The sequence below is a fragment of the Patiria miniata genome, unplaced genomic scaffold (genome assembly GCF_015706575.1).
Source record: "Patiria miniata isolate m_02_andy unplaced genomic scaffold, ASM1570657v1 HiC_scaffold_9, whole genome shotgun sequence".
NCBI lineage: Eukaryota > Metazoa > Echinodermata > Asteroidea > Valvatida > Asterinidae > Patiria > Patiria miniata.
In genome coordinates, this window is record NW_024037076.1 from 19,404,503 (window position 1) to 19,537,443 (window position 132,941).

Sequence of the window (132,941 nt, forward strand, 5' to 3'; positions counted from 1 at the left end):
TGTAGATACAATATCCAGCTACCTATATCCGATGATTATCAGGGAATTCCTGTTAAAAATTGACCGAAATTTTAGATTTAGCAAGTCATGACACGTCTTCCAAAGGTGCAGACAGTCAAAGGGGAAATGCTGCACACATGCGTGGCGAAAACATGGAAGCGTATGTCCTATTTTTTCTCGAGTTCTGCAAACTTCAAACTTGTAGAATGTAGCCACACTATCCAGCAATCTATCCCGCAAAACTATGGGGACATTTCTATTGAAAACTTGCCCAACATTCTAGAATTGTAGCAAGTCATGGCTAGCCAAGGCCCAGCTGACAGGCAGTCAAAGGGAAAAGGCCGCACACATCAATAAACATGGCGAAAACATGGATTCGTTTACATTTAATGTTCTCAAGTTATTTAATCAGCGGAATTTAAACTTGTATATAGAATGTACTCACACTTTCCAGCTCCCTATCCGTGCAAAAAATATTGGGATCTTTATATTGAAAAAAAATCCTAAAATTTGAGATTTATCAAGTCATGTCGTGACAAAGGCCAGCTGACAGACAGTCACTAAAGTGGAAATGCTGCACAAAAAATATAAACATGGCGAAAACATGGATACGTTCGTCAAACTTTGTGCAGGTTTATATAATTTTGGTCTGCGAACTTCCAACTCCTTGTAGAATGTAGCCACACTAAAACTACCGGGGAATTTGTATTTACAAATTGCCCTAAACTCGAGACTCAGCAAGTAATGTCATTGACGGCCATGGTCCAACTGAACCGGCAGTCAAAGGGAAAATTCTGCACAGAATTTAGAAAAATAAAGACGGCGAAAACGTGGGTGCGTATATTATGTGTACCTTTCTCCAATTATTTTTTAGTCTATAATTATAGTACAAGGCTACGTGGAGCAACAGTATTATAGCAGAGATAGGTGGAATGTCTCCGTAAATCTGTTCTTTGGTCTCGTGCTCACGCCATGAGATGTTCTGAACCCTCATAAGAAGAGAAAGAAGACACAAGCCTTTGCCTCCAACAAAGTGGTAACCAAGGCCAGAGAAGAACTGATATGCAGCACAGAAATATCCGTCTAGGTCCAGGAACCTTGATGCAGCTAAAGCCTCACTTGATGAAGCTTACACAAAAGTAGAAGCACACGTCAAGTCCAAAACCGAAGAATTCGATCGACAACATGCATGATGAAAACAAGCATGCTACTGCATGGTTTCAGCACTTCAGTTCTCTGCTCGGTAAACCAGAGCGGAAAACCAAGCTTGATGAATTCTTCAATCACAAAGTAGCAGATAGCCTGCCGATCCAGACTGAACCTGTCACAATGGAGAAGGTTAAAAAATGTCTGATAACTTAGTTGAGAAACACCAAGACACCAGGCCCTGACACTCCCAGCCGAGTTGCTGTTTATTGTAATGTTCCTTGGAAAGTGAATAGCAGTAGTTATCGTGTAATGTAGCCATGATATACGTTTTGAACAGCGCCTCCATGGGAAAATGGTGTCCAGCCAGGGCCCCTTCCCCCACTATTTGATTTTACGGGGGGCGGGTGTCCGGTGAAAATAAACCCATGTGGACCTTTCAGCATGGATGCAATTTTTGGGCGAACCTCCATGTAACCTCACACCCCCCCCCCCCCCCCACACGCCCCCAAAGGATGAGAAACGGGGCTATACACAATAATGAAAAGAGCGATGTCGAAAGCGGGCAGAAGCGCCCTCAGGAAAATCAACGCGCAAACTTTTGCGTGACGTCACAATCACGTCGCGCGCTTTTCGAAGCGCATCGCAACCACGTTGCGGCAAAGGTAAACACAAAGTTTTGTTCTTGTTTAGCGTTCATCGTGCGAACAAGTGCTTTTTCTGAGTTGCGTATTGCGACGAAAGAGAGCGATTTTGGTTATCAGACTAGCGATCTAGCGATTCTACAATGAATCCTACAACACCGGGAACTCGTTCGGCTAAAAACCGGTAAGTTTATTTTGTTTTCGATAATTATTTGTTGAACTTTTTATGACCGTTTGATTCTTGACTATAATGTGAAGGCTGGTTCATGCTTTGCACAAAAGCGCATGTTAAGCGAATTTTAATGACGTCAACAATTGAAGTTTCTTTGTGACGTTTGCTGCAACCCTATCTGCTCCGCTTGTCATGGAACTCCATGGGAAAAGTATTACAAAGAAAAAAAAATGAGTACGTATACCAATACGAATATTCTTTAAAGAACGAAAAATCAAAGGGCAATAAACATGCATTAGGTATTTTTGTTACACTAGGAAAAGTAAGTACAGAGGGCTGGGATCTTTCAGTCCAATTATTGTAAAACAGCATTAATGAATACAAGATGGCCTTCGAGGAACCGTTTCCCATTCCCTCTTTTGTTCCCTGTAAACAGTGCGACTACTTCCCAGGAAGTGGACGATCATGGAGGGGATAGACCCGTTAGGATGTCCCCCTCCTTAGCTTCCAGGGAGACCCAACTTGGAGGGGATAGACCCGTAAGGATGTCCCCCTCCACGTCTTCCAGCATCACCCAACAATTGCCAAGGTGAAGTTTACTTCAAATACTTCAAACCAGTTTTGCAAACCTTTTCAGATTAAGGGTCGCCATACTTTCGGACATTTTAACTGCATGAACAACACAAATAAAAATCATTCATGTGTCTCTGATTCATGATCGATCTTGTTTTTTTCAACCTGCAATCAGTAGTTCTTAGTAAGCCCTATCAATTAAATGCTCGAACGAACAATCTACAAAGATTAACGACAACTCCAAAATTGTGGCTTCATCCCCTCTCGTAAAAAAAGTCATCGCCTTTGAAAATTGGTGTCTGCATTTGTCCATCCTAAACATGGGCGTTGCGAGGGGGGGGGGCCAAGGGGGGCGCTTGCCCCCCCCCCCCCCCTGGAAAAGCAAAAAACAAAAAGACAAAACAAAACAAAAACGACAAAAAAAGAAAAGAAAGAGAGGCGCGAAGTCAAAGTGGTGTAAATTTTATGAGTTGGGGGGGGGCAAAATGTCCCTGCCCCCCTCTAAAACTGAGAAATCGAGAATATGTTGAAAAATAGTGGAATTTTGGCACCCTCTAGAAAAAAATCCTGGCGACGCCCATGATCCTAAAGTTCCTTATCCGCTCTACTTTTTTAGGCAAGTGTTGGGTAATTTCCCAGTGGTGTCCTTATCACCTCTGGGATTCTACCGGCTGATTGGAACTCCGGATTCGGATCCTCAAAATCTCAGCCGCCAGGGAGGGGCTAGACCCGGTAGGATGTCCCCCTCCGATGAAACCAAGGATGGCCCGCGTCTCAGGTAAAGCTACAACAACGCAGCTCAAAGACGTAACTCTCTCTTTAAAAACACACACTTGATTTTCTGTTTTAAAACCAGCTAGATAAAGAATCTAGATTTTTAATCATACTCATAGTTTGGGTAATATTTCATTAACTTCACTTCATAATTATCCGATGATGTAAAGATGTAATGAAGCAGTGCTCCAGTTGAAGAAACTGACTGTGAGTGTTTGATGATTCTTGATTATCACTTTAACATTGCAGGATCTTGTCGAGACAACCAGCAAATCCACCTGACCCTGTTCAGACGGGAAGCAAAGGCCCGGCAGCAAGCACCAGTATTCAAGATCAAGCCCGCGCCGGCCTTCGTGCCGCATTCTTCGAGGCTCAGCCATCAGCCCCGGTGAAGCTGCCACGCGGTGAGACTACGAAACAACAAGTCCCCCTGCGAAAGGCTCGCCAGACCACCCAACTCGAAGCGCGACAACAGACCGGTGAGTCTTCACGAACCACCCGTGCGAAGGACACCAAGGTCCGCTTCGATCCAACATCAACTGCAGAGCAACCCACCGGAGTTACCATACAACATCCTCGGGATGGGAGAAGCTCTCCGCAGCAAACTACTGCATATACAGGCACCGTAGCACCTGCTATACCTGATGTCAATGCCACTCTGACCACACCACCGGCGCCTTCAGGTGCTGCACCACCTTCGACACCCAGAAAATGTACTCGCAAAAGGTCAGTTTAAGACAGACAACTCGAAATAAGTACTCATCGCATTCGTACATGAAACTGTCAGTTTTATACCAAGCAAGTCATGAAGTTGTGTTTATTTTAGTAATCGAGTGTTCCTATGGCAAAAACAGGTCAGGAATTTACCCCTGGTTGGGATGCAAGTTTATTGCCGATGATCTTAGCAAATATCGCAAGACACTTATATCAGAACAAAAGAGAGGAAGATGATGGTGCATTGTCCTCGTCATAGTCAAAACCTTTCAAGTAGATTATCTTAATTAACTTCTTCTTCAATCCATCATCTTAAAGGAAACACCTAGGTGTCATCCTTAGTCCTCCAACTGAGACATCTAAAAGGATGAGGACGTCCTCTCCTCTCTCTGACGAGGAGGAACCTGAAACGATGACAGCAAAGCAACACGTCACGATTGGCGTGCAGACTGGAAGCATGATAATGACTGGGAACATGGGAAGAACATCACCTCACGAAACCACGGTCAAGAGGTAAAAACATTGCCTGAAAGACGTTTGGTTTGCTACGGTTTTGTCGTTCCATATCTGTCCTTTGTTGAAAGAAAAGAAAAAAACCCAATGAGATTAGACCACGGATCCTCTACACAGATCCTCTGTGACGAGGATCCGTGATTAGACGGAGCGTATTGTTGAAAATAAGGAATTTACAGGGTTTTACTATAATAACTACAAAATCTCATAAAAGAGATAAAACCTACTTGGTGCCTGCGCGAGGTTTTCCACTGATTCTCCCACATTATGATTTTTATGGTTGAATTTTATGGTTAAATCTCCTCAAAGCGGTTGAAGCAAAATCGAAACACTGTCTAAGTACCTCTGATACAGTCATCCTTCAGTTTCTTTTTCTCATCATCCCTCGTCAGGAGACGGGAAAGCCCGTGCCAGCCTACCCTTCCCTTTAAGAAGAGAAAATTCGAATCTGTGACGAGTCTGGAGAGTCACGACAACAGACCCTCCACCTCTCAGACATCAGAGTCGGTAGACTGTTTACCAAGAAAGCACAACCACAACCAGCAGCGTTCACGAGGTATCCATCCTAGATGTGCTTTCATAAGGTAAGCCTCCCAGCTTGAATGTTAACTTGCAAAGAATCATTAACTTCGGTTGAAAAGCTTTCCTGACTTCTAATTCATCAGATGGCACAACTACAACTACAATTTGCCTTTCAAGAATTAATAATGGAAAAGCTGATGCACGTTCTGACTCACTGTACTTTCTGCATATTGTCAAATGTAATTTCAGGAGCATTTTACCACCAATTCCTCCATCAAGGCAGACCACACGCGTACCGACCCCGGAGCGCCCACTAAGAGGGTTCACTTCAGAAACTATTACCCAGCTAATGGGTTTGGTACATCAAGTTTCCTGCAAAAGGTATAAACACAACCCATAGAAGAATTTTGTCTCTGCAAAACAGAAGGAGTTATTTGAAGTTGATGAAATAATCTTACCTCAAAACAATGCTTGTGAAAAAGTGAATCTTCACCCAAATGTTTAAGGAAAACATGTCAAATCATTTGAGGTAGAGGGACCGAAGTGTTGGAAAATATTTTAGAGGGTGACAACAAATTGATTGAAAAATTGAAATCCCTTACTTTAATAACACAACATCTTCAATTTCAAACTGTTTTCAAGGAGGAACACATAATATTTTTACTTTCAGCATTTAGGGCAATACATTACATTAACATGAAACGGTTCTAAATTCAAATTGAATCTGTTTCAAATTGAACAGGAAGCTAAATATAGGACCAATGCCATCCCCCGAAGAAGGCCCTAGTCCAAATAAGAAGCCGAAGTCATCCACCGAGAGCTCGCCAACTCCTCCTGCCCCTAGCCCTATCTCACCCATCAACATCCCATGCTTAGACCCTGGTGATGTAGAAAGTGTGTTGAATGACCAGGGCTGCCCAGTAAGCCTCGGTGCGGGAGATTTCGGCGAGGTGCTACTGATGCGAAAGAAATCAGACGGTGGCCTTTTGGCAGTGAAAAGGCTTAAGTGCTCCAATTGCCCTCAGAAGGCCTACAGAGAGATGCTTGTTGAAATCAAGGCCATGATGGCAGTATCGGGGCTGAAAGAGTTCCCAAGATTCATGGGAATCGTCGACGAAAGCACCTTTGCTATGGAGTTCGTCGGGGACTCAAGGACCTACTCAGCAAAGAGCGTGCATTCCTGCATGCTTGACCGAAGCATCCTGACTATCGCGGACCGCGCTCGCGTATCCATTGACATCACACGCGGTCTGATGGAGCTTCACCAATCAGGTTGGTTACACAACGATCTCCATAATGGCAACGCACTGGTTTGTACCGACTCTACCAGCTGCCAACCAACAGCCAAAATAATCGACATGGGTAAAGCTTCAAAGATCAGCAACCCTCCTCCTCCGAATCGGTTCTGCAAGAACGTGAAGGCTTACTATTACAAGAACTGCCAGCAAATTGCTCCTGACATTGTCGAAGGTATATCACAAGTCAGTGAGGCTAGTGACGTGTACAGTCTCGGTATACTGCTTAAAGATATTGCCCTGAACATCCGGGACCTGAAATACGTCAGAAACCTGGGGATAAGATGTTGCCATAAGAATCCAGCCAGGCGACCGACCTTAGCAACCGTGCTTGGAGATCTGAAGAAATTCCAGGAGAAATTGACGGCGCGGAAAATAAAAGAAACACAGACGAAATATCAGAGAAGATAATGCTTATGGTTGAAGAATAATAAAAAAGAATGAACACATGATATTTCTTCAACCGTCCTCACCTTCGTTCGTGTAAAAAATGGCCTTCCTAGCCAATCACAAAACTGACGGATCTTTTGAAATCCTTCAGAGGTATGATCAGTTGTCTTACCATTGCGTGGAAGTCTTTGGCGGATGTACCCAGATAGATAGGCTTATGTAAGAAGCTGCTGCTTGTTTAGCTTTGCATATTATTATCCAGCACACTTAAAATAAAATGTGAGCATCTCTTCTTTAACCGTTATTAGGGTCCCACATCACCACAGAACCTCTCTATAATTGTCCTAGCTCCTTGCTACCTTCGAATTATAGCCAGCGCAATGCGACCAAGCGCAGTAAGCCTGTCCTGTTAGCCTATATGAAATACTGTGGACACAACAGGAGGGGCTATATTTTGAGTGGGTTAAACTCTTTTGTATACATCGTATACCCAAGTTTACTCACTCAAAATAGCGCCCTCCTTTTGTGTCCACAACATCTCAAATAGGTCAGTCGTAATAGACCTGTCCAGTCACAGTGAATTAGCAAGGGTATCAACGTAGATAAGTCGAAGAATAGTTATTCAAACTTCTTGATTGAACTTGGTCTTATTTGTTTTTGAATGGAGCATTGTGGGCTGCTACTGTATTAAACACGTGGTGATGAAAGGTAGGCCCTATAGAAAATACTTGTCTGTTTAATGAAAACTGAAATAAGTGAAAAATAATTCAAGGATTTGTTTCTCAATTTGTGCACTTTTGATTTCTGTGTCATTTTATTTATAAGTAAAACTGGGCAACGCTTTTGGTTTGTAAGTTTAAATAAAACATTTGCAATCGTCAGCAATTTTACTTGATTTACTGCAGCTTCGACACTTCGGCTCGAAAGCTGGAAATGATTATTTTAGTTTAGACTTCCTAATATTCTACCAGTCTAAAATATCACACCCCCCCAAAAAAAAAAAACCCACACACATTGTATTACAAATTTGAATTACAAGGTTAAAGATGTTTACTGTGTACATGTGTGAAGATTTGAAAGTTAAATTTCAGTTCATAATAAGGCCAAAAAAAAAAGTCTCCGGTTTCTGGTATGGAGCTTGCCCAAAAAGTGGTGCGGCGACGCGGCTTTTTTTTTTTTTACCTGATTTTTTTGCTTCAAATGTCGGCTGATGACTGCAAAATTAATGGTGCCCGACTAAACTTAGTGCAAATAATACGGGAGTCCAGAGAGGCCACATAAAGCTGATTCTCGACTATAACCCAATCTAAAAACACGTTAAAATTGTGCAGCAGCAGGATTCCAGTCAAACCAGTGAGTTTGGTGGTTTTGAGACATCATCTTTCATTGAAAAAAAAAACTTTTTTCATTTTGCCGACGCGCATGGCTACGGCGGCGCGCGCGCATACCAGAAACCAAAAAATGTATAGTTTGCCTAAAACTTCCTATGTGAAGGTACCTTTTGACTCCGATATAGAGAGCCAGTATCAGTATGCCTGGGCGCTGACAGGCCTTACTATGGGATTTACTGCACAATGTGGAAACTACAAGCATAATGTATTACATCATGCATTTTCTCCATTACCCTTTAATCTGAAGTCTTGAAACTTTTCCAGCTTGTTGGCCTATTCGGCAGCTTTCGAACAATGTATAGTTTGCCGAAAACTTCCTATGTTCAGGTATGTTTTGACTACGATATAGAGAGCCAGTATGCCTGGGCGCTGACAGGCCTTACTATGGGATTTACTGCACAAAACGGAAACTACAGGCAGAATGTACTACATCTTGCATTTTCTCTGCAACTCTTTAATCTCAAGGCTTGAAACTTTTCCAGCATGTTGGCCTATTCAGCAGCTATCGAACAATGTATAGTTTGCCCAAAGCAGGCGCGTACGCAGGGGGGGTGTTTTGGCTGTTAAACACCCCCCTTTGCCATGTAAAAATATGGAGGGAAAAGAGAGTTATGTGACCGAGCGCGGAACAATTACAAATTATGTGCATGTTCTCAACTTTAAGCTTTGAATACAGAAGACACTTTATAAGAGCAAGAGTATATAGGCCTATATGTATTTGAAACAAATGAAACAAAATATCCCCTCATAATTTTAAAAACTTCTGCTAAAAAAAACAGGGGAAAGTGGCCAGGAAACGCCTCAGATTGCACCACAGAGCATCTACGATCCAAAATTTCCCGGGGCCCTTAAGCGGGCCCCGGACCCCACGCCGTAAGTGCTTCGCGCTCCGCGCTCGCATTGGTCCTCCGGCCAAAATAATTCCGGGACATACCGTTATTTCGTTTTACTGTTTTTGATTTCCTCAAAAACAAAAACAGTAAACGAACCATTGACCGTTTTCTCGTTTTACAGTTTTGTAAAACGGTCAAACGGTATTAAGTCACACACACAAAATACTTTTTGTTGTTGTTTTTAATTGTAGACAGCGTTAAACGGTTAGTTGCTTTATTTTTAGAGTGTTGTTTTACAAAATCATGACAATGACAAAACGGTCAATAGTCTTGCCGACCATTTTTTGATTTTAGGTTCGGCAATTAAGCAATGCACCGGAATGTTAATTAATGCGTCCTTGGGATCGAGTCATTGCCTGGGCCCCGCTCCTTACATTTCGTTCTCACGACAAAATTTGCGAATTGGCTATTGAAGAGCCGCGTCGACTTGAACCCCAGTTTCCTTCAAAAGGTCTGCAACTTCATCAAACGTCTTATTACCATCCTGTTTCCATTGTGAAAAGTAATGTCCTCCCTTGAAGTTTTCCAGCGACATTTTGCTTGGAACTCTTTAAGCCCCACCAACTTGACTGAATCGCATGAGAAAGGGGTCAGGGTCCGCGCCAGGAATCACATCACGCATTAATTATGCCGAGGTAACACTTCTTCGTGTAAAACTTGGTCCCCCTCCACCCCCTTGCCCACCGCCACAAAATGCACCACGGACTGTTAACCATGACACTGGAATAAAAAAAACAGTCTGTATTCAATACTGACTGTTTTGCTGTTTTTCAAAGTTATTTGTGTAATCTGTAAAACAAAAATCATTGATCGTTATGCAATAATGAATTTTACTAAACTTATAAAACGGAGAACCGTATTTATCTTAATACCGCTTGTCGTTTTATAACACTGTAAAACGACAAAACGGTCGATGATTCGTTTACTGTTTTTGTTTTTGAGGAAATCCAAAACGGTAAAACGAAAAATAACGGTATGTCCCGGGATTCAAATTCCCTCTATGCTATAATTTCACCCTAGCGGTGCCCCCACCATTTTGTACCTTCAGCAGCGAATGGCTCTACAAGTGGCATAAATCCCTTTCCAAAATAGAAAATTGTGAAAAAATACGGAGATGGAACATGGTTCTCAACTTTGAGTACGTAACAAACTTTATAAACAACAAAACAAAAATAATTTTCGATGTTTAAAACGTTTTCTAAACGGTGGAAGTGGCCAGGAAGCGCCTCAGATTGCACCACAGAGCATCTAAATTCCAATTTTTTTCCGGGGCCCTTAAGCGGGCCCCGGACCCCACGCCGTAAGGGCTTTGCAGGTCCTGGACCCTTCATTACAATAATTCTAGGCCCCCCGACAAATGGCAGTCTGAATCCGCCCCTGTGACCAGAGCGCATATGTATCCTGTATCTGAAGTTTGGCCTTAGGGGTGGGGGCGGTTTACACAAAGATTCCCAACGGATGAGAATCATGAGATCCAGGGGACGAAGCTGAGTGATTTTAGCCAATAACAAGAACAGATCCTAGCACTTCCGCAGCCCGTGTCACTTTTTTTCTTGAATTTCTTCTTTTTTTTGTTTAAATGCTGTTGAGGGAGGGGACTGCCCACATTGACCCCTTTACTCATATGTTCATCATACTCTAAAGACACAGAACATTTTTTTTCCCCGATTTACTATGCTTTAGCTCAAAAAGATAACTGATGGTCGTGGGTTCCCGGCCCTTCGAGTTAAACCCGTCCAAATATACCCTCTTTTATTTCTGGCGCCAACAAAAACTCCTGACTTTTATTTTAGCGTAAAGTTTAGCCCACTGATACTATTTTTTATTTCTGGCGCCAACACAATTTACCATCTTCATTTCTAGCATCATAAATGACGACATCCAATTTTGAAACACCCCCCTTGAAAAAATCCTGCGTACGCCACTGGCCCAAAGCTTCCTCCGTAGTGCATGGTCAGTGGTGGTGGTCAAAATATAAGTCAAGTTAACCGCGATGTTACAAAAGAAATCATGCTGTCTATAAAAGACGGCAACTTGTCCTTTGTAGATCACCAGCCGGTCTCACCGGTCTCACCAATATGGCGTCATTCGGTGCGGCTCTTTATCCGCTATCCATTCTTTTTTTTTTGTATAGAGATCAGTGGTCGATCGTAGCTCAGGCGCAGCTTAATAAAAGTCAATCTACAGGTGTCGTCGCACGGGTCGACCTATAAAAGCCGGTTAATGCCGGTGTCTTATGAAAATCAGGCTCCTATGAAAATCGGACCCATTTTCCCTATTGTTGGTTACCCTCGCATGTGACGGTCATGCTCCCACGTATATGATCCTAAAAAATTCGCTCGTACCCCCCGCCTTCCTGTTTGCAGGGTAGGGGTACGAGCGAACCTAAAAATAGCGTATTATGGTACTCACGCATGCGCAATACTACCAATGAGTCCATATTTCATGGAGTGGGATATTCACGCTACACCGGAAAGTTAAGGTTTAAGCCACGATGGCCTTGGCGAAAGGCTACTTGCTGTAGTAGTCAAAAGCATCCACGGCCATAGACCCGTGAACGTGGCGTTGCATAGCGAAAGCATTCTATCTTTTGATCCGCTACATGTTACCATGTATAATTTTGCCCGTAGGTGAATCACTTACTTGTTGGGCTTCCTGTGTATTTACGCGAGTGTTAAATCTGTCATTGCCAAGAAATTTGATGTACCGTGAGTACGGCACAACTTTGTCACAACGAATGTTTTCAAAATGATCAGAAAATCAAAGACAGGCATGACACTCTGGTACCCTGAGTTCCGCATCATGGCGCAAAACGGTAGTGATAGTACCCGACTAACCGACTTACATAGCAGGATGACCGTAATACCATGTAAAATTCTGCTAAATCCACTTCGAAAGTCTGCCAAATCACCCAGTATATATTGCTGTTCCATTGTGCAAGGGTTTGTTTTAAGGATCTTAAAAACAAAAATGAAGGTTTCTCAAACCAAATGTGCGATATTTCTCTAATCTTTTTCATTTTCCTTCATCTTCATAATTCTGGCGAAAAAAAAAATACTGCTTAGGCCAAAAAAAAAAGTCTCCGGTTTCTGGTATGGAGCTTGCCCAAAAAGTGGTGCGTCGACGCAGCTTTTTTTTTTTTTTTTAACCTGTTTTTTTTGCTTCAAATGTCGGCTGATGACTGCAAATGATGCCCGACTAAACTTTAGTGCAAATATTATGGGAGACCAGAGAGGCCACATAAAGCTTATTCTCGATCATAATCCCATCTAAAAACACGTTAAAATTGTGCAACAGCAGGATTCCAGTCAAACCAGTGAGTTTGGCGGTTTTGAGACATCATCTTTCATTGAAAAAAAAAATTTCATTTTGCCGACGCGCATGGCTACGGCGACGCGCGCGCATACCAGAATCCGGAGACTCTTTTTTTTTTTGGCCTTATTTTCTGTACAACACATTTTTTTATGCAAATATTCTGTCAAATGTAGCCGAAATTCGGCTAGAACATTGTAGAACGGTCACTTCATCTTAGTAACCTCGGATCACAATATAGTGTTTTTACAATAGATTGAAGCGTGGCTATGTATATAGCCACGTTCACGGGTCTACCACGGCCATCGCCGGTACGTTCCGCGTGCCATTTTGTGCAAGTATGGCTACGACGGGTGTCGGACGCTTCGCCCCATTTCCACGTCGCCCCATGTCACTTCGCCCCTAACCACTTCGCCCCATCCCCACTTCGCCCCATTCCCACATCGCCCCATCCCCGCTTCGCCCCATCCCCACTTCGCCCCATCCCCGCTTCGCCCCATCCCCACTTCGCCCCATCCCCACTTCGCCCCAGTATGAAAAAGGTGAAGGCTAGGGGTGCAGACATAATAAACTGCCAAAGACCCCAGATAACAAATGCTCCCAAATCTAAAACCTCAGGAAAAATACAAACTCTCTGATGAGGTGCTAGAGACACAGATGAGAGAAATGATGGCTCTATCCCATTCAGAGACGCCTCTCCTATTGGCTTGTGAATAAAAAAATTTGCGTAAGAACAACACATTGAGTTATTCGATGGTGTGACATTGTGTGGTTTATGTTCTTCAATTGAGACACATGAAAGGCCGGGTCTCAAAAAATCGGTAAAAATAAGAAGGAGAAATCAATGGAAGTTTTGAGCTTAGCCAAGTTTACCCAGGCAGCAGTGGGGTGGGTTAGGTTTTACCCAAAGGCAATAGCGGAATGCACATTTGTCCCTTCGGGGACTCATCAGCCGGCGCCGGATTCAAAAGAATCCGTAGGTATGGGTCAGTGAGTTAAAAGGAACTCACTGCCTTGAGGAAAATGTTCCGTCAAAAATTGTCTGATGTGACACTTACAATTTCATTTAGATGAGATTGGTTCCTCCAAGAGTGAAATTAGGATGTCAAAGGTATTTTCGTTCTCAGATAAGTGGGAGACGGGTTGGTATAGCCGGGTTGCGAACAAAGTTGGATCTTTTACTTCAAGCTTTTTTTCTCGGTAGGGCTAGGGGAGAGTGATAGCTTGAGAGGTTGGTTATGAATTGTTCATTTGGTGGGCTAATTCTTGTTAGCAATTAGTGAATCTGTTGGAATTGTTTTTTAAGCCAATAGGGCGAAGTGGGGATGGGGCGAAGTGGGGGATGGGGCGAAGTGGGGATGGGGCGAAGTGGGGATGGGGCGAAGTGGAAATGGGGCGAAGTGGGAATGGGGCGAAGTGGGGATGGGGCGAAGTGGTTAGGGGCGAAGTGACATGGGGCAACGTGGAAATGGGGCGAAGTGTCCGACATTCGCTACGACTATACAGCATTCACACGATAGCCGTATCCACAAATTCGCAATTAATTTGATTGCATCAATATTTTATAGATTGCAAAACTACGAGTGTTTAAAATATTTATACATATTCAATAAATATTTTAATTTTTACACATGTATGATATAAACGTAAACTGTAATTACAAAAAAAAGCAAAGTAAATTTTTATAATATTTGAACGAGGATTATTGTCGTCATATCTATTTATGTGCATGGGGCAACACATACACGGATCCAAGTCCACTCAACCAACGATCTAAAGTAAACACCTAAAATATGCCGATTTTTCGATACTTTACTGACCGTCCATGTGAGTTTTAAGTGGGGGTGTTCAAGTAGTAAGTACTGTTAACAATTTCAATTGGACATCTTTGGTGTATTTTTGTTTAATTTTCCATTCGCAGACATGCCATTTTCGCAGACATTGGAAACCTTGTTTATTTTTAAATTATTTTAATCATCCGTCATGTTCATTTCTTGACTCATTCACATCCCATGATCGTTGCATCATGGGTCCGGTTTAGCCCAGGTTGGACTGTTGCAATGTAACTAGGAATCAACTATAGAATGCAGGGCCACTTCACTCTACATCCGCGCCTCCGTACGGCTGCGTGGAGGCGTGGAGCCGCAGTCGACCTACCTCCGAGAATTGCGCCCTCTATCGGCGCGCGTCTCTGCGACTCCGCAGATCGGCGCGCGTCTCTGCGACTCCGCGACTCCAGTGCCCCGCGTCTCCGCGACTCCAGTGCCCCGTCGCCCTCCTCCCTTCCTTTGCGAGGAAATTAAAAATGGATATGGATGCTTCGTTCTCAAAAAATACCGCCGAGAATTGCGCCCTCTATCGGCGACGCGCGTCTCTGCGACTCCACGACTCCAGTGCGCCGCGTCTAGTCTCTGCGACTCCGCGCCTCCGTGGCTCCGTGCCCCGACACACTTACAAGCGCCCTCCCTTCCGATCATTGATGAGAAGACAAGTGCATTCGCTGTACTTAGCACTTTTTGCAGGTTTGCATATTATTATATTGTAGTCTATTACTCCTATCCTCACATCGCCGGCCTCCATCCACGCCTCCAAGCAGAATTTAAAAACCTTGCTCCGGCGTGGCCCTGCATTCTATAGTTGCTCCTGAATTTGGTCCGCTGATCTGGTTTCCGCTCCTGAAAGCTGCCCTATAGTTCCCAACCATTGCCAACTCATCGTTCGAAATGCACTTGTCAGTGCTTGTCATGCTTGTTTGTGGGAAATTACAAAACAAATCCAGTCTAGGCCTACTCATTATCATTATAAAAAATGCATCGCGCTTGGTTATGGAATCGCGCTCGGGATACGGGGACCATCGAGTGAATGCTGGGAATGACCACATTGTATTTTCAAGCACGAGTCTAAAATTTAACGAATAACATGTTCAACATGTTCAATATCGCAAGGGGAGCTCTCGGAATTGAACGGGAATGTTCACTTTTCTTCCGAATCGTAAGTAAACTTTAGTACCTCGATCTTAATCATCGATCTCTACTTGTACTTCAGGTGGCGTATCTAGTAATTTGGAGGCCGTTTGGAGGGTGAAATCTGATGTTGTCGTTGGGCAATGTTGGGTTTTGGGGTCAAGAACAGAATTGTATCGAGCGATGCTGGCAGCAGTTTAGCTTGGACCCTACTAATTGCCAGACCATGTCCGAATGTTAAAAAGACAATAAGTTGGGTCCAAGTTACTCGGACTAAGTGGAACGCTGCTTTAACGAACACAGAAAGTGTTTGTAATAACGATTGTTCAGTATAGCGATTTTGAACTGCTCGAAGTGGTGACCTCTTTTGACTAATAGGCCTACAAGTGAACTGGCATTTCTCACCGGTCATCAGCACAGCATCAACACACACAGAAGCATCAACACAGCGTCAACACCTCCAAAACGCTTTCAAATTGACAAAACCAGCGTTCAAACCGTACAGCATGGGCAAAAATGAAATTTTGGCTTAAAATCAATAGGTTAAACATCTGCAAAAATTTTGCAATGTTCAATTCAAGAAAATTGACTCTCCGTGCAACTCCGAAATCGGCAGCCATGGGCAAGTTCGCGCAAGAACTATTGTTGACCAATGGTTAACCATATTTTGACTAAAGTTTAATAGCCCGAACTCTGTCTAGTCAACGGTGGTCTACTATGCTAGTCGACTATTTGGAACCAACCTATTTTGACTGGGGATGGTTGCATCGCTGGTAACCAATAGCCGGGTGCATTTATAAGGTACACCAGGGTGCCAGGATCTAGAAGTTTTGCGATGACCAACCTCGTTCCCATGGGTACGAGATCATGCTGCGCCATGTTGTTTCCCATCTTGCCTTGCGTGATCTCAACCGCTGGATTTGTCTCATTTAAATGTGTCAAAATGTGGCACATTATAATTAGGGCTGCATATTATCCGTTTGATGTGCAACACCATCTTTAAAATGTTGAAAGTTGTGTTTCTGAAGAATCAATCCTTTCAAACATATGGTTTGGATGCGCTTTAGTAAGCAAGGATTTGTACTATATGTACGTACCTCTTTCGTCCCTTTACAACCAAAGATACATATTTTGTTCAGCAAAAAAACGAGGCTGCCATAATCCATATCGTACAGGCATCGCGCAGTTTTGAAAAAACAATGAATTCGTACGTGATGTAATGTGCAAAGCACGTGAGCGCATTATGGGCGCGACTAGCGTGCAATCTTCAAAATGCGCGTGTATTACGCTCTGAATAGCCAGTCAGCATCGTTTACAAGTACATCACGGCCACGGGTTAGTGTAAGGAACGCGCACGCGCCCATGGAATCAAGGCTGTGCGAAGACATTTTGACCAGCGTTCGACTAGAGACGTTCGCACGTTGCTATTAGTGCGCTGGCGTAAGGTACGTCACAAATCAACCACTAGTTTACTAATGGTCCTTGCCCGAACTTGGCCATGGCATGTTGCCTCAGGGGCAGTGCGGACCATACCATTACGCAAAGTGGTGATAGTATTATAGTTTAAATCAACAGAGGGCGGTCATTACGTTTGAATCCACATACGACACGTTAATTTCATTACAGCTGCGCACCCATATCTGAAATGGTGTAGTCCAAGCTCCGTCTGAAGGCATGATGGCAGACAACGGCATCGTTGCTTTTTTTGTGTGAAAAAACTCCATTTTCGTAGACGAAATTTAACCACTGACCCACCGAAAATCTCTTCAAGACTCAACTTTACAGTTCTTTGCCTTTTTTTGTCAATTTAGAATGCGTTTTAGAAGTGATGACGGTGTGTTGACACTTCCATCATGTGTTGACGCTTTGTTGACACCGTGTTGACGCTTCTTTGTACGACCCTTTCTCACATCCCGCGGCCGCATGAGGAGTCGTCAGGAAACTTTAGCATTGGGAGGATTTCCGTTTTAATCCTTCGGGAAATAATAGCTATCTTTCGCTCTTCAACATTCAAACACGATGTTAAAATAGGCCCAAATAGTGTTTAATACATGTACAACCGGTAGATTTTTTATTATTAATCTGTTGATTTTTTTCAACAACAATGTTTGGTATGTTTTGTACATTAAAACCAGGAGCCAAGGATGATGTTTGGTATTTCCAAAAAAGCAGTGTTCGGTATAGCGCCGTTCCACTGTATTTATTAACGGAAGGCCCCAAAAATGAAGTAGGCCTATTGGTTGTCAAGAAAATTAGGTATGTTCGGTCAAGCAAAACTATTGTGTGACTGAATGAGTACTAGCTTCAGTAACTCCAGCTCCGATGCTTATCGCATTAGAGCTGGAGGCACAACTACGTTAAAAACGTAGCTCATAAGAGGCCCGAAATCTTGGACCATATCGTCGCTTTGCTCACGAAGTGACAAAAACCTCGAAAATCGATAATTATTCGATTTTGAGTTTTACTAGCCATTTTATTATAGTTGTCTCAAGGAACAATTTGACCAAGTTTCAAGTCAAAAATGTTGTTTACTTTCTTAATTATTGTAAACTAACAATTGACAAAAAGCCTGAAATTGGTGATTTTCATTTTACGAAGTGTAAAAAAGTGTAAAATGTTCTCACAAAGTGACAAAAAGTCACCTCGTGAGCAGGGCCAGAAATTATACATTGGTCTACACGTGGCAGGATGGGAGCATACACGCGCGCGCGAACGATGTTGAAAAAGAACAGACACGCGCGTGCTCAATTGTCGTGACCCGCAAAAGTAACAAGTTTGTTTCGTCGAAAAAAGTACAAATAAGTAAAGCCTCCGCGATTCATGATCCCACGAAGTGATAAAAACTGTGTACAAAGTAATTGGCAAAATATGGGAGCCAAAGTATTGATGTTCTCACGAAGTGCAAAAAAGTTTTATTAATGAATTACTGTTTAATTACGAACTATTTTTAACAAACAACTATGAATTAACAAAGAGCAAATCATATCCTATCGGACAATGCAAAAATTTCCGAATTCTGCTACTGCAAAGTGGTCGAAAATGTCTTTTGAAAAAATGAATAATTTCAAATGCAATTATCTCAGTATGAACTTTTGTCAAATGTTGAGGTTTTTGTCACTTCGTGAGCAAAGCAACGATATATTCCCCCAGTGTTTTCCAAAATGGTCCATTTTCCCTATTTTATCCCAACCTAGCTCTACTGAGCTCAGTAGAGCTAGATTGAATAGAGGGAAACTGAACCGTTTTGGAATACACTGGGGGGACATGTACGGTCCCAGATTTCTGGCCTCTTACGATGTATCTTTTTTAACATAGTTGTGCCTTTAGCTGTAATGCGATAAGCATTTGAGCTGGAGTTACTCAAGCTAGATCACTACATGTACATACATACATGTAGCGCAACGAACAGAGTCGGCCAATTCACCGAGCCGCAATGATGTACTACTAGACTTGCTGCCAGTCTGCGTTACCTCTAGAACTAGTCCCACTAACTGGAGTGCTAGAACTCCTTTTTTGAGTTTTGAGATGCAAGTCTGTCGTACTAGCGTTCCGACTGCAGAAGCAATCTAAATTTTTGAATTTTCAAAGTTCACCACAAGTTGCCAAAAATCACGCAAAATACTTGACAAAAATACCTTTGAAAGCACCTCCTGGCTTCTTCACATGTCATTGATGTCAAAGACGAAGTAATGGGGCTTCAATGATACTCACAAGTATTTTTTGGGTTGTAAATCCGCGAATTTCAATCACTATAGCACAGACATCACTCAGCAATTCATTCAAAAATGTAAATGGCTGTTTTTTGCAGCGCATAGTCCATGGACGTACATACAAACAAATACGCGAAGCGCAGGGGACACGACCGTGACCTGTGTCGATAAACAAAGTCTGCTTGCAGATCGGGGATGCACCAGCAACTGTTTCATGACAAGACGCGCTACGTATGTTGCAGGCGTACTCTTGTAGCGCGCCTTGTCATGAGGTTATGGTGCACAAGCGCCACTCTTAATTTTTCTTTATTAAATATTTATGGTATGGTATATTTATAGTATATTTTATTCACATTATCACATTGTGACCCAAAGGTCAAATTGCATGATAGTTTACAATATTAAAAACATCAAAATCACAATCAAATGTGCTGCGGGGGACTATCAAAATCCCCACTATCATTGAGTGTCTTCTAATTCTGCGTAAAATGAGTATACAAAACATTTGCAATTCTTAAGGTAGTGCTTAGGTTCAATTACCCGTGGGAAGAAAAAAAGAAATTTTGCGTTCAATTCAGAAACTTTCCTGTCATGCCTGTCGTCGTGCTGGAGGCCGCCATCTTGCTGGAGGCCGCCATCGGCTGGAATTAATGCGGACATGAACCAGTTTATGTGCAACTGAATTCCTGATCTTTTCAGTGCTGTTTTATAATGCACTTAAACATATTTCCAAGCTAGAATGATCGATATTCAGGTGCACGGCAATGATTTCCCACTCGATCTCAAAAGACGTTGCCCCCATTCGGAAAAATTCTAGTCCCAAACAGATCTATGGATAGTGTGTAGTCAGTTGTACCCGCTCTTTTGTATTCCAGAAAATCTGGATTAAGTCCAAAAATGACGGAGACCAGTCAGACCACACCATTAAGAAATGGAGAGGATAGCCCAACCATACACCTTGATTCTATCCTGGATGAATCAACAATGACTGCATCAGGCTATGCTCAAGTTGTGTTCCACAATGTGCAGGAGAGGTATCCCCCTGGTATGTACACAGATCAAATACACTGCCAAAAAAAACAAAGTTCACACTCAGTCGAGGGCTCATAATTTTTAATCTAAATCGTCTTTTGATAATATCATATCACCTTTGGGGAATTGTGTTGGATACATGTACATGTTGATACCTCGTTTGCTACCAAAGACTGTTAATTGTCCAGTATTGACAACGGTAAAATGTAAAACGATACAGTTTGAATAGTTGCAAAATAAAAGATTACGCGAGTGAAAATTGCCGCGCAACAGTTTCGCACTGCCCGAAACGAACGGCAGGGAATAGCGATTGCACAGTGCTTGCATGCATGGGAGCACGCAAATTGAATTACACTGTGCAGTCCATAGGGGCCAATTATGGGCGCGTGTGGTGTGGTTACGCTTAGCTTAGCAATTTCTCCTCGCGTAATCTTGAAATTGGCAACTTTCCAAACGTATCAATTTTCAGACACTGTCGTCAATTTTGGACCATTAACGCAGTCTTTGGTAGCAAAAGTGAGATCAAAATGTAGCGCACAAAATTCCCCAAAGGTCTATGATCATGTGATTATTTATAAGACGATCAGATTCAAAATTATGACCCCTCCAATGAGTGGGGACTTTTCTTTTTTTTTTGAGGTGTTTAGTTTAAAGAGATACCTTAAACAAAAAATCAAATTTTATTTTGTTTGTAACCCCTGATTAACTTTCAACTTGTGTGTGTATAATGACACAAGTATTAATATTGTTTCAAATTTGGGCATCAGTCTACTTTGAGCAAGTAGACTGGTTCCTGGTCCCTGCATTATCGACCCTGATAGAGAGGCAGGAACCTGTTTAACCTGAGGGAAGTGAATTGTCGGCTCGCAAACAATTGGAAGTTTGTAAAGTTACTATTCCATTTGTAACCCAACATTGACAAATTTTGATTTTATGTTTAATTTTTTTTGGATGTTCCATTCAAGAACTTAAAGGGAATATACATCATTTGCTTTTGCTGTAATTTTCAGAAATGGATGGAATTGGGGGGTTGGAAATATATAGCAAATATAGTTACACTGACTTTTTTGAGGTTTTGGGTTCGAAAATGCTATAAAAACCAAGAAAAACAATCATTTTCCTGTAGTCTGGTTCCCTGACTCCATATAAGAAGAAACAGAGCAGTTTACATACATTGGTGAATTGTAAGGTCAGGGAACCAGTCTAGCTGGCTCGTACCCGTTTATAGGTTTGTAATCGATTGCAAACAAGTGCGATGGTCAATTGGGGCCAGTATTTAAAAAAAAGCCAGTTTTTTCCAACGCTGATTGGCCGATCAGCGTTGGAAATCGATACAAAAATACTACTTTTCTTGAAAATGACAGTATACCAGGTGCCATGATTTTACAGGATGCTTTACACTGTCATTCACTAACAGTCCAGCAAGGTATTTCAAAATGATTTGGTAGTTTTATTTTTTGATGTTTTTTGTTCTTCTTGTCACTGTAATAATGTTTATTCCAGCACATAACACTTTATGTCCTACATGTACTTCTTCTAAGGTTCACATATTGAATGCAAATACACCTTGACTTCAGCCATCCGGCCAACAACTCGGGACTGGGTGGGTATCTTCAAGGTAGGCTGGAGTTCCACCAGGCAGTACAAGGCCTTTGATTGGGCCCCTTACCCCAATGACTGGCAGGAGGGACGCGAGTATGAGCAGACAGTCATGTTCAGAGGTAAATAGGAACAGCTAGTATTAGGCCAAATATCGTTGTGACCGTCTAACGTTAAAGGGAATATACATCATTTGCTTTTGCTGTAATTTTCAGAAATGGATGGAATTGGGGGTTGGAAATATATAGCAAATATAGTTACACTGACATTTTTTAGGTTTTGGGTTCGAAAATGCTATAAAAACCAAGAAAAACGATCATTTTCCTGTAGTCTGGTTCCCTGACTCCATATAAGAAGAAACAGAGCAGTTTACATACATTGGGGAATTGTAAGGTCAGGGAACCAGTCTAGCTGGCTCGTACCCGTTCATAGGTTTGTAATCGATTGCAAACAAGTGCGATGGTCAATTGGGGCCAGTATTTGAAAAAAAAGCCAGTTGTTTCCAACGCTGATCGGCCGATAAGCGTTGGAAATTGATACAAAAATACCACTTTTCTTGAAAATGACAGTATACCAGGTGCCATGATTTTACAGGATGCTTTACACTGTCATTCACTAACAGTCCAGCAAGGTATTTCAAAATGATTTGGTAGTTTTTTTTTTTTGATGTTTGCAAATGTTGTATTTTCCCTTTAAGCGTAGTGCCTGATGAGTATAAATCAGTGTTTAACCAGTTCACGCCGGGATTATTTTGACAAGAACGGAACATGGCACTGGATTACTTTTCACTCGACTTAAAGCCAGGCGGGTTGAAGCCATCACCCTCGGGCAGCACACTCATACTTCTGGCCTCACTCACTGACCGATATTTCTGGCCTCGCTCCCTGCGTGTTTGTCTGTCATCCATTCTAAATAAGGCAAAACTTGGGCATGTATACATAGCCTCCGACGCGACCCGGTTAAAAAGCATCGCACATGCGTCAATGTATCAATGTCGCATATTGCATTATCAATATTGTTTGACCTTCATAAATTTGATACAATCCAGTTAGTGATTACAATGGATGACACATCCAAAACATGTTTTTGTGTGTTTAACTTTTTACAAAAATGATGTAGTGGTGGGGTGAAATGGTGAAAATTCAAGGTTGGCCTAAAAAGGGGGTAGCGTGTATTTAATTGGTTTTAATTCTTAATTCTCTCTGAATAAAACACTGAATATTTATATCCTGCATTTATTGAGAGGTTAAATCTTTTTCTTTATTTTCGTAAAATGTGTACTTTGCAAAATTGTACAAGGACTTCATTCCTCTATGCGCAAAACTGCTTCATTTGAGGCGTTACGTTCGTCAAGTGTTCAAAGAAATGCATACATATTGATTTTCAGAATAGGCATCATATATGTGATGTACTGCAATGATATATATAACAAATGTTGCTGCGTAGCACTGTGTAGCTATACAATTTGAATAGTGAAAGTGAAACAGTGCTCACTTGACAGTTTTACCTGAGCATTTAGTGCGATGCATATGAACATAAACGTCGGCCAAAAATGTGTCGCATGTCATGTTTATGTTAATATACTGTGTTTATTTTGTGGATATTCTGAATTTTCATTTATACATGTCTTTACCTCTTTTTAGACACACATTTCAAAATGTTTACATTTACTTAGACTAAAGCGGGTAGTATTTATTTCTAAGAAAGTATAAATGGGAGAAAGGAGGAATAAAGAAGCATTGCCAATTCGGATGATTTACAATGCAGTGCGCCACCAAGAGTTTGCCATGTAGAGTCCATTTTTCAAGTTTACGGTCGACAAAACATGGCCTATTTGAATGAGTGTCAGTAGACAACTTGAGCTAATTTGTTATTTAGCTAATGATTGGGGTAAAGCATTCTGCCGCCTCACAAAAAAAAAACATATTGATAAAAAATATAAGAATAGAGCAAACATTTACTTGAATCATGCGCTTACAAAACTACTGACCGGAATAACTACTAATAACTAACTGCGAATTTGTCGACCATCTGCCACAATGCACTGGGAAAAATGAACTCTCCATGGCAGGCTCTTGGTGGCGCACTGCATTGTGAATCGCCCGAATTGTATCCAGTGTTGAGAAATTAAAAATACAGTATACCAATAGATAAATTACAGATAGATGGAATTTTTTTCATGTTATCCCTGTCTTCATAGGCGCTCAAGATGGGGCTCAATGCTACCGATTTTTTACCCATTTAAAAAATCAGGGAGTTTTGGACAGAACTTCGGACCAAATAACCAACATTATTTTGCTGTGAACTCAACAGCGTACTACCTGCCCAAAGAGGAAGATGGCGAGTTCTACCAGTTCTGCTTCATCGATTCGGCCGGCAAGATGCGCGGGGCCAGCACCCCCTTCCAGTTCCTGGAGCGTTCCGTGGATGAGTTTGTGGAGGTGGAGGACCATTCCATGGGACTCATGATGATACAGTCTAAGAGCACGGTCGTTGAAGAACAGCTGAAGAAGATTGTCAAGGTAAGGTTCTCGGAGAACAAGCCCATTCAGTATTTCATTCCAGTGCACTGAAGGACATGTAGTGCAGGTCAAAGGTCAGAGGTATATATGTCGGATGACAGTCAAGTACCAAAAGTCGCTGCTTTGTTTACAATTTGTTAAATGTGTCAATTTAACCAATTACAGAAAGTACCACAAGGAACGAAAATCTTTGTTATCTTGGAGATCGCTCTCTCTGTTTATCCCAAACAAGCCAAATGACCCATGCGCAGTTGGAATACCGCATTTTCTTATTGACGTCCTCGATGATACATAATGAAATGATAACCATAGCTGAAGAGCACTTTATTGTCAAAGTTGCTTCAAGTCCTTCATTCCCACTCAGTCAAAATTGCTCCAGTGCTAAGGCCTGATTCTTTCAATACTTTCACTGTATCAATGTAAACAAAGGTTTATATCCAAAAAGGACTTGATTACAATACCAATGTCAGAGATGGCAAACGTCTTCCATCTCTTTTGATTCTGATTGTTATTCCATTTATTGTTTTTTTCCAGGAGAAGGACGAACTCCTTGAGGCTCACACCAAGATGCAGTCCTACATTCAAGATTTGGAGAGCAAGGCGATGAGTCTTGAAAGGCATGTCAGTGAGCAGGAGGAAGCGCTAGCTGGCGTCAACATAGAGCACGAGGTGGGTGACCCTGCCCATAAAAACGGTGGCCAGGGGGGTTTAAAATGTGGTTCTTCCATTGGATACGAAAAATGTATTTGGAAAGTTAAAAAGGACAAATGATTTCGTTCCCTCTGAAAGTTCCCCAAATCAGCATTTGATTAAAAAAAATATTAGAAAGCGCCAATTGCAATATTTCAGACATTATATCCTCTCATTATATCAGACATTTATATCCAGCCTCAATCCTGCGAAATCCTCCAGCTGCCTCCAAGTAAAAATTTCATACAGCCTCAATCCACCAAAACCATCTGTTATTTCTTGAATGTGTACCTTGGAGGGTTGACCACTGCCTCAATCCTGCAAAATCCTCCAGCAATCACTGTCAATATGTTGAGGCAGAGCCAGTAACATTCTGGAGCAGTGCGGAAGATGTCAAGTATAATTTAGGCCTAAATTTATGCACAAGATCCGGCCTAAGACCTTGACACAGTGCATTCTCCAAAACCAGCCACACCTTTTTGCCATATAGAGTCAAACCTGCAAACTTCTTCTTTTTGCATAGATGATTTGGAGGATATGGGAAGGTTAGGGTTAACTTTCTCAAATTGATATTTTTGATATTTCGATATCACTGAAAGAATTATATAAGCGACATCAAAAGCACTTTGAAATAGATTAATTGAGTAAAAATGAACATTAAAAAGTTGCACAAATATCAATCTTTACATTGCAATATAGGCTCTGTCGATATTTATTGATATATCGACAGAGCCTACATTGCAGCGTAAAGATTGACATTTGTCCAAGTTTTTAATGTTCTTTTTTACTTAATTAATATATTTCAAAGTGCTTTTGATGTCGCTTATATAATTCTGTCAGTGATATCGAAAATATCAAAAATATCAATTTGAGAGAAACTTTTTAACAATTTCAAGAAAATGATTCAGAGCTCTTTTCTTTTACCTGTTGTGACTGTCCTCAGGCTCTCAAGGAGCGACACCAGAGCCTGCTCCGACAGGAGACCATCCTGGATGGCCGGCTGGAAGAGGTCCTGAATGCCCTGAGCAGCTTGGAGCAAGACAAGGCCCGCTGCGAGAAGGTCCTAGAATCCACCAAGACCAAGCTGCAAGAGGCCCAGAGCCAGACTACTAAAGCAGCAGCCGAGAAGGACCAGCTCGTCAAGGACCTGAGCCAGGTGCTGCATGAGAGGGACGAATTCAAGGTACAAAGGGAACCAGACTCTAAAATATTAACATGGTCAATTTCTAAAAGAATCTTGGCCTTCGCCTTTGGCTTCGGAATAAATAAGAAGCCTTTAATGTCCAGACCAAATAGAAAGATTTCGCCGCACATTATACAAATTTGTCAGCATATAATATTAACTGTGCAAATATAGGGTTGGTCATAATGGCCTATTATGAGGGCGTGTGGCCTAGTGTCACCACTCCAAAATTTGGCTAATTCTAAAAATTGGGAATGGTAACCCCGGATCCTATAGGACACACCAACAGACACAATAAATGACAAGAAAGAACAAACTTCTAATATCTCCAATTATATTAACAACTCTCCAAGTTCTGAGCACTATAATTATGTACAGCAAAATCTTATAATCAAATTCTTCAATTTAAATCACACTCTTGATCTTGGAAGAAGATTCCCAATTCAACTTCAGATCAGGTGAATTACTTCCAACTTATTTAATCAATCAATGACAAGATCATAAAAACACTTATGTTCAATTAATCAGTTAACTCACTTCCAAATTATTACATCAATCGATGACAAGGATCATAAAAAGTACGTTCAATCAATTAATTACAAAATCATAAAAAAAACACTGTTCAGTCAATCAGACACTCTCAATTTGTTTCCAAATGTAACTCCATTACCAGACTTCTCTTAATTATGTACAGTTCGGGCACTTCCCTTTTACCAGTTTCTACAAACTTTAAAGCGTTGGAGTTCCGGCGTGTGAGGGCTCGCAAGACCGTGTAGTGGGCACAACTCACAGGACTCGGCCGGCTACGCCTCGGTACAGACTCTACATCCGTCTACAGCACCTCAGTGGTAGACTCCTTCTCCAGTCGGTGTTAGAGTCGACAGGGGAATACTCTCAACAAAAAGGCCATGGTAATTTGCCGTGCAGCTTTCTTGGGGAGGCGAACTGTTGCCAGGAAATGTCAAAGACGACCGGGACTGGAATTTGGCCTGAATTTACCAAATTCTAGATACGGAACAGAATTTCCGTCTCTCTTCCCATAGGGATCAAACGGATCCACAACGGCTATGATCTGCTGTTCTCAGATATCTGATGCGAGGGAAGTTACAACCGGTCTCTCAAGCACACGATCGCTCTCCAAAACTCTGTCTTTTCTCGAACAAGTCAAAATGTCTTCTGCCTCTCTCTATCTCTCTCTCTCTTACAACAAAACAAACTCCAACATACCACACACAAAAGGCCCTAAACGGCGTTTCCGAAAAGTACAAAACAATCTATTCTTTACTGACTGACGTGATTTGTTCAACAATTAGGGTGGGCGTTCTCTGACAATTACCATGGCCTTATACAAATGCTGTTGCGTAAGATAGAAGGGCTTTTTTAACACTCCACGAACGCCTTAGCTTTAAGTGAATGAGTAAAGTCTACGCGGGACTGAATGACACGTTATTGGTTAAAACTTTCGGACGATTTCATTTATGGCGGGGTGCACAGGTATATACAAAATAAAACAATAATGAGCGGAACGCAGTAAACACATGATCGGCGAAAATAATTATACACTTATCGGTTGCACTGTAACAATTCACCCCCCGTTCTGTAAGAAAATGTCTTACATTTTCTCCAGGAGTTGCAGTGCACAATTTCTACAGACTGCGACTAAGGAAATCGGCCCCTACGTTGTCCGTGCCCTTGATCGCTACTATTGTCAAGCGATATGGCTGTAAAGCCAATGCCCAGCGCATAATACGGGAGTTAGCGACTTTGGCTTTTTGGATGTATGTCAGGGGTTGGTGATCTGTTTCCACCAAGAAATGGTTGCCGTACAAATAACTCTGGTATTTTTGAACACCCCATACGAGAGCTAAACACTCTTTCTCTATGGACGAGTACGCACGTTCGCGACTGAGTAACTTACGACTCGCGAATGCAATGGGTAAGGGAATACCCTCTTGCTCTTGAAGCAGGATTGCACCGATACCGGTATCCGAAGCGTCGGTTCGTAGAACGAACTGTTTCTCGAAATCAGGTAATGTGAGAATTGGAGCTTTCGATAAACACTGTTTCAGTTTGTTGAAAGCTAACTGTTGGCTTTCACCCCACGTTATTTTGTTCGGTTCCTTAGCCTTAGTTTTATCTGTGAGCGGAGCTGCTATGGCTGCATAATTTGGTATGAATTTGCGATAATAGCCAGATAATCCTAAGAATGACCGAAGTTGTTTCTTTGTGACCGGTGGCGAGGCATCGAGGATTTTCTTGACCTTGTCCGTTTGTGGTGTCAATTTGCTGGAGCCAACATTGTGACCTAGATACGCGACCGTACTCATACCTACTGAACATTTGCTTGGTCGAGCGGTTAGGCCGGATTTCTTGAGTCTCTGAAATAGGTCATTGAGTGTTCGAACATGGACTTCCCAAGACTGAGTATGAATAAGTATGTCGTCGATGTAATTACTTACATGATTCATGTCCTTGAGTAATGCGCGCATGATGCGGCTGAACGTAGCTGGTGCATTTATAAGGCCGAACGGCATTACCGTGAATTGATACAAACCATTTGGCGAGAGGAAGGCAGTTTTGGGTTTTGCTTCACTTTTCATCGGAACTTGCCAATAGCCCTTAGTCAAATCAATTTTGGTGAAGTAGTGACATTTCGATAACTTCGAGAAAATCTGTTCTTGATTTGGGATGGGTTCAGCATCGAAAACCGTTACTTTGTTCAATTTCCTAAAATCTATGCAAAACCTATTGGTACCATCAGATTTCTTCACTAGAACGATCGGAGATGCATACGGCGAGTTGGACAATTCGATTATTCCCATTCGAAGCATGCTTTCGACTTCAGTGTTGACGGTGTCGATTAAAGCGTGAGGGAGTGGGTACGGTTTGCTACGTATTGGAACATCGGATTCAACCTTAATGTCGTGATATCCTAGATTAGTTTTGCCGGGTAAATCGGTGAGGACTTCATGATAATTATTCAGGACACGTTTTATTTCTGCATTTTGCTCTGGTGACAAATCTTGGTTGATTTCGACATTATCGATGGTTTCTGTAGCTTGCATTGGTGGTAATTCAAGCGTGTCTTCGTTATCGATCTTTGCGTCGTCTACTGATTCATTTTCAAGACAATCTTCTTCGCATTCTATGACCGATACACAAACTTGTTCGAAAATGTTATCAGGTTTTCTGTTTTCAGCCAAGATGGCAGATGCGACCTTTGCTCGGGGAATATATTTCTTAAGCAGGTTCGCGTGAAATACCTTAGACTTGCCGTTGAGATCGATGCGGTAATCGACTGTGCCTACCTGTTCAATTACGCGAAACGGACCTTTCCACTGTAATAACAGTTTGTTGCGATCAGTCGGGAGGAGCAACAGAACTAGATCGTCTAGTTTGAAGCTGCGCGGTTTGGTCTTTCGATCGTAATACCGTTTACTTCTTTCCGATGATTTTCGAAGTGCTTCTTGTGCTATTCGACACGTGTCATCTAACCGTTCGCGTAAGTCTACAACGTACTGATAAGTTGTCCTAGTTTCTTCGTTCTCATCGCTACTACCTGTCCATAGCTCTTTTAATATCGACATGGGACCTCGAACGGAACGACCATACAATAACTCGAACGGGGCAAATCCGGTACTTTCTTGTGGTGTGTCACGGTATGCAAAGAGCAAGGGCGCTAGGTACCTGTCCCAATCGCGGGGTTTCTCTGCACATAAGCGTTTCAGCATTTGTTTCATGACGCCGTTGAAACGTTCGACTAGCCCGTTGCAAGACGGATGATAAGGTGTTGTGGTGAGTTGGCGAACTGAAAGCAATCGACTTATCTCGCGCATTAAGCCTGAAGTGAACTGACTACCTTGGTCTGTCAAAATCTCACTCGGGATACCTACACGTGTGAACACATTGACCAACGCTTCTGCTACTGTAACCGTCTCTATGTTACGCAAAGGAATGGCTTCAGGGTAGCGAGTAGCGTAATCGACTATCGTTAATATGTATCGATTTCCACGTTCTGAAACTGGGTGAATTGGTCCTACGATGTCTATGGCAACGCGATGGAACGGCGTATCGATAATGGGCATTTTACCTAGTGGGACTTTGGTAATTCTACCTTTCTGTACTGTTCTTTGACATATATCGCACGATCTACAGTATCGCGTTACATCGGCTTGAACCCCTGGCCAGAAAAAGTTACTTAAGACTCTATCCGTAGTTTTCTTTGCACCTTGATGTCCTCCGAGGATACTTTCATGTGCGATTTTCATGACATGATTTCTGTACTCTGTGGGAACTACTAATTGATTACACGGTTGACCGAATTTTAAAGGAGACTGAAACTCGCGATATAGTAAACCGTCTACCACAGAGAAAGTTGTTCTGGAGCCGTTTCTAGTTCGTTTCTCGTCTTTGCTCGCTGCGAGTTCTCGGATACGGTTAAGATCGATATCGTTTTCTTGTGCAATTTTCATCTGCGTGTGATCAATATCTGGTAATTGTTCCGCGACTTTTAGTGTCTTCATAGGTTTTTCTTGTCTTAGTTTTTGTGAACGGGTTTCGACCGCACAACCGAGTTCTTCACGAGTGATGTCGGGTTGCATGTTCGATGGCTTAGACCAATTTGTATTGGGTTCTTGTGGGTCTCGTGCATTTGATATGTTGCCTATGATTACATCATATACCGGATTAGGCATACAAAGCGCCTCACATGATCCTACAAAATACGGTGTATCTAGTTCGACAATCGCGATCGGTGCTTTGCGGATCGTACCGTCTACAAGTACACAGGTTCTATCTTGCCCGGTTAATTGATCAGCGGAGACTAAATCTTGCCTTATCACGACGGTGCTACAACCGGTGTCGCGTAATACGGACACGCTAGTGCCATTAATCAAACCTTCGGTAACGGGCATGTTTGTGGGGTTTTTGTCGCGACAAGCGGCACTCATGAGCGGCAATTCGTGGCCACACTGTAAATGAAGTTTCCCACTTTTAACACAGCAGGGTCTTAATGGTTGTTGAGCTACCATGCAAGCGACTGTTTCAGATTTTTCCGAATCTGAACTACATGTTTCACTGGTTTGATTTGGGTACTGCGATGGTTGAGGAGTAGTATCAGGAGCAAGAACACTGGTAAGTGCTGACGCGATGATATTGGCAACCTTAGTGATATCTTTTGGCCGACTTCTGCAATCTCTTGCAATGTGTCCCTTTTTGTGACACAAGTAACAAGTTCTGATTTCGTGATACGAACTGCCTTGACTGGGATTACGACTTTGTTGCGGCCTACTAGTTACTTGCGACTGTTTGGAGTGTTGAGTTGGTTCTGGTCTTCGCGATGTGAAATTACTTTGGTATGATTTCTTCTCGCGTGCTGCAAATGAACCGTGAGCGTCGGTATACTGTTCCGCTAGACGAGATATTTCGGCCGTGCTACGCGGTTTCCTCTCATTTAGGAACAACCTAAGCTCTTCGGTACAGCGATTTAGGAACTGTTCGCGTAAGACGAGGTCTTTAATTCCTTCATATGTTTTCTCGGTCTTGTCCATTTCAACCCAACGCGTGAATATGTTATCTAGCCGGGCCATAAATTGAGGAGCAGTTTCGCCGGAGTCTGGTTTTGTTTCTCGAAACTTTTGCCGAAAACCGACGGCTGTCAAATGAAAGCGTTTCAGTAATGCTTCTTTGAGTGCCTCGTAATTTGTGGCTTGATCTGCGGGTAGTCTGGAGTACACGTCTAAGGCCTTACCCTTAAGGAGTGCACCTAAACTGATTGCCCAATCGTTCTCATCCCATTCTTGAATTACTGCGTAACGTTCGAAACGTTGAAGATACGCGTCTAGGTCATCTTGATCTTCGTTGAATTTGGGTAACTTGGGTGTCTTAGTTCGATAACGAAACGGTTTAGCCCTAACGGATTCTGACGCGGTATCGAAGACTGGTGACAGTGGTGGAATCGGTTCGTGTTTTAGTGTTTCTAGCCGTAACTGTAACTCTAAATTTTCACGATCTGCCTTGCGAATATCATAATTGTATGCTCTAGCATCGCGCTCAGCCCTTTCGCGTTCCTTACGTTCTTCGCGGCAAAATTCGATTAGTTCGTGACCCGTTAGATCACAAGCCTCTGCTACGGTACGCAATTGTTCAAGATTCACATCCATTATCACACTGACCGGTTCTAACTTACCAAGCACCAAAATTTTGAGTCCAGACGCACAATGATCGGGGTAGTTGGGATGGCAACAGTCGACCTGCCCCTGTACAGCAAGGAATATAACAACAAATACAACAGGTGTGAACATCATACATCCATAACTGAGTTTTTACATTACTTAAAAATCTACTGTTGGTGTTCCTTCTGGTACAATTTATTTGGGAATTTCCCGGACAAGCCCCCAAAATGTCACCACTCCAAAATTTGGCTAATTCTAAAAATTGGGAATGGTAACCCCGGATCCTATAGGACACACCAACAGACACAATAAATGACAAGAAAGAACAAACTTCTAATATCTCCAATTATATTAACAACTCTCCAAGTTCTGAGCACTATAATTATGTACAGCAAAATCTTATAATCAAATTCTTCAATTTAAATCACACTCTTGATCTTGGAAGAAGATTCCCAATTCAACTTCAGATCAGGTGAATTACTTCCAACTTATTTAATCAATCAATGACAAGATCATAAAAACACTTATGTTCAATTAATCAGTTAACTCACTTCCAAATTATTACATCAATCGATGACAAGGATCATAAAAAGTACGTTCAATCAATTAATTACAAAATCATAAAAAAAACACTGTTCAGTCAATCAGACACTCTCAATTTGTTTCCAAATGTAACTCCATTACCAGACTTCTCTTAATTATGTACAGTTCGGGCACTTCCCTTTTACCAGTTTCTACAAACTTTAAAGCGTTGGAGTTCCGGCGTGTGAGGGCTCGCAAGACCGTGTAGTGGGCACAACTCACAGGACTCGGCCGGCTACGCCTCGGTACAGACTCTACATCCGTCTACAGCACCTCAGTGGTAGACTCCTTCTCCAGTCGGTGTTAGAGTCGACAGGGGAATACTCTCAACAAAAAGGCCATGGTAATTTGCCGTGCAGCTTTCTTGGGGAGGCGAACTGTTGCCAGGAAATGTCAAAGACGACCGGGACTGGAATTTGGCCTGAATTTACCAAATTCTAGATACGGAACAGAATTTCCGTCTCTCTTCCCATAGGGATCAAACGGATCCACAACGGCTATGATCTGCTGTTCTCAGATATCTGATGCGAGGGAAGTTACAACCGGTCTCTCAAGCACACGATCGCTCTCCAAAACTCTGTCTTTTCTCGAACAAGTCAAAATGTCTTCTGCCTCTCTCTATCTCTCTCTCTCTTACAACAAAACAAACTCCAACATACCACACACAAAAGGCCCTAAACGGCGTTTCCGAAAAGTACAAAACAATCTATTCTTTACTGACTGACGTGATTTGTTCAACAATTAGGGTGGGCGTTCTCTGACAATTACCATGGCCTTATACAAATGCTGTTGCGTAAGATAGAAGGGCTTTTTTAACACTCCACGAACGCCTTAGCTTTAAGTGAATGAGTAAAGTCTACGCGGGACTGAATGACACGTTATTGGTTAAAACTTTCGGACGATTTCATTTATGGCGGGGTGCACAGGTATATACAAAATAAAACAATAATGAGCGGAACGCAGTAAACACATGATCGGCGAAAATAATTATACACTTATCGGTTGCACTGTAACACCTAGTGGTTATGGTTCGGGACTCGTGATCAGAGGGTCAGGGGTTCGAATCCAGCCGCTGGCCATATGTTGTGTCCTTGGGCAAGCCACTTCATGCCCACTTGCCTTTCTCCACCCAGGAGTATAAATGGGTACCAGCATTAGCTGGGAAGTGGTCTGCGATGGACTAGCATCCCATCCAGGAGGGATGGGCATATTCTCAGTCGTGTCATGCTACTGAAACCAGAGATAAACGCCGGCCTGATGTGCCATATTGGCTTGTGACAGACTTTACTTACATAATGGCCTATCAGCTGTGATGGTTGGCTTGCACAAGGGATGTGATCCAAGGCACCCAGTTATAACTAGATCAAGAATAATAAGAACAACACATCGGTTACCATGACAAGCATTTTTTTTTTAAAATATAGCCAGATGCTCCCAGTGGCTAATATAACCATTCCATTATTAGTGTTCATCCCCTGTTGCTTGTGACTGGGCTTGTGAACTGACTATTGATTTACTTGTGACTGGACTTGTGATGGACTCGACTACAACACTAAACCAAGCGCTGGACCAGATTTGATCTGAATCTAGTCTGCATTCCTATTACTATCAATGTGGTGTTGTTCCTTGTAACTCAGAGCCAATTTGCCTCCTCGGAGAGCTCCAATAAGGACCTGCGTGATGAGATCGCCAACCTCCTCAAGAAGCTTTCAGCGACCAGCCAAGCAACCCAGGATGTCAAACAACAGGAGGTACAGATCAGGGAGGAGAAACGAAAGGTGGAACAGCAGCTTATGGTAGCCATGGCTGACCAGGTAGTGTCCTTCAATTCTTTTTCCCTTCCTTGACCCTAAACTCTTCCAGATGCAATACAGGGCAACGGGTGTCAATCTCTGTAGGTCCTTGTTTCAATCAACTGCAGTGCATAAACTGCCAATTCTGAGACTAATGAACAATGCCACTGTTTTTCATAGGATGGAAGTTGTGTCGGGGTGATGTAAATTCAATATTGGGATTTGCCCTTCATCAACGTATTTTATGAACACTGTATACTCAATGTTGCCCCCGAGTGATTGTGAGAAATAAACTCACTCAGGTGGGACTCAAATTACTGAGACACATCTTCTTTTCTATGAACTAGAGTTAATCTTTCCATACTTTTTTTGCATGTACCATTGGTAACAATGAAATTTAATGTTCCACTCTGCTTTTTCCTGCTTAAATAAATATGTTCAATTCAAACTACAAATGTGTTTTTCTCATTTTGGCACTGGTCTTGTAACAATATTTTTGTTACCTGAAATCAGTCCTTCCAGTATTTAAAAAGCTAATAAACTCTTAATATATAACATGGAGAGGATTAATACACAACTTGTAGTTGAGGTCTCGCTTCTCTGAAACTGCCTTATCGGTATAGTAGTTTGGGTTTTTATTTATTTGTTACTTATTTTGACATTAATGTTGCAGAATTACATACGTACCACAGAGCAGAAGCTACAAACTCGACAGGATCAGTTTGCAGCGTGTGAAGCTAGTCGCAGGATGCTGTGCGAGGAAGTAGATACCATGAAGGCATTCCAGCACAAACTCTCCAATGACCTTCAGGTAGGAACCAAGTTAAGGTTGCACATTCAGCCAATTTTTGGAGGCTAAAATTTCAGGTTTGACATTGTTTATATACTTTATTTCAAAGGTTTAGGTTACAGAAATACCCACATGATGTCTTACATTTATGGAGAAAATGTTGAAAAACCTTTTTTTGTTTACATTTGCGGTTTTTTGGCCCTACCCGTACATATTTCAAGGACTGAATTTTGAGCCAAACTGTCAGCAAAAAGACTGGCGCCGCATTATATGTATTTGACAATTCACTGTGAGATATCAGGTCCCACGCTAGCTTCAGAATTATACACATAGCGATCCTAGCACACACGGGATAAAAGGTTTCGAAAAGATACATGTTTGACTGGAGTGACGACTAGCGCTCCAACGGCGCGATTTTGAGTACCCAAATTTTGCACCCCTAAATTCCATAACATGGTGAATACATGTACTCACAACAAAAGCAAATTTGCAAGGTGTTTTCAAGTTTGAAAATGCTCCGATCTGCAGCCGAATTAGCTTTACACAATGGTTCGCTTGTTCTTGTCGCATGTTCACATCACAGTCACATTTGTGGCTTTATTCCACAAATTATGTCTAAAGAACTTGTTTCACTTATTTCTTTTCTATATGCATTTGAATTGGCACTCTCAGCACTTTATCTATATGACAGTTGCCATGGTACATAATTATCATGTGCGTAAATCAACAAGGGACAGGGGGAACCCCCCCCCCCTCCCCATTTTAAAGCGGGGGACATTGTTTGGTTCCCTCCCCCCCCCACTTTTTCTTCCCCGAATAAAAATTGTAGCCTACAACAATGATTCTATTGCTCAGAATACATGTAGCTGATTCAATTACTCCAAACTCAAAACTTTAAAAGATGATCTTTTGCTAAAATTGGTTTTAGTGGTCAGAAATTGCCTCAGATCACACCACAGAAATTGCTTTTCTATAACTGCATGTCTCCTTAACTATATCCCCATTTACATTTAACTCCCCAAATTTTCATCCCCAACACTACGCCCTACCCGATCTATGATCGGGTAAATCAGCTTGTTTTGATATATCACAGAGTTTAACATCCTAATGATTATGGACATTAAATTGGTGGAAAAGTTGACAGTTTCCATTGATATCCATTGATTAGTTTAACCCTAACCTCACCTAAAGCTACAAAATACTACTGAGTAGTAACCTGTAGTATGCATTTCTTTCCATACATGTGCACAACACATGTAGTGTTCTGTGGTATTTGATACTTGACTCCCAAAGAGCCCTTACGGGGTTAGGGTTAAGGGGCCTGTTATGTTTAAGGACCTGTAATTCTGGCAACTTCCAACTTTTATATATATACAATTGGGATTCATTTGTGATCTGCCCACCAAAAGGAGTCACAAGTCACCCAAGCTATAGGTGATTTATAGTCGTTTTCCTACTTTTAATTTTTTCTGGTTTTTGCTTTGCTCGTTACAGCGAGCGGAGACTGATAAGGATGCCCTGAAGGGCCGTATCGCACGCTTGGAGAACGAACACAAGGAACGGGAGAAGCAACTGAAGAACAAGCTGCATCTGCAGCAGCACCAAGGACGAGAGAGGGAAACCATGCTGAAGGAACAGGTGCAGGCACTCAAGGATAGCATCAAACAGCTGGCTGAGGTATGGCTTACAGGAGGGACAAATATTGACCGCCAATGGCAGATTTTGCTAACGGGGTGGGGGTGGGGGTGGGGGAGGGTAGCATGGGCGTCGTAAGACAAATTTGAATAGCTATAGCTATATCGGGTTTCATAACAAAGCCCATTTGGGCGATTCACAACGCAGTGCGCCACCAAGAGTTTGCCATAGAGAGTCCATTTTTTAAGTTTACATTACCCATTTGAACGAGTGTCAGTAGACAACGTTCTGCCACCTTACAAAGAACACTATAGGCCTATTGGTAAAAAGAAAAGAAAAGGGCAAATATATACTCTAAACCATATGCTTACGAAACTACTGGCCGGAAAAACTAACAATTTCAAATATCCCGCCGGCTGCGAATTATTTTGTGGACCATCTCCACAATGCACTGGGAAAAATTAACTCTCCCTGGCAAACTCTTGGTGGCACACTGCTTTGTGAATCGCCCAAATTTATCCTGCTTTGTGAAGGCAGGGAGGGGTCAGCTGTTAAAACAGTCACTTGATTTATTTTTACCCCTGGGCTGGCCTTGTTTAAATTGCCAGCCAACGAGGGAGGGTTTGATCTTTCCAACTTCTATCATTTAGAGCCCAAAAGGGCACATTTCAGTTAAAAGTGCTCCTTTAACTTTTAGTATTGTGTTATTTCTTTTCCATGACTAGGAGAAGGAGCAGGCCCTGCGCTCCAACAAGGGCCCCATGGAAGCCTCCCAGGTAGCCATGAAGGAACTGAAGGACAAACTGAAGAAGGCCAAAAGCAAGCTGGACGAGGAGACTCAGAAGAGGGTTGAACTCCAAAAGAAACTGGTGAGGAAGGCCAACCAAGGAAGGCTAACGAGGCACACTTTGGCATTTCCCTCGACTTTTCTCAAGCAGTGTTGCCAAACCTCTTTGTTGAGAAACTTCAAATTCTTTTAAGTTAAATACTGGCACTGTTACCCTAATAATGCTTGCTGTTGAACCTTTCTTTCTGGAAATTGGGCACAAATTTGGCCGAGTGTTCCCTAACGTGGCACACTTCACCAATTCTGGAAAAATCCCATGTTAACATTTTGCACTTCAAAATAAAATTGGGAAATCACACCTAAGTAGAATTTCTATGGAACTTTGTAGCAGGTACGTAAACTCAAGATTCATGCAAGGGAATGTTTAGACCTTGATGAAATTTTACTTACTGTGAAATTTGAAGTAAACATTTTGCTCTAGCAAGGCACTAGCATGAGTAGAGGCGAAAATCAAGTGCACCAACTCAGGGTACTATCAACAATATTTGAAATAAAAAAAAATTCCTTATCACCAAGTGTAAAAGGAATACCATGTGGCAACATCTACTATTTTAGTATCCATTTTCCATGATTTTCCGCAAGCAAAACGGCTATTAAACCCGAACAGCGAATTTCAACTGTGGATTGCTAGTATTAATGAGAAGCAAAGACTCCTCTAAATTGTATTTGGCCTTCCACCTCTATGATCTGGGCACAGATCCCACCTAGGCCGACAAGTGGATAGGGGTTCAATTCAAACCTGATTCCAAAGTCTTTCTCTGTAATATTGTGTTCGTGGGTCTCCATCCTATGTTCAAAACATTTGTCTTCTCTTGAATTCTTCAGGCTTCTGTACTAAAAGAACCCTTGGTTTTATTACTAGAAAAAAAATGAACCCATCAGCACTTGCATGATACTGTATTTAATCCCTGATTAACCCTCCCATGCAAACATACATTCTATGCCAAGTTGTCCTTTCAGTCAAAATCAATCAAGTGACTGTTTTCAACAGTTGAGAGCTCCCAGCCTACGACTGGCTGTGACTGTTTATGTAACTTGATGCAGCTATGCTTTGGCTGTAGGTGATTGATAAGCCTGCTGTGCCAACCACTTGTCTACTTTTGTCTGTTGATTGCATTGGAATAGTCAGAGTGCTTGCTTGAAATATGATCTGAAATGAGGATTGATTTGTTTTGGCTGTCTGTGACTGTTCAGATAGCAGGCCATAACAATCATACAGCGCTGGGGCGGCTTTGGGTGGTACCGGTATAGGCAATAACAGTCAGAATGGTTATGTTGTATAGGAACTAATGCGATAATATTAAATATAAACTATTCATAAGATGAAATTTGCGTCGGGGTGATGTAAATTCAATGTTGGTTTTTCCCCTTCACCGACGTATTTCTAATTTTTTTTTTAATTTTCTTTTTTTACAAACACTGTATACTCAGTTTTCAGAACAAAAAAATTGAAAGTGAGTCGGCGAAGGACAAAATCCAATATTGAATTGAAGAAAAAGCTTGTGGAAAAAAAAGAAAATTTAACGGCAAAGAAAACATGATTAGGCCTTATTCTAGAGTGAAGGATTCTGTAATGATGCCAGTTTTGGGAAATAAATAGATGTGTATCCAAGGTTATCAAGCTTAGATACATCAAAAATTAAATATATCGTCGCATCAATGCAACAAGGTTGTAACTCCATTCTACATCAAAGTCGTATCTCGCACGAATACGCTCCGTGCAACAAGGTCATATTGACTTTGTATGTGTATATATCCAGGTTATTTGAGGTGATATACAACCTTTTGACATCTGAAACTTGCGTTTCACGTACAGCCCATTTTAGGACACAACGATATACACAATTTTCAATTTTTTGCAGGTGAGGTTACTAAACTGCTTCAATGAACAAGATTTTTCTAGTGTTTATACCATGACAACTGTATCAAAATAGCACACCCATTTGCTATAAACTATTGCTTATTATATTGTGCCTTTCCTTTGTCAGAACACCCTTGAAGCCAATCACGTCCAGGAGCAGAATGACCTGGCTCGGGAAGTAAGCGACATGAAGGCCCGCCTCCAGATGGGGGCGGAGGAATACAAGAAGAAGTACCTGGAGTGCCAACAACTGGAGAGCAAATTGAGGAAGAAGGCGAGCCAGAGGGTGCGGGCTTCGTCCAGAGACGAGAGCCCGGCTGTCAAGAGTCAAGGTGAGTCAAGACTAGGGTTATGCTCGAGTCCAGTCACAAGTCCTTTCACGGGTCTGGTCACAAGTACACAGGGTGTGAACAACAACAAAGGAATGCCTTTGACATAGTTCATTTGAACAGCTTGTAACTTGCCTAAATAGGACAAGATGACTTGTGATAGACTGTAGGGGACTTGATGGACTTGACTTCAACACTGGTCAAAACCAGAGCATCAAGTCGACATTCAATTGGCGCAGATCTTACAGTAAATCAATTAGTTATTGATCAAATTCTGATTTTGGTAGCAGTCGTGAATCAGTTTTTAATTTAAATTGTCAAGGCACACTCGAGCTTCCCTGTCATGGTTTATCTGTCAGAAGTCAACCAAATCAACTTTTTTAGTGGTTGTCACCCATTTCAACAATATTCCTGTTTACGTCTGACGCTACGACTACCTAAGCTTGCTTAGTATAGACTCTGCGCATGAACAGTAGAAGGTGAGTCATGACCACTGATCTCTATATAAAGACTGGATAGCTAATAAAGAGCCGCACAATGTACGAATTTGACGCCATATTGGTGAGACGGGTGGTGATCTACAAAGGACAAATTGCAGTCTTTATAGACAGCTTGATTTCTTTTGTAACGTCGCGGCTCACTTGACTTACATTTTGGCCACCACCACTGACCAACTGACTAAGGTTTACTACAATTTTTCCAACGTAGTGGTTACTTTTATAATGCCGCAAATCACTTTTTCAGCGTTTTTGAAATAGTTATCACTACGGAAATGTGTTCCTTTTAGAACATCATAATATGTGTACGTGACCAAAACGCGCTTCAACTGTTGATACAACGCGCGCGTATTTACGCGTAGAACGTTCGTATTATATGCGGCCATCTTCGTGAGACCGGGGGCGAATTGGTCAATATGCAAAGTCTACTGTGTGAATAATGTATGCATATCCACTATCCAGTCTTTATATAGAGATCAGTGGTCATGACCACTCATTGGGGCTCTAGTTGAGCAGACACACCACATTGCGTGCACTGCGAAGTACACACGACTATATTTGGAATGCCCAAACCTGGTGCATCTAAACACGAGCTTTAGATGCTGTCAACAATGCTTTCAAGGATCGCTCACAAGGAAAGGGGTCTGAGTGCACAGAGTTAATAGTCTAATTTGCAACCTCAATCAGAAGTCGGTATCAAGGTGAGGCACTTAATGCTCCTTAAACCACAAGGCTCATTAAAGTGCTTTAGTGACTTGACTACAAAATGTTGTTGATGTGTCACAAAATTGACCATTTCTCAACCAGTGGTGCACGATCTAACTTTTTCAGGAATTAACCTCATCTTAAAAAGATTTAAATGACCTTTAAACCTTTGAACTCTTAATGACCTTGCACCTTTGAACTCTTAACCCCAAAGAGCAAGCCCTGCAGCAAGCCAGTCCTTCCTCCAGTCCAGGCTGCGAGACCCCTGAGAAGTCCTTTGACAATGCCGAGCTGCAGATACAGTTGAAGGATCTTGCTGAAGAGTTGGCAGAGCGCAGCACGAAGATCCAGAAGTACAAGGGGCTGTATCAGGTCAGTCAGGCTCAGAAACTTTTCAAGCTCAGCAAACATGGAAAAAAGGGGCCATTCGTGTCGGCAGTGTCTTGCCAATGATTCAAATTACATTGCAGCATTTACTTTAGCAACCAAACCCGTTAAACATGTGAATTCAGGATAAAACTGGAGAGAAATAACACAGCACTTTTTGTTTTAAAGCAATTTTTATTGTTTGCTCCTTGAAAACATTTATGAGAAAAGTTAGCACATTGGCTTACTGCCATGTACTGACACAACAACGAATCATTCAAGAAAAGAAAATTGACGACAGCGACATCTAAAATTCTGTCAACGTTTGGTGCTGAAATAGCTGTGACATTGAGGTTTCTGCCTAAAATGACATCACGCTTTTGCTCATGTATACAAAAATTTGCATAAGCATACAAAACAGAAAGGAACAAAAATGTGAAAATTAAAATTAAGGTTCAATGGGCACAAACGTTCATTTTCAAGGATTGCATTTAAAAAAATTACATTGTATGGCCCTTTATGTTGTTTTTGTTGTTATTGTAATAATATTTTAACTACCATTTTATTTATTTTTCATAATTCATAGTACTTCAACTCGTTTACTATAATTTGTTTTTTGTTTTTTAAAAAGTTTCCTAAGATTATTTACTTAATAACCCACGAGGGATACAGTAAGATATACTTTACTTGACTTGACCTGTAGGCCGAGAAACATCGACGACAGCAGCAGGAGCAGACCTTCCAGCAGGAGCGAGCTGCCTTTGAGATGCAGCTGGAGGCTGCCAACAGCTGGGCCCAAGAACTGGATGAAAAAGAGGTACACCAGAGAAAAAAATTAAGCGTAACAATTCCGCAAGAACTCCTCGATTGCCATTTTATGTATCTTTGCTGTTCATTTTACAAGTGAATGTTGAAAACTGACTGGAATGGGAATTGAACCTGCAACCTTTAGAATATCATACCGGTGCTCTACCGAGTCGGCTATTCTAGCACTGTGAAGAAACTTTCTTCCAGTTGTTTAAGTTTTCTGTGGTAACCAGTCACATTCCAGAAGATGACGGTTCCAATCTAGCTATGGGCTTCGTACGCGAACAAGAGAGGGTGCTTTTTGACCACTTTTGAGAGTTCCAGTTTGGGACACACCACTTGCGCATACTGGTTCCTTCACCTATGGTGTGAAGTACACACGAGTAATTCTATTTTGAAGTACACAAAACCATGGCAACAACAGAAAAAGCGTTCAAATGTCACTCCCAGTGGTTTCCATAACTCTCCCTTTTGTACCGTTGAGGAGGTACTTGCACACTTAGCCCATAGTCTATTTATCTTCAATTTCAAAAAGGGTCAATATTTGTTAGTTAGTAAAAGGTCAGTCCCATTTTATAAATCACTCAATTTAATTTAGCAGATTATTATGAATCTTGAACACTGATGACTGATTAGATGACAAAATCAGAGGAAACAAGATGAAAAAAAAAACACTCATACTAGCCGAAGTAGCACATTATAAATTTGGTGATTCAGATATTCACCAGTGACATATCTCTATTCCATTGTCTCACTCACAGGAAGACAACCAGCAACTCCGCGAAAAAGTAAGCAAGCTGCATGCCGACTATATGAAGATGAAGCACACCTTGGAAGTCTACAAGTTTGACGTCCAGCAAAATGCCAACCCGACTACCGGGATGCCTGCCCCGGTCTCCCCTCCTAGCACTCCCCCTCAATTGAGCCCCATCCATTCCCCGGTCCCCATGCCCCCTCCTGGTCCCCCCATGGGCCAGTACATGTTCCGGAACCCCTACACCGAGGGCGGGTCTTTCCCGTTGGGGTGCACTTACCCAAACCCCTACACTCGGCAGTCTGGTGAGGTTGCAGAGAACGAGGTTCGCAGCCCACCTGGCTACAATCCCTTCCAGGCTCGGGATGAGCAGAAGGAAGATCCATCAGTTGGGCCGACGGCACCTCCTCTTAGTTCAACTCCCCCGATCCCGTCAAGTCTGAGTAAGATGGCCGCGGTCCCTGAGTTGCCCCCTAAGAATCCCCCCGATGCAGGGACCAGGGCCGTCAAGTCCCCGCTGCCAGAGCCCCTCAAGCCGGACGTGCTGCCCGAGGGAAAGATTGCAGCCATCAAGACGGTGGCCAAGAAACAAGTCCGTCTTCTGGATTTGGCTGCCGGCGTTGGGATCTCTGAGGGACATGAAGAGGAACGGTGAGATTCATTTTGTTTAGTGAATTAACCCTCAACCTAAGGCCCTGTTTACACTGTGTCCAGTCATGGGATTCTGACCAATCAGTGCTTTGGTGGTTATGATGTGATGGAGTTTGCTATGAGATCATCCTGTAAACTTTTCATACATTTGCAAAAATTATTATAATAAAGCACAGCTTCCGCCCACATGACACTCTTACTTTCTACTCTCTGTTACCAGGCTTGCATGCCAATAGGCCCAAATCTTCCCAGATCCTCCAGAACCCACTGGTAAACTTTGGAGGATTTGGCAGGATTGAGGGGAGTGGAACCCACAACACATGGGGCTGAAGCGCCTCGAAAAGTAGAAAACAAAAACGTGTCAGTTGAGTTCCTACATGTAAACTGTGGAGGAGTCAGGAGGTGTCCAAGCCGAAATGCCTTGGGAGTTGGGGCCAATACTTTTAAGACAAAATTCAACTCGACATAACAAGTGCCTGTTTTGTGTTAATCTCAAGGTTGACATGACATACAGTCACCAAAACAAACATGCATTCACTGGCATTTTAAAAAGCTGTACTGAATGAGCATCTGTGTGCTACCCATGCTTCAACTATAGACTAATCCAAGCACGTATATCATTGTACAATCATGGACGCCCCCTTCAATGGCAAAAGCATTGTGCTAGCCAATGTTGCTCAAACTCCCCGGATTGTCTAAATAATATTTGACACAGTGCTTACCCCGTTGAAGGGGCTTCTGTGATTGGACAGTGATCGCAAGCTTGGATTGGCCTACATACCAACTTTGACATTTTTTTCAGATCTTACTTTTGTAGCGTGAATCAGTGTGTTTCTGTTATTCAGTGTTGTAACCAAGTCAATTTTTCCCGAGTCACGTCCAGTCGCATGTCAGGGTTTTTTTCACGTCAGTCACAAGTGTCAAGTCCGTCTGAACATGCCAAGTCATAATTCACATAACAGATGTACCCTTTCTCTGACGTCCTTTATTGACGATGCAAGTCTTAAGTTTGCAATACATGAATGCAAGTTAGGAATTGTGCCTAATTGACGCCTAGCTCACTTTATGTCCATCAGGTTCTTGGCTTTCTTTTACCGAAGTTTGCATATGCCCGAAAAGTTGTGTTTATTTCAACAAAAGTGTTTATGTCAACAAGTCAAATTTAGTCAAGTCGAGTCGCAAGTCATTTTATTTTTAGGTCAAGTCAGGTCACATATCATTATTTACCAAGTCAATTCAAGTCTCAAGTAAAAAAAAAAAAAAAGCCATTTGAGTCGTACTCGATTCCGAGTCAGCGACTCGAGTCAGCAAAGGTATTTTATCACAACTGTATCTGCCTATGCTGTTGTTAGCTGTCGGTGGAGTACAGCAGAGTTATAATCAAGTCAGTCACAAGTTAATCGCATGTTGATCACAAGTCAAACCATCAGTCAAATCACAAGTCAAACCACAAGCCAAAACATGAGTCAAATCACATGCTAAACCATGATTCAAATCACAAGCCAAACCATGATTCAAATCACAAGCCAAACCATGATTCAAATCACAAGCCAAAGCATGATTCAAATCACAAGCCAAAGCACGATTCAAATCACAAGCCAAAGCATGATTCAAATCACAACCCAAACCATGATTCAAATCACAAGCCAAAGCATGATTCAAATCACAAGCCAAAGCACGATTCAAATCACAAGCCAAAGCATGATTCAAATTACAAGCTGAACCATGAGTCAAATCACAAGCCAAACCTGAGTCAAATCACAAGCCAAACCATAATTCAAATCATTAGTCACATTACAAGTAACTTGTGATAACTTGTTGATGACTTAATGACAACACTTGGAGTAAAGGTTACCTCCAACAATTTACTCTCTTCAATGGTGTCTGTCATTCTCTGCAGAGAGGAGGGGCCAAATGAGTTCCACGATGCCTGCGAAGAGTTTCCGCCAGGCGAGGGCGACAACGGCGATGTGAAGACGTGCCCCGAATGCGAAATGCACTTCCCGCCCACCTTCTCCGAGGACAACTTTGCAAGGCATGTTCAGCTGCACTTTGCCCGGATCTGCCCCATGTGCAACATGATGATGCCCTGCGAGACGCCTGACGCCGAGTACGAGCGTCACGTGCAGACACATTTCGGGGAGGACTAAATTCCCCGCGTGACCTGTGACCCAAGCACAGAAACAGTAAGAAAATGAGAAGGTTTCAGATCAACCTAAATTTAAAGATGTTCTGTCTGTACTTCAGTATATATTTTCCAACATTTGAAAAAAATTTAACTTCAAAAAAAAATAAGTCTATTTTGGGCATCTGCAGCCATCTGAAAGTGATTATTTCATGAAACATGGTTATTTTTTTCATTTGATGTCAAAGTGAGTAAATTCTGTATTCAAACCAAAAAAACAATTAAAACACAAATCTATTGAGGGTTGAAACTCGAAAATAGCATTGACAGTACATCTTTAAAGGCTGAAACAGGTATTCTTTTGTCTACATTTGTGGACATTTACTGTTATAACCCCAAATTAGCTAAATTGAACACAGCCTAATTCATCCTCAAACCCTCCAATTGAAGAATAGAATGACCCCTGACCTTGCCCTGTTGAGTGGAAGGTAAGAATAGTAAACTGCATTGTGTGTCATGTTTGCTGTTGATGATTTTGCTGATAAGAATGTAGTGTCTAGATGCTTGTAGCATGACATAAACCAAATTCATTGGCAGCGGTCACAAACAAGAGACAGAGTCTAAAGTAACTGATTGATATAAATGATTTTTTTAACATTTAACGGAACAACTGTCCTTAAAAACAAATAATATGATACAAATTTATGTTTTGTTCTAGCATTTCTTGAATTGATCATCCTTTTTTCAAAACTCTTTTCTCAAGCATTTTTCAGGACATTCATTTCTATCATTTCATTTTGCACATAAATTTATCGGAGTATGAAAACTCATAATTTAATTAACTCGCATTAATATTAATCATGAAATGAATGTATCACGTAATTACATTAAAATGAAGGTATCTAGAACTATTTTTGTTTTTCACTTTTGGTCTTTGGTATAACAATTCACGTACACAGTATTCTTCACTAAAGCCGGAGTGTCCAATCAAAGTTGGCTACCCCAATGGTTGAAGTAATGTAGCCTTAATAACCTTTGCTCATACTGTACATAATGCCCTATCCCAAGAGTGCCGGTGAAGGCTAATCTCTGACACAAAATCTGGTATTAAAGGAAACATAAACTTGGCAAATCATTGTGGCGCAGTTACTACTGTGATCAGTGTGCGTTACATTCTGTGTGCAAATTGTTGGCCCCCCGGTTCACTGTTTAAACAAACCTTATCCAACGACAAGACACCAGCACCCTTGGGTAGGGCAGTGGGTCCGACAAAATATTTAGCAGAAAGTATTATATAAGTAGTTCCGTCATTAGGTTCTACACTGTATTACATTGTATTACATTGTATTTACATGTATTCTTTGATGAATCCATAAAACTGCAAAGTGTTTGGGCGATTTTTGGCAGTGCAGGGAGTAACAGGTAGGGCGGTTTAGGGCGGTACAGGGACAAATATGTCAACCTACTGAGACCAGTGAGGTGGTGAGAGGCCGATTCAATTTCTTTGCGAAGTCATCACGATTAATGCAAGTGGTATTACTAGATATCCATTATATGTAAATATCATATAGAATGAGTACTGACTTTTGGGAGCATGCTGTGTCAACCATTCCAATACAGTGTAAATTCAAATATGATACAGTGTAAAAGTACAATTGTATATTGAATTGCTTACAGTTACGTATTACAATATCAGATAATTCAGATTCCATCATGTGGTTATGTAGTAAAGATATGAAATGTACATGTACACCATTAATGTGAATGGGATTGCAAGCAGCATACATACAAATATTAATTAGATTTGTAACAGCATATAATAAAAAAGTGGCATATAAAAATATCAAATATATAGATTTCAGCATAAGCAGTATATAAACAAGAAGCAACATATACAGAAAATATGGATATTACCAACCGTGATAAGTGATAAGATTGGCTTACAAACGTTAGGCTTACAGAATAGGTCTCGAAATTAAAGCAAAAAAAAGATCATTGTGTATTAGGATATAGAAGCATCGAACTAGCAAAGTTCTGTAAACGAAGAAAATGTTGCGCTTTGCTACAATATGTACATACACAATTAGACAAGTTTGTGAAAATGCGTGCAAAATATACATGTAGCTTGCATGACAGAAATGAATGTATTGTTTGCATTGAGATGAAACTTGAAAAACTATGTAACAAATTGCAAGTTCAAATCAGATTGTTAAGCTGTTTGAACTTTTTCAGTGTAAATACCAATTCAAAAAAGTGTACACTTTTGACCATGCAATTATCCTAGGTCTGAACTCATTTAAAAAAAAAGTGAAACATGGACATGTTATTGTTAGCAGAGTAATATTTTTAAAAAACCTGAGAAATAAGCTACATAACCAGTTGAAATCAGGAAATATGGTTTGATTGAACCAGATTTTTGTCTAAATACAGATTCAGTGCTCAAGAAAATGCAAATAACTGAAGACACACAAATAGTTGAGAAAAAAATTGCTATGATTTCAACACTTTAAATGAATTTCTTAATAAAGGCAAAACTACATTTCTTTCCACAGAAGATCAGAGCACTTGTATTGTGTGTGTATATTCACTTATTTCATATAACGCTGCCACCCGAAAAAAAAAAACTACTGAGCTGTCATAAGCGTCATGTAAGTAAAGGTCATTATGTTAGTATTTGGACAATTTGAGATATCGTCAGATCAAAGTACAGACCGATTGTATGTAAAATACCACACTATCGAGTCAGTCAGTTTCAGGCAAATGCTTAAAGGGGCAGTTTGTACTCCTCTAAAGGTTATCATGTAATACCAGGTATATGACTCACATGTATATTTTATTAAGATACATTGGCATGTTTCTTTAGAATAGGCTGGGCTTATTTTTAGCTTTTCAAGGGATGGGTGCGTGGTAGGCACTGCACATGCATTAAAGATTGCATTATGGGTTTTTTTTTAGTATTGTCTGGAAATTTGAACAATTGATAAGAAAACCTTGTTACTGGGAAACAGTTGACGCTTTTCTTAAAAATTAAAGCATGTTTTTTCAGGTGTGGGTGTCGATACATATTTGAAGTGACCGTTGTGTGTAGGTGGTCGTTTGTGTAAATAGAAATAGTGTTGATTTTAAACAAGTTATTTTTAAATGGTCTCGTTGATTCGTTGAAGAATCTGTGCACGAAGAATAACTGGAGTTGGTCAAAAGTTAGAAAATTTGCATTGTGGTTGCGGTATACCTTATTAACTTGAGTCAGTAAAACATCACAATCTGATAGACTTCTAAGAATTCATAAAAGAGATCTTTTTTTTAATTCTTATTTATCCTTTGAATTTATTTTTTTTTAAATCGTGCAAAAAGATGTTACCCCTAACAAAAGCAGTATCATTAAGCGCCATGTATATAAAGCTCTGTGTAATTCAAGAAGTGTCAATAATGTATGCCTATACATGTAGTTTAGTGAGAGTTTAATGACAAGCTTTTAATTAATTAAATGGGATCAAAGATATTCACATGACATTAATCCATTGTATGGTGATGTTTGAAAGATATACTTTTGCATGATGTAGTGAACATAAATGTTATTTCTTTACATAGGGAAGTTGTGAAACCTATTATTTGTGTTACATGTTTGCATTGCTAGAATGAAGCAGGAAGTCATTTTAAGTATGCTCTTTCTCTGGGGATATTTTGGCTCATTGCAGATATCATTTCAAGAGAAGTTCGTCTCCAATTAATAACATATCTGTTCATCTTATCTTCTTCTTCTTCCTTCTTAGTGCTGCCTTCATATAGTTGAAGATAAACGCACTGCATTGGGCGCATGCATTGTCTAAAGACAACAGGAATTCGTACTCATCTAGAGTTTGTCCAAAAAGATTTAAAACACATTAATGTATGCAGTCGAAAATGAAAGTACGCAGAAATTAGAGCACTGTGTTATTTCACATTTTGCCCCGGTAAAACTTTCTTAAATCACATAAACTACTAATATAATATAATATATGTGAAATGTTAGTAATACTGTTGATAATTAAAAGGAACTAGTTCTGATTATATGACTGTACACAGAGAAACTGCACAAGAAAGGAGCTGTATGTCGGACTGGAAATGCGTGCATTGTGTTATAAAGTGACATTATTAATACACAACTGAAGTATGCTTTTAGCGCAGTTTTAAATGAATGTAAGTCGTTTGGCAAAAACATAATACGCATTACAGAAGAAATTTCTTCAAATTAATATCTGTCTTCATTTGATTTAAAATTATTTAAGTTTCTTTAGCATAAGCAGGTAAGGAAACTCGACATTTTAACTATAGAAGATTTTGGGTGATGCTCATCCATGTGCAGCTTAATTAACGAAAGTTGTGATTTGAAACGGAAAGTTTTATGGGTGGGAATTCGCGCATTATGGTCGCCATAACGTTCGATTTGTGCCTTTATTTTGCAAACGCTGCAGTGATGTTTGTCGAGAGAGAGATACAAAATAAAGATGTATGCGGAAGCTGTAAGCAGTAGACTTTGAACAGTCCCTCATTTTGTTAACTCTGTTCTGTCGTGTTTGTGACTCTCTTTTTTCCCAATTAAAGAGACTTCAGAAATTACTTGAAGCAGTAGAAGTTTGTAGTTGTAGACATGCGATGGGACAGACCGGTTCAGTGTGGTCTCAGTGCACTGCACGCACCAGTACAGTATGTGGTATAATCCGGAACATTCCATTTTCACAGAAATGTAGCATCCGTGTGGGTTGTTAACCTTATACACGTCAGCAGTACAAATACATTTCATGACACGTTGTTTTCACAAAAATTGAAACCGCACTGAACATTGAGATAAGAACCACAGTTAAATGATACGTCTTTAGACAACAGACTAGCGGACGTGACACGCGTGCACACTTATTTAATTACTGAGAGCCAAGATACAAAGGGCCCATGTTTGACTAACCATGGAGCTATAGCTCCATGGACATGCATGAAACTCAGTGACCTCACAATCATCGATAAAAGATAATTCATTTTTTTCTGTGTGGGACGTCTGCCAGCCTATACGTGATGTTTTGGAAGTTTCCTATACATGTATTATGAATAGGCAGCTCGCATTGACACCGTTTCATATCGTCATATACATTGAACCTAAACCCCCGTTTTCATATATGAATGCCCTTTGGTGTGCGTATGTAATCGTGCAATATTCAATTGATGTGGCACCATCAGAATAAATTGTGAAATTGAACTGCAAATTCTTTCGCACTAGTTAAATTATATGAAAATAATGATAAATCCTGAATTAGTTATACGAATATGGGCCAGTATCACTGATTGGTAGATTGATGCGAATGACGTATAAATACGGTTCGTTCCGTTCTATCGTTTTACCCCGCCCTCAAAATAACATCCTAAATAATACTTCATTCTGTTTCTATGATCAAAGTTAAGGTTTTCGTTCAACCTTTTACCCACTCCACCCTAGCCCTATCCCACCCACCTCGCCTCTTTTCGGGGTAATTTCTAATCAGAAAAGTTTTGAGATTTCCTGCCCTCAAGAATTATACACCACTGTCCTGACCTATGACCAAGTTGACCAATCGGAAGTGATCTCTATCATGACTAATTGTTTAACATTGATTATTATCGCGATCTCTGGGAAAAAGGGAATTCATAGACAATGATATATGCCTTACAACGTAATGCTGTCAACACATATGGCATGTGGTTTTGAGTTCATAATGTCAACACCTGGGCTACGTCTCGAACTGGCACTATACTAACAAAGTCAAGTTGACTTCTGGAATTGGACCAATCAGATAGCTCTACTTCGATGACATTTCCCGAAATGAGCCAATTGTATCCAAGTTTTCAACAACGCAGACAGTGATTAATTGGTCTATTTTGAGGAAAACTGGAAAAAACCTAACTTCCGTCGGTTGTCTGAAACAACTGCTTTCTTTGTTTAGACTCTCCAAACCGCCGCTCCTGTTTACAGTGCCATCGAAAATTGACCCATTTCTGAGGTACAAGGTTCGGCAAACGAGACCCCACAAGTTATACAAATAGCGTGAGATCACTGCTCAGACATCATAGTTGTGTCGGTAGTTTTCGGCGATCACACCGTTTATCCCACTCTAAGTTCTTCTAAATCATCAATTCATTTCGGAAAGGCTTGACAACTTCATCGATTTTAGTCGCACCAACGCACTGACGCATCTGCAGCATGCGGGTATGTGTGGTAGTTGCATTGGCGGTCGCTTGTATTGCGATCTCCGCTAGCAAAGTTGCAGCAGTCAGCATTAAAACGGATGGTAAGTTTTAAGTTTACATGTCTTTGACAAAATGGCAAAATAAATACCGAAGGTACATCTGTTTCGTGTTTTCCTTGTACCCATGTTTTGTGTGTCCCCGTACTTGTTTGTTTCCATTTCTCCTGTCATTTAGACTTTGAGGTTGATACGGCTCAAACCGTTTTTATTTATGTTTTAAAACAAATTAATGACACATTTTGTTTTTACGTCACCTTAAAAACAAAAAAAAATGTTGGTCAAAATTACTAAAGGACCCACACTTTTTTTTCTAAAAGTTGGTAAAATGTTACTCGTATTAAAAAGCAATTACTAAGGGAATAAATGTGTGCTCCGGAGGTTTTTATCACTCTGTTTAATACCACTTAGAGTCTGGGTGCTGATAATTACCCGAGCCGGAGGCGAGGGTAATTATCAGCACCCAGACTCTAAGTGGTATTAAACAGAGTGATAAATACCGACGGAGTACATATTTATTCCCATTCATAAATACCTTTTCGGTAAAAAAAAATCATATAATTCGTTCAAAACATCCCGATTTTGTTCAACAAATTCACTTTATGCTTTTTAAATCATCCCTCCTGCAAAATAATGGAGTGTTCAGCTGGCGAGTAAGATGAAAACAACCCTTTTATGGAGATTGACGCGCGCGTATCGTGTTCTATGCGATGTCGCGCAGAACGCACCTGGCGCGTTGCATTTTGAATTTAGAACTATAAAATTCTAACTCCCTGGTAGTGTTGCGCATGCCTACGTGAGGATTGTGAACGTTCAACCAATGAAACGATAAGAGGCACTGGATTTTTAGGAGTCCACATTTTATTGTGACACTGGAAAAGTGTTTAAGACCAGCTAGCCATGTCTTTATCATCCGTTTAATACCGGCCACGTGACGGGCTCTCGACCAATAGGAATGGCTAAACTGTCTGAGGTATTTATGAATATAAGTTAATCCCTACTGAATTTTTTTGGGCAGGATACCGTAACAATTCCCAATTGTTTACCGCTTTTTTTAAAGAATGCTTCTTGTGCCATTTAGTGCCAATTTTATACATCGCTATATGTTCAGAAAATTTCCTAAAATGTATGTAGAATAAATACTATAAATAATAGCAATCGCTATGCACTCAGTGCAACCTTTCTCAAAAGCTCTATAAACCGTATTATTGAATTAAACCATGATCGGCGGCCACTATGGGCATTTTTCAGTTCTGTCCGGTTCTGGCCGAAGATAGTCCGTCATAGTCACCGAATGCATAATGTAAGGTGAATCTTATTTGGAGAAAAAGCGACATATTGAAAAGAAACATTCTTGGGATGTTCAATACCTCCCACTGGATATGGCATACATCCCGTGAAATTATTTAAAATGGAAATAATGAGTGCAACGGACAAAATCGTGTTTCGTGATCAGAGTTGTTTACATGCATCGTTTTCACGGTTTTCTCGAAAAGTGTAATATTGAGCTGAAATTTCAACATGATAATTGTAGGTTTTGAACATTCTTCTTTAGATTTTAAGTGCTGTTATTATTGGAAACGAACAAAATGCATGAAAAGTAAATGATGTTATAAGTATATTCCTTTAAACTTCATTTCAAGCCGTCTTCAATTATTCATGTTTTCATAAAATCCCTTTGAACTGGAAGTTTGGCGTTGTCCTGTAAATCGTGGGTGATGAGGTGCAACACTGTTTCCTTGAACGTTGTTCCAGTTCAGTCATGAAAATCACTGTTAAAATGGCAGAAACGATGAACCTCGAATGAAGTTATCAGTTGAAGCATATTTATCATTGACCAAAGGCAATGAAAGGATTACATTTTCTTCGAATTATACACGAACGTTTATTTGTATGTAATTGATCGACATGGAACGTCCGACACAGCACTTGTGGGATGACTGACATCAACAACTGTTGATGATATCAGCATTAATTTTGTGCCACAATCAAGGGCGTAAATCCGGGGGGATGGGGAGGATGTATCCCCCACACTTTTTGACTGGGGGGGGGGAATTGGATCACCCCCCCCCCCCCATACTGGACGACAGACTTTTTTTACAACACGGAGGGAGGCATATTGGCAACGAGGGGGTGAATTGTCCACAACTCTTTGCTGAAATTGCTTTAAAGGACTCTTCGTCCTGCTTTATATTCATGAATATTAGTTTGAATAATTATTGTTCTCAAAAGCCAGCCAGACAACCAAATTATGGAAAGAAAAAAAGGGGGTTGATCGCTGTATACAAAGTTAGTTGCAGTCTCGGCGAATCATATGGTAGACATCATCTATTAAACGTTTTGAAGCGCACAGTTATTTCTGGTGCCGCACATATGGCTACCTAGAAAAATAGAAACAGTGTCAGTAATTCGGTAGACTTCAAAATGGAGTTTGGCGAGTCTCTAACGTCCTTGGAGTTTATGCAACACGATGCTAATCACCTAAAAAAATATATGCTATTTTTTTTCATTGCATGAGTATAATACAATTCTGCTTTGAGCTAACCAAAGAATGGTTCGTGATATGAATAAACCTAGTGAGGTACGATAGCAATCAGTTATGGCGAAATGAACAGGGGGCTATATTCAGTTCAAAAGTTACAGATAAAAGTATTTTGTCACCTTTTGACCGTAAATCGCTTGTAATTTAATATATGATGACGTCATGATGTTTTCCCACATATTTGACCAAATTATGAAACGAAAAGGGGGGTGATTACTCTACAGGGTGGTGCAAAAAGAAGGAAACCCACTTTTGACAGGAATTTTAACCCACTTACTTAACTTATTTGAACCGAGTTTTTTTTATAATGTAGTGAAGTATAGCTTTTCAACCATACGTGGTGAAAAAAAATCTTTAAAAAATCGCAAGAATAGTGTTATCATGCTAATTAAAAGGCAAGTCGCCAATATCACTGTTGTCCACGTGTAAGTCTAGTGTAGTGTTTTTCGTCTTCAAATCGAACTCCAGAGCCCAGTCAAGCGGATGGAATAAAGCTGTCCGTGAAAAAAAAACATGGCACATGAAATTTTGAAACTACCATATCTCAGAGACAAAATATGCGTTGGCAATCATTTTTTCGTCACTTATGTTTAAAGATCAATATTTTAATATCATTAAATTGAATTTTTGAAATATGCTCAACAAGTAAGTGAAAATTGCTGTCAAAAGTGGGTTTCCTTCTTTTTGCACCCCCCCCCCCCCCCCCCCAGTATTTGAAGTTTGTTGCTGACTCGGCAAGTAGGCCCATGCATGGAAGACATGATCTAACATTTTGAAGCGCATTAATGGTGCTGCACATTTATGGCTACTCAAAAATAGAAACCATCGGTAGACTTCATGGAGTTTGACTGAGCCTCTTACGTCCTTGGAGTTTATGCGACGTATGTTTATCATCTAAAAATAAATGTTTTTATTTCTTTTTTGTTTTTGCATGGGCATAATAAAATTCTGCTCTGATCTAATGAAAGAATTGTTCGTGGCTACACTGTACAAAATATACTCGGCCTAGATATAAACTGGTGACGATACTAGCAATCAGTTTGGCGAAATGCTGAACAAGGTATATCGAAATTCAGGTCAAACGTTAAAGATGAAAGTATTTTGTCAATATTTTGGACCGTCGCTTGTAATTTAATATATGATGACGTCATGATGAAGCACAACCCTTTTTACGGCATCTTTGACAAGGATTCATGTTTGTAGAAAGTTTCATCTTCATCCCTTGAACCCATTTTGAAGTAATTCCGTTTGTTTCAATGTTAACGTTTCATATATAGGTCATGTGACTTTTAGGCTATACCATCAAGGCATGGTCTGTCATAATCACAAAGTGTGCTTATTTCTTCATTTCGTACATGAGTTATAATTAAAACAAATCAGTCACTTTCTGAACTAAAATTGCTCGTAATTGATACCCGATGACGTCATCATGACGTCAGTAATGTGAACACCGTGGGACCGTGGTTGATATTGGTTCAAAGTTTCAATTTCATGTGTTCCCCCAATAAATTTCTCCCGAGCCGATTATTAACAAAAAAAATTAAATAATTACTTTACTTTTTTAGTAAATAACATTCTTTCCAATCTATCTGGTTGGTTCAGAACGCGCGAAAAAGTTGAATAATACAGGTTGAGTAAAAAAAACCCGAAACCCAAATGTCGGGACTATTGTTTTAGTGAAGTTCTACATGTGCTACATGTAGAACTTCACTAAAACAATAGTCCCGACATTTGGGTTCTTTTTTTTTTACTACTGCGAGAAGGGGTTGGCGCTATAAACATTTTATATTATGGATCATATCACTGTGAACCTCGTTTTCTGGAGAGGCACTCAAACAATTAGAAAAAACAAACTCTTGTCTCCCCCCCCCCCCCTCTCTTGATGTGAACTTGTGGGTTTTTTTATCGCGGGACATAACAGTCATCTCCGAAGACGTGGAACTAAGGTGACTGATGATGAAGTGTCAATTTGGAGCATTTATAATAATTACATTGTTAGGTTGCCATGCCCATAACATGACCCATTTGCCTTTTCATTCATTCTTCAGGTGACTCTGAGCCTGGTCCTCCGTTACGGACCTGCAGGTGGTATCAAGCCCTGTGCCGATTCATGAACCCGTGCTGGTACCAGAGAGAATGTCATGGATACCCTGATGCTGTCTGCAAGTAAGATTGCAAAACACCCCCAGCTGAACTGAATCACTAAGCATGTCTGAGATGTCAATTAATCGATCCATCAATCCGCCAATCAACAAATAATCAAATGATCAATTGATAAATCCATCAATTAAAATTACAATAAATGGATCGATCAATTAATCTTTCAATTAATCATTCGATAAATCCATCAATCAATCCATGATTAATGCATGTTTCGGCAGACGAAATATCAAGATCGCATTGTATGGTTAGTACATGCTATAATTCCTCGGCCTTACGGTCATGCAGTTTGCTTTGGGTTTTGATGGGGTTTGGGGGTTGTTTTTTTAGTTTCGAAAAAGGTACGAACTACAAAAATTCGGTTCAATTTTTTTTTGTTTATCAGACTAGATTTGTGTGAATGTCAAGCGGAATTCTACGTCGGTGAGGAGAAAATCGACTGCCGGGAACCTGGCCTTGGTATGTTTGTTTTTACTTTTTCCCCCGACCTTTATTTTGCTGGGTGAAGGCCTAATTGTTTGCAGGATAAGTACATTTATTCACTAAAAAGGAATGACGATATAATCGTGTGTCATTACTGGTTCCTGTGTTACCCGTCGTGAAAATGTTCTGCTTTCTCTGGCTTTTTCCATCTGAGCGGCTCATTTAGTTCTGTTTCGCTCGTCCCCCCGCCCCCCCTTCACTAGTCTGGCGCCCTCAATTGACCTCACTCAACCAGCCCCAGCAAAATAACTATTCGCTGCGTCGTAAAAATGACCTTAAAATCAATAATAAGCGTGAGGTAGGCCCGTTTTATATCCTTTTCTGATATTGATCATGAGATTATCGATTAGGGTTTTTAGAGAGCTTTTACGTGATTTTGTTTTGCAAATTATTAATTAATATTGATTAATTACTGTAGACAGCATGTTTGTTGATGATGTGTAGGCCTACTCCTAGAACTATGAGGCTCCGCGTGAGCGGAGCCTCATAGATGTAGAAGCCCGCAAAATTGTCTGCAGCACAAAACACTAATAAAGTACAAAAACGTCCATCAAAATGCAGACATTTCACACAGAACCGCTGCACAGTTTGCCCCTATACTCCGTACTTTACCTCTTGACATACTCACGTATCTTGGGCACAACTAACATAGGTGGATTCTGTCGGTTTTTAGGCCAAAATGATGAAAAATATGCCCTTTCCGCACTGAGCCAACCGAACACTTGAAACGTGCACGCATATGATCGAGCGATGATTTTCGGTTCGCTCGGAGCGCGCCGCGGGGGGTACGGTACATGCACTTGTACGCATGCTAATACTATCATTTCGCCTGTACCGTCATGACCGTACCCCCCGCGGCGCGCTCCGAGCGAACCGAAAATCATCGCTCGATCATATGCGTGCACGTTTCAAGTGTTCGGTTGGCTCAGTGCGGAAAGGGCATATTTTTCATCATTTTGGCCTAAAAACCGACAGAATCCACCTATGTTAGTTGTGCCCAAGATACGTGAGTATGTCAAGAGGTAAAGTACGGAGTATAGGGGCAAACTGTGCAGCGGTTCTGTGTGAAATGTCTGCATTTTGATGGACGTTTTTGTACTTTATTAGTGTTTTGTGCTGCAGACAATTTTGCGGGCTTCTACATCTATGAGGCTCCGCTCACGCGGAGCCTCATAGTTCTAGGAGTAGTGTAGGCCTACCCGCGCGCGGCTACAGTCAACCATGGAGAAATAAAACACAAAGTCAAGTGTCAAGATATAGGCCTACAGCGGTCCTACGAATTACGAATATTTGTGGGGAAAAGTGGATTTTGAGGAAATTGAAATTGGGACTGTTTGTTTCACTTGATATCGGATATTCACCATGGAAGATACCTGGTTAACCCGGCCTAGCTGCAGAGAAAAATCAAAAGTCAAGTGTACATGTCCTGACTCCTGTGACCCAGACCAGAGAAAATTGCTCAATGCTGCAATCTTTAAATGACAAACTCACTGCAAATTTTGCCTGAAAATTACAGGGTATAAACTAAACACCTGCAGAAACCAGGTAAGTATCTTCCATGGTGAATATTAAGTGAAAAGATAGTCCCAAGTCCCTTTTTCCCTCAAATAGTGTATGACCGATGTGCGGCTCACAGTCACAACACAAAGAAGGTAGGCCTAGAGGAGTTTCATTGAGCATGTTAAGCCACATTTATGGGGCTAGACTTCTAAGTTCTAGGCCGTAGCCCAACCATAGAGCAAGGAAACCTTGCTCTGTGGCCCAACGTAGTACCATGGAGGAATAAAAATACATTTATACAGAAAGGAATGTTGCATCTTGACGCCACTTTTTTCATAAGATATTTATCTCAGTGAAGGTCAGTCATTGCAAAAATGTTGAAAAGACATGAATCTGGGACTGAGCACTTCAGAGAAGCATTTCCAGTTGTGTTACTGTTAGGAAATTCTTTGAAATGTTCTTGACTCTCCAAAGACTTTGTACACAACGGCTGAAGTGGCGTCTGGATACCACATTCTTTTCCATAATATACAAGAACATATATTTTTATTCCTCCATGGTACTTCTAAGGTACAGCAATGCACTTTAACGTTAGTGTTACGGTTGGTGTAGTTAGAATGTATATTAAAACAGTATTGTTCCAGATGTTGCAACTTAATTTCAAAGGGCAGAGTGACAAAAAAATGATTACATTTACAACTCAAGTTATCAGTTGATAATCATGCGAACTTGAGTTGCCATTTTTTTCACAATGTTTAAGTTGTGACGTGGCTGTGCATTGTAAAATTGGGCAAGACCCCCACCCCTTGGTTTCCCCATGCATGTCCACCCCCTCCTCCACTGCCAAACCCCGCCCTACCCCTGTCCCCCCCCCCCCCCCCCCCCCCCCCATCTCCCAGCCATATTCCTGTTCTCCAGGACAATATTGATTAACTTTATGTTGACATGCATTTTTTAACGAGAGTTGAACTCAAAGGTGAAATCACATCTGTGGGGGTGGTTAGTCCGATGAACGTAAACTGAACAATGATGCCTAGCAGTGTCTGGTCAACATGCTGAAGTTTTTGAGACAAAATCACTATCTGACTTCACACAAAGCTTGTTAGAACACAAAATGCAGTCATTTACAAGTTTACAAATTTTGCATTTTATTCTCCCTGCAATATTGATGGTTGTTAAGAGTAGCCTGTCTGGTGTATCTGGCATACATGGACCAGGTTATATGTTTAGTGAGTGTAGACTAGGTTTGTATTAAAAGCTAGAAAGCTCTTAATGCCGAATTTGCCTACACATACGTGACATTTTTCTTTAATATTGTGAACAAGTTACGTGTACATTGCCTCATGTGACATATAGCTCTATAGTATTAGTCATGCTGCATTTGCAGAAATGCCTGAATTATGAAAAATCATCCATTGTTTTCTTTGAATGTCCACAAAATAAATGGTCCAATTGAAACCGACAAGAACACTGAAGTGTAACTGATTGATTTATATTTTCTTGTTTTCCAATGCAGAGGAAGCTCCATCTGAAGAACCGGAAGTACCAGATGTCATCCCAGGTGAAGGTAAGTTGAGATGATTGTAACCTTCCCCTATTAATGTGTTTGACATGAAAGTATAGTGCAGATCCCTAACTAGGTGTACACTGACTTTTCGTCATGAATGCATTGCAGTGTTGCCAAGCTTCAAATTCATTCAGTTAATAAATACTGGTACTATTTACCTCGGACAAAGGGCCCATGCAGTGTAATTGTTTTAATGCAGTGCTTGAAAATGTTCACTTTATGTCCCATTTAACCGTATTTTCAATTTTCATTTTGCCACTTTCAAGGGTATTTTGGTGCCTTCTTTGTTTTTATACTAATGAAAATTTCCATATAACGGTAGTCATTCATCATGAAATCTGATATCGCAGCTTTCTCATAATGGGATTACATCTCACATTACAACTGTAGGTATTAAACAGCGAAACTGTTTAGCTCAATGTTTTTTCGTTAAGTGGTAAATTCTTCCACCTTGGAAAAACCACTGATTGTTATATATCAGTAATGAGAATGTTTGATTTCCACGTGTCCAGGTTGCGAGCCGGTGGTTTGCCGCCTGATTTGTCTAGATGGCTACGTCAAAGACAGCAATGGCTGTGATATATGCGAATGCATTGAACATGGTGAGTGCATAACAAGATTGCAAATAAGGGTCTTCATTATTCACAGAAAACAAAATCCCAAAACACGCATCTAAATCTTATGACAGATGTCCCACTTTATGTCACTTACTGCAAAATGTCTTCTGCTGAAATGGTCTTCGGACTGATTCATGGGCCCGATAAGCAGGGGTAATAATACTGTACAGCCTTGATTCTAATGGATATGTGCTGTCTATAAATGTGCATTGTTATTGTTAAATCCTAACAGGCGACAGGCCGGGCGTTTGTCCAGCTTTCCGGCCAGGCTTTGGTGCTACCTGCGGCATTGAGTGCTCCAGTGATGCTGGTTGTGACGAGGGTAAAAAATGCTGCTCCAATGGCTGCGGTCGCGTCTGTGTCACAGGTAGGTTTATTTCCAATTATTTTCCCATCAATTAAACACCCCAAACCCCTGAAAAGCACTACTAAAGCAAAAAGTATAAAAAATAAACGAAATAAAAAGCAACAGGAAACCACCTGAAAAGCAATAGAAACTACTATAAAAAAAATTTAAAAATAAGAAACCTTTAAAAGAATTTCGCAAACCACCAAAAAACTCTCCAAGGTAAGCGGCTTGTAACACTCTCTAAACGCAGCAAAGTACCCCACAATAGTCATCAAAGTGAGAAATGAATGTCGGTTTAATTTTTCTAATGCAGCTTGTTCTGGGATTACCTGCCGAATTAACTGCGCGCCTTTTGGTGGATTCGCACTTGACGCCAACGGCTGTGAAATCTGCCGCTGCATGAATAGAGGTAAGATAAGAACCCGCCGACACTAAAGAGGTTGTGGAATGCTCGAAGACATTTCCGTCATTTTTTGGGTATACGTAGCCTAAGGTGTGATGAAATAAAAACGACTATTGTTTCTGTCATGAAATGAGTACAAAGGTTACTTTTGAGAGCTATCTTTCAGGTCCTGTTTCGACCCGAACGTGCAATTTGTGTAAAAGTCGTCGTTGCGGGCAGCAAACAAAACACAGTAAATCGCGACGTAATAAACAGGACTCGTTTATGCTACTCTGCATCGGGAGTCCTGTTTATTACGTCACGTTTTACTGTGTTTTGTTTGCTGCCCGCAACGACGACTTTTACACAAATTGCACGTTCGGGTCAAAACAGGCATGACAGGACTTGAAAAACAGCTCTCAAAAGTACCTTTTGTATTCATTTGATGACAGAAACAATAGTCATTTTTATTTCATCACACCTTAGGCTACATATACCCAAAAAATGACGGAAATGTCTTCGAGCATTCCACAACCTCTTTAAACCAATGGCCAGTCTTTGAACCAGTTCATTTGCTGTTCTTATTGGATAAAAATTGGCCAAAAAAACAAACAAATTTCTAAAAGTTGGGGAGAAAAGGAGCTTATCATTGGCATGCACACCTCCCTGCCCCGCATATTTGTTTATTTCCAATTTGACCGAGGACTGAATTGTCAAACACTAGCCAGTCCAACTAAATGCGATAGGCATTAATGCAATCTTGAAATATTGATTTTATTTTAAAAATCCACACTGATAAGTGAGAATTGGAAAAACAGCTCTTAATCTCTACATTAGATTATAAAAAAAATATATATTTAGCTGATTGAACTTGTAATTAAGTTTTTGTAACTATTTCATGAAAAATTTTCCTTTTGGGTCTAAGACTTAAAATTCCTTTTGGCATAATCACACAAAAACAATGAATCTCAACACATCTTTTGCACTTCCTCCAAGTGACTATCACAGAAATTCACAGAATTTTTGTTTTTTTTACGACAAGGATTGCAACAAGTTTGCCCCGCCATCAATGCGGATAGTGCAGGTATTTGCGTCGACAACTGCGAAACTGACAATGACTGTACTAACGAGGGAGAAAAATGCTGCAGCAACGGATGCGGCCACACATGTGTGAGAGGTACAGGATAAGTTTAAATGACTCATTTGCTCTATCTGCCCTTTCAAATAAAAATAACCGATATATTAATTACACTTCACCTTTAGATTCTGTGTCTTGATTGTAGTCAAACTAGCCTCCCCCTGTAATCCGTGGACTGTTCCATTTCAGTGTTTTGAGTTCTCATTGTCATTGTGGGGCGCTGTGGTCCAGTGGTTACGGTGTTCGACTTGTGTGCCGTGGTACACGGGTTCGAATCCTGACCGTGGGAACATGGTGCTTGTGCTCTTGAGCAAGGCACTTTACCATTATTGCTTCGTCCTTCGGATGGGACGTAAAGCCGTAGGTCCCGTGTGTTGTGTAATGCACGTTAAAGAACCCAGTAACACTTGTCGCTAAGAGAAGGGGTTTGCCCCGGTGTTTCTGGCAGTGGCAGCAATTATGCGCCGCAGCACCTAGCAAAAAGGTGCTACATAATGGGGGTCTCATATACTTCATTTACCTGTCATTGGTTGCATTCTCCCCCAGCGCTTTGTATCCTCTGGCAAAAAGCGCTATATAAATACAGTTATTATTATTATTATTATTGTGATCTGTACTGTGACATTCTTTTCAGGTTGTGAACCAGTGCGATGCAGAATGTCCTGCGAACATGGCTACGACACGGACGAGAACAACTGCGAAATATGCAAATGCAAGACACCACCAGGTAAAACAGTAAACACGAGAACAATCTGAATGGAATCAGAATCCTAGCTTGGTGCCACAGGAAACGGACAGGACATATTTTTCAAGTCTGTAATCAGAACGTTTGAATCTAAGAGAGAGACATAGAGAAAGATGCAGTATAGAAAGAAGTGCATCTTTCAGACCTTTCGTCCAATTTTCAGACCCTTGTTTTAAATTGACGACCTCATCTTTAAGTATATGAAGTTCAGAAATGCTGTCATTGTTTATAATTGCGAAACAATAAATGCGAAACTTTAAACAGCCATTACTTGTCAATGGCATGTCCCATTGAAGTGCAACAAACTGTACTGTATTAGGAAAATTTTATTCTCTTTCTTAACACTCAAAACCCTGATTTCAGCCCTCATTTTACCGGCAGGCCTAACAAATGTGCACCATCAAGATGTAGCGTGGTTTATTTGGAATATTTTTTTTGATATATTAATTTTGAAAAAAACTACCTTTTTTTTATGGGGAACGTGCAGGATGCACTGAAGTGGTTTGCCGCATAGGCTGCAAGTTCGGCTATGAGAGAGATGAAAACGGATGCGAAATCTGTGGATGCATTGAGCCCCATGGGCCAGAGACCGATGGCCAACCAGGGCCATTCTCTCGGCGGGGTGATACTGGCATGTGCCCGTCCACCGAGGACGGCTTGGGTATCTGCATCCTGGCTTGTTCATCAGACGAGGACTGCGAGGCAGGCCGGAAATGCTGCAGTAACGGTTGTGGCATGGTCTGCCGAACACGTAAGGAAACTTAACCGAATTCAGTTGTTTTCCTCCTGTTGAATTGTCAATGTTCTTATGTTTCACTATTGTTTCTTTTTCAGCAAAGTCTCTGGGTTTTAACTGGCAAATTTTAACTGGCACATTCTTCTTGCAAAGTTTTACTGGCAGAGCACGAAGTTGTAGCTGGCTGTTTCGAATATCCAAATATTTTGCCAAAAGCAGTTTCGAGTAATCGAATGCTAAAGTTTTCGAAAATGGACAGCTCTAGTAACCAGTTTCTGCAAATATTTCCTATGCTTTGTGAATTTGTACATGTAGTTGCTCCATCAAATATGCTCCTGATTTGAACAATTGACATGTTATTCATAGTGGGAATTTAGAAATGTTGCATTTCAACAAATTTATATTTTGCAGCATGTCCGGGTGTGAGGTGTAGAATGGCCTGCCCCTTTGGCTATGTGAAGGATGACAACGGTTGCGACATATGCCGCTGCAAAAGGCCCGAAAGTAAGGAAATCAAGGTGGTCTTAATCAGTGTTGTACTCATATGTACTCACACTCGAGTACGTTTTTCGGTACTCGTACTCGTACTCACACTCGTACTCGAGTACGATTTTCAGTACTCGTACTCATTCTCCCATGGGTACGATCTTGCTGCGCCATGTTGTTTGCCATCGAGCCTTGCGCGATCTTAACCCCTGGAATTGTGTAAATTAAATGTGTCAAAATATGGCACATTATAATTAGGCTACAGTTTATCCGTTTTACGTGCCGACGCCATCTTAAAATGTTAAAAGTTGTGATTTTAAAGAATCAATCCTTTCAAACATAACGTTTGGACGTTGCGTTATTTAGCAAAGATTTGTATTAAATGTACGTACCCCTTTCGTCCCTGTACAACCGAAGATACAGGGGTTTTTTTAGCGAAAAACGAGGCTACCATAATCCATATCGTACAGGCATCGCGACTTTTGAATAACAATTTTTTTTCGTACGTGACGTTTACGTGCAAAGCACGCGAGCGCATTTTGGGCGCGCCCGACGTGCAATCCTCGAAATGTGCGCGCAGTACATTGTGAATAGCCAATCAGCGTCATTTACGTCATCATCACAGCCAGGGGTTAGTGTAAGGAACGCGCACGCGCCCATGGAGTTGAGGCTGCCTCAAGCTTCACAAGCAGTACCAGTATTAATGGTCACCATTTCTATCAAACCACAGTATTCTACTGTTTGGGAGGTTTCTCCATTTATTTAATGCCAAGTTTGACCGCAAAAATCCCTTGAAAGCATGTTGAAACACATTGAAAGTTGCTCCTACTTGTGGAAAGTACTCGTACTTGTACTCGTACTTGTATTTTTGGTACTCGTACTCGTACTCATGACAAAACACTCATGGCAAAGTACTTGTACTAATGGAAATGTACTCAACTATGACACTGCCCTGAATGCAGTCCATGTGGGAATAGTGATGGTATATTTTGGCTGGTGCCGTAAGCCCAATGGAGTAAATGGGCTCACAACAGCACTCTGAATCAACTCTAGATAGTTAAACCAGTCATTTGAAATTCAGATTTTATGCATCTTGACATCTGACGCAATGTGATTTAGACGTGGATCATGATTTTACACTTTTCCTGGTCTGACTTGTCGTAATTCCTTCCCTAACTCCGAGAAAAAGGGGCCATCGTATGAATAACTCTGATTTGCAAAAGACAAGAAGATAGAGCTAAGTTTTTGTATGGAAAGTGAACCGTTAGTGACCGCACTATTCTTTTCCTCTATGAACGCACCAAGAGTAACTTAACATACCTCAATTTTAACTTTTAATCCTTAGTTAGCAATTTGTGGCCGCTTTTGGCTTCTGATGTCGCTAAAAGTTCAAAGTTCAAGTGATATCATTTCAAAGAATTCTGTCACAGCTCTCCAAACAGTTAAATCTGTTGTGTGATGATTTTTATTTTTGTGTCTTGTCTTGACATGTAGTCAAGTTTGGCAAGTGTCCTGCCATACAAGAGGGTGTCGCAGGTATCTGTAGCACTGACTGCCAGACTGACGATGACTGTAGCGGAGAAAACATGAAGTGCTGCTCCAACGGATGCGGACAGATGTGCACAAGGGGTAAACACAAAACCACTCAATTGCTATGGCTGTACTTGTAAAACTCCCTATACGGGAGTGGTAGTATGGTGGAGTGTCATGGCCAAGCGGTTAAGAGCACCGGACAGAAGCTCTGGTTTTTCTGATCAGCAGAGTGTGGGTTCGAGTCCCGGTCTTGACACTTGTGTCCTTAAGCAAGACACTTAACCATTATTGCTTCGTCCTTCTGATGGGACGTAAAGCCGTAGGTCCCGTGCGTTGTGTAATGCACGTAAAAGAACCCAGTAACACTTATCGCTATTGAGACGGGGTTTGCCCCGGTGTTTCTGGCAGAGGCTGCTTTATAATACGCTGCAGCACCTTATAAGGTGCTACATAAAATGGGTCTCATATTTCAAAATACTTCATTTAATTACCCGTCGTTAAAATTAAAAAATAGATATATTAATTAACGCCTTAAGTACCTAATTGTTGGTAGATACGTGCGCTGTATAAGACTCTGGTATTATGATTATTATTATAAATGTCTGGTTTAAAACTGGTTAGATTGTCGCTAATAATGGCATTGTGACTTTGGGCATGACCCTTGGCTACATGGCATTTCTGGGTTTAGTTATCGCATTTGTTAAAGTTATTTGTTAAAGGTGAACAAAGACACTGACAAAACGGGGAACTGCCATCATAGGGCTGGATAGCTCAGTAAGAAGGGCACCGGGATGGCAATCCGGAGGTTCAAACCTCGCTCCAATCAATTTCTTTGTTCACCTTCAACAAATTGACAATTACTGCAAATGTTTTTGTTCAAGCATTGTAACATTTGTTGCTATCCATGTTCAGGGGCCATATCTAGTATGAATGTTATCTTTGAATACTTCACATGATTTGTTCCCTTGCAGCTTGCTCCCCCGTCATGTGTCGTCTGGGTTGCCGCTGGGGTTTTGCTACCAACAGTGACGGGTGTGAGATCTGTGAATGCTTGCCAAGTCCTGGTATGTAATCCCCCTCCCCTCCATTGAATTATTGAAGATGGTTTGTGACCTATTCTCGCAAGGTTCTTAATGCTGTTAATAATCATTTTGAGGTTTATTATGTTTATGTGCCATAACAGTCATGATGTTTGGCAATTAATCGGGGTCATCTACATGAGCACTGTTGGGTTTTTTCAAATGATACCCCTATGGCAGAGTTAAATGAAACATTTATTTCTTAAATTTATTGGTAATGAAACTTAACCCTAACCCTGCCAGATGCTACACAGTGCATCAGGTGGAAAAGTCCAGTGCACTTCGATGCATTCAGCTACCAACACCAGTGCATAAACAGCCACTTCAGTGACAATGAGAGCTAATTCTGTTGAACAATGCCACAGTTGTATCCTGCTGCATTCGGTGACCACACACTCTGAGGCAGTTTGGCCTTGAGACTTTTGACCTGATGGATCTTGCTACACTGGGCCGGTTAGACAAGTGTTGCATGTTGCTGCGTTTGGAAGGGTTTCTAACCAAAATGCTGTAGAGGGTTAGGATTAATGGGCTCAAGACTTAGGCCTATTTCTTGTCTGTTACACAGCTGTCAAACCAGGCCAGTGTCCTGCCACTCCTCCGGAGACGGTAGGAGGTATATGCACCACGGAGTGTAGCAGCGACTCAGACTGTGCTGGTGAGCTCAAGTGTTGTAGTAACAACTGCGGCCAAGTGTGCGTACGAGGTATGTCCCTCTAAAATACCAACATTTCATTTTCATTGCTGGTCCCGGGGAGCCAGCCTAGAGTTCTCTTTGTGCCTGATTGATTGACTGACTCCCCGACTCCCCGTCTGACTCCATCCAAATTAAGGTTTGCGGTATTTTGACAGTAAAGGGAAGTAAAAACCCAACCACTATTGTTTTGCATGGTTTTTGAAGGTCAATGAAACTTGAAACTCAAACATTGTGCAATTTAAACCCCTAACCATCCAGGGCCCAATTTTATGGCTGTACTTACCACAGAATTCCACGCTTGCGATCACCATTTTGGGCTAACAGTGCCATCAGAAAATGTTTTCGCCTGAAGCACGGATTCCTTATTAGGCGATGTACGCTTGCGTGCACAAATTCCTCCCTAACCTATTATTTTCTGCTACAGTTAACACTGTTTTTTGGCTAACAGTAAGCAGAGCCATAAAATTGGGTGCATGTCCTTTAAAGTCCACAAGGAAGAATAGGGAGGATTTGGCAGGATTGATGAAGGAGAAGAAGCCCAGTCAGTATAACTTGAAAAGGATTTTTGAAAGTCTTATTAAAAATTGAAGTAGAAAAAAACTGTGTCACTGTCTTCCTGTAGAGTGGTGGATTTTGGAGGATTAAAATCTCCTGGCAAAGTTGCCTGGGGAGTTTGGGTTTAAAAAAGGGGCACCTTTTTTCCATTTGACAATAAATCTCTTGATTTTCCCCCTCTCTTATATGTCCACATAGCCTGCCCTTCATTCAAGTGCCGGATAAATTGTCCCTTCGGCTATTTGACGGACGAAAATGGATGCCAGAGCTGTGAGTGCAAGCCCCCTTCAGGAAGTGAGTATCCAACGCACCATTTGTTGAACTTTGCTTACAAACAGAACAAAAATTGACCTCCCATTTCCGGCTAAATTTCCTCTCGGCATTTTACATTGACTGAAACAAACAAATATGTAGGGCCAAATGGGAAGACTGTGATGGGTTGTTGTTGGTAGTGCTACATGCCTGTATGGCCTTCTAGTCACCAAAATGGTCTCAGCGAAGAGTAGTTCATGGATACAAGGGAATTACACAATCGGAGGTTTGGCTTAAAGTAAACGACGACGGTATTGTTGTAGAGTGGTCCATCACAAGTTAGGTCACAAGTAAATCACCAGACCGCTCACAAGTCCAGTCACTATTAAAGCCCTTAGCACACCTCTCCAATTTTACCAGTTCACCGGATCGATCACTCTATCACGAGTACATTTTTTCACCGTTGCGGTTAGACCGCAACATACCCGCACACCTTCCCAATTCCGTTCTATAATTAGTCAACTGATTATCAGTCACATGATTATCAGTCACATGATGACAAAATGATAGCCATCAATTTTGAATCATTTGACTTCCTTCAAGAATCTGATTGGTTTACATTAATATCACATCCGGTGAAATTGGAGTGCTGCCCGCACACCTTTCCAAGGACATCGGATCTGGTGAAATCGGATGCGAAAAAAATCAGACATCATTGATTTCATCCGGTCTCCCAGTGTACGGTCAGATCGGTCTGAATTTTCAGCGCACACCTCTATACGACAGCCGATGATACGGTGAACTGAGAAAGGTGTGCGCCGGGCTTTAAATGGATGAACAGTAGCAAAGGAATGCTCATTGCCACAGTTTATTGAATAGCTTGTGACTTGACTTGAGATTTGAAAACTTGTAAGGACTTGTGATTCACTCCACTACAACAATGAATGACGGTTCAGCCAATGCTCAGAGTGTAACAAAAATGTATTTAATTTTGAAAACTTTATCATTGCGATTTTATGAATTGCAATATGTGTGAGTGAACATAGTGGACACCTAGTACATGAAAAAAAAAACAATTGTAGCATTCACTCTCTGAACCCAAACCTTTGCCACCCAGTCCGAGATCGCCCCAGGATCCCGCGAGTATGTCCAGTCATCGAGGGAAGTGTCGGAGGAATTTGCAGCGAGGAGTGTGGTGAAGAGAACCCTTGTCCACAAGGGCGGATGTGTTGCTCCAATGGATGCGGGCACAGCTGTGTAGAAGGTAACAAGAATTTGATATGAGCCATGTCACAGTGACAAAACTAAATTTAGTAATTAGTGTATTTATTGAACTTGTTTTGATGCAATTAAAACTTGAGTGGACCATTTGCAGCTATCCAAAAAGTAACACCAAATTATTGTTAACAATCTTACTTGGTTTAAAGATAGTAATGACACTAAACTCCCTGTGAAAGGATTCCTTCTGGCATGCTTTCATTTTGAAGAAAACAATAAATGAAGGTCATTTCCAAAGATGTGGAAATTTTTGGAAATTTCCTTTTGTTGTTGATTTGTAATTGGGCAAATCCGTGAATGGCTGCAAGCGTTGACATGATGCACATTCTACCGATAAAACGTTCAACAGATTTAAAGATGCGTGCCCCATACTCTTCGAATTTAAATTTTCTTTTTTTTACGAAACACACTTTACTTTTCCTGATTTTTCGCATCTGCAACCCAATGACACAAATGAACCCACCTTGCGAGAAATTATTCAAATTTTGTAAAGAAAAAATTCAGTAACTAATCATATTCGTTTGTTGTCTCATTCATAAGTAATTAGCTTTTCTAGGAAAGTAGCAATTGAAAAACAAACCTATTTTTCGGGGGTCAGACTCAAAAAAGTGTTTTGTTTTGGTTTATATAAATCACCATCTCATTGGTCTGTTGCCCTGTTGGTCCTCAAAATGCAATTTTTTTAGACCGTTTAAACTTTCATGAAGTGTTGGTGTCTTTGTAAAAACAAACCCTGTAATTCTTTCAACTACAACATGTAATAGTAAGGATTTTTATGGGCAAATTTGAAAAAGTTGGATTCAGCAAAAAAATATTTTCATATCCAGGGCGTATGGTCAGAACTCTGGATGTGTGTATACATGTACAATAAAAGTCAGATAACAGCAGCAAACAAGGTTCACCCTGTGTGGTTTGCTTTTCATTTTGTAGGTTGCCTGCCGGTGATGTGTCGCATGCGCTGTCCCCACGGTTGGGCACGGAATGCCGAGGGTTGTGAAATCTGTCAGTGCAAGGAGGCGCCTACTGGTGAGTCAAAACAAAGTGGCCCATAGCACTTTTGAAAAGCAAGAAAGGGTCATTTTTATTACAAGGTTCAGTTTTAAGTAAAAATTCGGGAAGGGACGGGAATTCAGTTTTTATAGTTGAGACTTGAAACCCTCTTTGAGGACCTCTGTTTTGGGACATTTTTCAGCAATGAATTTTAACAGTTGCAGCACTTCAATATTAGTAATGAGAATGTAGAGAGGACATCATTGCAGCATTCCTCAATCAAAAAGTATGAAAGGCCCCAGACATTTCTCTCCCCCCCCCCTCTCAGGCCCCCCACGCCCCTCCCAAACCACTCCCCCTCCCCATCACTCCCCCAACACTCCCCCTCCCCCCTCCCATTTATTAACCAGTTTGTGCCGGATGCCGTGTATATACGCAAAGGTTTTACGGTATTTGGAACGGGTGACGGATAAACACGCAGGGAGCAAGGCCGGAAATATCTGTCAGTGACCCGCTCTCAGCGAGTGAGGCCGGAAATATGAGAGTGCTGCCCGAGGGTGATGACTTCAACTCGCCTGGCATGGAGGTCACCTAAAAAGTAATCCCGCGCCTCGTTCCGTTTTTGTCAAAATATTCCCGGCGTGAACTGGTTAAGTCTGAATGCAAAGTTCTCGTCTCTCTCCCCGCAGCTGTCGCGGTGTGCCCGCCTGTACCTGAAGGCCGCTTCGGGGCTTGCGTTGAGGATTGCACGGGGGATAATGAATGCCAGGAGGGTCACAAATGCTGCTCCGATGGCTGTGGTCATTCCTGCACGTTAGGTTTGTTTTGTTGTTGTTTTTATCTTGTGAATTTCGTTAAGTGTATGCACAGTGGGATACTTGCTTGATGTGTTGCAGATGGGCAATTACAGCGTTATGAAAGGCAGTGGAATGTCCGTAACAGAGCCAATTAACCATGATATCTAATTAATGATTCAGAGAAATGATCCAAAACTCCTAGTCTGTAATCTCCTTGACCATTACTAGATAATGGATGTAGAAGATTTGAAAAAAAACATGTTCAGGTTTATTCACTGAGCTCTTAAAAGCTCTGTTATGGACATTACCTAACACTGGAATTACTCACGTGATGTGTGAAAGTCAAAGTACAAAATTTGCTCCGTCTTTGGAAAAAAACACCTTAAATTTGGGCTTTATGCAGTCAGAGGTTTATAGTGTTTAGATTATGAAATATTTTAAAATCAATATTTTTCTTGGAGATAGCTGGAAATATTGTCTGAAGATGTACAAGTGTGCTTTTATGCTTTTACTTTTAAAAGAAATGGATTGTAAGGTTAATTAAAAGCACATTAAAAAGCTGTTGACATCTCCAAGTTCTATTTTTTAAGGTCTTCACATTACAAAACTTGTCGTTATTGCATGCAAATGAGCAAGTTTTTGAATAAGGGAATAAACATGTGCTTGGCCGGTATAAGTAAAAAAGCTGCAACAAGCCACAACAGAAGCACTGATGTTATTGATGTAATTTCTCCGGTTTTTTTTAAATTGCAGCCGTGACGCCGGAGCCTGTTTCGTGTTTGCCGCTCAGATGCAACCGTTACTGCCGCTTCGGTTTCCAGAAGGACGCAAACGATTGTCCGATCTGTGAATGCAGGGACAAAAGTAAGTATTCACGCCGTAAGAAAACAACTTTGAATAACTACTTAACCTCGTTTTGAACAAATGGTAAAGATGATAGGCGGATGGGAAAACAAAAATGCAAGAAATATCAGGTGTTGGTGTGATTTTTGTGGGTTTGGGGAGGTCATGCATGGGGAAACACAAGACTTGGAAACGTATGCGCAGAGAAAGCCAGGAACACAGAGGTGAAACCAGGTTAGGTGAAGAGGGAGTTCAGCTGTCGATTGGGGTGGGCAGTGGCTTAACTATGTTGGGGGGGGGGGACCCACGGGGTGCATGTGCCCCATAGCAGATGTCCATGCCCCACATATAAAAGCTTGAATTGAACAAACATACATATTGTTTGCCTTCAGTGTCTCCCCTTGAAAAATGTATGCACTCCCAGGTGCCTCCCCCCAGACGTTTAACCTCATTATGCACATGGAGGGGGGGGGGGGGGGTTGGCAGGCATGTTCTATTTTTTCTGCATGAATTTGCACCTTTTTGCGGTCCAAGGGGGGTGGGTTAGGCCCCTAAATACCCAGTATTTGTCTTCTTCGACACTGTGATTTTCTGAATATACAGCACTTCTTCACTTTGCCCCTTCCCCACCCCCCCCCCAAAAAAAAAACCCGATGGGAATGGTAGAATTTTGACATACCCCTAAAGTCCCAGCAGACCTGTTCCTGTTCTAAACATTACCTTTATATTGACATAAACCAAAAACATTTTCTCGTAATGTGTCGTTTAGGGGAAATCGCGAATGTTTGTCCAGTCATTGAGGGACAAGTCGGAGGCATTTGCAGCGAGGAGTGCGGTGAACAGAACCCCTGCGCCTCAGGACAGATATGCTGCTCCAACGGATGCGGACACAGCTGTGTAGAAGGTTGTTAATTTTGATATTTGCTTCTACATTTCATGGTCATTCATGTATCTAAAGCAATTATTAACCCATTAGGACTAGTACTACATTGTGTTATATTGTCTTTATTCACTGATGAATAAATAAAACAAATAACGCTCGGGCGAGTTTTGGGCGCTACAGGGAGTAATAGCTAGGGCGGTTTCACGCGCTTCAGTGACTAAAGGGTTAATAGTGTTTGCCTCAATTGTGAAAAAGTACTGTTATGAAAATTTTGTACCAGCACGTAATATGAAAAATAGTGACGCAATTTTTGAAATTACAATCAAACGTAATTTTTTTCTTCCTCCCTCACCCATAGGTTGTATATTCCCTATAACTGTGTGTTTACCCCAAATGTGTAAAAAGAACGATTATGAATTTTTTTTACCAGCACGTAGTATGAAAATTAATGAAGCAATTTTGAGATTTCAATCAAACGTTATTTTTTCTCTGTCCCCCTCTCCCTCCTCCTCCCCCCCCTCCCCCCCCCTCCCCCCCCCCCCCAGGTTGCCCGCCTGTTATGTGTCGCATGCGCTGCCCTAATGGTTGGGCAAGGAATGAAGAGGGCTGCGAAATATGTCAATGCCAAGGGGGCCTAGGTGGTAAGTCAAGAATTCCTTTAGTTTTTCTGAAACTTTTCAGCAAGATGCGAGAAAACCAGTCTTAGGAACATTGGCACTAGAACTCAAGAAAATATGAGGATACCTCATGTGTGCTGTATTCAAGCCTATGTGCATGCATGGCAGTGTTGTAGTTGAGTACATTTCCATGCGTAAGAGTACGAGTACGAGTACTTTGCCGTGAGTACCAGTATGAGTGCGAGTACTTTGTTGTGGGTGGGGGAGTTAGACTGTCAAATCCCAAGTATTGCTCTTGTTGACACTGTGCTATTTTTAATCTACAGCACTTGTTCATTTCCCCCCTCCCCAAAAAAGGGATGGAAATAGTACAATTGTGACATACCTCTAAAGTCCAAGCAGGCGGTTCCTGTTCTAACCATCACCCCAAATTGACTGAAACCTTCTTGTTGTAATGTGTCATTTAGGGGGAATCCCGAATGTTTGTCCAGTCATTGAGGGACAAGTCGGAGGCATTTGCAGCGAGGAGTGCGGTGAACAGAACCCCTGCGCCTCAGGACAGATATGCTGTTCCAACGGATGCGGACACAGCTGTGTGGAAGGTTGTTAATTTTGATATTTTGCTTCTACATTTCAAGATCATTCATGTATCTAAAGCAATTACTTAAAGGGAACATACAACATTTGCTTTTTCTGTAATTTTCAGAAATGGATGGATTTGGGGGTTAGTATGTTATAGCGAATATTGCTTCACTGAGCTGTTGGAAAGTTTTGTGTTCGTAGATGCTGAAAAACCAAGAAAACCAATCATGTTCCTGTAGTCTGGTTCCCTGACCCCTTTTAAGATGAAACAGAGCAATTTATAGACGTTGGGGAATTGTAAGGTCAGGGAACCAGTCTAGCTGGCTTGTACCCATTCATAAATGTGTAATTGATTGCAAACAAAACGTGGTGTAATTAAATACAGTAAATTGGTGGCAGTTTTTGAAGGAAAAAAAAATTTTTCCAACGCTGGTCAGCTGACCAGCGTCAGAAATTGATACCAAAATATCACTTTCCTTGAAAATAACAGCACACCAGGTGCCATGATTTTACAGGATGCTTAAAACTGTCATTCACTAACAGTACAGTATGGTATTTCATAATAATTTGGTAGTTTTGTTTTTTGATTTTTGCAAATGTTGTATATTCCCTATAACAGTGTGTTTACCCCAAATGTGTAAAAAGTACGGTTATGAAATTTTTTTACCAGCACGTAGTATGAAAATTAATGAAGCAATTTTGAGATTTCAATCAAACGTTATTTTTTCTCCGTCCCCCTCCTCCCCCCCCCCCCCCAGGTTGCCCGCCTGTTATGTGTCGCATGCGCTGCCCTAATGGTTGGGCAAGGAATGAAGAAGGCTGCGAAATATGTCAATGCCAAGGGGGCCTAGGTGGTAAGTCAAGAATTCCTTTAGTTTTTCTGAAACTTTTCAGCAAGATACAAGAAAACCAGTCTTCAGGTTTCAGGTTTCAGGTTTATTTCCATACTATAAGGTAATTCAGTTGAATAATATACATCAGGTAAACATTTTAACGAAACTTTGAAATAATAGTATGGGGAGGCCAGACAAGAAGCCGAAGCTTGTACTAGGTCTGCCCCCTTCACAAAGAATACATGTAGTTATACAATTCATGAATAATCATAGGATATATCAATAATATGTGATTACATTACATTAAATTCACGAGCTCATGCAAAACTTTACACACAAAAAAAGAATAAGTTACTTGAGGGAAATTTACCATCCTTGACTTTACATGTGTTGTTAATAATTTACTTGGCAATAAAGTAATAATTTTGCTCTTAATCACCATTGACATTAACCGTAGAGAGAAGTAGTTTTTTATAATACAATTTACATGCTCTAATTGAGGTCATTGGGCAGAGAGATCGAATTTTATTCCAAAGGAGGGGCCCCTGGTGTCGTACAGTTGAGAGGTGTAGAGATGTTCTAACTTTATTAAGATGAAGCTTATTTGACGATCTTGTGTCGTAATGATGAATATCTGTGTTCATTACAAAAAACGATTTAATATTCAAAGGCAGTATGTTTTTTTCAAAATTATACATCAGAGCACACAATTTATATTTATAAAGATCATATACAGATAAGGTGTTGAACTTAACAAATAGCGGGGCAGAGTGATCCTTAAAACTAGAACCATTAATCAGTCTTAAAGATTTCTTCTGTAAAACGAGCAATTTATCAAGGTAGGTTTTATGAGTATTTCCCCAGGCAAGTATACCATATTGAAGATGAGGCAAGGATAACGTATTATAAATTGAAAATAGAACACGGGATGGGACAAAATATCTAAGTTTTCTAAGAATACCAAGGTTGCGAGATATAAGTGTAAGGACTTTCTGACAATGATTTTTCCACGTTAACTTATCATCAATAATGACCCCCAAAAACTTACAGGAATCAACCTTTTCAATATGATGATTGTTAAAACGAATCTGAATACTTTTATCTACAATTCGATTTGTAAAAACCATCGTATGTGTTTTCTTAAAATTCAAAGATAATTTATTACATACAAACCACTCAAATACATTAGTAAGCTCATTGTTCATTATGTCAACAGCATCATTCAAATGTTTACTACTGTAAAATATATTTGTATCATCTGCAAATAAGATGAACGTCAGAAGTCGAGTAGAATTACAAATATCATTAATATAAATAAGAAATAAGATAGGTCCTAGGATTGAGCCCTGAGGTACACCACATGTGATTGGTTTGTAATTGGACTTTTTATTTTGCCAGACAACAAATTGTTTCCTATTTCTCAAGTAATCTTTAAACCACTCGAGTGCAGTACCTCTGACACCATATGTTTGTAGTTTATTAATTAGAATATCATGATTTATTGTATCAAATGCCTTGGAAAGATCCAAAAAAATACCAATTGTATGTTCACGTTTGTCCAGACTAGATGTTATTTTATCAACTAAATCAATCAAGGCAAGTTCAGTTGAATATTTGGCCCTGAAGCCATACTGAGATTGTGACAGTATGTTAAATTTAGCAATAAATTTAGAACATTGGCACTAGAACTCAAGAAAATATGAGGATACCTCATGTGTGCTGTATTCAAGCCTATGTGCATGCATGGCAGTGTTGTAGTTGAGTACATTTCCATGAGTAAGAGTACAAGTACGAGTACTTTGCCATGAGTACCAGTATGAGTGCGAGTACTTTGTTGTGGGTGGGGGAGTTAGACTGTTAAATCCCAAGTATTGCTCTTGTTGACACTGTGCTATTTTTAATCTACAGCACTTGTTCATTTCCCCCTCCAAAAAAAAGGGATGGAAAAAGTACAATTGTGACATACCCCTAAAGTCCCAGCAGGCCTGTTCCTGTTATAAACATCACCCCAAATTGACATTTACTGAAACCTTCTTGTCGTAATGTGTCGTTTAGGGGGAATCGCGAATGTTTGTCCAGTCATTGAGGGACAAGTCGGAGGCATTTGCAGCGAGGAGTGCGGTGAACAGAACCCCTGCGCCTCAGGACAGATATGCTGCTCCAACGGATGCGGACACAGCTGTGTAGAAGGTTGTTAATTTTGATATTTGCTTCTACATTTCAAGATCATTCATGTATCTAAAGCAATTACTTAAAGGGAATATACAACATTTGCTTTTTCTGTAATTTTCAGAAATGGATGGATTTGGGGGGTTAGTATGTTATAGCAAATATTGCTTCACTGACCTGTTGAAAGTTTTGTTTTCGTAGATGCTGGAAAACCAAGAAAACCAATCATGTTCCTGTAGTCTGGTTCCCTGACCCACTTAAGATGAAACAGAGCAATTTATAGACGTTGGGGAATTGTAAGGTCAGGGAACCAGTCCAGCTGGCTTGTACCCATTCATAAATGTGTAATCGATTGCAAACAAAACGTGGTGTAATTAAATACAGTAAATTGGTGGCAGTTTTTGAAAAAAGCAAGTTTTTTCCAATGCTGGTCAGCTGACCAGCGTTAGAAATTGATACCAAAATATCACTTTCCTTGAAAAATTACAGCACACCAGGCACCATGATTTTACGGAATGCTTAAAACTGTCATTCACTAACAGTACAGTATAGTATTTCATTATAATTTGGTAGTTTTGTTTTTTGATTTTTGCAAATGTTGTATATTCCCTATAACAGTGTGTTTACCCCAAATGTGTAAAAAGTACGGTTATGAAATTTTTCTACCAGCACGTAATTAATGAAGCAATTTTGAGATTTCAATCAAACGTTATTTTTTCTTTGTCCCCTCTCCCTCCTCCTCCTCCCCCCCCCCCCCCAGGTTGCCCGCCTGTTATGTGTCGCATGCGCTGCCCTAATGGTTGGGCAAGGAATGAAGAGGGCTGCGAAATCTGTCAATGTCAAGGGGGCCCAGTTGGTAGGTCAAGAATTCCTTTAGTTTTTCTAAAACCTTCAGCAAGATGCGAGAAAACCAGTCTTAGGAACGTTGGCACTAGAACTCAAGAAAATGCGAGGATACCTCATGCGCTCTGTATTCAAGCCTATGTGCATGCATGGCAGTGTTATAATCAAGTAGATTTCCGTGAGTGCAAGTATGAGTTTCCTTGCCATGAGTATGAGTATGAGTACTTTGTGATGAGTGCGAGTACTAGTACAAGACAAATGTAAGTATGAGTAGTTTCCAAAAATATGAGTAAATTTCAACATGTCACATGTTTTCAAGGGCTTTTTGCTGTCAAAGAGGGCATTAAGCCTCCCAAACAGTCAAAAACTAGTTTTTTTCAATGCAAGTAGCTCTTCAAATGTTTTGAATTCTTGCGAGAGAACTTTTGCAAGAGTACCAGTACCAGTGCTGTTTTATGAGGACGAGTACGAGTACCAAAAAGTGTATCATTAAGGAGTAGTACGAGTGCTACAACACTGATGCAAGGAGTATATGCTTGGAATGTCTTGATCTGAGTGCCAACATTCCCAGGAGTGGGTTGGAATCATCTTGTTGATCATACCATTCTACTACCACCACTGCAGCTTGCCAGGGATATGGACTGGCAGCATTAGAGGAACAAATTCCAAATCCAGCTTTTGACCAAGACAAGTAATATACATAAATCTCTCCAGGAATTCATTTAAAAAAAAAAATAGAATCCAGGGATGTAGTTGAGTCCATCACAATTTCCTCACAAGTCCCTGCAAGTCCATCACAAGCCCATCACAAGTCCATCACAAGTCCATCACAAGTCCATCATGAGTCCATCACAATTTCCTCACAAGTCCCTGCAAGTCCATCACAAGTCCCTGCAAGTCCATCACAAGTCCATCACAAGTCCATCACAAGTCCATCACAAGTCCATCACAAGTCCATCATGAGTCCATCACAATTTCCTCACAAGTCCCTGCAAGTCCATCACAAGTCCCTGCAAGTCCATCACAAGTCCATCACAAGTCCATCACAAGTCCATCACAAGTCTATCACAAGTCCATCACAAGTCCATCACAAGTCCATCACAATTCACAAGTCCATCGCAAATCTATTACAAGTCCATCACAAGCCCATCACAAGTCCATCCCAAGTCAGTCACAATTCCGTCACAAGTCCATCACAAGTCCATCACAAGTCCATCACAAGTCCATCACAAGTCCATCACAAGTCCGTCACAATTTCGTCACAAGTCCATCACAAGTCCATCACATGTCCATCACAAGTCCATCACAAGTCCCTCACAAGCCCATCACAAGTCCATGTTATTGTTCATCCACTGTTACTTGTGACTACACTTGTTAATGGACTTGTGATGTATTTGTGACTAGACTTGTGATGTATTTGTGACTAGACTTGTTAATGGACTTGTGATGTATTTGTGACTAGACTTGTGATGTATTTGTGACTAGACTTGTGATGGACTCGATAACATCCCTGCTAGAATCCAGTATTTTCACTGGCATCTGTAGGTTAAGTCTTTTTAAAAGTAACTCTACTTACTGCTTTCCGAATCCAAAGACTTATCAAGCCTATCGATCTTATCCTAGGCCTTCCAGGACCCCCAAGAGTTTGTCCAGTCATTGAGGGACAAGTCGGAGGCATTTGCAGCGAGGAGTGCGGTGAACAGAACCCCTGCGCCTCAGGACAGCTATGCTGCTCCAATGGATGCGGACACAGCTGTGTGGAAGGTAGTGTTATCATTTGAAATGTAATTTGATATTGTCCCATTTGTTCAAGATCATGCCATCAATCAATCAATCAATCTGCGTGCCATGTCGGATTCTGATGTCGGCGACAACCAGACACTCGTCTCTGTTCATACATCTCTTGATGACGTCCAGCACATTAACTCCTAAGCTTGTGTCATATCCAGGTCAGAGGTGTGCAACACTGTCGGCCCTGTGCTCACCCTCTGGCGACTTTTCCCATCAATGCGAGATGTGCCGGTTGACGTTTTCTTAGCACATGACGAAGAAAGCACACTTGCTGCATCAGAATGGCCTCCATTATTAGCTTCCTGGTTGTCTTGGCGAGTTCCAGAACTGTCTCGCTTCAGAATTTCTCCACCCTAATTGCAATATTAAATGGGAATAAAATCACAAGAAAGTGTGTTACAAAGTGTTTTCCTCCATGACTCATTTTTTTTTAACTTCCTGATTGACTTCCTACATTCACGCTTACCTGCAATTACTCATCCATTCATATTGTTCTTTTAGTATCACCACATAGTTACAAAGATGTATTTGGAGGCCTCTTATAAAAATCTTTGTAAATTATCAAAATTTAAATATTGTAAAGTCCTTGTTGCCTAGTACTAAATTAGCCCTATGCTTGTTCAATCTTCCAAAATCAACCAGGCGGTTTTGGAGGGTTTTGGATTGAGGCCGAATGGCCAAGAAGCGTCAGTTTATTTTGGCGGATGCATTGTATTGAGGTCGTAGGCTGTACCCTGCTAGTTTATGTTCAGCCATGCATAATTGAGGCCCACAATTCGGGCGATTCACAATGCAGTGCGCCACCAAGAGTTTGCCACGGAGAGTTCATTTTTCCTAGTGCATTGTGGGAGATGGTCGACAAATTTGCAGCGCTGGACATTTGAAATTGTTCGTTTTTTTTTCCGGTTAGTAGTTTCGTAAGCGTATGATTCGAGTATCTGTTTGCCCTTTTCTTTTCTTTTTATCAATATGGTGTTTTTTGTAAGGCGACAGAACGCTATGCCCCAGTCTATAACAAATAAGCTCAAGTTGTCTACTGACACTCATTCAAATGGGCCATGTTTTGTAGACCGTAAACTTGAAAACTTGACTCTCCATGGCAAACTCTTGGTGGCGCACTGCATTGTGAATCGCCCGAATTACTGAATACCATTTGTACTGCTTCTGGATATCATTGACACTGCCTCAACATATTAACAGTGATTGTTGGAGGATTTTGAAGGATTGAGGCAGTGGTCACCCCTCCTCAGAACAAATTCAGGACATAACGGATGATTTTGGAGAATTGAGGCTGAATTCAATTTTTTTTTTTTACATGGTGGCATTTGGAAGATTTTGCATGATTGAGGATGATTCCTAGCCCAAAAGGGCCTAGGCGGTTAGGGTCAATGCTGTACTGTTTACTTTGCAAATGTTGTTTATTTTATTTGATATTCCTTTGTTGACAAACTGTCCTCATGTCTACAAGATTCCACCTTCCTCACATCATGCATTGTAGGAAATCAAAGATTTGAGGTGCCAAGCAGAAAGTGTATTGAGGTCAATGGAACCTTTTTGTTTCTGAGGTCGAATTTTGGAATTTTGTTCTTCAAATCAACTGTTTTGTTTCCCCCCCCCCCCCCAGGTTGCCTTCCAGTGAGATGCCGTAAGCGTTGCCCTTTTGGTTGGGAACGGAATGAAGAGGGCTGTGAAGTCTGTGAATGCAAAGAGCCCTCCGGTAAGTCAACAAAAAAATAAAAACGCATATATATGAAACTTTTCTCCAAAATGGTAATTGTTTCTAAAGTCACAAATGATTTCTCTCCATACAGCCGGAGTTTTACCAAGGGTTTACTTTGAAAGTAAACTGATGAATGTGATGCGATCAAGCTAAATGAGTCGTTTGTCAGAATTTTTTATGTGGAGATACAGGCCAAAATAGGGCCACTTCATCACATCTCTTGGTGTTCCGACTTCCATAACTTTTGAACTACAGATGGTATCAGCATGCGGTTTTTACAGAAGTTATGCTGAGATTTCGCTCTTTTGAAATCTGTAATAAAAAAAATTGTTGAGCAGGGACGACAAACGACTCATGTAGCTCGATCGCATCACAAACAGTTTAAGAAATTGTGGATCCTATAAATCAATATGTGGATTAATATTAAGTAAACAAAAAATTGGAAATAAACTTGAGTTTTTGAAGAATCTGCTGATTGGAATTACAGTGGCCTCTACAAACCAAAGCAGTTTGAAAGGTTTCAGTGAGACTTATTTTTACAGTTCTTCCCCCCCCCCACCCTCGCCAAAACAAAATACAAAAATACCTGTTCTTTTGAGTTCTCAAAGTGCATTCCCTTTGAAGTTGAGACTAACCAAACCCTATTCTTGTCACCATAGGGGGAATCGCAAACGTTTGTCCAGTCATGGATGAGGTAGCGGTCGGGGGAATCTGCAGCGAGGAGTGCGGTGAAGAGAACCCTTGTGCCTCAGGACAGATATGCTGCTCCAATGGATGCGGGCACAGCTGTACAGAGGGTAAAAAATTACACAGCTTAGATATTATGAAAAGTTCCAAGCATAAAATGGCACTGCAGTGCTATAGTCCAGTCTATCACAAGTCCATCACGAGTCCATCACGTGTCCATCACGTGTCCATCACAAGTCCATCACAAGTACCTCACGAGTCCATCACAAGTCCCTCACGTGTCCTCACAAGTCCATCACGAGTCCTCACAAGTCCATCACGAGTCCCCACAAGTCCATCACAAGTCCATCACAGGTCCATCACGACTCCAACACAAGTCCATCACGAGTCACCACAAGTCCATCACAAGTCCTCACAAGTCCCCACAAGTCCCAATAAGTCCATCACAAGTCCTCCCGAGTCCTCACAAGTCCATCACAAGTCCCCAAAAGCCCATCACAAGTCCATCATAAATCCATCACAAGTCCATTGCAAGTCCATCACAAGTCCATCACAAGTCCATCACACGCACAGTAGAGTTTGATCTTATGTTGCCCAGAATTTATACCGTTCTTTGTCTTTTCCGTACAGGTTGCCGCCCGGTTCTGTGTCGAATGTACTGTCGCTTTGGCTGGGACAGAGATGAAAACGGTTGTGAGATTTGCAAATGCAAAGCACCCCCCTCTGGTACGTTCTGGTACATATTTCATGCTAAGCATTTTGCTTAGTACAGGAAATAGTTGCTTAACAAAAACAGGCTACCAAGCAAATTGTTGTTCAATAACTTTATTTGTGGTTGACTCTCTGGATTCATTGAGATCGTCGTTTTCTCACATTCCGTTTTCTGGACAGATTTTGTTGTCATTAGGTTTTGTTTGCCTACCGTTTGCTGCCATTTTGAATCCAGTTTTTAACTTGTGGTTCAAAAAAGTGAGAGTAAATGTGAAAAAAATGACTTGGTTTCAGGGTGCTACCCAATACTGATAATAGTCAGAATTGGCCATTCTTGACGAACTGCCCATTTTGTATCACTCTCCCAAAACACAAATGTAACACCTCATACATAGTTTTGCCAAATTGTTATCCTTGGGTAAGTGGAAAATTTTGTGAGGTTTCTGAGCTTGTTTTCATAATGTCTGGCACATTTGACAATGCCCCTATGCATTTTTTACATATTGAAAGACTTGTGTTTGTCGCTACTGCACGCCAGACTAAAAGAACATCTTTTGAAACTGCATGAGAAAGGGTCATTTTTTTCCTTTAAAAACTTGACACTAAACAGGTAATGTGATCTGACTTTTAAATTTTTGCGAGAAATCTAGTACCTTGTATTCATCGCGTCGGGTAGTTGCAGTTTGATAGAAGTTTTTGGATTCAACATTTGCATTTACTGAGCCAGTCTTAAAAGAGAAGTGGTTGAGAACAGTCTGCTCTGTCTTTCATCAGGTGAGACTTTTTGAGTCAGTCTCTTCACGTGGTTTCTCCGCAAAACTTTGCCCGAGGTTCACCCAACAGGCTGTGTTTAAAAAAAAAATCTTTGTAATGATTCTCTGTAGATTGCAAACCTCTGCTTTGTCGCCTGGGCTGCCGTAACGGCTACCAAACCGACGAAAACGGATGCGACATCTGCAAGTGTCGAGGCCATATTCCCACCACTTTCAGCATACCCCATAGATTTGTGCCCAGGAGAGACCCTCTCATGCCAGTTTGTCCCGTTCGGGATACGGAGCAGGCCGTTGGGGGGATTTGCAGCGAGGAGTGTGGTGAAGAGAACCCCTGCCCACTTGGGCGAATTTGTTGCTCCAACGGATGTGGACACAGCTGTGTAGAAGGTACTGTTATATGATGTAGCCAGATCTAAGATCCATTGTCAATTGCACATTTTCAAATTGCCTTTATGTACCCCATACCACTGGGTTTTGAGAGTTTGTTTACGGAAGACAATGTAAGATTTTTATTTAGTTGTTTGGTTTTTTTTAACAAAGAGATCTTTTTGTCTCCATGCCTAGGCTGTCGTCCAGTGTTGTGCCGCATGTATTGCCCCTATGGATGGGACACCGACGAAGAAACAGGCTGTGAAATCTGTCAATGCACAAGACCCACCACAGGTTAGTCAAGGTTCAATGTATATAGTCACCAAACATAATACTTAAAGTGATACGTTAGGGACTTCACAGGAATAATCAGTTCCTCACAGGAATAATCTACAGCAGATTTCAATAAACAGTGCGTAACTTACGCCATACATAGCACTTACTCAGCAAATTTGTTGCGCAGCTGAGCAGTAAACTTACCATCGATTTCATGAAACTTGGCGTAGCTGTGCAATGTTTAAATAATTGAAACATCTTGGACGAGGATAATAACAGCATTTACGACAGCTGTTTGTGTATGCTTTTGTTTGTTCATGAAACAGTTGTTGAATCACTACGCCAGCAAATTTCAAAATATTTTTGTTAGACTTTCTTCGGAATCATGCAGTAACTCTAAAAACAATTTCACGAGTAGAATAGCAATTATTTTACTTCAAATAAAAAGCTGTGAGTGTCTTGTATCAACCTTGATAAGTTGTGCACTAGAAGGCTCCACTACAGTCACGATTTACTGATAAAATAGGTCATTTTCAGTCGCTACGCCACAACTTACACCACCTAAAATGATTGCGCAAGTTACGCCATAATTTGTGGCGCAAGTCAGGGACTCTCACACTCTGAACCTTTAGTGAAATTGTCATAACTGAAATGTTGCACAGCGTGAAATGTTGTGCAGCTTGCGCCAATAAATTGTTCCGCAAGTGGACTTATGCCATTGCGTACAGTTTTGTGAAATCCACTGCAGTTCCTGGTAAAAGAAGCTACTACCAGCAGCCAAGTGGAACATTCCAAAGTTTCTGTGTCAATCTCTTATTTCTCTTACTCATAATAATGGACTCTGGAAATAATTTCAGTGCCCTGAGATGTTTTCAGTGCCCTGGAAATATTGAGAGAGAAAAAAACACCACTGTAAGATAAGTCAATGGGTCTAATCAGACCTACATGTAAATAAATCACTGCTTTACACTATAGTCCCCTCATCCTAAATCAAAAAAGAAAACAAAAATGGTGGTAAAACATACTGCTCATGGACACAAATGTTCCCCAGGTTAGATGCAGAACTGTACAATTATTCATAGAAGTCTCAAATTTGATATGCGATTTGTACTTTACTTGCTTGGCACCTTGAGGTGACAGTTCAGGAATCTGCATCCTTTGGACCATTAATTGCAATTTCGTCTAAAAGGGAAGTCTCTTATTTTTCTTTTTTTCAGAGCTTGTCTGCCCAGTGGTACCTGCGCAAAGACCGGTAGGTGGCATCTGTACTGAGGAATGCGGACGTGATAACCCCTGCACGGAGGAGGGTCATACATGCTGCAGTAATGGCTGCGGACACACCTGTGTGCAAGGTACACATGTTGGGCGCATTTAATTAGCTCAACCGGATCAACTCGGGTGGAAACACATCACACGCGTAATTGTTAGATCACTATAGTTCATGTCTATACCCTCTCAGGCCTGTGATTGTTGTGTGTTATAAAACTCATATTGACTGGCGTTGGTCGGTCACTAATCCATATGTCCATACCCTCTCATGCCTGTGATTGACCACAGGAAGGCCATATTTTTCTGAGGCCCAATAAAACCTTCGTACGCTATAATGTGGTATAATATCATCTAGACTTGATGTTTACACTTAACATGTCCATGCTAATTTGGAAAGGAAGTCGGGCTTGAAAGGCTCTTTTGCTTTGTAATCATTTGTAGGCTGCACGCCAGTAGCGTGTCGACGCCGTTGCGAGCACGGCTTTGCAACGGACGAACGAGGTTGCGAGATCTGCTCCTGCGCTGCCCCACCTCTCGGTGAGTATGGCAAAAATGGTTTTGGATGAAGCGGGGAGGGGCATGTTGGACGAAAAACCCTGAGAAGACCTTTGCCTTTTACATCACATGCATTTAAATCCAATCCTGGAATATTATAAACAAAGACAAAGTTTTATAGAACAGTGATCACCATGCGTGCATAAGTTGACCTCATAAATTTGCACACGCTCAGATAGAAAACACATTTAACAATTGTTGACTGCTGTGATATGATGTTTGTAACACTCGAGGGGCACATATTCGCCGAGGGTGCTAAACGCCCCAAGAGGTTAAAAACGGCATATATATCGGCATAATAAAATAAATAAAACGGCATAATAAGATAAATGGTCGCTACGTACTGTGTGAGAAATAGATTAAACCACTGCAATGTAACCTAAAGTTTTTGATGACCAGCCGGTATGCCGGACATGAGACTAAGTTGTTGACGTTGCAGTTCTCAGTGCGCGAAGCTAGCGTGCTGGTAGGTTCCATACATGCACGCAATGCACGCAGTGAATGCAGTGCGATGTCATGATCTCCACGTAAAAATGGATGTAAGTGTGTGACATGTGTTTTTATAGACCAGACACATGGCTGTTTTAGACCAATGAAATTACAGTTTCCAGCGCACGATATTAACAAAATACATTTTTTGGCTGCTAAGGTTATTTTCCATTACATACATTTTTGGCTACTAAGGTATTTTCCAATGTATTTTATTTATTTTTGAGAATTTGTTTTAAATTCGGGTGTCTGCAACCTTCTGACATAACAGCACTTATTTTGGGTAACTTATGTGGCTCTAATGTGGCTCTACCTGAATTATTGGCAGCTGTCAAATAATCGGAAATTTGTAAAGTAATTGTTCCTAAATGTGGGAGGATTTTTTGTCTGGTGTCTCATTTAAAAGTAAAAAACTTTTGAATGAAAAACAAAGAAGAATTCCGTCTAAAATTTGAAAAAGAACTAGGAAAAGCATTGCAGTACTAAGTGACTGAATTTGCTTTATAAATGAAGAATAAAGAGACGCTGTGGTCCAATGGTTACGGTGTTCGACTCGTGTGCCGTGGTGCATGGGTTCGAATCCTGACCGTGGGAACATGGTGCTGGTGCTCTTGAGCAAGGCACTTTACCATTATTGCTTCGTCCTTCGGATGGGACGTAAAGCCGTAGGTCCCGTGTGTTGTGTAATGCACGTTAAAGAACCCAGTAACACTTGTCGCTAAGAGAAGGGGTTTGCCCCGGTGTTTCTGGCAGAGGCAGCAATATGCGCCGCAGCACCTAGCAAAAAGGTGCTACATAATGGGTCTCATATGTTCATATACTTCATTACCTGTCTTTCGTCTTTCGTCTCATAATTTGCGCCAGGAGTGTCATATTGACAGATATGGCGCGGTATAAATGTTCACTATTATTATTATTAATAACTTGCATATCTTGAAGATGATTATATACCACCACTTTCTCCGTAGAACTGACATGTCCGGAAGTCCCAGAAAGCATGGGTGGTATCTGCTCAGAAGACTGTGAGTCGGATGACAGTTGCGAAGTAGGTCAGAAGTGTTGCTCCAATGGATGTGGCCATGCCTGCACACAAGGTTAGTGGTATGATCACAAGTCCATCACAGATCCATCACAAGCCAAACACATGTCAAGCGAATGACTTGTGATTGCAATGCAAGTCATTCACAGGTCAATCACAGTTCAGTCACGAGTCAGTCACAAGTCAATCACAAGTCAATCACAAGTCATTCACAAGTCAAACACAAGTCAATCACAAGTCATTCACAAGTCATTCACAAGTCAATCACAAGTCATTCACAAGTCAATCACAAGTCATTCACAAGTCAAACACAAGTCAATCACAAGTCATTCACAAGTCATTCACAAGTCAATCACAAGTCATTCACAAGTCAAACAAAAGTCAATCACAAGTCAAACACAAGTCAATCACAAGTCATTCACAAGTCAAACACAAGTCAGTCACAAGTCATTCACAAGTCAAACACAAGTCGGTCACAAGTCATTCACAAGTCATTCACAAGTCATTCACAAGTCAAACACAAGTCAATCACAAGTCAATTCACAAGTCAAACACAAGTCAATCACAAGTCATTCACAAGTCAATCACAAATCATTCACAAGTCAATCACAAGTCATTCACAAGTCAATCAGAAGTCAATCACAAGTCATTCACAAGTCAAACACAAGTCAATCACAAGTCATTCACAAGTCATTCACAAGTCAAACACAAGTCAATCACAAGTCAATCACAAGTCATTCACAAGTCAATCACAAGTTATTCACAAGTAAAACACAAGTTAATCACAAGTCATTCACAAGTCAATCACAAGTCAAACACAAGTCAATCACAAGTCAATTAATTTTGTTCCCAGGCTATTAGTAATTAGTGATCAGACTTTATTTGCATACCATTGCTATGACACTTTTATTCAACTTGTCATGAATTTTAAAAGGATGTCCTAAAATCAAAGTTTAGGTTTGAAAAGTGATGTTCAATTAAATATATTGATTAACCCTAACTCCCCAGCCTAATTTACTAGGAACCATACCCATTCTGGCAAATTCCAACACCCACATGGGAAATTGTACACACACACTGTTGGACTTAGTTTCTGGAGGTATGCCAAACCCAATGTAAAAGACCATCAGTTTAGGGGTACTGTACCTATCCCAACAGATTTAAACAAAACCTGCTGTTGAACTTTGATGGGTTGAGTTCGGTTAGGGTTAAGTTGATTAGTTTAAGATGGATTGATTGGAGGTGCTTTTCAACTCTGATTTTCCTCTTTTTGTGTGTGTCTATTTCTAGGTTGTCGCCCAGTCCTGTGCTACATGTACTGCAGACATGGCTGGGCCAGGGATGAAAGCGGCTGTGAAATCTGCCAATGCGAGGAAGGACCACAGATAGGTCAGTACATGGAATTCTTCAGCCAATATTCTGTTGGTTCCAGGAAGGATGTTTACACAGTCAAAACAAGAAAAACATTCAAAATCCATGAACAAATTATTCAAACCGAACCCAAATTTGAAAAAAGGGACTTTTTATTCTTGCAGTTACCTTCTAGTATTATTTTACAAAGAATCAAGTATATCTGCAAAACCTTTGTATTTGATAAAAGCATTAGAAGCAGTTAGTACTTTATCGCATCCAAGAGAAGTTATACTGTTTTCAATGACCAGCAACTACTGTTAACATCAGCTAGGTCCCTGCGAATGTTGTTCTTCCCAATTGGAAAAATAGTGGCATTGAAAAAAACTGTTGTCACAATGGTGGCGCCCAGTGCTGCAGGTGTCACTGTGTGGATGGCAGCTTTTCAAAGTTTCAAACATTTATTGCGACTAGAAGTAAAATGTTGCCAGTTTATTATACAAAAACTTATTAGAGAGTTTTGATGTATAAAGAAAGCAAAAATTCCATCAGCTCGGCCAGCTCACTGAGTACAGCCATCTTGGTAACCATAGCTTACAACTCCAGGGTAGACCGTTCGTCTTTGTTGCTTATGTTTGTTGATTGTTGGACGCAAACAGACGTTGCCAATGTTGGTACACATTAGCATTGTTCACAGGAGTCCAACATAGCAGTGGTCCATTATTCCAAATTGGCCATTCAAACCCTTTTGTTTATTACTTTCCTTTAATGTGTCCATCAGGCAGCTGAAACAAAGTGCAGTGTCCATGACAGAACCAATTAACTATGATATCTAATGAATGATTCATAGAAATGATCCAAAACTCCTAGTCTGTAATCTCCCTGGCCATTACTAGATGATGGATGTATAACATTCGCAAAATACATTTTCAGGTTTTTTCGCGGAGCTCTTAAATGTAGAGTAGATCATTTGCAGCTGTCCACAAAGTAACCGACCAAAAATTATTGTTGAAAAGCTAACTTGGTTTAAAGATAGCAATGGCACTAAACTATCTGTGAAGTGTGTGACATCATGTAGCTGAAATCGGCTGAATGAGAACAACTCCCGGATGCCAAATTTGGGCGCAATTCAAAACCTGACTCGGCAACTTTTGAATTAAAACTGAGATCTTAGAATATTGTTTTCTTAGAACATGCAGCATTTACTGAGCTAAAACTAAAGCTAAAGCACCCGTCTTTGGATTTTGAGCACTTTTGTTGCAAAAAAAAATGCACAAATGACAAATGTTCTACCCTGCCTTTAAAAGCTCTGTCACGGACAGTACATGACACTGGAATTGCCTACTTACTCTTTGAAATGGCCTTTTTTCACCCGATTTGTGCTGGTGGCACACAGGGGCCTGCCCAGAGTATTCTTTGTACCTGACTGACTCGCAAACTGACTCACTAACCGACTTTTTATGAATTTGCATTGTTGTTGACTGGTGATGTGACCCGGGCAGTGCTGTTGTATAGGTTGACCGCATAATGGGCTACATCCGGCCTATTGTAAACCAGAAGACTCCCAGTGAATAGCCATTGCGAATCAATTGAATTGAATGTTGTGTACCCTGGAATCAGCTTTACTAGGCTTGCATTGTTTTGTTTTTCCCCGCTGTACAGCTTGTGCTATGCCCAGGTGTGCCAATGAGTGTCCGCATGGCCGTGTCACCGATAAGAATGGTTGCATGAAGTGTGACTGCCTGCCTGGCCCAAATGGTAAGTCTTCAACTACTCTGCCAGTGTTTTTATACAAACGGGTATAAATTGATAGGTATACCTTTTTGCTATACAGAAGTTTTTCATGTTAAGCCCACACACACACAAAATCGGCCGTGAACCAGTCACAAGCATTGTGCATCACATGGCACTTTGGCTGGTAACCGGTTTTTGCTTAGCAAATGTCTTATGGGCTCAGCGAAATTCTGTGCTTAAGGCCCGTCCTAGACGCCGTGCTACTGCCGCGCCGAAATTAATTGAATAGCTCGTCTACAGCACTGCAGTTACTCTAAGCGCTGAACACAGTGGTCGAATCTTAATGCATCTGGAGTAATGGGTCAGGTTAAAGCAGTTCAGTGACCTGTCAGTGCGGTCAAACTATTCGTGCCGATTTCACTCCCTAAGATGTGTGGACAGGAGAGAGGGTATTGTGAGCATGCACATTTTGAAAATATGTTTGCCCCAACTTCGAATTGAATTGAGTTCGGCACGGCAATGGCACAGCATTTAAAAATGTGCCGTGCCACTGCCATTCAGAATGGCGATAGGGCGGCAGCCCTGTCGAGCCAAAGGATGGTGTCATGCCGAACTCAACTGGCTGGGCACAATGATTCTAAATGCTTTGCTATCGCTGTGCCGTCACTGTGCCATCGCCTTGCCGAAATCAAAGAGTCAAATTAATTGAGTTCGGCACAGCAGTAGCTCAGCATCTAAAACAGGCCTTACAGGTCAGTGAAATGTCATTACCAGTTTTCTGCACTTAAAGTCACCCTTTTTGTGCTTGAAATAAAGTCTCATTGAAGAAGATCTCAGTAAAGTAGTAAAGTCTGTTACAAACCAATATGGCCCATCAGGCTGGCATTTAACTCCAGTTTCCTTGGCATGAAACAACTGAGAATATTTCTATTCCCCCCTGGATGGGATTTCAGTCCATCGCAGGTTACTCCCCAGCTAATGCCAGTACCCATTTATACTTCTGGGTGGAGAGAGGCAAGTTAGGGTAAAGTGGCCTTCCGAAGGATACAACATATGGCCAGCAGCTGGATTCAAACTACTGACCATCTGATCAGGAGTCACGAACCCTAACCGCTAGGCAACACTTGCAAACAAACTTCTGAGATCTCCCAGTTTGCTCCCGGAAATTTTAAACACCATTCCCCCATCCCCCGCACTCTTGTTTATTTATTGATTTATTTGTTAAGGTTGTTTTCTTTTTACTTTTTTTTTCATTCCGTGCTTGTTTCAGAGCCTCGGTGCCCTGAAGTTTCGTCAGATGTTGGAGGCATTTGCGTAGATACCTGTGGCATTGACAATAAATGCCAGGGAGAAAATGAATTATGCTGCTCCAATGGATGTGGACATACGTGCATGGAAGGTATGCCTCGATCATTTGAAATAATAGTAATAATAATAATAATAATAATAATAATATTAACTCTTTTCGCCCCAATAGGGTGACTTTCCCATAGACTTGTGCACAAACCTAAACTGTCACCTAACCCAAGTTTACCTTATGTTTTTTCCACGAAATTTAGTATTTATACTAATTGGACCATGAGGAATCGATTTAGATGGTTAGCGACAGCAAAATTCCTTGTCCTCAGGGTCGTTTTCATAAAAGGACGACAGTTATTTTGTCGCCTCAATAAGGTGTATCGCCCTATTGTGGACGGAGTTCGCAAAACCTGTCGCCCTATTACAGTAATAGTAGTAATAATCATTGCCATGGTAATAGGCAAAGATCGTATGGCACCGCGAGCAGTAGGTAGTAGACAAGACTTCAAAGCTGTGATGGATAGCCAAAAAACTGTGGGAAAGAAACGGAACCAGTGCCCAGTGCTGGGTCAACACAATTATGAAAACCGTACACGGCACAGATGGTGACTATTACGCCAGTTGTTAAAGAGGTTGTGGAATGCTCGAAGACATTTCCATCATTTTTCGGGCATATATAGCTTAAGGTGTGATGAAATAAAAACGACTATTGTTTCTGTCATGAAATGAATACAAAAGGTACTTTTGAGAGCTGTTTTTCAGGTCCTGTTTCGACCCGAACGTGCAATTTGTGTAAAAGTCATCGTTGGGGGCAGCAAACAAAACACAGTAAATCGTGACGTAATAAACAGGACTCCCTATGCAGCATAGTATAAACGAGTCCTGTTTATTATGTCACGATTTTTCTGATTTTACGAAGAACCCGACGACTGTTGATTTCAATTATGCGCTCGCCGACCAACAAATTACTCAATGAATTTCAGTTTTATAAACATGTAAATGCACATTACAAAAGAATGAGAGTTTGTCATTATGATATATATGGGTCTACTCTACTATAAAAAAATATAAAGAACAAACAACTTTCAGCATTCCACAACCTCTTTAAAAAAATCATGGTTATTTAACATGCCCCGCTGTCTAGTCTACAACACACAATATGGTTTCTAACCAAAGGCTTGCCTACTGTAATGGTGGCTGATTACAGGGGAGACCGGATGGTCACATGGTACTTTGATGTCATATGATCTGACTCTGTTCTTTGGTCTATTTGTAAAACGTGAGGTCAGCAACAATGTCAGAGTTCAGAAAATATCCTTCAGTTAAGCCCCAGTCACACATTCAGTGTTTGGATCTACAGATATCCACTGTTGAAAATTTGTGATAAACCGTGGGAGTACCGTATTCATCCTTAGTACCTCCGTGGTTATCCGTCATTTATTCTTGGGTATTTGTGGAGCGGCTACAGAAATGTTTAAATGTTCCAAACTTCTGTGGTGAATCGTCATGAAAATCAATCCGTAGTGCAACCGTGGGACATCCGTAAGACAACCGTACTAATTCGTAGTGTTATTCGTGGCTATTCGTACATATTCTTGGAGATTTGTAGTTCATTCGTGGTAGAAATCTCTATGAATTTTCTACGAATGTCCTACGGATATGCCTGGATATGCTAGGATTCTGTTAAGATTGTTCTACGAATATGTATGCTTTATTCGTAGAAGAGCCTTGGTCATCAGTAGCCCAGTCGCAGACAACCGTGTCGTTAACTTCATTATTCTTAGTAACACTGTCAATATTCTTCAACGATCCGTCCATATTCTTGACAAACCGTGGTGTATTCGTAGAGAAACCTTGGGACAGTCTATCCGTTCTAATACTGTAGAAAGTCGATTTCTCCACGAATCTGGACGGTTCATCTTGATCGATTGATTCTTGGTAAACCGTGGATATTCGTAGCTCCAACTGTGAATGTGTGACTGGGCTTTACTTATCACTGGTATCAAGCAACAGCTCTAAAGGTAAAAGACAACATTTGCAAATTAACCCCCCAAATCCATCCACTTATCTTTGCAATCACTTGATCTGTATTGCAGCTTGCCCACCGGTATTGTGCAAGATGAAATGTCTGCACGGCTGGGCCCGCAACGAGAGGGGATGTGAGATCTGTGAATGCTATCAACCGGAAGGTGAGGACAAACCAACATTTGACGATTGTCACTTGGGACGAACACTGCAGATTAATGTACACATATCTATGGGATCATTGGTATTAAAAGGGACCATGCAATGTGATTTTTTAATGCAATCCTTGAAAATGCTCCTTTGTGTCCCATTTAACCTGATTTTGGATTTTCAAAGGGGGGGTGTGAGTGAGTGAATACGTGTGGAAGGCACACCCTGCTAGGGGGGTCCAGGGGCCAGTCCCCTGGAAAGTTTTGAAATGTTTTCTCCTGCTTTTTAAGGCAATTTGAGAAGGAATTTAGGAACTTTAGCTTTCACTTTATTATTTGTGGCCATATTTATTATTTACGACAATAGATCCAGGTTTTGCGACCTCTCACTCAATCTGTACTCATTTCCTTTTTTTACTTTTTAACACTAAGAGACTTGCACCAACGGCAAGGTTTACCAGGACTGCGGCAGTGCCTGCCCGGCGACCTGCGAAATCGTCCGCAGTGGTGCGTCCTTGGCGTGCACGTATCAGTGCGCCAGGGGGTGCGCTTGCCCGCACAACACCGTGCTGGACTCTGACAACACGTGCGTGGTGGAGCGCTACTGCGGGTGTCTGTACGACTCGGATGCTGACGGCGAGAATGAGTACTACCGGGTAAGTATTCCAATGCGCAATGTTAGGGGGCGCTGTTCAATGATCACCAGCCGCAAAAGAATCATAGACATCTTCAGGAAAACCTAGACCTGAAGAACCTCTACTATTATCCTGTTTGGTAATGACCACAAAATGCTGCATCCTATGACCGCCACGATCACTCATGGTAATTTTATATATCGCGCTTCATGCGACCGCCCCCTTCCATGTTTAATGTGCCAACAATTAGCGTTCAAGTTTATGGTCAGGAAACTTCAGGCTCATGTCAAGTCAAGATTTTTTTTTAAGATATCTATGAACAGAACTGGAACAATGTTAGTGCACCTTCACTCATATTTTTTAAATTGGACCTATTGACAGTGTTCTAATGCATCATTTTTTAATAATGTGTTAAAATTTTATAACGACATACCAAATATTCTGTCCCTTTGAGATGCGTTTTGATGTTCAATCCCCAAGCTTGCTTCTCAACTTTATGTTTTGTTGCTCCATCCCAGATCTGTCTTCTGTCCGTTTGAAAATTCCTTTTAGAAATATTTCTAACAATCATGTAACATGCTGTAAATACGAAGCAATCTGACCTTTTAATCCTTAAAGGGTCTGTTCCGAGGAACACATTCTGTGCATTTTCTACTCCTCTTAAATGTATGAAAACTGTTTGACATCCTTGTTTTGGTTAATGTTATTGAAAAGTGCACTTCTTTCAAGGTACTGAATATTTTAATTACTCCTACTTCTAAAGTTAGTATTTATATCTGGTATCTTAAGGTTTCTTTGGAGGTTTCAGTTAAGTTTTAGACTCTCGAAAAACACGGGCATTAGTAAACCAAAAGTGTATAAGAAGAAATTCCAATTTGTTTTCCTCTTTGAACAGCTTGGTGATTCCTTTACGATGGGCAGTGAGCAGTGCCAGTGTCGTCGCAATGGACAAGTGACATGCGATACAGGTACCAGATTAAGTGATCACGTATTGTGAATATGTACTGACTTCATGTGAATTATATCAACGGCATGCGTGAACCAGTGTGCATTTGTCTTTTAACAATAAGCCAGTTCGGTATTTCAACTGGGCATGCTCACAATGATATGGGTCATGGGTCATTCCGGATAATCAAACGCTCATCGAAAGCGTATGGACGCGCAAGGAGACAGTCGCAAGACGCTTGCGCGTTATTTACGAGTAGAAGGGGTGTTCGCATTCACATCGCGTAACATTGCATCAGCAATTTTATCCCGAATGGCCTTTGACCTGGACTTCTTCATCGAGATACCAGACTGGCTAATTGCTGACTGCTGTGATGTGTGATATGGCGTTTTCCACGGAGCTCCTAATTCTTGTGGTCATGAAGCACCATGCACGGAGTCCATATACTTGGAGACTCAGGAAAGGTCCGTGCAAGCACTCCCAAATTGATAATTTGTTTATTTGTTTGTCACTCTGTAGTCTGCCCGCCGCCCAACTGTCAACTCACTGGCTGCCGATACGGTCATGCTACCGACGAGAATGGATGCGAGACGTGTAACTGCAACCCTGGCCCTGAAGGTAAAGCATACCTCTCATTCACAGCAAAATCAAGTAACTTTGACTTTAAAAAGATACTTCAAAACAAAACAAAATCACTGTATTTTGCACTTGCCTTAAGCCCAGATAAGTGTGGTTTTGGGTGTATAAAACTGCGGAGACATTTGCTGGTTCCTCGTGTGAAAGACTCTCTCTTTAAAGAATGTGTATTTTTGAGAAGAGCCAGAGGTATTATCTCCATTAACTCTTTTAAGGAAAATGATGACAGTCGGACCATATAGAGGGAAAATCAAGTGAAGAAAACCTGTGGTTCTTCTCTTTTAGAGTTGGTCACTGGACTTAAATCATTTTTCTTTTTTTATGAATCTGCTCAAAAGATCGCCTGAGCAAAATATCCCGGGGGAAGCAAGCTTTCCAAGACCCACCTTTAAGGCTCTTTCGCACTGTCCAACATCTCAGTGATAGACCCTTGTCAAACCTCTGTAGACCTGATTTTGAGAACGCCTTTTAAAGAATCCGACAGGGCTTCGACAGGGGTCCCGCCACTCTACCCTGGTCAGGATCAGGATTGAGAGGCTCTACCCGGGTAGAAAATCCAAAATCTACTGCTAACCCCAAAATCCAAAGTCTACTTGTGTAAATGTAAATGCCCACGTTCAATTGAAACTGGCTCCGCTCACAGTGGATGACCCATGTTGATATCTACATAGGTAGAAAGGCTGATTCCAGTGCAGAAAGCCCTGTTCAGTCGAGACGTCTAGCCAATCATTGCATAAAACAGCTCCCAAAGTTTAAGTCCAACTTTTTGCCTGAATCCGTGTTCAACGGTCAATGTTTTCATTTGCAGAGCCCTGTGAGCCAGTGAAGTGCCGCCGCCTGTGTCGCAATGGATTCAAGATGGAGAACGGTTGCCCTATCTGCAAGTGTAACGACCCACCCCGAAGTAAGCTCTCTCACTCAGACTCATGCTTGCCAGAATGTCACCGCCAAATATGATTTTCTTACATTTCTTGATTTTAGAAAATAATTGTTATTTTAACTCCTTTCCAATAATAAATGTTTATAGTACAAATGTATTCCTGAAAGTTACATAGTATTTCACATATACCAGTGTTCACGAAATAAAATATTTTCTTATTTTAAGAAAACCAGTTTGGCAGTACAAGCATAAAAGCCAGTAGTGAGGAGCACCTAAGGATAGGTTATCTGAAAGCAAAATGATTTCACACTTGGAGACTTGGAGAAAGCAAGAGAGCACGTATCGTCACCGTTTGGACGACGTGACAAGTCTGCGTGCACAGCTGCAAAACCAAGTTTTGAGAAAGTCGTGTTTGAAGTTGGTCGATTTGTCAAATCACGTTATCGCATACATTTCTCTCCCAAAATTTAACAATATATATCTGATGCGATAGCCCATTAGTAAAATAGTCAAATGGACTTCCTCTGTTTTTCATAATTTTGAAGCATGTTTAATTAGGAGACGTTTATTACTAAAGATATTCGTCACTCCGTCAAAACGGAAATTCTACTTAGTCACAAAAAATGCAGCATATGTTTGCACACAGCGTGTTCGCATATTTCATCACTTCGTCAAAATGCAAAATTGTACAGGCAAATCTAAACATAGCGCATGTGTAAAATTAGTGAGACTTTGTGACGAATACAGATTCGTCACTTCCTCAAAATGACGACAGTGTAATTAGCGTAATTGATGAACAGTGGAATTCTGTGTCTCGAAATGAATTTGGTAATCGTGTAGAAGACATCACAAAATGTTAGAATATCCACACAAAATATTAAAATTGCTTGAAATTTCAGTTTTTAACAGATTCCTCACTTCCCCAGAATGGTGACAATTTGTAATCAAAGCCAAATCATTACGTTTCTGTGCTACTATGCTAAGCACTGGATAGATGCTGGTCATTTACACGCAAGCGTCGTGCGCCCGCATTCATGCGCCTTCCAAACGTTTGATTATCCCAAATGACCTTTGACCCCTTACCATTGTGCACATGCGCAGTTGAATTACCAAACTGGCTTATTCCAGCAAAACAATTATCTTCCTCTCCCATATTTTAATTAAAAACCAAAATCCATCTGGTACAATTGCCAGTGTACGAATGATAATTCAGTGCTGTACTCACTCCCACCTACAGGGCTGTGTGAACCCGCGAAGTGTAGAATGTACTGCACATACGGATTTGCTGTAGATGAAAACGGCTGCGAGATCTGCCGATGCAATCCGCCCCCTGGTAAGTTAACAGCATTACAAAACAAACACTTGAAGAATTATGAGACAACTGCACCATCGCTGTTCAAAGTCCAGGGGCTTTGTGGTATAAATTTGCGTCCTTGCATTAATTCCTTCAGATACGTTAAATAATTATTGATTCTTAGATATGACTGAGATTAAATGGATTTGATAGAATGGATTAATGGATATGGTGAAATGAATTGATTTTTGTATGCTTCTTCATCCGAACAAGTCCAACAATGATTGGTCCATGATTGAAATGTATTTTCATTAATTACTCTCACACACAAGTGAAGGCTGATCCTATTGGACAGTAGTCCATCACGTTAGTTTACATTAAAAATTTGTTTGCAACTGCGTAAGTCATTTAAAAATGTCATATACTCTTTGTGCTCTTCAATGAATAAGGGTTTTTTTTTCTAACCAATTTTCTAGGTCTCATACTAAAACTATATTGTTAGAAAATAGCCATTTAACATCAAATTCTAAGGTTAGTGAAACTCAAAAATATTACTGATGGACAGAACATCTTCAGACTTGCTCAAGCAAGGTGCATCAGCTCAAGAAATATGCTTTGGAAAAAGTGAGCAACACGCATGCGAACAGGGAAATCTTATGTTTTAAGATAATATGGGACTCCAACCTGTGACCTCCACACAACCAATACGCTTTTTTTATGTTACCTTGCTAGATCAGCATTCAGTATTGTAGTCGAGTCAATTTCAAGTCCATCACAAGTCCGGTCAAAAGAAAATCACAAGTCCTTTCACAAGTCCAGTCAAGAGTAACAGGATAAACAGTAACTATTAAGGAATGCTATTGTCAGGGTTCAATTGAATAACTTGTGACTTCAGACTGAAGGACTTGTGACGGACTTGTGACGTACTTGTGATAGACTTGTGATAAACTTGTGATAGACTTGTGATAGACTTGTGATAGACTTGTGATAGACTTGTGATAGACTTGTGATAGACTTGTGATAGACTTGTGATGACTTGTGATGGCCTTGTGATGACTGGTGATAGACTTGTGATAGACTTGTGATAGACTTGTGATGACTTGTGATGACTTGTGATGGACTTGTGATGGACTTGTGATAGACTTTTGACAGACTTGCGATGATGTGATAGACTTGTGATAGACTTGTGATAGACTTGTCATAGACATGTCATAGACTTGTGATGACTTAAGATAGATGTGTGACGACTTGTGATGGACATGTGGCTAACAAGATGTGATGGACTTGTGATGAACTTGTGATGAACTTGTGATGGACTTGTAATTTATGATTGATTTGACAATTACACTGTCCAACTCAGCAGCAGTTACCACAACCAGTGACTTACGATTGAATTCTTCTTCTTACGAACTATTACAGATGTTGTGTGTGAAAATGGCAAGATCTACCAGCAGTGCGGCAGTGCCTGCCCGGCCACCTGTCAGAGTATTCGCATCGATGAGCCTACCCCCTGCATTGCCATGTGCGTTCAGGGCTGCTTCTGCCCTCCAGGTACCGTACAGGACTCGGACGGGATGTGCGTCAAGCAGCGGCAGTGCGGTTGCCTCTATGATGCTGACGGTAACGGTGACAAGGAATACTTCAAGGTAAATGAATGGTTAATCAAAGAAAAAAAATAACCGGTGCAGGATGTCAACTTGCGACCTCTTTGATTACCTCACAAGTGTGCTACCGACTGGCTTAGCCAGAGGCCAATTTCTGCTACCGGCAGAAAAGTTCCGCTAACTAAAGCAGGAAAATGTTTAAGTAGTATTTCCAGTGTGGATGTGCGTACTGTTGCGCCTCCATTCAAGCAAATCTTTCTCCTAAGTTCAGCGTACCCTTTGCAGTGCGTACTGCTTACTGCTTGTGAATTACAAGAAGGCTCCTTGCCCAGCCCTACTGCTTACATATGCCAGCATTGCAGATGAAAAGCAGTAGTTGGTCACCGCAGAGTATCATCAAGCGTGCAAAATGTTGTTTCAAGGTTGTGCTCAAGTTTTCTGAATCTGGGCCACAATGTGCCTTTTTTTGGCACAAAACTAAAAAGTTGAAGGATAGCCCAATGAGATTGCCATCAAAATTCAGAAGGGTAGATAAGTACGATTGGATGTCTTCCAAGTTGTTAGTGGCTTAGCTCCAGTGGGGAGCCATTAAGTCCAAAGCCAGTGATCACACCCATGGTCATGATGCTCGCAACATTATCAATGCTACGAACTATGGAATTACTGTTAGCATCACTCAGAGAGGATACAACTTGTTCTAATTAAAAATCAACAAATAAACCACAATATGAAATTTGGTTAAATTTTTATTCAATTTTTTGGGTGAAACAGAAACATTTTATAGCATTAGGGTTTGAGCCTTTGACCTCTGAACACTCACTACCATTGCTCTGTCAACTTGCTAGCTGTGTGTCGTATTGCGCACTCATCTTTAAGCTGTAAGATATGTAATTACCAAGTTAGTTGTGCAGTGTCCTTGGGCAAGCCACTTCACCCTACTTGCCTCTCTCCGCCAGAAGTATAAATGGGTACGGCCATTAGCTGGGGAGTAATACTTAAGTGCAATGGATTCACATCCGCAGTCGTAATCGAGTCTTCCGAAGTCATAACAATGACTGGTGAAGCAGAAGTCTCAAGCTCTTAAATGAACTGTGATTATTGGGCATTCCTTTGTCATTGTTCATTTTGTGTAGCTTGTGACCTGACTTGTGACCTTACCTGTAACCTTTGACCTGACTTGTAACATAAAGGGTGATTTGAGACTTGTGATTGACTCGATTACAACTTTGCGGGCATGTCATTCCATTCCAAAGGATTGGAAAACCGGAGTTACACTTTGGCGTGAAAAGTCACGTTGGTTTAAGACAGACTTCTAATTTACAGTGGTACAACGTTGATTGTAGTGTAGGTTCTCAGTTCATGCGAATACAATTTCCCGTGTTCTGTTTTGCAGCTGGGAGAATCTTTCCACTGGGGAGTTCGCAGGCACACTCGGTGTCAGTGTCATCGCGACGGAGAAGTGATCTGCTCAAGCAGAAGGGAGCGATTCCATTCTTGAAAACTATCAAATGAATGCAACATCTGAAATGCTGAACAAATGTTGACAAAGAATTAGCAGAAAACGACCATAGTTTTTACAAAATAATGAAATTTTAGAGCAAAGTTTTGCAATCAACTTTTGCAGCAAGTAGGTAAAGGGTAGCTGATATTCTAACAAGACTTTTTGAAGAAGAGAATTTTGACAAGAAAAAAACAGCTTTTATAACAAAGATCGTGATTGGCTAGTTACAGCTCGTGCAACAGAGTTCGTGATTGGCAGATAGATAACTATTAATAATTACCAGAGTTTTGAGTGGCTGTGTCTGAACAACTTGGCTACTGCAGCCAGTAATACACGCATTTATGGGAAGTGGCTTCGGCTGCTTCCATAGCTGCATGTGTAATTGCGAGCCGTAGCCACGTAATTTGGACCCAGCCATACATAGGCTCTGAAATTAGATACAAATTATGAAATTATGTGAATCTCTCAACATGAAAAAATACCCTTGCATACTACACTAGAGAGTGGTAAGCTTATAATAACCGGTGTTAAGTTTAATGAAAAATTTGTTATTAATATCATGAAGTACGTTTGCTTGGCGTCTTTATAGCATGGCAGTTTGATTTTGAAATGTGGTTTCTTTAGTTTATTTTCCTTTTTAGTGTTTTCATACAGTTACCTCAAAGGTATGTTGTAGCACCTCCTGTCTTTGAAATTTAAAAGCTTGTCTCAACCGTTGTATTAATCAAAAAGTTGTGTGCTGGTAGAGAATTACTTTTTTTTTTTCAAATAAGAGTTCACTTCAAGAGTTCAATAACAATGAGTGGAAAGTGAAATATCTCGTATTTGTCTATGCTGAACGGAAAATCGGTGTACAGGAAAGGAAATTTTTGGAAAATATTAATGCTTACATTGAAAATTATGATCTACATATTGAGTAAAAACTTTGATTTCTCAAGTCAAAGAAAAAATTGTACATCACAGAGCCGAATTTGAATGGAAAACATAATTGATATTGCAAGGTTTTAGCGCTAACACCACCAATTGCAGTTGTTGAAACGGTTTTATTCTCATTTCATTTTTTTTAAATTTTCATACGTTTGTAGAATGCTTCATATTCATGTGTGCTGACTTTGGTATAAAAGGTTGTGCTGTGCAGAATAGGCATGTATTTCTTAACAACTGGTAAAAATTATATAATATGAAAAAGAATCAGCTAAGAGCCATAACAAGAGAGAATTTGTACAAAACAGAGAGATTGACGTAAAATCCAACATTTTTAAGGTACATGATGTTGAGAAATTTCTTTTCTTGTTGAAATAAGGGAGGGTAACAACATCAGTTTTCTCTGTTTTACTAGTGTTCATACTTTTTCCTGGTTTTCTTACCTTGCCCCTACTTTTCCTACTTCTTAGTCCAACAACTCCGAAAAATGAAATCTCGTTGAATATTTTTATAACAGTGTTACACACTGTCATATCACACAATGAATGGCTTAGGCGCAGTACTGCAACTGTACTTCCAAGAGCTTAGTTGAGGATGGAGCACAGGTGTTGTGAGTACAGAACATGGCTAAATGAGTCTTATGACGCTGTGGACATGGGTATCAATGAAAACTACCTCTGAAAGCAAGCAAAGGTCCTTCTTTTGTCCTCTTTTTTGTTAAATTTCGATCATATCCTACTTTTTCACCTGGGTCTGCTTTAAAAGCCTGCAACGAATTACATTTGCGAGATATGCACTTTTGATTGACTTACTTTTGCCAACCTAGTTGGAGAAATAGGTCCTAAAATGTCTGCACTCTCAAAAAGCAAAACAAAATAACATTTTATTCATAGGACAAAAGTTAATGGGGTTGTTTCATTTTTTTTATGTGACCAAGAAATGTTTGTTCATTAATCCGTAATCGTAATATTTATGATTGTTCTCATTCCATTAGGATCATAAACATAAATCTAAAGCACCTTCAGTTTTGTAGTTTTGTACTGAAATTGGAATTACTTGAAAGAGCAAGTTTTGGCACCACACATCTTCAGTAGTCCTTACCGTCAATAAATAAATCTTCAATGTGTGTTAAGCTCGGATCTTCGGTGTTCCGGTTTTATTGTATACATGTTTTTGTTGGTAATTGGGCCTTGGGATCGGTTCTGTACATCCTGTTATTACTCATCCTCTTTTATGTGACCTTTGCACGATTGGAGAATGGAGATTTACTGGCAAACCTTTCCATACCAAATTACAGCTTAGCAACCTATGGTAGGCCTACGACGCGAATGCCTCTTGTGGGTGCAGACCTGTAAATTGGCCCAAAATTGCCTACGCGATCCAAATCACAATTTGTGTACCCTAAAAATCTTTGCTAGTATCAGAGCATTTTGTGGGCCATGAACTTGAAGGTTTGTAGAAAAGAAGGGCAGAAGCCGTGCACGTGACTGCAAGCTTTTATTTCTGTGTAATTTGGATGGAATTGGGCCCTAAAAGGGCTCCATTTTGCACTTTAGTGTAGGCATCATTTTCAAGATGATCGATGGGCTTCCGACAACTACTTTTAGAGGGTGGTCATCTTCGGGTGGCAATAAGTTCTCCCAAAAGTTATCAGATTACCCCCCAAAAAATGAACAGAAACTGAAATATTATGAAATAAGCTTTAATTTGATGGGTGTCTCAAACACCTTGGAGAGTTGTTTTCTAATAATTTTGTGGAAGTACCATGGGCGTCAATCCTGGGGGGGGGGGACACAATATCGAATGGCCCCCCCCCCCAGATTTTTGAACTCGTGCCTCATTTACAGGGCCCTATTATGTACTACAATGTATCTTTTGCTAAGAAACTATTGGTTAAAGTGGTCAGAAATTGCATCAGGACGCACCACAGAGCATTTAGAATCCAAAAATTTTCGGGGCCCTCAGACCCCGAACCCCACGCCTTTAGCTTAGAATATAGTAGTTTATTCAATGATTTCAATCTCGAAAATGATTTTCAAATTATTATCTTTTGCTGGGAAGATATAGAGCATCTAGAATCAATTTTTGTCGGGGCCCTTAAGCGGGCCCCGAACCCCATGCCTTTAGCTGAGAATATAATAGCTTATTATTCAATGACTTCAACTTCGAAAATGATGTTTAAATCATTATCTTGTGCTCAAAAAATATTGGTTAAAGTGGTCAGAAATTGCCTCAGATCACACCACATGAGCATCTAGAATCCGATTTTTTTCGGACCCCGAACCCCACGCTGTAAGGGCTTCACACTTCGCGCTTGCATTATTTCTGATCAATGTGTGTTCCCCCCCCCCCCCAATTTTGAGAAGCGATTGACGCCCCTGGGAAGTACGCGTAATTACCATAGGGGTCTATGGGAGTCGAAATGCAGGTCTGCACCCTTGTTGGTGCGATTCTCTTTTGTTTTAATAATTAGGCCTGTAGTGATTGCGCTCCAAGATCGAATTGTGCACGCAAGTCATTATATGGATACTCGAACAAATATTCTAGAGATGTAGGACCTACACCTACACCTATTTTTTTGGAAAGAGTTCATTCGATCACATAGCAAGGAATCATCATTGGCAGTCCTACTGACAAAAAAAACGGTGGGATTGTTCGACCGTTTAGTCTTAGTTCAAGACGTGCTTTTTCGGACTTTCTGTCCCGTAACTTCACTATAGTGCGCCATTCGCTCGTACCCCCCGACCTGCAAACAGGACGCTGGGATACTCTGATGAATTCGCGCTCTGATTGGTTGGATATTGCGTGACCAGTGACCTGCGCGTCATCAAGGTCATGATTCTGCATGGTTTGAAACGGCAGTTAAGACTGATTCATTACTCTTTTATTCCAGTTTAGAGATGTTTTTTTCTCGTTGAAAAAGCGTACTAATGTAGGAAATTATGTAAAACTTATCTGTGTTGTAAATTTACAATTCCCGTCAGTTGCTCAGGCTCCGTTTCGAGTCACGAACGGTCGGATTGCATTATGCGACGCTCAAAATGTTGTTCCTCATGGTCCGCAATGAAACAGAAATCACATCCGGTATGGAATGTGCGTAATTCTATGGAAAGTTTCGGATAGCATTTGAGCACATTGTGTAAATGCGGTCTTGAACAGCTGCAGCCTGATGCTTTATACATAGGTCATAGGCCATTTCCTTTACAAGATTTTGTGAAGCTGATCAGAGTATCCCAGCGTCCTGTTTGCAGGGCGGGGGGTACGAGCGAATAGTGCGCCAGTGATCCATGGCCACCGGCAGAGAGCGCTTCTTCGTTCATTCATTTCACTCAAGGGTGCACCCTTGCGTTAAAATTCCAATAGACACTAGTGCTAAATGCCCATACTTCAAAATTCTTTTAAAAACACTCAGAACTCTCACAGGTATTTAAGCTGCACAGAAATTATGATCAACACGTCATCTTTCATTTTTTTATCATTTTTTGGTGGGTTGACCATTGACTTTTCGAGATATTCTCACCCACTGGAGAAGACGACCCCCATTTGCCCCTAAGCGGAAAAGTAGCTATCTTGAAAAACGATCCCTCCACAACATGGCAAAATAGCGCCACTTTCGAGCCCAATTGTATCCAAAATGCTCAGAATTTGAAGCCCCAAGTCCGGGCCAGATGTTCATTGCCATATCTCTTCAATGCCCAATTTTATGGCTCTCAGAACTCTCTAATATAGAATATTTTGAGGGTATAACTTTTATTCATGAGCTCGGCGGATGGATTTAGGCCTATTTACCGGTGTGCACCCTCGAAGGGCGCTATAACCATGGAGCTAACCGCCAACCTCTTTCACAAAAACTAGTGAAGAAATTACAGGCGTCGCAACTTTGTGGGCAAGTCGTTTGTCACTGAAACAATAATGTGCATGGTGTATCCATGCATGCCAGTGATATGCAGGGAACTCCATCGATGAGGGTGATGAATGCACTGAGCCTCGCGCTGATCACACGTCACTAAGTCTTTGTTTACACGTGTGCTTTCTTTTGGTTTCGTAGCCCATAGCAAAGCGCACAAGTAAACAAAGTGTGACGTCATCAGTAGGCCTACCGGCTTATTGTGTAACACGAGAGTATAGTACATGAACATTGTACTTACCGAAACAGTAGTTTTGCAAGGGCGGATCCAGGGGGGGGCAACCCCCCCCCCCCCAAAAAAAAAACGAAACCAATTTTTTGTTTTTGTTTTTATGTGACATCGCAATAAAGGCAGGCAATGAGTACCCCACCATCTTTTCCTCCAAAAAAACATTGGTTACAGTGGTCAGAAATTGCCTCAGATCGCACCACAGAGCATCTAGAATCAAAAAAAAAAAATTGGCCCCCCCCCCCAAATTGTGTTCTGGATCCGCCCTTGTAGTTTTGTCGTATCGGTCAGTGCTCTGTCTTAAGTTTCGTGAGCTTAGTTGGTTTTGGGGTTTTTTTTGTCTCAGAAATGTTGCCTGATACGGAGGAGACCGACTCACAAAATCATGGGTAATTCACACAACCTAAGACAAATCTGTTGGTGGCGCGTGACGTGGCGCCTTATCGAGTAGCGCGATGACTCACGTACGTCGATCGCTATATACTCATTTTCTAAAACATGATGCGTAACCTGAAATGAACTTTGGCAAGTTGAATTGTTTGGAAGCGTTGATATTCACATAAAAGAAGGCCGAGAAAATAAGTCTTAACAACACAGTAGCAGTTTTAATATCCTTTTGTTTTTCTATTCTGTTTACACATTAAACAAAATGTCGCAAGGGTGCAAAGTTTCTACCAACAGTGCATCGTGAGCATAGACTTGATGTAAGATAGGCATATAGGAAGGCAATGGTTTTGTCAATCTGAGTGAAACCTTTCGTGCATTCATTGCTACTAAAAATAACACAGTCCCTCTGAGACTTTCCAATTTTTGCCATGTCCCTTTTTAACGCGAGATGAACAAAGGGTTGAATCTCCTCTTTAGAATGACACCTTGATCATGTCCTTACATTCACGGTTGACTGAGCAGTGACCAATTTAATGAAAGGGTCTATTTAGAGACTTGTGCCGAAAGTGGCGCAATTCTCTAAAATAGACCCTTTCATAAAATTGGTCATTACTCAGTCAACCGTGAATGTATATGACATGACCAGGGTGTCATTTTAAAGAGGATAATCAACCCTAATAGAAGATATCTCCCTTTGATTACCATGTGCCCTACTTCTGTTGCAATTAGCAATAATATCTCGGTTTCGTTTTTTTATCCACCCTGTATAGACCCCATAATTAAAACGTAACACGATTTACCATTGACTCGCGCAAAATAATCATATTACAGTGCATGTCGAAACCGTCAACCTGAAATTGTGACGAACAATACAAGCCATCCGTCCGTCCTGTTTCCTAGCCTTTTGACGCATTTACGTAGGCCTACTATTGTTTGAGATTTAAAAAAAAAACCGCACCATTGCCTATGGTATCGGTATCATGTGGCCTTGGTAATGCGTTCCTTTTTATTTCCTTTTAAACCTTTCAAAATGATTTTGTCAATGATGACGCAGCGGAAATCGCCCATGCAAAGCGATGTGGACTTTTACATTTTTGTGCCGAAGTTCGTTCACAAAATAGTAACCGCGGTATACTGACAATGAGTCATGACTGTATAATATATACCGAAAATTCAGGTAGGCTACCTTGAAATACCAGTTGAAGCGCAACGTATACACTGTACAAACGTGCATGCAGAAGTATAAAAGTAATATTACAAAGTTAATTAAAGGAGTTTTGAATACAGACATAGAAAAAGAAAGCAAATTGAAAACAAAACTTGGCTTCCTGTCCGGTCCGATCCAGACGACGGCGCGGTACGGGCCGCCGCATCATGCAATAACAGCGAATTATGTCATAATGCACAATGCACATGTATGTCGTACTGCGAATCACCCACGTACAATACAGTTTGGGAGTACCATGGATGTAGAATGGAAGTACAGACACAGAAACAAAGCTTTTGCTGTCCGACATACTAGGAGGGCCAACGCTAAATTTACGCTCATCATCATTTTAATCTCATATCGAACGAAACCACCGTGATACTGATACATCTACGTGGCTAGCTACGCCTCAGTGAACCGTGTTTTCCCTGCATTTCTAGTTTTACGCCTACGTTGATGCTTGGCAAAGTCCCCACATCGGGATCATAATCACGCCATGAGGTTGCATGTAAGATAATATAAAAAAAAATGCAGAATAGTTCTTGTAGACAAAGTTCAAATGAATCCTGAAATAAAATGCTGGATGTAATATTATAGCCCAGTGCGTCAGAATCTTTTAATATGAGGCGATTTTTCCCACTGATCATTATACTGGTACTTTTAGTGGTAGCCTACGCGACAGTCCTTTAACGAATTATAAGTCTCATATTGCATTGCAGGCTGGGAAAATAAATCGATTCAGGACCCACTGTCTCTTAGATCACTCGTTACAACTGGAAAGGAAAGATAGGCGCAGTATTAGTTTGTCAAGTTTTGTTCCTTCTTAATTGCTGCGTGCAAATTAAACTTACTAGTTGCCGGATAGTTGTTCAGTGCCGCACCGTGAACCATAGAGCAAGGACATCCTGTGCGCATGACCTCCCAAGGCCCAGAATGATGCGGAGGATTCGTCACTTTCACTACCTATGTGCAAGTGATTTCGTTGAAGCGCAAACGTTTGAAAAGGCGTCAACAGCGGCTCATTGTTTTTTTCTCTGAACGAATTTTCAACTCGTATGTTTTAATTTGTCTCGGGAAAAAAAACACTTTTGCCCAATTTTGCGTATGTAGCCTACCCTTTGGGAAAAAAATCCCCCTGCGTTGACCCTGATTTTGCAGGTCCGCCTTGTATGAGCTATGGAACTGGACTGGTATATTTCCTGTCTTTTTTATCGTATATGAGAGGCGAAAATTGAATTATTGTTGGGGCCGGCAAATACTTCGAACTTTGTATTAAGTTATATCATTCCATAATTAAAGTATGCCGATTTGTATGTTCTTTTTTCTCATTCCATTTCCAAAGTTTCGAAGAACTTGCAACTGAGAAAAAAAAATCGATTCGAAACGAAATTGAGGTGAAACTCGACAAGAGCATCATCATCAGGAGTTTGGGACAATAATTTTATGCCAACAAATGAATTTTCTCAGAAATAAGCCTATTAAGCTAAATTTTTGAATATAACAAAACGGTTTGAATATAATAAACAGAAGGTTTGGGATGAAAAAAATAAATTAAATTTCCACAAGTACTGAAAGATACAGAAATAGAAAATCTGATTCCAAAACTTTTTTTCAAAAACTTTTTTAATCAATTCTTTACTTGGCCGCGCTGCCGACGCGTCCCACCCTCGATGATGCGTCGGTCCACACCTTTTTTATTTGGTATTTAATTAAGAAGTGTTCAATTTAAATGCAGTTATTAGTTACAGCATGTGTTGTAAACGTTTTTGATCATTCACAATGCCCGAACAAGCGGCGGATAATGTACATAGGTATACATGTACAATATTCTCTATTGCTAGTTGTGTGCATCCGTCCTTGTGATGGCGCAAGGGTCTATTTTTGTCAAAACGCATGGACATTCCACTTACTGTCATCATCCCTCTGCGCAATGTGTTATGAAATACATAATTGCCAACAAAACCATTTAATTGAAATTTCTTTGAGAATATTTGTAGTGAAAATGTTGTATTTGATCTCTTCTATTTCACAATACTGAAAATAATGTATTTCAAACATTAAAAATGTATTTATTTAAACACAAGTGCTCATGAGCACTCGGTAAATAAACCAGCGTCAATCGAGAAATTGACCAATGAGGAAATAGCTCGTAGAGGGGGTCTATCAATTGACGCAGCCTAACCCGCCATGCATGTAAATGAAGTCTACATTTTTTGTGTGAGTTGTTCATGGTGCACGAACGTACGATCTGCGTACGTAGTATAGTATACAGTGCGCGTATTGCCGGGCAATTTACATGTAAAAACATAGCATCACACACTTTATATACGCGACGACGACGGATCAATGAAGAAAAGAGTCGCCATTTTAGCCAAGCCTACCCCTCGATTTCGCTGCTAAGTATGGGCATAAAGGAACCCTGAATTGGAGCTTTCTCGCACAGAAGGTCAAGTGTTGTCCTCGTTCCTGTCGACTTCGTCATTTTGAGACGGGGAAATAGTGAAAAAGGAGCGCCGAAGCCGAAAAAATAAAAGGGTGTTTCCGCGATTCCGGGTCGGGCCCGACGTGTTTGCAGAAGGAACGTGGCCCGAATGGTCACGTGGTAATTGCGGCTTTTTTCTACGACGTCCATGGATCACACGAGCAACTTCTGCACGCTTTGAGAGAAGTGTTTTTAACTTCGGGCTTCAGAAGTTGGCTGTTTTTCCTAAGAGAGAGGTGTGTTTCTGTAGAATTGCGGAGTATTTTCGTCGACTTGCGTCATTTTAAGTAAAGAATTGTTCGAATTAAATGTCGGATTTTCGCGGGAAAAAAATGTCAGGAAGTTGTTGTGTCACGTGCATGTATGTTGTGGTTGTGGTGGTTGTCAGGCTGTTTAAAAAATAAGTCATGGTTGTAATTTTATGAATGAACCCCTACCGTGATTTTTGGGGGAAACAAATACAAATAATTTTCTTGAACAAATAACAGCATTCTTATCAAGTATTTTTGGTCAAGTAACATGACATTGTCACTTTCATTGTCACAACAAGGTAGGTCAGCATGGTCATGGGATATGGATGTAGATGTCTGGTTGTGATTTTAACTTGTGCTGTAATAATTAACTATGATTTAATGTCATGTATTGAAGCTTGATATTAATGACCTAGTACGTCTATCAAATTTTGTAGGCAGCATTAGCTGGTTAATTTTTCTTAGTTGCCTGTGGACACAACTTAAATTGTGTCATTTGTTCCAATGGGCATGAGCAGGGGGATCGGATCAGGTTGGCATAGCGGCACTTTCCTCGCCTTCCACCACTGTGACCCGGGTTCAAGTCCTGCTTTAGCCAACATGTGGATTGGGTTTTCAGTCCCAGCCTGATTCCGTGGGTTTTCCCTAGAATACTAGAAAACTGTATATTCCACGTCTTCTGTTGGATGTTGTCTAAATAAATAAAAATTAAAAGTGTGACAAATTTAAGCTAAAGTCGGCTAGATTCAGAACTTGCACTTGCAGTGATCTTACCCCAGGATGTTCAAACAATTTTGAGTAAAGTGAACTGAGACAAATGTTTTGGATAATTTGCTTTTCTTTCTTTTTTCTATTTTTTTGCCCTATGTTTTAAAATTGTATTTCAACTGTAAAAATGCAACCTCTATATTGAACAAATTAAGTTGAAATTGCCCTTTTTTACTTTTTCATTTCTTTAGTCTCGATGCCTTGGTGGTGTGTCGGCCATCTCCAGGCTGTGCTGCATGGCTGCAATGGCTCCAGCCTTGACTGATACTTCTGCCCATCCTTCTAGTTTCAAGCTACCAATCTCGCCCTCTGATCCAGAGAGGACCGGGTTTGAAGCGACACCCAGCGATCCAACTAGTCCTGGGTTACCCAACGGCCATACCAACTCCACTCGCACCCACATCGACACAGAACAAACCATCCAGGAATCAGGGTTAGACAAAGATTTATTGTTAGAAGAAGGGATTGAGGACCAGTTAAGAAGCAACAACCACAGGTCTAAAATCCGACTATTTCGAACAAACAATCAGAGAGGTAGAAGCCAGTCTGACACCAGAGTACCGTTTCTTGGGAAATTGGACAGGGGAAAGGTAGGCAGGACACTTACCTTTCCCTCGCCAACCAGGGTTCCTGGCCTGACGAACGGGAGTGACGTCCCTGCTCAGCACGTCACAAAGATGAGTCATTCGACTGTTTCAGGAGCATATGATAAGCAGCAGCCTTGTCCAACAAGTGCACACTTGGCTTCAACCAACGCCATGCCTCCAGAAACCTCATCACTTTCTTTGGCAAATAACACTGACGTGATTGGTAGCAGTTCCACTGCCACAGCAGATTCGTCTGATGCGGACGATGACACTAGAGGTGGGCAAGTAGACTTCCCACCTACTGATGAAATTGATTGTGGCGCCCATCGGGATCTTGATATCTGTTATGAGAAACTGGTCTCTAAAATAAATAAACAAAACATGGAGGGATGCATTGGAGATGGCAGAAGCAGTGGCAGAAACAGTGACCTGTTTACAGAGCTTCTGGAGACTGGACAAATAAACGAAGTTGCAGAAGAACGCTCTAAACTAGCACAGCGTGCAAAGCAGCTTGTCCATAAGCTCAGACATCTTCAGACGCAGCAAATCAGTTCACACACTCAACAACAAATCAGTACCTTTGTGACAGAGCAGCACAAGAGGTCTGAGGAAAAAACAGCTGAGTTGGAAGCAGAAGGTTGCTCAGATTGCAAGAGGAACTTGGCACTATCAAATGTTTCCAATACACATGGTCCGTCAACATCCCAAAAGGGCTTCAATGCAAATGGTAATACACTCGTTGAGGACCCCAAAGATCAGCAGCCACGAACTTGTATCCATAAACGGAAGCTGTTGCCTGCTAGACCAGTTGATGTTGACACCTCGGTGAGGGTTGTCGTGAAAACGGCAAGCAAACGTCTCCGTGCAAAGTTGGAGCATGTTGAAAGCTGGGTGGACTCTGATGAAACGGAAAGCAGCTCAGGAGGAGAAAGCTGTGATGAAGGAGATGACACACTCCCATCCTACACACAAACCCGGCAAAAACACAAAGTACCATTGTAAGTTTTATGAGTATAGTGGCATTGTGAGTTCTCTATGTGTCATAGGGCAACGTCAGAAATGAGTGCGGTAGAAAGAAATGCACCAATGCCTCAAATTTGGTGTACTTCAACTCTTAACTCCCTAGGCAGTTTTGCTAGGATGTAACATCAATCCTGCAAAATCCTCCAACTGCCTCCATGTAAAAATAGCCTATAGCCTCAATCTCCAAAATCCTCGGTTATTTCTTGAATGAGGTCATTGGAGGGGTGACCACTGCCTCAATCCTGCGAAATCCTCTGGTAATCCTCTCGTAGTCACTGTCTGTGTGTTGAGGCAGAGCCAGTGCCATCCTGGAGCAGTGCAGAGGATTTCAAGTACATGAAAAATATGGGCCTAAATTTATGCATAGCTGAGCATAAACAACACAAGGTCCGGCCTTAGACCTTGACACAGTGCATCATCCGAAATCAGCCACACACTTTTGCCATATAGCCTCAACCCTGCAAAATCCTCCATTTTGCAAGGAGGATTTTGGAGGATTTGGGAAGCTTGGGGTTAAATTGAAAATGCCTTCTAAACATTCCATTTGAATTAGTCTTGAAGACCTTTTTGCTTGTCCACTGCTGGGATCCACTATTCCAAAGTATATTTTTTCCCTCACTGTTGCCATACCAAAATAAGGCCATCAAGAAACTGATAAACCGGGTTAATTTTCATCAGCTTTTAAATTATGAAGCCTGCTAAACACAACAACCAATTATTTTGTAGGTGCTCAGATCAACAAAATGGAAGTGAGCGTCTTCAGCGTAAGCTGTTCTTCTTGTTTTATGCAAGAGGGTAAGCATCGACAATCTAATAATACACTAATTTTGTTGTCCCATTCGTTTATTTACAACAGGCATCGAAGAGCTGTGTGGAAGTGGGCCGTTGAGAGAGCTGCCATTGCTAGTCGATGGACGTGGCTGCAAGCACAAGTCTCTGATTTGGAGTATCGCATCAGGCAACAGAGTGACATCTACCGACAGACGCGTGCGAGTAAAGGCGTGGCAATTCTGGGGGAACCCTCATCACCGGAGGATCTTCTGAAAGTACGAGTCATGACATCAACTAAGACCAATAGGAAACTCTCTCCCATCGAAGCCAAGATCGCAAGACTTGGCAGCAACCAGGAAATGTCCCCCTCAAACTTGTCCACTTTGCTAACCAATGTCGACCAGCAGAGTGCAAGATTAAAGAGATCCCTTCAGAACTGTGTCACTCCTATGGCGGGATACCCAATGCCCCCATCAGCTACCAGTACACCAACAGGCACCAATGGGAAAACGCCACCAACCAAACCCATGAACGGCATAGTAGGCAGTACCAGCTCACATGGGAGTCCTATGTTTGGTAGCACAACATCATCACAGGGGAAAGATCATAAACAATTGCCAACAGGGATTAACTCCTTCCCTTCCTCCCCATCCCTCATGCCTGCACTGTCTGAAGAGCATTACTGTGCAAGGACACGACCAGTCTGGTACTTCCGCAAGCGCAAACTGATCCGAACGTTGAACATTCACGGCTTCGGTCGCAAGATCCAGAAGTTGTCGACAGTGAGGTGTGGCTGCCACCCACCCCTTACACCGTGTGTGATGTGTGGCGGCCGGTTCAATCATGTGGAGAAGTGTAAAGAGCCAGACACGGCCCCACTTAATGAGAGAGTGGCTCAACTAGACTATTCCTTTCATCCAGTGCTTTCTTTCCCTCAAGGTAACTGGAACTTGGGCAACTGATTTGCAGCCTTTCTGTTGTGTTACTTTAGTTCACTCTCAGTTTGAATCCTTGCCCTTGTTTTTGCTACACATAGACAATTTGATTTTCTAGTAGAAGTGCCTCTATTAAAGGGACAATGGCCTTACCCCTCAGAAGTAACATTCCAAAACTACACATGTTGTCTAGTACATGCAATACAGTAGACCACCACTAGAGAGAACACTGCTATACCGAACATTTAGCCAAAACACACTTCTTTATCTTTTTAACTTCATGCACAGATATACCAAGCATAAGCGACCAAAAAACACTTCAACAAACAACTGCTAGACCACAGTCTTTTGTGGATTGTGTTAATTATTATTCATTTACATTCCACCAGCTAGAAAATATGGAGGCTTGCAGATCAGCTCGTTTTCAGACAAACATACCATATTGGCATGGCAAAAAAAATCAGCCCGAATTGTTGCAAATACAATAGACAATAAATTTATCACATTCAAGATTTAGCAAAGATGGTTTCATCATAAGGGACTCTTTCGATCAATGAGGTTTGACTCCTATCTGTCCATACAAACAGTGGCAATTTCAAACTTGAGTTCATGCTCAGAAGATGGGAAACCTAATTGTTTCATCTTTGTTGTTGCTCCCACTAGATATTCCTCTGTCAATTCAGTTTGAAGGAATGATGAAGACTAGCGAATGGCAGCGCAAGCCAGCACCGTCAAAACAGTCGCCCATGAGGAAGTAAGATCATCATCAAACTGACTAAATTTAATTGATTATGATGTATTGTGTACTGCTAATTTAATTAATGGGTGACATCCTATTTCGGTGAATCTTACTCATTTTATTGAGGGTTAAAATGGATTGTCTTTCAATCACATTAACCCTCCTATACGTATACATTCTGAGCCAAGTGGTCCTTTCAGTCAGACTCAAACAAGTGACCGTCTTCAACAGTTAAGAGGAATGACTGGCTAGGACTGTTAAAATAACTTGATACAGCTATGCTTTGACTCCAGGTGAGTGATAAAACAGCTGTGACCGCAACTTGCCTGCTTTGTCTGTTGACCCACTTTGACTAGTAACAGTGCTTGCTTGACATGTGATCTGACTACTGGTGACTAGCCTTTGTTAAAAGTATAGCAGGGGAAGTGGAAGTGAATGTTGACTGTCTGTGACTGTTTAAATAGCAGGAGTGTTAATAAAGCGATTGATTAGATTTGGTAGATAAAGTTTTAAGTCACATTTTTGACATTGGAGAAAGAGAAATTTTGTGTTCTGCACTCCTTGCCAACATCAGAGTGGACACCACACACAATAATCAAACGGTGGAATCATTTGCACTGGTTTGAAAATAGATTTGTGTCTACTTCCAAGTCTTGAGTATTTAATGCAACTGTTTATGGCTTCATAGGAAGCGTCGACCAAGTACACCGACAGAAAACAAAGATGGACAGAGGCCAAAGAGGAAGTACGAGAGGAAGAATAAAGATAAAACAAAACTACTCCAAAGCTCCGGGGAAGACAAGTCACTCAAAATGCTCCGCAAGCTGGCTGCCCAGAGTATGTATCCAACTTCTTCTTTTTTTCTATCTTCTATTTAAGCTTACTCAGGCCAAACAAAAAAAATGGTGTGTTTACGGTAACCCGACCAACCTGGAATTTTTTCGGCCAAATTGCCGACCTCAAACTTTTTATTGCCATTTTGAAAGTTGATATTGATCATTTTTAATGAACAAAATTTCAAGTACTTTTAATTATTTGCCACGAACATAGACCATTTTCCACACTTGAAACTGACCATGATTTGACACAAACATACCTGTGTTAAACGTGCGAAAATCACGACGATCTCAAAACTTGAATTCTCAAACTAGGCCTACATGAAGTACGATTATTTTTGCACAAACGCATCGGGGTGAACTGTTGCGCCTGGCCGACGGACGGCATGGTTCTCCAAACGTGCGTACTGCGAATCGGCCCGTCAAAAATGCCGATCACATTTTTCAGCCCCCGATACGCATAATATAATTATTATTCACGCCATTAAAATGCACAATATAATCGTTACATATGCCATTATTTCATCTTGACATTCAAAACCTTGACAAAAATCCTGTTTTTCTGATGCATGTGTGATCAAAATGCACACGATGACGGGTTCTGTCGACCGCCAGCTGACAGGCATGCAGTGCATACAGCACGGGGCACTGGTTCCCTTCGCGTGCTAACGGAATCAATACTTTAACCCTTACCCTACTAGACCCTCCAACGCATGCCAATATGTGCCTCAAGAAAATCTCCTATGTTTTTTGCATGGCCCTCCAATATCTGCCATGTCATTTCAAGGGTAACTGGACAGGCACTCCAATACATGCCACAGAGAACAATGAGAGTCCTCTGATAACAAAGTGAGTGCCCCCAGCTGGTCAGTATCAGGCACCCTCCAGGGCCTCCAACTCCTGCCAATTGGAGCCTTCACAGTCAAGATAGTTTATCCTCCAATTAACTGCAGCTGGAGGGCATTGGCATAACCAACTGACATGCAGTAAACTACCCTCAGAGAGTAAGGGATAATGAAGAACCGGAACCAGTGACTACTGCCTATACAAACGTCGTACCACGATGATGTTGTGCCGTCGGCCGAAGTTGGATCGTAAAAATACCAAACAAACATCGATGGAGAAAGAGAATTTCTGCGAATTAATTCACAGAACGTGATCTTTATTTTCTGTGTATGTGTTTTCCAATAAAATGACAAGATTGCAAAGCTCGAATTTGTGGCGTAACATCGTAGCGTGTTTCTACAGTAGTGCAAGTTTTTCGGCCACGTGGGATGGGCCGTACACAGTGCAGTAATGCACACTGATACTGGACCGTGAGCACGGCGGGATGTACGGCCGGCCAGACTGAATGTCGGTGGCGCCAGCGGCCATGATGTATGTTAAGCAAAAAAAAGTGGAATCACCCACCTCAAAAATATTTTTTATTAGGTGAGGCAAGTTTTAATCACTTTTGATGGCCAGTCTTGATAATTTTCATGGCGCAAATGAAAATAATCCAGGCACAAAATCAACATGATTCCTTGCTCTATGATGCTCCAGCAATCAGCACCCCAACAAAATTGGCGAAATAATTTTTCCGACCTATTGACGCTATTTTGAAAGGCATGTAATCGGAAGCAAAATGATTTTTTCTTCACTATAATTTCTTAATTTGAAACTTACTTGTAAATGTAATTTTGATTTTTTTTCTTTAATTACAAAAATAGGGGCCTACACGATCTTCTCTCAAAAATTTTTTGGGCCCTTAAAAAGCAGGCCCCAAACCCCAAGCCATGGCTTCACAGGTTGCTGAATCACAGCAAAACTTCCCCCACAGGTTTGAAAAAATCCCGGAAAGAACCCTGGGACGGTACGAATTATTGGAATGAATTGTATCGATTGAGTATCTTGAATGCTTGAATAATGTTTTTATACAAATATTTTGCGAAAGAACACGCATGAGCCTGCAGAACTGAAATACAAAATAAAATATTTCCCTACCTACCTACCTGGATATTTTTCAGACCGTTACCGTAAACACCATTTGTTTTGTTTGGCCTCAACATTTCAACTTCTGTTCTTGTGATGTTGGTTGCATTTCCCATCAGTAGGTTGTTAGTGATACAACTTGGCTGACAATGTGGCAGAGAAAGGCCCTAATATTGAAATGATTTCTTGAAAAAAAAGTAAAACATCAGAAATGATCCTATGTCTGAGGTGTATTGACTGGGTGGATGTAAGTACAATTTCAAAAACTCTATACTTGGCCATTTTCTACCAGATGTGCAATTCATACACCGAAAGTCACTTGTGAGCCCATTTCCCATAACCTTTCCAAGATTCGTCAAAATTCATCAGGTGGTTTGGGAGCATTTTTTAGAATTTAGGGAGTGCTCAGTCACAAGCTACTTCACATGGAGCTTGATGCCAATTGTATTTCAATGACCAGGAACATGCTATAAATACTGTTGGGTACTGTAACAGTCATGAGTTTTGGATTCCCAGAAATCGGAATAGGCCAAGAGAATTTGGTACACCTACTTTATGTCAATTGTTACATATACACACTCTTAAGCAAACTGTATACAAGTATACAGTTTTCAGTCTGTTCAGTGCAAATCGGTGACTTCTCTTTTGTCTAAAATGCATCCTGCAGGCCACAGAAGATATAAAAAATCTGTCTCGAGAAAAAAGTCAACAGGTCATGGATCTATATTTCTTCTTATAACACCTCACCCACAGATTCTGTGTCTTGATTGGCCGAGAGCGAGTCACGTTACTTTCTAATTTTGCTATCTTTCTGTGCACGGCCAAAAGTACTATGCGCATAGCAACCAAAGTACTATACCATTAGCAACCAAAGTACTATTTCCACGGCATGGTATTTGTGTGCAAATGCATGCTGGTGTGTGCGTTGTGCGTAGCGCGTATTATTCCAAAGAGAGCGCGCCGCAGACTTGGGTTCAAACATTTCGTGAAGGGGTAGTTTTTAAGAGAGAAATACATTTTCCACCAATTTTGTATTGAAATTGAAGTTTTTTTCAACTGTGTTCAGATTTAAATAATTTCAAATATTAAAATCAAGCAGAATCTGTGGGTGAAGTGTTATAAAACAAATATTGAATGCTTTATCTCGTGGTGAAGTAAAACTAGCCTCCCGAGGTGATCCATGGACCATTCTATTTTCCCGAGGCGAAGCTGAGGGAAAATAGAATGCTATGCTTCATGGATCACCATAGAAGTGATCCATGGACCATTCTATTTTCCCTCGGCTTCACCTCGGGAAAATAGAATGGTCCATGGATCACCTCGGGAGGCTAGTTTTACTACACCACTCGAAGCATTCAATATTTGTATAATATTTGGTCTAAAGTTACTTACTTGGTTTTTTTATGAAAGCCTGCATCTGTACGCAGAGTAGGTCAGCTAACTGTATAATTAGATGTAGTCTGTCTCTGACAAGCGGACAATATTTCCTATATTACCTACAGCAATGAAAGACATGAGACACGGCAGAGGGGACAAGAAGATCCTGAAGCGGTCCAAAGCCAACTCGCTACCCAACACCCCCAAGAAACTGCTGTCGGAGGAGATCAATAGACGATGCCGCACAGATATCAAGAAGAGAAGAGCTGCCCAGCTGGCTATCGGTGAGTAGTTCAATTAGGATAAGGTTGCCTAACGTCAAGGCTCTACTACCTTGTTGAAAACAAGCAGGAGATCCTAACCCCCTTATAGTTCCCAGGACTACCCTGCTAAATCAGTCCGACGGTAACTAATATGAGTTCCCTGCGCAATCCAACACAATCCAACATGCCAAGATGTTGGGTACCTGAAAATATAAAATGACTGGCCTGCTCAATCCAACAGAATCCAACTTTGCCTTATTTTTCTGTTGTTTTCTGAGTCCAACCTAATGTAGCACAATCCAACTGTCCATATTATTGGTTACATGCTGAATCCAACAGAGTCCAACTTGGCATTATTTACCCAGTACCCAACAGAATCCGACTATGAATGTTTTCAGTTGCCTGCGGAATCCAACAGGAATATATACAAGGTCTTTTAATGCTCAATCCAAGAGAATCCAATGGAAATGTAAAATAGTTGGATCCTGTTGGATTGAGCAGGGTATGGGTTTTAACAATGTGTCCAAGAGACGGATGGTCTACAGACTTTGTGCATGCGATACATCACTTTGTGGTACAAACGGTGATTTATTGAGAAAATTCTTGGCCTTTTTAGTTTCTGGACCATTATACTACTCACAAATATTCCTATGAGAGTGTGGAAATTACTGATAGGTCAGGTTACTACAGCGTCATGTTTTTGCAATGTGACCATGCTTTGGTGTGTTCCTCTTTTATACACAAAAGATGCACGCTGTTTTTTTATGATTTTATGCCTACATATTTAGAAATACTTTTTACATATCAGACTCTAACTTTGATCTGCATGAGCCAGTTTTCATGGTACATAAGTGCAGGAGAAATGCCCTTGTATGACTCTTGTCGGTAAACCACAGAGTGCCTTCATTGGCTCCAGTAGTCATGGAAATGGGGAACATAAAACAAGACAAGTTAACAGTTTCATGCATTGAGAGAAGTTGACTTTACCAGGAATGAATTCTGAGATGGCTGGGCTACCTCTCTAAGCACTCTTCCCACAGCACCATTGTTTCACATTTGGTCGTTCAATTTACAGTACTCGCGGTACTTTGAGATCAGATTTCAGTTCAATATCCTGTTGTTGGATATGTACTCTCCTCCTTGAAGTTGTAAAAGTATCAGTCAGTATTTTCTTGATGGTAATTTGTAACTATAAACTCTTGTGTGCAGCTGCTCTCAAGAAGACACGAGCCCGCAGTCTCTCCCTGCCAAACATCAACGACCACTTTCATCACGGCATCATGTCTAGTGCTCCAAACACCCCGACGGGCATGGAAAACAGTTCATCGGCACACCTGTCGCACTCCATGCCCTCCAACTCCCTGCAGAACTTCCTGAAGCCGCGCCGGCCCGGCGGCAACTCTGACCAGTACGACATTGACAACATTGTGATCCCCTACTCCATGCTGGCCTCCACACGAGTGGAGAAGTTGGAGTACAAGGAGATCATGACGCCCAAATGGAGGAAGATCGCGGAGAATGAGCTGACGGCATGGAAGAATCACGTCCAGGAGGTGAACAATATTGAGGTAAGGCTGGTGGCAGAGGTTGTGAAAAAAAAAATATGGGTGAGAAGATCAAGGATCATTATCAAGGATTTTCTAAGTTGTGGACAGTTTTGGTTCCGTTAGAGAGGAACTCATATGCTCGTGTACCTGTGGGGTGTGACCTTTGGGGTGGAGGTATATGCTTCGTGGATTCTGAGATGATCCAGGGGCTGATTTCTCCAAACTCGTCTTATCTTGGACTCATCTTACGAAATAAGACAAGTTCCCGCTCTAAGATCGATCATAGCTAAGATGCGACCAAAGATCTATTTCACTAAAGGTATCTTAACCTGACCCTGCTAAATGCAACAGAATGCACCAATGTTGCAAGTTGTTGCATTTAGCAGCCTCCTGATCTGATGCATTCCACCCCTGCATTCCGTTGCAGTTGGCAGGGTAGGTACTTGGTACCAAAGCTGGCATGTTTTAGTTCACTGCATTCTGTTGCATTTGGCAGGGTGCCTAGAGAATACCCCGTGGGGATTAGGGTTATGCAAGACGTATCGGAAATACAGTTGTTGGAATGCTGTTTCGCGTTTGTTTTTACCGCTTGAGGAAACTGTATTTCCTCCTCTTGCGTTAAAATTAGCTTAGAAACTGTCGTGAAAATATACCCTTAGGCTGAAACTCGCCTTTAAAGTTCCTTAGAATATGTTGTTTTCTTCCACCTCAATTGAAAGGGTGTCCAGTAATGCTTAGTGGTTAAGGAACATTTTGCACAGATATGAAAAGGAGTTTGTGGGGAAAAAATGTGCAGCCTTGCGTAATATTGAAATTTGCAAAGAGAATTCATGTGTTATCTTAAGCACTGAGAGCTATTATAGAAATGCCTCTTTCATTGCATGAGTGACTCACAGTCAGCAAGCCCTTTGGTTTAGGAAACCATATTTTCAAACAAGTCTGTAGAAATTTCATTTGTATTGTGCACAACTAAGTGTGGAGAAAATGACTCATCACATTGAACAAAGACTTACTTTCTTGGACTGAACCGCAGAATTTTGCTTCACTGCGTATCATTGGGTGATAGTTGTATGCAAAACATGAGGATGGTAGGGCTGTTAGTTGTTTTAGTTGCTGTTCTTTTAGCTTGGGTTTGCTTGACCTTTACGTGCCGTCATTTTTTTCCTACTCACCGGTCATATTGTTGTCATGTAGTATAGTGCTCATTACACACTGCTGTAACCCAGTGGCACAATCTTTGAACTTGAAATTGAGATGTGATTTCCTGGGGAAATGATGTCACCAGGGCTCATCAGTCCAGAAATTAAAAAAAACAAAGGTTGAGACTTTGTATTTTAATTTTTTTAACGTTTAGCAAATACTTTAAGAAACTTTTAAACGTTAAGCCATTTCCAAAGGCTGATGTGTTCCCATTATGTCTGCAGACCGGCGTGATTGACATGATAAATCGATTTGATTGACATGCTTAATAGCAGGCAGTTATTAAAAGTGTAAAAACTTAACTGCGTGTACCTCAAATGTAATCAAGTATTGTAATCAAGTATACATGTATGTATATAGTATGTAATCAAGTATTGTAGCATAAAAAGGGTCTTAAAAAGTCCTAAATTTGACTTGCTGAAACGTGCAGATACACTAAAACGATTTATAATTGTTTAATTAATTGTTCACGTTTAAACATTTAAACGTGAAAATGTCACATTCAACAAAACAAGTCTCTACTCATAGAGCATTTGGGGTGTTGTGATCAGTCATGACTTTTGCATTACTTTGTAATCACCTAGATGCATCCCTAGTCAATATCAATTTCTGTTAAATTTGATTTCATAATTCAGCATTTAAAATTAAATTGTGTTTCTTTTTGTGTGTATTTGTGTAGGATTTCGAAACCTTGTCAGACAGTGAGGTCATGGAACGCCACGCCAAGTGTGAAATCAGCGAGCGCCAGAAATTCCTGACCATTCTGGCCAATCAGAACAGCCATGCCCATCAACGCCGAGGGGCACGTCGTTCTCGCAACAACAGCCAGGGCAACACCCCAGAGCCTTACTCCCCGGATGCAAACCTGTTTGATCAAAACCAACCCTCTAGTGTGAATTCCTCCAATGCCCCATCCCCGCTCACCACACAGGAGGCATTGAGCCCGTCTGGCAGTTTTTCTCTGAGCGGCAATGGAGGCGGTGGCAGCAGTGGCGGTGCCCAGCGGTCCAGAACTAGCTCATGGGAGAAGCGGCGGTCATCCAGCGCAAGTGACACCAACCTCGAGAACTCACAGCAAGGCAGCTTTGAAGAATTGGGCCACATTGACAATCCCTGGCCCATGCGCATTTTCCCCCTGGATGAGTATGAATGCAGTGAATTAGGTTGTCAATCAGAGGAAGAACAGGAAGCGGAGCTAGAGGTCAAAAAGGAAGTGGAGGCAGAGGAGAAGACGCCTTCAGAGGTGTCCTCCTCAATGAGCCTGCAGAATAACGTCAAGATGGAAGAAGGATCTTCACGTAGTAGTCCACTTGGGGAGCTGTTGGAGGACTCATCTGGCCCTGAAGACATAGATGATCCCAATGACCCTGAGTGGACAGTTGTGTCACCAGACAGACAGCGTAGCTCCATTGTTTTAAGATTGGCCAAGAGGTGAAGCTAACTGCTACAAATCTTCATCCAAGAAGGTTCTTGTAGTCTCGGCCTACCTGATGAAAGAGTCAAGGCCAAATATGGTATGTCATGTATCTGTACTACACCAAGGTTTCAGACAACAGGTCTGTGAGATATAGATAGTACAAGTAAGCCACCAAAAAAAAATACAAAATATTAAAAATTAAAAAAATAAAGCAGGCTCAAGTTGAAAATATTTGTTGCTTGTTCTATGTAATAAGTGTTCATACTCTGAAGTTGATATTTCAAATTGGAAACCCATTCACCGTCAGTGCCCTTATTTATCCCTTGTACTCTGGTCATGTAAACCACACATTGTTCTACTGCTATGCATTGGTGATGTACAATGTAAATACAATATCTCAGTTTTGTCAATACCCTAACCTAACAAGGAAAGTGTGCTGTAGAAGTACTTACACATGTACAATCGTGGGGTGGTTCTCTGTTTGTTTTGTTTCAAAGTTGATTAAGAGCTGAAGTTCAAACACACTATGTGGAGCATGCTTTCTCTTTGCACAGCACGTATTCTGTTTTCTGTCATTCTTAACTGCGGCACACCTTTCTGGTTTTGCCGGTTCAGCAGATCATTGGACATCTTATAGAGGTGTGCGCTGAAAATTCGGACCGATCATACCGTATAGCGGGCGACCGGATAAAATTAAAGATGTAGATTTTTTTCGAATCCGATTTCACCGGATCCGATTTCACCGGACGCAATATTTATGTTAACAAATCAGATTCACAAAGAAAGTCACATGGTTGTTATCATATGACTGTTCATTATGTGACCGATCATCATGTGACCGGTTAAACGACAGAATCGGGCATGTGTGCGGATAACGTTGCGGTCTAATGCAGTGGTGCGAAAAAAAAACGTACCGGTTATGGGGTGATCCGGGAAACAGGTAAAATCGGGAAGGTGTGCGCCTGGCTTTAATGCTGTGTTAAAATCAGAGCATTTGGTTGGCACAGTGTTGACTGTGAATGATGAGTAGTTAGTACTAAAGCAGGGGTATTGATGTGTTTACTATCAAAAATGCAACCCGCCAAAAAGTAAACAAAACTGGATTATGTTTGTCACCTTGGGTATAACAAAAGTTCTTTTTGTTTTGTTTATTTTAGATTTGATTTTATCAAGTTAGAGTTGACTTGTACTGTTACACCTAGTTTGCTGGAAAAACTCAACCAAAATGTGTGATTATTGATTCTGTATTTTACGCAGTTCTTGGGAGGTGTTCATTTGCATTGCTGAAACACAATTCGGTCTAACTCATGAAAAACAATATATCGCTTATATAGTGAGTGTTGTCATTTTGCAGCTGGGTTTTTTTTTATATAAATAAAATAACACAAAAAAGAAAACGATATAAATAAATGAACTAGATAGGTATTGTCCAAATTTGGTCTTTTCAAATCGACTTTCTATCATTCACCTTCACATTATATTTTGTGAACAAAATATACTACTTAGATTTTATATTCCCTAGTAATTTCAACCGTCATACTAAGATAAGATGTTAAGCTAATTAGCCTAGCCTTCGATTTGTGAAACCATTATGTACAAGAAAGATGGACGTAATGCATAGTTCAATTAGGACAGGGTTTTTTTTATATGATCACCCAGTCTGAGTACATCAATCATTTTGTACTAATGAATGTTTGTATCTAACAAGATGCATGCATGGCATGTTTGCCGTTTTGTTCTTGATTTATTTTGGGTTTTTTTTTTTTTACTTGCTTCTAGTACACAGGTGTTGTGTAAAATGTGCCTGATTTGGTTTTGTTTTCTGGGGGTTTTATTTGGGGGGGGGTGTACATTATAATTCTTATGAACTCGTTTTTTAGTCTTCAACTGTTTTAACAAGCACATCAATCCCTTGTCGCATAAAGTCAAGTAGAAACTTATCTACCAAAATTATTATTGTTTTTTTTTTTTCTTCAAAATCAGGCATTTTACATGTTGAGTTCAGTTAGCACACACCATAATTCATTTATATTATTCATTATGATTAATGACACAGAACAATCTTGTAACTTTGTGTATGTTAATAGGGTTCACAGATGAACTGCTTGATCAATATACGTGCACCATTAGCTTTGCCCAAACCATTTCATTTTAGCGAGGTATTTTCAAAATGTAGGAGTACACGGCTATCTACATTATACATTAAGCATTCTGTATAAAATTGTATATAGTGTAAATTGAATGTAAATGATGTTCACATTGAATTGGAGGTGTTGAAATCTAGTACCATACATTATATTTCCAATTTCGCCCATGAAACGCCCTCCCTATATGTGTGTGTGCGAGTTTACTGCCTCAGTGGGACTGTAAACCGATCAATTCCCCTATCCTGCACGTCATCCCAGAATTAGCTTCTTTCTTTTTGTTCTTCTCTGTTGATACACGATTTGTATTGTCATTGTGAAAATGTATATTTTTGCATACAGAATGTTCTGGGTTAAACACGTTTTTTCTTTCTTTCTCACTTTCCTCAAAGATATCTACTGTTTGTAGGCGTGTAAAAACTGGTTACTCGTTTTTGAAATTATTACAAAATGGTGACAGTCGTTAGTTCACCTTGGGGGAGGGGCATTTATTTTCAGAATGCAGCCATGTTTTGAGTATCCCGGATAAGTTGACATAATGTTACATGATAACGCTAGCATTTTTGTTTTCTAACAGTTTATTTTGTTGTACAGAGTAGAGCAACTAGGTTCGACTGTACATTTCTAGAGTTGCTGGTCGCCATTGTATATAATGTTAGTGTTACTGTTTGAGCAGACGGGGCCTGGTCACTCTTTATTCTTTACATGCAAAAAACAGCCGCTCTGGTCGGTTTGTGTTACCATCTCGCTACATGTATTTTGTATCAGTAGTTGGGAGGTAAAATAATGTAAAGGATATTACTCGTATTTCCCCATGGAGAAACAATAAAAATGTGTGTACTGCAGGCACATCTTCCTTGTAAAATAATTGATCGATTATTAAGCGTTATTTTGTACGAAAAGTCAATTTATTCCCCTGTTTTGGATTGAATCCATTGCTCTTTTTTCTTTTAATAAATATTTTCACTTTTTATTGGGAAACTGTAGTCATCCAGTAGACTAGCTCTTTCCAAAGGAAATTATAAATGTGAGGTCTTACTAATTTGAGCGATGATAAATTTTGTAATTCGGTATTCATCACTGAGGCCGTGTCCGAATTACTTGGCTACGGCTAGAAATTACACACGCGCCTATGGAAGCGGCTGCAGCCACTTCCCAAAGACCCGTGTGTTATCTCGGCCATAGCCAAGTCATTGATCTATCGCCATTTGCGAATTAGCCACGCCCTTAGACAACGCTTTGGAGTTTTTGTACGCTGACTGTTGTTTGTCTCAGATTTTGCCTGTTCTGCGTCCATTTGTATATCATGTACATATGTAATTGGACAATATTTCACCAACTGCGTTGACGCGATTTTAACACGATTCTACCACGATAGGTCAATTCGGACACAGCCCTAGTACAGACCTTTCTAGGCTTGGTTGGCGAACTGCACATTTTGCCAACCACGGGTTGCAAAACTATGGAAGGTCCAACACTGCAAAAATGAAGAAGAGTTATTACAGATAACCAAAATATTACTTGATCGTTGAAAATTCAACATTGTCAACAAAGCTACAACATAATTCCTAAACATGCCTTTTTACTATGTATTGAGGGCGTTATGGGGAGTTTTTTTTGAAAAACCACGGCTTCAATTTATGCGCTTGCGGCAGCCCATATAAAATGGCGCCAGTGTTTACAAACAAAAGAAAGGTCTATTTTTGTGCAACCTCGTCCCCAGTGCTTACTTTATTTCCAACCTTGTTTCAGGTAGTGATGGGCGCGTACTGCTCGACACCCTGGGGACGAAGTTGATCTGTGTGTGGTTTTATTTTCGCAAGGGCGCCACCAATCAGTTAAAAAAATCTTGCTTTCTGTGCCAAGTGATGGCGCTACTCAAAATTGTCTTCCAGGGGTGCAGTGTAGACCAGTAAATCGGTCCAAAATTCCCTTCGCCGGCCAAATCACGATTTGCATGACCTCAAATTCCTCGGCATAAGAGGATTTTGTGGGCTATGAACTTATTAAGTGTTTGTAAAGAGAAGGGTGAAAGCCGTGCACAGGATCACTGTGAGCTTGTATTTCTGTCAAATTTGGACGAAGGGCCCTAAAAGCGCTCCGGCAATTTTGCAATGGAGCGTAAGCATCGTTTTTCACAGTAGCGATGTGCTTCAGGACTATTTTTAGGGGTTTTCATCTTCGGATGGCAATTTCTCCCCAAAGTCATCGGATGACCCCCCGAAAATTGAACAGAAAATTAAAGATGATGCAATAAGCTTAAATTTGATGCGTGTCTTGACTGAACACCTCAGAGAGTTGTGAGTATTTCTAATAATTTTGGAAAGTGCGCGTAATTACCACCATACCAATGTCCATGGCAGCATATTTACTGATCTGGACCCCAGACTCTTTCGCTTTGGTGGGATCGGGACGAACGATTCCCATAAAATTGCTGAAACGCAAATATCCTTTTGACAGAGAAATATCGGGAGTTCCCTATAGGAGTACAAGACACATCCCTGGCAACCCTCTATCCTTGTTCTCTCCCGAGGGAGGGGGATCGATGAAGGGATCCATTAAAAAAGGTGTGGGTTCGCACCGATTTGTCCAAGATTTTGTTAAACCAGTAACCTGCCAATGTACATGTACATGTACTTGTGTCTAATAACTATACGTATGTTAAAGCTAAGATGGTTGCTATGCATGGCGTAACTGGAATTCCATTTGCGGGGGGGGGGGGTGCTCTAAGAGGGACCTTACTTTCTGGAAGGTGGCACTCGAAGGGTTTTAACTATAGGCCTACTCATTCTTGCCTTTCCACTATTCGGGGGGGGGGGGGAGGGGGGCACAGGCCAGGTGTTGTTCCCATCCCCCTGCTAACTGTTCTTGTCCACTAACTTTTCACAATATGTTGTTTCCACTTACCTATGTTCTTCCTATACTTATACATGTTGTTGATGGGAAAAGATATCTGTGAAGATTCATGTGACGTTAACCACTTGGAGGTGTGGTATGGTGACATTGTCAATCAAATGCATGGGTTCACTTGTCTTCCCTAGAGGCAATTTTGTTATTTATTTCTTTTTAAATTAATGACTGCATTATAACATGTATAGGCCTACATAATGCGTCCTCAACTAATCGGACCCAGACACCGCCCCCCCCCCCCCCATATTTTAAATGTAGCATGCTGGATGGGTGAATAAATAAAAGCGTGATAAAACGTTTATGGATCTGTGCTCTTCAACTTACACGTTTTAATTAACAGGGAAAAAGTCCTTCTATTGTGGGCCATAGGCCTTTTAAGTTGCTTTTGCGCTAATAGATCCGTCATTCGAGTGAAGTGGAATGGTTTCCAATCCAAACATTTAATGTTGGATCAGTAATATTATTGATTAATATCGATTCATTTATTAAACGGGGGCAGGAAGTTGTGTCTACCCTGCCTGCCAGAACTCAATAATTCGCAATTTGTAAAGTGACTGAATATTTGCCGATTTTTTTTTTCGTTCGATGTCCAAAAGTGACATACTAGTTGTATTGCTAGATAATTAACAAACTATTAATAATAGAGAAAGTATATCTTCAAAAAAATTGAACCAAAAAAAAAGAGGAAATACACAACAAAAATTCCAATATAAGAATGGGGTCCAATGTCTCTATGGTGAGCAACGTGACCCAGTTAGTTATCTCCGTCCATATCTACTCAAATCTCGGAGGACAGTGTCAAAAGTAACTCGAACAAGGTGTCTCATTCGAACTTTTTTTTTTAAATGTCATTGTGTTTATCTTCAATCAAGATAACCAAATCAATGATACACAAATGTTTGGACCCAATTTCGCAAGACTACACTAACGGAATTGTATACCGATAACAACAGCCCTCCCCCAAGCACTTTGACAAAAAAAGTGTTCTTTCAGCAAAACGAAAACAATTCACATAGGATCGATGTATGTGAACTGTTTTCGTTTTGCTGAAAGAACACTTACCTTTTTGTTTGTGGTTCCAAGGACAGAACTTTAAAACGGTGTTTGTGTTCAAAATTCCTTAACTTGAAAAGTACATGAGTGACTTGAATGATTCTTGTTCTAAAAGAAAGCTTATTATGGGCTTTCATATCCGAAATTTTGAAAGTGATACATGCAGAACGTCATTAAGTAATTGGTCCTGTCATTTTGGTTTCCTTATTTTTTTACTCACCCTGTAAAGAAAGAATTACGGGCAAAAAAACAGCAGCAGCAGCAAAAGCAACAACAACAGCAACAGCAGCAACAACAACAAACAACAAATCAAAAAGTTGCGGGGAAATGTACACCACGTGACATTTTACCTGGTAACCTGCCCTCCCTAGAAACGCCATGTACTTATGAGTTCCTTTGAGATAGCTGGTGGAAATTTCGTCATGGCAACGACATAAAAATACGAAGGATAATACATTCATACAGACAAATCCGAGCATGTTAACAATTATATCATAAAGGCCCCCTTTAAAGGGCGAAAGCATTGTGCTACAGCTTATATGTTCAGATAATCCGTCACATTGCAGTTGCTTTGTACAGCGTTCGCTATGGTTTCTCCATTGAAGGGGGCGTGCCAGGATTCATATAGGCTAATCAGTGAACCAACAAGAACAATCTAACACAATGTGACTCATTCTAAGGGATAAACATGTAGTCCTTCTTTTATTATTAAAAAAGAAGGAATTTTCAACAATTGACTCATGAACAAGTCACATAAAAAAAAATGATGAACATACTTTGTCGGTGCCGTCAGTGATATGAGCCCCGTTTTTTTAGAGCCCTTAAAATAAAAACAATATCACTATAGAAATTTGCCAAAAAGGAACGCAAATCTACACTGGTTGCATTTTTCAAAGCATGAGTCATTTTGCATTCCATGCATGACTCATGCAAAAAGCTTTTTAATTTTACCTGGCATATTCTTAATTTACGTTTTACTCACAATAACGCTTATCACAGACTATAGACATGTAGGTATACACAGCTGCCTTCGTTATTGTTGCTTGTGACATACACGAACGAGAATTACAGGGGAAATGGCGGGCATTTGAATGTAACGGATGACCCGTGAAAATTAAGCTTTGAAATTGGACACATTCGTTTCGTTTCACACGTTTGACAAGCACATGGGCGGATAGCTTTCGGGAAATGGGGGGGGGGGGAGGTTGATGATATAAAGGAGGGGGATTGAGTCGCCCTGCTAGGTGGTCCCCGGGAAAAGAAATCCACGATACTTTCGCCTCATGCATACTAAGGCAATTCAAGTATAAATTAGGAACTTTAGCATTCCATTTAGCCCTATTGTTGGCCCCGTTTTACTACAATCATAACAGTCAGCGGCTAAACGGGGGTTGTAAGGCCCCCCCCCCCCCCCCCGTGGATCC

At 41.0% G+C, this 132,941-nt stretch overlaps 4 protein-coding genes across 4 annotated transcripts; all 4 read left to right on the forward strand.

Moving 5' to 3' along the window:
- The first annotated feature begins 1,803 nt into the window (after window positions 1-1,803).
- Window positions 1,804-7,624, forward strand: LOC119720058 (pollen-specific leucine-rich repeat extensin-like protein 2). Its single transcript, XM_038189578.1, has 8 exons — window positions 1,804-1,974; window positions 2,399-2,551; window positions 3,152-3,313; window positions 3,559-4,035; window positions 4,342-4,536; window positions 4,929-5,120; window positions 5,308-5,439; window positions 5,801-7,624. Exons 1-8 carry the CDS (start codon window positions 1,934-1,936, stop codon window positions 6,762-6,764), a joined length of 2,316 nt encoding a protein of 771 aa, XP_038045506.1. The 5' UTR covers window positions 1,804-1,933; the 3' UTR covers window positions 6,765-7,624.
- Window positions 7,625-14,055: 6,431 nt separating this feature from the next.
- Window positions 14,056-46,227, forward strand: LOC119720612 (tax1-binding protein 1 homolog). The gene is made up of 15 exons (XM_038190347.1): window positions 14,056-14,194; window positions 19,888-20,057; window positions 21,586-21,765; window positions 23,957-24,165; window positions 24,700-24,834; window positions 25,799-26,038; window positions 34,431-34,607; window positions 35,260-35,397; window positions 36,871-37,053; window positions 37,737-37,880; window positions 39,847-40,051; window positions 41,465-41,622; window positions 42,320-42,433; window positions 43,185-43,828; window positions 45,729-46,227. The coding sequence occupies exons 2-15, from the start codon at window positions 19,910-19,912 to the stop codon at window positions 45,976-45,978; spliced, it is 2,925 nt and encodes a 974-aa protein (XP_038046275.1). The 5' UTR covers window positions 14,056-14,194; window positions 19,888-19,909; the 3' UTR covers window positions 45,979-46,227.
- Window positions 46,228-51,636: 5,409 nt separating this feature from the next.
- Window positions 51,637-104,652, forward strand: LOC119720948 (multiple epidermal growth factor-like domains protein 6). The gene is made up of 43 exons (XM_038190815.1): window positions 51,637-52,249; window positions 56,795-56,912; window positions 57,292-57,365; window positions 60,406-60,456; window positions 60,969-61,058; window positions 61,306-61,440; window positions 61,736-61,831; window positions 62,847-62,981; window positions 63,577-63,669; window positions 64,175-64,438; window positions 64,835-64,927; window positions 66,404-66,538; window positions 67,414-67,506; window positions 68,087-68,224; window positions 68,969-69,064; window positions 70,140-70,286; window positions 71,231-71,326; window positions 71,980-72,108; window positions 72,841-72,951; window positions 73,700-73,834; window positions 74,359-74,454; window positions 74,898-75,032; window positions 75,771-75,866; window positions 77,901-78,035; window positions 78,775-78,870; window positions 80,481-80,621; window positions 83,686-83,781; window positions 84,651-84,926; window positions 85,104-85,202; window positions 86,402-86,536; window positions 86,895-86,990; window positions 88,466-88,591; window positions 89,827-89,925; window positions 91,549-91,644; window positions 92,891-93,019; window positions 95,016-95,108; window positions 95,526-95,749; window positions 96,624-96,696; window positions 97,194-97,292; window positions 98,119-98,214; window positions 99,428-99,523; window positions 100,904-101,130; window positions 102,482-104,652. The coding sequence occupies exons 1-43, from the start codon at window positions 52,162-52,164 to the stop codon at window positions 102,584-102,586; spliced, it is 5,181 nt and encodes a 1,726-aa protein (XP_038046743.1). The 5' UTR covers window positions 51,637-52,161; the 3' UTR covers window positions 102,587-104,652.
- Window positions 104,653-111,440: 6,788 nt separating this feature from the next.
- LOC119719962 (KAT8 regulatory NSL complex subunit 1-like) lies at window positions 111,441-128,422 on the forward strand. The gene is made up of 8 exons (XM_038189447.1): window positions 111,441-111,961; window positions 112,936-114,329; window positions 115,211-116,064; window positions 116,724-116,814; window positions 117,488-117,636; window positions 121,109-121,267; window positions 122,456-122,814; window positions 124,673-128,422. Exons 2-8 carry the CDS (start codon window positions 112,981-112,983, stop codon window positions 125,426-125,428), a joined length of 3,717 nt encoding a protein of 1,238 aa, XP_038045375.1. The 5' UTR covers window positions 111,441-111,961; window positions 112,936-112,980; the 3' UTR covers window positions 125,429-128,422.
- The last annotated feature ends 4,519 nt before the right edge of the window (window positions 128,423-132,941 follow it).

Bases quoted from the DNA above. Each gene is read 5' to 3' on its own strand.
- LOC119720058 (XM_038189578.1), top strand. From the start codon at position 1,934: ATGAATCCTACAACACCGGGAACTCGTTCGGCTAAAAACCG. The intron at 4,036-4,341 runs GTCAGTTTAAGA...ATCATCTTAAAG, and splicing joins AGAAAATGTACTCGCAAAAG to GAAACACCTAGGTGTCATCC. The intron at 5,121-5,307 runs GTAAGCCTCCCA...ATGTAATTTCAG, and splicing joins CCTAGATGTGCTTTCATAAG to GAGCATTTTACCACCAATTC.
- LOC119720612 (XM_038190347.1), top strand. From the start codon at position 19,910: ATGACGGAGACCAGTCAGACCACACCATTAAGAAATGGAGAGGATAGC. The intron at 35,398-36,870 runs GTAGGAACCAAG...TGCTCGTTACAG, and splicing joins AACTCTCCAATGACCTTCAG to CGAGCGGAGACTGATAAGGA. The intron at 37,054-37,736 runs GTATGGCTTACA...TTCCATGACTAG, and splicing joins GCATCAAACAGCTGGCTGAG to GAGAAGGAGCAGGCCCTGCG.
- LOC119719962 (XM_038189447.1), top strand. From the start codon at position 112,981: ATGGCTGCAATGGCTCCAGCCTTGACTGATACTTCTGCCCATCCTTCT. The intron at 116,065-116,723 runs GTAACTGGAACT...TGCTCCCACTAG, and splicing joins AGTGCTTTCTTTCCCTCAAG to ATATTCCTCTGTCAATTCAG. The intron at 122,815-124,672 runs GTAAGGCTGGTG...GTATTTGTGTAG, and splicing joins AGGAGGTGAACAATATTGAG to GATTTCGAAACCTTGTCAGA.
- LOC119720948 (XM_038190815.1), top strand. From the start codon at position 52,162: ATGCGGGTATGTGTGGTAGTTGCATTGGCGGTCGCTTGTATTGCGATC. The intron at 62,982-63,576 runs GTACAGGATAAG...CATTCTTTTCAG, and splicing joins CGGCCACACATGTGTGAGAG to GTTGTGAACCAGTGCGATGC. The intron at 72,109-72,840 runs GTTTGTTTTGTT...TTTAAATTGCAG, and splicing joins TGGTCATTCCTGCACGTTAG to CCGTGACGCCGGAGCCTGTT.